This window comes from Xiphias gladius, chromosome 11, assembly GCF_016859285.1.
Source record: "Xiphias gladius isolate SHS-SW01 ecotype Sanya breed wild chromosome 11, ASM1685928v1, whole genome shotgun sequence".
NCBI lineage: Eukaryota > Metazoa > Chordata > Actinopteri > Istiophoriformes > Xiphiidae > Xiphias > Xiphias gladius.
Window position 1 is genome coordinate 11,648,275 of NC_053410.1, and position 113,474 is coordinate 11,761,748.

Here is a 113,474-nt window from a genome sequence, read left to right on the forward strand (position 1 = left end):
TACTTTTGATACTTTTAATGCTAGCTTACTTTTAGTCAAAGCAGCTATAATTATATTTTTATAATAACAGTATAATCAAATGACTGTGACAATGCGAAAGAGAATCATTACCTGAATCTGCAGCTCCCCTCGAGTTTGATATTGAGTTTCAGCTCATTGTTTAGCCGTCCAGCCCGCAACGACAATAGTGTCGTTTTTGGGTCACAGCAGGCAGCTGTTTACATCTAAAAAGCTCTGAAAGCCAATTGTTCTCTACCTGCTTTGAACCAAACAAATACAAAGTTGGTGCCTAGCTGGTGAACACAGTGGAGCATTTAGCAGCTAAAGAGCCAGATATTTCCCTGAAGAGTTGGTAGAGACCAAAAACAGAACTAAAAGAGAGTGAATATTTATTTACAATCGCCTGGTGGTCAGAAACACAACTCCAAATGAATGAGAATGTGGCTCAGTCCCTCTTTGCTAATAAATTCAACTTACCATCTTAAAACATGATGATATGTCAGTGTTGTGTTCACAACTGGCGTCCAAAAAATCAGTAATTGCAGGTTTGATTAAGGACCTTAATACTCCTTCCACTACTACCACTCTCATATCTGTACGCTAAAAATGAAGCTTTAGCTAGCGGCCGGCTATCCCTAATTAGCACAAAGCTTGGAAACAAGGAGAAACAGCTAGCCTGGCTCTGTCCAACATAACACAATTCTACTACAAGCAATTCCAACTTTTTACAGTTAGATTTTAAACAAGCGAGCTAACGTGTTAATGATTGAGCTTTAGAGCTGCCTGTAGGTGGATTTCATTACCTTTAAGAAAAAGTAACATAGCTTTATCCCCTGTCTCCAGTCTTCATGCTAAGCTAAGCTAACCACCTGCTGGCTGAAGGCACATACCAGACAAACGTGAGAGGGGTATAATTCTCTTCATTTAACTCTTTTCCAGGGAGCGGATAAGCATATTTCCCAAAAAGTCAAACGTTTGCTTTAATGTCATATGCTAAATTATGGTATTAGAAGGGAATAGAACGTGTAAAATTGGCATTGGTCATCTATTAGTTGTTAAATGATGTTTGTCCATCTTGTGAATAATTAAATTCTATCTAGACTTTGTGTTGTAGTGAAGCAGGCATGAGTAGTTACCTATATAGTTGTAATTCTGACAGCCTGTTTTTCAAATGTGACCAAATATTTGCAGTATAGACAAAACAAAACCAGCAAGTAAGTGAAGGTGGACATTGTGCACTTTGGACGAGGAATTCAGCTCATGGCTCTGGTTTAATGGACTTGGGATTTCTTTTTGAAGTTAAATAAAACATACTTAAAGTGAATATAAATTTGCTAATTATGTTCAGTTTGTTAAATAAAGTTTAAGTTGGAATCAATGGCTTTATGTCTGTTATTATTTCTTATTTATTACATGAAATCATTTTGAGCCCATGCAGCTCTCCTAATTAGGTTCAATAACAAGTTAAAACTGACCATTTCCATTCACAGCTTAAGTCTTTATGTTTTATGCACATCATGTTGTATGCACAGCAGGAAAATTAAGTCAATCAGGCACAGAAGATGGGTAATGACAGCATTAGTGCCATTACCTTTTCCCAAAAGGTACATTATACAAATGTTTGATGATGGATTAACCTCTTATGCAAGGAAATTCAAATCGGACAACAGTTAGAGAACAAGAGGCAGCCATCTCTCAGAAGCCTAACACCCAAGACAATCACTCTCCACAGTAGTATACTTGACTAACATCCTGCCATATACTATATGAATAACAAAGGCAAGGGCTTTTAGTAAACAGTCATAACTCAGAGAGAAACTGTTTGGAGTTGTGGTATGTAGACCTGGCCAGAATGAACATCATCTGTTATTTACTACCCCGGCTCTAATGCAGCACTGTTTTATGCTGCACTCCAATAGGCACAAATACAACCCATGACATCCGGACATGAAACAGGCAGCGGTGGCTGCCATTCGTGGCCAAGTGTTCTCAGAGGTGAGAGGGAAATACACAGCCAGGGCCTGTGAAAGTGACATGAATACAGTATATTTCACTGGTGTCTGTGTACGCACAGACTTTCCACTCAGACCTCTCAGTGAACCTGGCTGCTGGGCTTCTGAAGGCTTAATGGCTTGGCAGACTTGTTTGAGCTCTGTCGTGGTTATCTCTTCTAGACAGCTGTTTGGTCAAACACACACATCATCTATTAAGGTATCAAATTTGTATTCCGAGAAAGCATAGCACTTTTGGTACCGAATTTTAACTAGACATCAGACAGTCTTGAGTTTGGGTTTCTGCCTGTGTTGTAGTTAAGTCTTTAAGCTTTTGGTTTTCACTGTGACGTAAAATCTTTTCCTCAGTCCGATTTGCAGTGTCGAGGGACAGACTGTGAGAAGAAGTGCAATTATATCAGAAAAGTAAAACTTTGTTCATTGTCTAAAATATCAATTGAGTGATTTCACCCCTACATTATCTAATTACAGCGTTGAGGATGACACAGAGGTGAAAGTTACTGTGATGCTGCGCCCAATCTGCATTGAGATGCTGAGTGCTGCTGCCCTCCAGTGGCCAGAAACAGCAACGACACCTCGGGCACAGCACAGGTAAACCCTCGACAACAAAACTGCCGGCAATGTGAGGTGAAGTCAGAGATCAAAAATGTTTTCAGTGCATGCGATAGGATGAGCCTTTCAACCGCACATTCAACATCCGATAAGTCTTTCTGCTTTCCACATTTATGGATAATAATGACACCAGACTAGGAAGGGGTTACTTCATAGTCAGGACTACTATTTTCATGGCAGAGGCAACATATTCAATTTTGACCTTAAAAACGTTGAAATGTTGAAAAATGTTGAAAAAAAAACTCAAAACAAAATGCACAAAAACTTTCAAACTTAGACTTAGACCCTACTATATTTTTTTCTTTGTTTATATTTTTGTTTTAAGCCAGTGAGTGTAGTATGAGTGTAGCAATCCCAGTAGAGGAGACAGTGGGATGGACATATTTCAGATTAAATTCCTGCGGGCTATAAGATTATATTTCAGGCATCAAATCTAATATATCAGCAATATGCAGTGTCTGACACAGGAAAACTGCATCAGTGTTTTGATTTGGTGTTTCTCTGATTATAGCTGGTGGCGACAATATTATAGTACAATCCACACCGGTAACTTAATACTTTTGCTTTGTCAGTTGATGCTAAATTAACCAGCCCAGCAGCCACAGACTGAAAGCCATCTAAACCAAAGTCAAATGTGCAGGTTTTCCTGAAGCAGAAGCAGCCAGAGTAGAATTGCACCACTACCTGGCTCAGCACTATGGGTAAGAAATGAAAAGGATGTCAGGCAACCAAATGCGGTCTAATTCATTTGCATAATAGCATCCAGCTGGTCAAATACTTCAGTTGTATTGTATATGCACAGATGTGGGTTCCTACTAGATATAAATATATTCAATACAATGTCTCCTTTCTAAATGTGTCCCAATATGAAAATACAGTCCATTATTTTCCATCTTTCTGCTATTTTTCGTATCTAGGGTTACCTGATATGAAATAAATTTTGGTTTTATCAAATAATAAAAAATAAAGAGATAATGATATGACTACTATTACTGTAAATACTAAAAATTAAAAAAAAAAAAAAAAGATTTCAATTTTTTATTTAATTTTGAAAGCATTTTTAGGGGTATTTTTGCCTTTTATTTTGATAGCAGACTGTAGATAGGTGGGAGGAAATGAGGGAGGACAGGCAACAAAGGTTCCCTACCAGACTTGAACTGGGGCCATTGCGAATACATAGACAGGGGGAAATGAGTTGAACTTAGTCAGCTGTGTAGATTTATTTTAAATGTGCACACACATATATATGCTTTTAATGTGACGTGTGCTGAAGGCGATATTTATTCTGTGTGATATGTATCATTGTGTACAATGACTACTACATCACAGAAATTGTAGAAAAATGTGTCAGCGTGATTTAAAAAAAGCCCAACTGAATGCCGTTGTCACACAGACCCACAAAGGGGGTTGAATAAAAGCCAAGAATGTACCCTTTAAAACGACGCCAAATATAAAATATTAACGTGTCCCTAAAGTGAACCTACATGAGAATTCCATTATGACGATGTACCTTAAACACTATCTGGATCTGCTTCACATCTGTGAGTACACCAGAGCAGTGATTCCCAACCACGGTTACTTGTACCCCCCAGGGTGCTTTTGCATTTTCCTTTTGCATTTGCATATAAATATATATATTTCTTGTATGTATATAGACATGATTGCAAGATTGGGAACCACTGTACCACAGGAGCAAACCTCACGTGTGGGCAAACAGTAACTAGGTCAAGTAACGTAAAAATTTAAAGAAGAAAGTCCTAATAATTATTCAAAAGTGCATTTATTTAATTAATTCTTTTGGCACTTCAGTTATCATCACTGGTCACACAGTTAACATAAAACAAAAGTGAGCATCCCAGAACTACTGCAGCTTAAGAATTATGTTAAATTTACTGCCCAGCAGAAATTCAAAATGTTATGATTAACAGAGCAGTTCTTAGAAATGTTTAAGCCATTGTGATTTTTTTAATCATTAAAAAAATAATAAAATAAGTAATTATATGATATTTAAGTAATGAATAAATATGATTTTCACTGACATGAGGGAAGTTTAATTTTGGATAATTAGCCTCTGAAATTAAAACAAAAAATACATTTTAAGGCTATAAATTTCAGGGGAGATCATCAGGGATTGTTTTCCCATTTAAGGATAAGAAAATACTGTGATAATCAGAGATGCTCACAAATTGTTTCATTAGGACAATATTACAAAATTGAATGGATAAAATATTTCACATAAAAGGTGACATACATTATAAAGAGATATAAAAAACATGCAAACAAACAGCACCAAAATGAGACTAAGACAAAGCAGCTTTGGCAACAAGAGACTGAGATTTTCTGTAAAGAAAGGAGGAGAAAAGGCTTAAATTCAACAGCTCAAGGCATTGTCAGTATAATGAATCATATCAAACATGCAGTAAGCTTTAAATGCTTAAAAAGTTGTTTTTTTTAAAAATACATTATAAACTTACAGAAAAAGGTTCAAGGAGTGGACACAAAATGACATCTTATTTCAAGTTACAGGTAACCACGGAATAATAGCACTAAATCATTCTTCTGCTTTCTGGTGTTCTCTTTGTCTGTGTCACCAAGTCCCAATATATTTGTCTCTGATGCAATGTCTCAGGTACTGTATCATGTAGACTCATTTTACCAGATGTCTCATTTCATTTCAAAGTCAAAATTTGATCTGGCTGCTCATTTTGGCAAAGGTACCGGGTAAGATTTCAATCCTCACTTAACGTCTTAGGGTTAGCATTCTTCACAAAATAAATGCATATGTTTGAGTAGTCTTTACACGCATGTTCAGAGTTCTGCCAGCTCCGCACATGAGTGCTAGTGCTTTTTCTCGAGGTAATTTGAGGGAACCCATCCTTTCCTTGGTCTACCATTGTCCAGAATCTTGCAGTACCACCATCCATTGGGGTTTCTTTCCAGGACCTCCAGACTCGTCCCCTCAGGAAATCCCATGGTCTCCTCGTCACCATGGTAATCTGCTATGGAGACATACACCTCTCTGAGGTTGTTATGGATAATGTGGGGCTTGGGCCTCACTGTGGATACAGGGAGGGCATTTTTCTGAGTGCTGAGGCCAAGGGATTCAGAGCTTCCGGTGCCGGATCTGTTCCTGTTGGGTTGTGCTATGTTGTTCGACACCAGGCTGCGTGGCACAGTGCCGAAGGAGGCATTGCGTCGCACTGTAGGGCTGCTACGAGGGTGGTCTGTGGAGTTAAGGGACTCGTTTCTCCTGAGGGAGCCAACGGGGCTGGGAACATCCCTGATCGGGGGTGATATGAAGACAGACTGAGGTCTGACAACCTGCTGCTGTTTGGTGTTATTCTGCTTCCGTGAACCGAACAAGCCAGTAGGTTTGGAGAGGCCTCCTGGAGGCTTGGAGGGGATGGGTGGGGTGACCTTCTTTAAGTTTTGGTTGATGTTGTTCAACGCCTGCACCCTTTGTTCATTCTTCTCCAGGCTGTTAGACTTGCTGAGGCTTCCAGGTTTAGTCGGGGTGCCATCAGATTCGGACCCTGCCATGTCATCTTGTTGCCTGACAGGCTCCAGGTAGTAAGTTGGAGCCCAACCTTCTGCATCTCCCCAGCGGATATACCACCAGCCACTCTCCTGCTTCTCCAGCACTTCCACCTCCACTCCGCCGGGGAAACTGAGCTCAGACTCTTGGACTTTTTCATAGGGATCTGTGGTGCGATACAGGCTGCAGCCTTCCAGGTCAGAGTCTCCCCGGCTGCCTTTAGAATAGATGGAGGATAGATCGGATGTGCTCTGAGAAGAGAAGGAATCCTCAGAGGAGATGACTGAAGCTGTCTCAGAGTCCTCACCTTTAGTTTTAGTGCCGTTCTTCAACTGCCCTGTTGGCCGCAGCTGTCTTCTCAAGGTGCTGATGTCCATCTTTTCTGCACTGGAGGCTTTGCCTAGGTGTGGTTTAGGCCTCACCACTGGCTTTAGTTTAGAGGAAGACTTGGTGGGAGAGGATGCCTTGCTCTCCTCTTGGTCTTTCTTAGGTCTGGACAGATCTGGGGTGGAGTCAGTGGAGGCAGATTTGGGACTGGACGCCTCCTCAACTTTGGCTGAAAATGGGCTCCCATTCAAGTCGATCTTGAGCTTGTTCCCTGCAGGTCTCCATCCACCTGGAGTTGGGTTTGCAGTCTTGCCAGTTTCCGATAAGACACTTGTCTTGGAGGAATTTGATTCCCTGCTGCACTGCCTCTCTGTGATCTCTCTGAAGGGCCGGAAGCCATCATTCTCGTAGATACACTCTTCCTCTCCCTCCGCCTCCCCCTCTGCCTCATGGCCATCTTCAAATGACTCACCAATCTTGAAGGAGGCACTGTGGAGTGATGAAGCTGGAGAGGGCTTGGAGGACAGATGGGATCCCCTCTCGGAAGAAGTGTCCTCATTCTTTCCGTCCACCAAGGAACCTTCTCCTCTCAGAAACTCAAACTCAGACTCCAGGTCCAGATCGCCAATGGCAGGAACATCATATTCTGGCTCTTCATACACTGGCCTCCCAGGAGACACAGGGGACTCTGGAGCTTCAGATCCCGGGCTGCTGGGAGGCGCAGTCTCAGATGAGTCTTGTTTTTTCACAGGTGGAGCTGGGGGGGGAATTTTAGGGCGGCACAGAGTGCTTGTTCTGCGATTCAGATTGGGCTTTTTACGTTTATCAATGTAGGAGCAGGGAGCCCAGCCCTCCTTCTCTCCTATCTGGACATACCACCAACCACCCGAGTTCTTCTCAATGACCTAAAATACAAGTTCAACATTTTTAAACATTTTAATGACTGATTGATTTCGATTCTCTCTTGGAAAAAGCAGAGTTGTTAATGAGCTATGATGAATAATCAGGAGATATATGATTGGTACCCAAGTTTGAGATGTTAGAAATTTACTTTAAAAAAAAGAGCTCTTACGTCTGCTTTCTGTCCTCCATTGAAACTGATACCATCAGATATACAGGACTGGAAATCTGCAATGGTGTAATACTCTGCTTCAACTGTAGGGGGCTCTGGTGGAGAGGGCAACTGAAATCCCTGGGCAGAAAAAAAATTGACAATGTTAGACTTAGGCCAAGGGGGGGGGGCAATATAACATAGTTGAAACTGCCTCCACTTCCAACAGCTACAACAATAAAATGATCCTTACATATTGATGGATCAGTATTAACAATCTATTAATATCATGTATAAATATATCAGTTGCAAAATGAGAACTTCTACCTTCAACCTACTTCTACCTTTATTAGAAGAGAGATTCTGAATACGGGACTTTTATTTGTAATGGAATATTTTTACACTTATGTATTGGTACTTTTACTTAAGTAAAGAGTCTGAATACTGATTCCACTACTTCTTATTGTTTGCTGCTATTGTCTTTATGAAAGAAAAGCCATAGATATCAAAGTCCTGCGCACGACCATCAATCGGAGATAAATTCAGTACAAACATTATTCCAACAATAATATACTATATACAGTATATATTTATTAGCACCTATATGTAGAGGCTTTTCAAGCCCCATGATGTTTGTCAACCAATAAAAAAATAAATAAATGAGTAGAAGGAGGCCATGGATGACTAAAATATCAAACACTCTTACCAGGGTTGCGTCTCTCCGAGGAGGAGGTTTTTGCCTGAGAACTGGGGAACCTGCAAAACAATCAGAGAAAAAAGACATAAATAGAACAGACATGTTTGGTTACATTTATGAATAGACACTAATAAGCCTCAAGACATTTAAGAATGGGATTTTAAAAAGTTTGATTAGTGATCTACTCTTACAGATTGACAGAAATTCAAGTTATGAAAGAAACTGGAACATTCACAGTGACATGACTAACCAATTTCCACCCGATGAGGGGCGATGCGGGCTATCGCTGGTGAAGCAGGCTCTGCTTTGCTTTTTCCATCCTGTGGGGAATTAACAGGGCTGGAGTCAGCACAGGGGATTGGCAAGCTGATCTCCTTCTTGGCCACCTGGGGGCTCTCTGGGACACCTTCAGTTTGCACATCCTTCTCACTCAAGGCTTTCTTGTTAAGCAGGTTACTGATCTCCATGATGTTTCCAATTATCTCCACCGGGCCTGTAACAGTCTTCTTGCGGGGAGAGAGGTCATCTTTCATCTTCTTTAGGTAAGAGGCAGGAGCCCAGCCCTCTTTATCCTGGTACCTGTGAGGTATGTTGTACGAGGAAACTGATTAGAAATACCATCTTTTTTTAATGAAAGAAATAAAAAATGTCTGAAGCAAGGGAACAGAGGCTTACCTGATAAACCACCAGCCTTCCAGGTTCTTCTGAATCACCTCCACGATAACTCCCTTCTCGAAAGCAATTTCATCCTTCCCCTGGCTGGAATAGGGCTGCACTGTTACGTACTTCTCTTCTGCCAAAGCCAGAGTAGAGAATAACAATGCTAAAAAAAGCTACGAATTTGGGGGCTGCAATATCAATGAAAGCAAGAAAATCATACAAAAGAAAAGAAAAAGAAGTGTATATTCTATAAATCTTTTCTACAGACTTTGAATATTTATATGATCATACTGCAGCAATAAGCGATAAGGGTTAACACAGCAGAGGTGTATCTTTTCTTAAATACAGACTGGAACTGTACTGCTTCCTGGTAGTTCATTCAGATGCCAGATGTGAGAGTAGATGTGTTCTCTGTGTGTTTGTTAAAATGTTCTTTGGCACATGAGATTTGTCTATAATGTTTTTTATGAAACTGAGAGAGCTTAATAAAAAATATTTTGCCATCATAACAGTACGTATTTTTCCGAAGTTACACAGATAACATGAAGTATTTTACATAGATATTTTTTAGCAATATATGACAGCAAAAAATCCCTTGCAGTGTTAGCATCATTATCACGATCAACACATTATGACAGTATTGGATTATGAGTTACAGTATGATACTTCTCACAAATAAGGAGCAATGGGGCACCCTGGTGGCCCGAGGATTAAAGGATAGGTTCACATTTTTTCAAGCTTGTCTCAAAATAATACTCACATGCCCATATGTACATAAAAAGCACTGCTCACTAATTGTTCCTCCTGTGGATACTGGCCACAAAGAGATCCCCTCTTAAATAACTTTCAATGTAAGTGATGGAGGTCAAAACAAAATTTCCATGTCCAAATTTCTGTGCAAAAAATTATTCCAAACTTCAGCCAAAGATTACACAAGGTTTCAGTTGTCTGAGTTAGACAAATCAAACCGGCATTTTCTAACATTACAGTATTTTTAGTACAAAATTCCCTCTTTTAGTTGCTGCCCCTCCACCACAGCTCAACTAGGAAACACTGTCTGTGGAAACAGAAAAAGGAAATTTGGAACGAGAGACTATAGTAAACTCTGGAAGACACCCACTTGATTTGATTGTCTCAGACTGCTTTAACCTCAGTGCATTTTGCATGAAACTAAGACTGTGGATTTTGCCCCCCAACACTTTAAGATGGGATCTATTTGCAGCCAGTACGGACATGAGGAATCATTACAACAAACAATAATGCTCTCAATGTGCATATTTGCAAGTGAGTGTTGTTTTGACAGACTTGAAAAAATATTATCCTTTAAAGCTTTGGACAAAGTTGAAGATCAAAAGACTGGAAAAACCACACAGAGATTGTTTCCATCACTTGCAGAGATTTTTTAGTTTTTGATAGTCAGGAAGGAGCATAAACCTTAAGACTAAGTAAATACACTAGACTACACACTAAACAACTGGTCAATAACAAGTGGAGTTCTGGTGGTAGATGACTCCACAAATCCTGCAAGGATGCCAACTGTCACATGTTCTTGAGTCAAAACAAGAACCAGCAGTTTGCAATATTTATATGCAGTGCATTTTGTACTTAAAACCTAAGTGGAGAGATGTGGACAACATGGACCGTACAGCCTACAGAGGGATCGTGAGGGGAGTTAACTTTGTAAAACAAAGCTGATTTTAGATAAAGCTGTTTATTTACAGGTATGTCTCCCTCGGGCAACACACGTGATGTCTTTGGTTGCCAATGAGAGTTGCAAATGTCAAACGTTAAATCTTCATGAGAACGATTTAAGATTAAAATCGTTACATATCACACACTATATGGATTTTATCGGCCGACTGTCAACAGCAACTGACCCAGACTATAGCAAACGCTTCACACCGCGGTACTATCACTCATTACTCATAATCCACTCAACAGTCTGTGTGTCCCAACCTTACGGTTTGCGTTTTTTCCCGTCTCCCTCTCTCCTTATTTCCTATCATCTCTCTACGATCAGTTGTACGATAAAGGTCTAAAATGCCCATAAAAAACTACTGAGTACAAGTGTGTATTCCTCAAAATGTAACCATATGAGGTGCGCCATAATATCAACCACTCTAACATCACTTATTTACTTATATTCACAATGGGGAATTGACCAAGGCGAACTACAGCACATGGGGCGAGCTAACGATGTCCTTGGCTTCGTGACAGCAAGTGTCTCCTAACGCTACACATAATAGAGAGCAGAGGCTCCATGCTGATTTATGCATTCCCATGGGGCCAAGGGGCAGAGCAAAGACCTCATTTCCTGTCATTATGGCAATTCCTGTCTAACCACAGACAGCACAGGTAGAAGAGGTGTTCAAAAAGGAGTGAAGCACATAAAAAAGCGGTGTACTGTACGCTGTCCTCCAAGTTTGTACATAGGAATCAACACTCTGATGACACATTATTCCATTTTCCTTCTCTCCACCCATTTCCAAGGTAGTGTAGGAACTGAATGGGTGTGGGATGATAATTACTTTTACTTACAAAAACTACAGTGGGTTCCATGGGTAAAGGATATTTCTGACCCCTTTATTTTCCTTTTGCCTGTTTCTTCCGGCCTCTTTGTGTTGGGGCTGGTATAACGTTTTCCTCTCCTCAAACTCTTTTAAACAATATCCAGCAGTGCAATGAAGGGAAACTCTGATTCAGATGTTATGTTAACCACAACACGCATCGCCTGCATCAGTGTTATAAATTATTCTTGTGGAGTCAGCAAAATATGTCTTTTTTTTTTTTTTTTTTTTAAAACACAAAGCAGGATTTCAGTCCTAGGGTAGAAACAACTCTCTCTCCACTCCAAAGAGCAACATCCACTGCCAAGCACAAAGTTTGGGCTTAACTTAATATCCTATCCTCACTCCTGTTAGCAATCCAAATGCATCTCCTGTGAAAAAAAACAAAACAAAAAAACCCTTGGCCTTGGTAAGAGGAACATGTGTAAGTCTGTGATAGAGAATGTGATTTTCCTGCTAAACAAATGAGAGATTAATAAGGCTCTTCGTTTATCTATCCATATTGGTTGCTATTTGCACCAAAGCAGGATAAATGTCTGTTTCTGCCACACTTTTGTAGAACACACACTCATTAGAAAACTACATGCATGCTTCATTTGCTCATAAATAAGCAAAATATGGCTCTAAAATGCAGATTAAGGCATTCCAAAGTCTATTACACAACTACTTTCAGATGAGTGGGTAGTGTGATTCTGAGAAGATTGGTTTTGGCACACTGTGTTTAATTATAATGAAAACCCTTACATGGAGCACTTTTGTAACATAATTTAAGCTTAGCATCAATAACTGGTGTATATAAAGCTGCTGATTTCACCTTTGCTTTCCAAGCTCATTTCATATTAACATCAGTTAGTGGTTAGTTGTGGTGGATTGTGACTCACAATAAATGCATTTGCTGGAAGACAACATGGGATGCAAGACTTAACAAATATGTGCATGTGGACAGGGACAAGCTGAACCATGTGATAACAGACAATAAATAAGATGGGCTGTAAGACAGGGGGAGGAGAACAATAGCTTAAGGAAGGGAGGGAGGGAGGGGATGCAGCATCTGTCTCAGTTCACCTCGGCTCTGCTGCCTGCTGATGACACCCCCCAACGTCCATCTCCGGTCCAGCCTCTTCAGATGAGCCTTATGTCGCTTAGTAACTGACAGACACACATGGTGACCAGACAACGACAAAACAAACAAACATGGGAGACATGAAGAGCAAGCACAAATGTTACACAAACACACAGCACACAAATGACATGGGTCCACCCGAATCAGCACCATTATTAGCTACATGGAGGACATAAAACAAGACCACAAAGCAAACATGGTGGACAGTTAGAGTGGATGGATGGAGGCTACACAGGAAGTGTTAAACCAAGACATCTTCTCTGTGGCTTTTAATTAGGCTGTTGTTAGCATGGTTGTCCCATACTGTCAAGTTAGAGCATCTGGGACACACATTGCTGCTGCAGGAATGCCATCCAATTAGTAGAACAGCTGAGGGCGCCCCCGGTTGGAGTTCTGCACCTTAGACGTTCTGTAACTGGCTGCTCACGTTGGCTGTAATGCTACATTTAGCTTACAGCTACAGATATGAGTGGTATCAATCTTCTCGTCCAACTCTCCACCAGGAAGTACTGTTTATTTCATGTAAAATATGAACAAAAATGGAAGATGAGGATCTGTGTACACTTCCATCAGTGGGTAGACTCACATCTGAAGCTGTCTGAACTTTCCACATATCTCTTTTTTGGGTTTTTGAACGAAAACTATTAAGAACTCAAAATCCAGCTTTCCAGAAAGATGTGCTTTTTTTCTGTGACAATGCGGGGGCACAGACTGCTGAAGACCACAGGGCTGACAAAGAGATGCTTCATGAGTATCATGCCATTCCCATGACTGACTAGACACATAAACACTAATTACACTGACAGACTGTCCTTCTCGAAACCCCCTGGCAGCAAATAGTAGCTATCTCTGACTGAGTAGATAGGAGTGTTGGGTGTAGACGTTTGCATTTAGGTATGTGTGTGTACTTGTGTCTGTGTGCGGTCATACATTTGTGGTATGCATATATGTTGTAGTCCAAAGAAAAGGGCCTTTTAACACATTACTCATATTGTGAAACACTGTTTTAGTCTCTGTATTCTCTCTCTCCCTCCAATCTGAGTCATAAGATATACAACACCAAGGGGATCCTGGGTCCCATTGTTATAGAGTACACTAATTGTACAGAAAAAGATGTTTTGGCCAGAGTGCTGGAAAATCTTGATGTTTCTTTGGAAGTGTAATAACTTAATTATTCCCGTGCCTCCAGTTTGTTGAGTTTTCTCTAACACAGTGCTGCATATATTTTAACAAATAAGCTATAGTGGCTGCACCACCTGTCATAAATTTCAAAATCTGGGTATGTGACACTAATTGAGCTATATTTAAAATGTTTCCTCCACTAATACTGAAGAATGAGACAGCTTGAGCTCCTCTTAGGGGGCTTGATAACCATGTCTGACAGGGCTATCATGATGATTGCATGATCAGATGCAGTCTTCAGCCTCACATGTCAGCATTATAACCTGGAAAATTAAACTACATAACTTTGTTTTCTCTCAGGGTTTTGGATCCCGCTCTGATTTCTTGTAAGCGCACAAAATTTAACGCCTAAACTCATGTACTATACTGTAACTTTTCAGTAATCCACAATGATGAGCAGACGTTGCATGGAATAGCATATTTCATGTCAGAGCCTGCTTAAATTAAGGTCAACCGTAATACAAAGAGCACAGCTCATGAAATATTCTCGTTTTATTCCTTACTGCTGATGGAAACACATGCCTCTTTCATGAGCTCACTCCATGGAGGTCATATCACTTAATATTGCTCTGGATCTCTACTGTACAGCACATCACTTCAGTAGCTGTGGTTTGGGTCCCCCCCTGGCACTCCTCCTTGCTGTTTAACCAGTCCTGAATCTCCGCTCTGTTCAAGCATGCTTATGATGGCAGGCAGACAGAGAAAGGTGTTCACACCAGCCTGGCGTCAGACGTTAGCGTAGGCAGGCAGTGGTGAAGTAGGGGCGAGTTTGCTCCATTTTGTCACAGATCAAAGACTGAGGATTGAGGGCAGAGGTGGCATCTGTGTGAGGGTATTTTAAAGAGTGTGTATGTGTGTGTGTGTGTGTGTGTGTGTGTGTGTGTGTGTGTGTGTGTGTGTGTGTGTGTGTGTGTGTGTGTGTGTGGTTGGGTGGGCAGAGGCAGGGGAGTTAGCAGCGACTTACCTTCCCCAGCTTTAGAGGCACCCAGCTCCAGGTCATCCCGTGTGCCACTGTGGGAGTTGAGATAGGTAGCAGGGACCCAACCCTGTTCCTCTGCGGTGCTGACAAACCACCAGCCTGTAGAAACACACAGAGGCTGAAAATCACCAGGACTATGTAGGTATAACAAGGTAACCAGGTGCATAGTGTGCAAGATCATTAACAAGAACACCATACAATGGATTATATAGCAAAAAACAGTATGTATAGCTTAAACTTAAGGTGTAGAAAAATTAAAATGTCATCTGATGTCTGCTGCTGACGAATTTGGATCTGTGATAAGCACATAAAAAACGTGATGTTTCACTTTAATAATAATAATAAAGTAAGTGGAATACATGGATCCATTGTTCTAGGTTCGGTGTGCTGCGTAAGGCCTTGTGGCAAATGTAAAGAACATATGTGCACCAATCATAACAATTTAAAAGTACACAAAAAAGTCAGCCGCATTTGTGAAACCATGTCAGCTCTTTGAAGGAGACGTAAGTGACGAAGCTGGCAAGAAAACAGTCCTATATGTGGTCTGCCACACGTACTCTATTTGTTGTGGTAACGGGAATACAATACGGCTGACAGCTGTCTGGATGGCCCATAAAGAGGAACAGAGTGTTCCTTTCACAGCTGGTCCAAACCTCCACTGTACTTTTTCCTACAGAAATGGTGTGTTATGAGGTAGTTTATTTGCACACAATTAATAAAAAGAACCAGAATATAGAATGATAGACAGGAACAGAAAGAACTTGTATTACTCAATTAATGAGATGGTAAAGGATGAGGCAATATTATAGGATGCTATTATGGAAATGACACCAAATAGACTGTAGATGTTTATATCTGGAAATTGTGATTCATCTATGTAGTGACTTATGTTGTAATTATGTTCTTGATTTTGCAGTCATGCATCTTAATTAGACAGGTAGCAATTAAAGGCCTCTATGGATTAAAAGGAGAGTTGAAAGTAGGACAGTACGAAAGGAGGTTTTTTTTCATCAGTGTTAAAGACTTTTTCATTCGGTTATGTTGGATCTGCTTCATGTGGAGAGATTATTTTGTTAAGTCAGGGAGAACTTGAAAAATGACAGTACAGAAAATTTCACCACCGCTGGATAATGGCGTCTTATCTCTCAGCAAAACAAACCAGAGCAGAGATCCAAACCTTTGCCAACACTGAACAATTCCTTAACCAGCTGTGATATTCAAAGACATCGTGATTTCACTATAATTTATTGATTTCTGCAAGGATGCCCGTAGGATCTGGTATCAGATCCCCTCCTCAGGCAGTTTCATGCTGTACTTATGGTTATAAAAACTTAATCATTTTGTAATGTTAGCAAATCCCAAATTGTGATGACTAACAGTACTGAATCAGACTGTTCCCTGGTCAGATGCCTATCTGTCCACCAAGTTTAACTGGAATCTAGAAGAACTAGAGATACCCTGCTGACAGACTAAATGCAACTTTCTCAGTGGAGGTAACAAAAGAGAAAACAATTCCTGTCCCTTTTTGTAACTTAAAAGTGCAATTTCTGTGATTCATGTAAAGGATGATTTATTTAATTGATGAACTTGCTAGGCTGCACAACAAAAAAACAAAAAAACATCAGCTGTACAGTGAGGCAATTTTGCATAGAGTTAGGGTGGGTCCAGATGGGAGGACGCTGTAAGTGTCTGGCTCTGAGCATTATGCTGGCTCAGGCTCAGGGATGAAACAAGCCATGTAATGTGCTCAGTCTTTGCACCAAAGCTGTGGCTTGAACGAAAGCCCATGTTGGTAAAAACAAAATGGTGTCCACAACATTCAGAATCACAGAATGCAATATACAGACCTAGTATTGTCAACTCTAATATGACAATTATACTGACATCCTAATTCTTAACAATTATACCAAAATGTTGCGATACATCATTATGTCCTTGAAAACATTTAAATCTGATGTGTCATGTTTAATGACCATCAAAGGGCAACATAAACTACATTAAATGGTACATGAAATTAAATTGACTATTAAAGACAGAGGTCAGCTTGGCAGGACTACCTGCCAAGACCTGCGTCAACTCAATAAAGAGAAATCCTTACATTTGCACACTGCCATTTTACCACATGCCAGGATGGGAGAAATGTCATTTTCACCTCAGCAAACTGACACTTAGAGAAATGTGAGCAAATATAAGAATAAGGTGTAGGAATGTAATTTAATTGAGAGCACTTGTCTGCAAGTCTAAATATATATACACAGCAAAGACACACTGTCACTTGAAAAGGCCTGAGTAAATATATGCTTCTATTGATGGCTTGGGCTGCCTTGCCTGTATTTTTCAACCACGCTCCCATATGGCAGGTGCTTATGCTGAGTTCACTGAACCTCAGAAGAAGCAATAAAAGCACTTTTAAAAACTCACACAGATGATGCAAGTGCCGATTTCCTGGACATTGCAGGTTTCTATCAGAGAAGTTGCAATTATGTGAAATGTAAAAAAAAAAAAAAAACACTTCTAAATGAGAAAACTGCTTCATGTCTTTCATCGCATGCATCCATTCACAGAGTAATTCAATCTTGCACAAAACCAGCTCCATAGTCCATGTATATGGGCAACACAAAATGACGAAAATACAAACGCCAGAAACTATGATGTGGACAGAGGGTATACTGATTCAATCTTTTTGTTACATTTAGGGCAAAGGAAACCCACCTATTCTTTTCACATATCATACTTTATGGATGTTGTGGAATATTTCTCCATGAGGGCTGGGAAGGGAATGTGACTCTTAACTTTCGGATAATTTCAACTTCATATTTGACAGGGTTATCATTTGTACATTCTTCATGAGGACACAGATCTTCAACTGAGGTCAATACAAAAGAAACAGCTGTTTTGTTGGTCTCTTGCTGACAGCAAGTTTGCAGAATTACATAATGTCTAACATTTCGATTAAATCACATTGGTAAGCCTGCATGGTTTTCTCAAATTAGTTCATCTTCATCTTCATTTTACCAATGTATGACCTAGGAGGCGCCCCCCTTGTACTGTTGGGTATATCAAAAATCTTTCTTGTCAGACATAAAGTATTGTATGTAACATCATAAACAATGAAATCCAACGGTGAAAAAGTTAAAGTAAAGCTCCTGTGAGGTGAGTGAATGAAGTTATGGATTCAGCTGGTGAAAGGCAAAATGGCAGATAATGGAAAAAGGATTTGGGGAGGAACGTGTTCTCTCTACCTCGTTTCCGGATGGCAGGGATTGTCTGTAAAGACGTGTGATGAGCAAAGGTGAAGGACCCATACCTGATGTCTGAAAATATGCATGTGTTTGTACGAGTACACGTGCATCTGTGAATTTTTTTTATTTGATCCACCGAATGTCTTGGTTCCCACAGAAAAGAGTGTAGACATACAGAATGTTACAAAGCTACACCTATATCTTTATCAGTGCATGTGTATCATCTCTCACTGTTTTTGATGATTCTGTCACAACCTGCTTTTCTCTGTGTCTTCCTGCCTCGCTATCCACGTAAGGAAAAAAAATCTTGGAAAGCTGCTGCTGAGTTTCAACCACAAAGGAAAAAAAGAACACAGCCAAATGCTGACGGTTAATACACTTTGCTAAACATTATTCAATATCACGATTATAGCTACTTAGTAAACATTCTGAGTAAATCAAAAAGCTTTTAAAATGTTTGAGCGGAGTTTAGTTTTGTAATCCCAAACGTTTTGGGGCCAGTGGTGGCATAGGACAATAGCTAAACCCACAAGCTTCTGGTGGAGATCTCATATAACACCATGACACCGCAGGATCACAACCACAGACACCAACCTCAAATGTCACAGCCTTGGAAAGGAAGAAACCAAATGGCTCATCTTGACAGCACTGTTATGTTGCACTACAAGGACATCATGAGAAACTAAATGTTTTAAGCGGGGCAGAGGACAAGTTGTAACTAAGTTTATGCCCCAGTAGCCTACTTTGAGGTGCTTAACTCTGAAATCAAGTAAAATTCCAACTTGATTCCAATCATTTCAATAATTAAAAAAAAAGAAAAAGAAAAGAAAAATGATCATGTCTGCCTAATTTAGACAGCATGAAACATAAAGATCCAGATTTAAAGCAAAAGTTTGACATTTGGGAAATATAATTTTTTATTTGCTTTCTGTCAGAAAGTTAGATGTGTGTCAGAAAGTTGATATAACTCTCATATCTGTCCATTACATATAAGGCTACAGCCAGTAGCCAATTAACTTAGCCAAGAACAAAGATTGGAAACAGGAGGAAACAGCTATCCTGCTCCATCAAACGGTAATAAAATCTGCCCAAACTGTCATACTATTCTTATTTTTCAAAAACAAACTGCTCTTATAATGAACAAAAATCAATGTTGGTTATGTAAGTTGCAAGTTTTGCAGAAATGTGTAAATGCAAGATGGAAAAAAGCTACTGAGATAGTTATTTCTGCAAAGAGAAGATAAGATTAGACATGTAAACAGATGCTCGCTCAAGACTTTTATGGAGCTGTCCTGATAGTCTCACTTAACTTAAAATTGCAGAAACTGTGGACAGACATATAATGTGAGTGAGCAGCATTTCTATTTCTAGCTCTATTTGTCTTGCATTCAGTATCTACCATCTGGAAACTCTATCAGCTTTAAGACCAATGCTTCATTTTTACTGTAATCAACAACAGATTCTCAGCTGCAACAAGAAACTATATTTATGCCATTTTGGGTTTCTCCTAAGAGGACTGTATAACATATAAAACAAAACTGCAATCTACATATAAAACCAATCAAATCTGATAGCTAAGCAAATGGCACACATAAAACAGTGTGACATTGCAACGCTCCTTAATGTCCTGCTCATCTCTGTAAATTTGTCACTGAGACATAAACCTGAAACGGTACTGAAATTAGAAATCAACATTGTTCTGTGCTTTGAAGTAATTTGTAATACTCACTAAATATTTCTATATATCTTGCATAAAAATGAGAAACACAGATTCAGCAGCACGAGGAGGCTTTTTTTTTTTCATGACCTGAAATGATGAGGAATGCAGTGGCTCAGCAGTCCTGCAGATATCTGACACCACTGTTGAGTAGAGCAGGAGAAAACCCCATTCATTTCCAGCTTCTGTATTTATTAACAGTAGATCCAAAATCAAAGCACAAGGGGGAAGGTATCCAGCCCAACACACACACTTCCAGTTTTCATAAAACACTGGGTTTCAATTACCTGGGTGCCTCTGGTGCGAGTGGGAGGGGGTGAAAACGGCACAAAACGACTTTCAAGAGCTAATGTTGACCTAAGGAACGACCTTCACTCACTCCCAGCCTCTGAAAGGATCCCCTCATGGTCTGACGAATCTATAGCCCACAGCTTGTGTGCTCTCTAGGCTCCACAGATTTGGAGACACAGCAGTCCTTGAGTGTCTGAAAACCCACCCCTTAAAAATGCTGGTTCAACTCAATGGTCAATTCTTGAGTGTGAGAGAGGCACCTTTTTGGCTCCACAGACTGATTTCTGTACGCTATTATTACCGCTATTTGTGCTGTTAAATACTGTTATAGCTCCTGTTCTTCCTCTCCTCTGCCTGTATCAGTGTGTGACAACATGAAAGAAAATAAAGCAGTAGAAGCCTGCAGTACGTTGAAATGCCAGTTACAAAGCTCCCATCTGAGTTTCCATATCTAAAAATACAGGATAAGGTTAATTTCTTGAGATGGTCATTAGTACTTCCTATGGTAAGCTGAAAGAATGTGGAGGACGGGGATTACTATGAGTGGATAATGTGTCCTCCATCTGCTCTGAGACATTTAACACTTGGCAAGTTTTCTATATCATGTCTTTGGTGGTTCACTGACAAGAATTATAGAGTTTTTCCTCTTTTATACAAGGAAACATGTTCTTGCTGAAACTGCACATACCAAATTGGGAAACTGAAGGTTTGAGCATTGGCAGCATAGAAGCTCAACACTGACCTTGTCTTTAATCCTCCTGCATATCAGAGATAGAAAAATTGTAACAGCCAGTATTCATGATGCTGTCACATTTGAAGTAATTGCTGATGCTAAAATCTGCAAGAAAACTGCAGTTTTCTCATTAACTACTGAGTAAAACATGTGCTGTCTGTGCGTGATAGCTCAAACAAGACATAAAAGTCTAAAGCCAGGCTAGCAGCTCTGCAAGGCTACATTTAGGCACAGCGTTGTGTTGAGCTAAGGGATCACCAGCCTGATTTATCCTGATGGGAACATGAATGTCTGTACCAAATTTCATGGCAATTCATCAAATAGTTGTTGAGAAATTTCAGTCTGGACCAAAGTGGCCTTACCAAACAACAGACCAATATTGCCATCCCTAGAGCCATGCTGCTAGCATGTGTAAAAAATAGTAACAAATAATCTGACTGTCCAAAAAGTAAACTGACTCTAGTAGTTATCTTGATATGGATTTTTGCCATTATACAAATAAGACTATATATAATTTTATAGTTAACTTAAAAATTTAAAAGAATAATCCTTTAGAGAGAGAAGCATTAAGTCTTTGCTCTTAGGCTAAACTCCTGGATAACTCAAAGAATCAGCCTCCCTGAACATTGAGCTCCTGCTGAGCCCGGAGATCATCTTGCTTCCAGCCTGAGGATGGAGAGCAGGGACATTATTGTACTGGTACATTTTTTCCATGTGAAGGTAAGGCAGACATCCTGCACATCCATCATACCATGCTGAGGGCCAGACCTGCTTAATCTGCCAGGATTTTACTCCTGCAGTGTGTATGGGCTTTCAGCCAAGCAATCGAACATCACCTGCAGGAAATCCCTGGTACATTCCAGCTTCTCTATGGCTCAGATTTGTCAAACTTAAATATTTAGTGTTCACAAGGAGAAAAAAGGGCAGTTTTATACAGATGAGATTACTGTCTTGGTGAGTGACCATTAAGGCTCTTCACTGCTTAAGTAAGATAAGTGGAGCAATTGAGATACAATACATGCTGTACATGGGTGGTGCCAGGGGGTCTTGGGGGCGCCGTAGGGGCTGCCGGATGTGAGCTGGCCTCTCCAAAACAGACATGCATTTCTGGTGTTCATTTTTGCAAAGTGTAAGTTATAGAAGCGGAGCTAGACTTGGAATGGAGACAAGTTAAAGCCCAACTGGTCTACAGAGAGAGATTTTCTGCACACGACTGCGTGCAACACGCCTAACACTGCCCTTGAGGTGTAGGCAAACCGGCTGAGGTATAGTACAACTACAATATTTCGAGAGATGACTGCAAATTATTTTTTCCTTTCCTATATAGTACTCCAATAAAGGGCAAAGTTTAAACCACTGAATACAGAGATTTGAAATGGCCAACAAGGCTGCTACCTTAGCTTTGGCTAACATCTCTCCAATATAGTGTAAATTGAGGAGGCATCCTGGAGGATCCATTAAGCCATTATAATGAACCAACCTCTCTGAACCACTAACTTTGGCAGGAAATAGCTTTTTCCATTTTCTCCCTGAGTTCCTCCGTTCACTACTCTCTCCTCCTGCACCAGCATCCCCCCACAGCAAACTCTCATAAAACAGAAAAATAAAATAGCTGCAAAGGGAGTGGGGACAGAATTATTAATAAGAAAATTACAGTACAGTTTGGGTCAATACTAAATCGTAACTTCTATTTTCATATTGCTCCTTCAGATTAAGCCTTGCATTCACTTCCATGGGTCTTGGCAAATAGTAACTTCTGTGTTTTAAGAGTATTATTCCAGGGAAACTGAGTGCTACACCAGAACATCAAGCAGCCAATGGTCTACCCTTTTGATTTCCCACATACTACACCTACTTCAAACCCAACAAACCCACAATTAATATAAACTACTGTACAACTTGAAACAAAGGCCACAACACAAACTGTATCGTCAAGCCAGTGCAACGGAAAATACTGCCTTGGCTCAGGACAACAGGCTGGAAAAGTGGAGAAAGCTGAGCTCACTTATAGTTCTGACCTAGATTCACTGCTCTGTCAAAGGCATATATTATCAAATCCAAGGTAAGAAAAAGTCGATAACAGCACGGGGCAGCAGTCAAAGACAAAGTATATGGAACAGTAGCTTTAACAACAGTATATCTGTTGAAGGATGAGGGTGAATGGCAAAAATAATACAGAGCTGTAGTTTTCCATTTGTACATCTGTCACCTTTACACTCTCACACCTTAAAGCAAAAAATCTTATACAAAACCAGTTAGATACACAATGCTCATACAAAATTAGATGACTATTTGATAGATATTGTCCACTAAATGCAGCTAAAGACTCTGCAGGGGAACCCATGCTGGTTTAAATGTGCATTGCTTTGAAGGAAAATGTGTGACTATAGCTTGAGGCTTAATAAAATCCATAAAACCCTTTTATCATTACAAAACAGACACCTTTTTAGTACCTCTAACTCAGCGTATTCACCACTTAGCTCCATAATACACAGATCAATCTGTCAGAAACCATTAAAGGGTTTGTACTTATCCTGCAAGGGAATGGATGCTAAATCAAATGAGCTCTGAAATTTCTAAGCACACACCTGGTCTTGTTAGTATTGGCAAAGGGATGTGGAGTGATGTCAACGGCCAAATGGAGGAGCTCTAGCCGACTTCCATTGCAGGAGGTGTTGAGATTTCAGTTAAATGCTAGCTGTGCTGCTGGAAACAGTCTCCACAGCAAGACGAAGGGGCTGTTTCTCTCTGAAAAGTGTCGGTCAGTGTATCATAAAACTGTCAAGTAGCCTCAGGATGTGTTTTAAGAAGTCTGCCGTTTTTGCTTTCTAGAAACTCATGACAAATCCAGCCAAACCCAAGATGAATGAATGAGCTGAAATGAGAGTGGCAACAAGAAATAGCCTGCATCAGAGAAGAGGATTAAAGAAAACAATAATAACATGGAAACTAAGCTACAGTAATAACACGGAAGCCTTGAAATCATAAATCACATTCTGCATGGATCATCAACACGTGGACCAACCACTATAACTTCAGCTGAAATACAAAAGTGAAGGGGCCTCTACTTGAAAGCACAGGTCCATGCAGTTCAAGTTCATGGAGGAAAGCTCTCATATAAGGCCCCCGATAAAAGGACTTCAAGGTGTTGGAATATCCGCCTCACTGTGGCTCCCTATTGCGTTGAAATCCTACTGGAGCAGGGAGTGAAAACAAATACATGAACCCAAAGGCAGGACACGTGACACTTCAAAGCGATCCTACTCTACGGACCCTCTTCCTTAAGGCCACTGTGGCATGGCATTTCACTCACACCCATCATGAAACCCAAGTCCAATCGCCTTCCTGGTCACAGTTTCCTCCTCCATCTCGCTTTCCCCATCCTCCCTCTGAAGAACACATGAGTCCTATTACTGTTTTACTGTCTCAGCACACCATTAAAGCTGAATGTCCGATGCTGTTACCAGGCCTATACCTCTCCAGTCACACTTGTATCTTCTGCCACCCCCAATAGATTCAAGAAGCATTACAGAATATTCCTAGACTATCATGAAGTTATGCTTAACGTCAGCATGTTACTGACTATTTAAAACTTTCAATATTGTATAACTGAATCACATATACCTTAAAACACGATCCGGGCCCTATCTGCAATCGCTTTCCAGAGGTTAAACAGCTGACTAAGGACTCTGCAGCTGCCATTTGTAAATCCAGCATGTCTTGCCGGCTTTCCATTAAAATGAGGTGGAACAATTAATACGAGTCTGGAAGACATTCCTCTTGCTAGAGGCAACATTCTGGCCTCCAGCCTAAACCAACAGTGGGAAAAACAGGGCTGACTGCAGGCCAAAGTGAGCCTCCAGATGGGGATAAGTAACAGCTAGGAAGCTGTGGACAAAGGAGGTGAGAGGATTGAGATAGGGAAAAGTACAGAATGTTTGAGGAACTATGGACTGAATCATGAAAGTGTCTGTTTGAGTCTGACATACGTACAACATGCACGCTGCCTATCCCTGCTCATCAGGTCTTTGTTGTGTATTTATTTTGATTACTCACCACTCTCACTCTTTTCAATGACGTCGACCATCTCCCCCGCCTGAAGGCTGATTTCTGCAGGCTCTTGTTTCTCGTAATTGGCCACCACCACATACTGTTCCAGGAGCATGGGGTCCGATGCATCCAGACCTGGGGTTGATGGGAAAAAACATGCTGTCAGCCAGCTGCCAGCCATAGGTCCACGAGAACGACTGCTGGGCACTCGTTGTGCCATAGGCCACTTTGTCTGAAGAGCTCAGCCAATCACAATATTCAAAGGGTTCAGTGCATCTTCCTGAGAGTCTAGCCATAGAGCTGCATCCCCCTCCAGCCCAACTTCCAGGGCAATGGAGATGCTGAGAGTCTAGCAAAAGAATCCAACTCCAAAAGGTGAAGAATCAAGCACTCAACTGCAGAAAATCCATTCTGTGTTACTGAAGGGGCCTCATCCTTAATGTCCAACAAAGCTGAGACCAGGCCACTAGATGCAGGTAGACACATTAACACAGTGGAAAGAGGAGCAGCAAAGAGAAAGCAGAGGGTGCTGTAGTAGTGATAGAAAAGTGAGCTAAAGCCAGCTGAGGACAGGACATTAGAGTGGGAGAAAGAAATGGTTTCCCTTGGAAAATAAACCATCTGCTAAAAAGCCTCCTTCTCCTCAGTTGGGGCTGGAGCTGGAGGAAGAGTAGGGGGTTGTGTACGCCAATCATAAGAGTCGGCACTAGCCTTAAATAGAACCAGATGAAGGGGCTGGAGCTGTGCTCAGAGGGATGGCCCTCTGTCTCCATGAAACACTAGAACTCTGACTACAGCGTGTGGCCTAGCCAATGGAAATCTTCCTTTCTCTGCTTTGCTCAGTTAACCATATAAGCACCAGCAGTGACTTAGTTTTTTCAAGTTTGTGCCTGCATCATAACTCAATCATATCCACTGCTTAACCAGAGTTTGGATCACTCTAACTACAAGAATGACTTCTTAAGACAGAAATAGATGTTTTCATATGTGAAAACAGGCAAAGAACATATACTGCCAGATACATTACAAACATTCGCAACATTTTTTCCCCTCAACATGAGTAAAGTAACATTAACTGAGCCCGGCTGCAGCCTTAATCATGAAATATCCTTAAAACAAGCATAGCTAAATCAACTAAAGCTGATCTAACAGGCATCAGCTGGAATCCAGACACCACCCCAGCTGACATTCAGTTCACACATTAACGAAAGCTTGACTGACCAGAGTTCGAAACTCCTAACAGAAGGAAGCTACTATCTGCACACACTTACGATAATATCTGTTTACCCTAATTATGTTGCTACAACAGATACACAATTTACTTTTGTGGTGTTTGTAGGAAAGAGAAATGTCTACAAACACAGCAGCAATCATAATCCCTGCATTTTTTTTTTTTTTAACTTACTGCAGTTAACTGTAGTGAGTGAGGAGAAAAATTAAAAAAGTGAGCTCTTGACCCAAATAATCAACAAATATTTCCAGGAAAGTACTGTCTCCAGAAGAAGAAAAAACCCAAACAAGTCCAAATATAACATTTTTTCAAAATGTGGTAAACACAGTTTTTGGAAAGAGGAAGTCTGTTTTATCCAGAGGATGGAAAATAAGAACAATTCAGTCCAATAGATGGAAGGTTTGAGGCTTAGATAAGGAATGATCAAGACAACTCGGATTAAGCTGCCATTTCCCCCGAAGAGCTGACCTGGCGACAGTCCTCTATTTCTCTAAATCAGGATAATATTTTGAATTCAATTCTGGAACAAAATTGAAATGTCAAAGAGATAATAACTTATGATGATGAACTCAGCACCATTAACATCTCAAATGCTAAAACCGCCAAAGAGTCTGACACTGGATTACTGTGGTCGGGTCATGGTTTATGAAGCTTCACTTTATTTGTGCAAGATGTTTTGTCAAAACCACAAAGTTGGGTGCAGAAACACTGGAAAGAACATATTTAAATTCTGGTTATTGACTTCTTGTTCTTCAAAGTTTAACAGAATGACAGAAATTACTTCATCCTTCAAATCCTTTGAAATTTGTGGTTGAGTGGTTTGTTTTAACTCACAGATCAATTAACTATGATCACTAATGATGTAGGATCAACAACAAGATGACTGAATTAAACATTGTTTTGCTGGTGCTATAACAGAATGATTTTTTTACCAATTAAAAAAATCCTTAAAATCATATCTGTAATTCATTTTTTAAGTCAGTAATTTTAATTTTATTGACAATTTGTCTTTTTTTTAATGTAAGTGTCCCATCATACTATGTTTTAAAGTCCATGAGATATCAAAAATTTTAAAGGTTGGTGAGATGATGAAATGATTATGGTATGAGACAAAACTGTGTGAATCTGCGAGCATGTAAATCAAGTTCCCAACCACCACCTATAGTCTTGGCTTGTCTTGGCTTACAGATTCATTAGTACGCAATACATTTCTAGAGTGCATTTTTAATTAGCTACTCTTTACTATTCATGATCAGTAAATTTCCCTCTGTTCATCTAACCATCTGTATGAGAACCACAACAGACACCCAGTGGATTTATTCTGTGCCTTTGCTTACTTAATGCTGAATTTGAATATGCAATAAAATAATGACCTGTCAGGAACCAAATTACAAATAAATACCATATCTTGGACATTGTCTTATCAGAAAAAAAGGGACCACACACTTGCCAACAATTTAATTTCAGCGCAGATGGACATAAAACTCGGCAAGTCATGATCTAATAAAACCATAAACTATGTAAAATGATGTTTCTAAAACACACAATTAACTGCTGCGAGTTAACAGTAAACCTGAGACCTGAGGTGAATGAGTAAAGACTTTGTCAGCAAAGTCAATAGGCCTGAAAAACAAACGCTAATATTTCAGCCTCATGCAGGAAATGAAATGTTTTGCAACAGCGGGAAGAAAGAGCCAGAACAAGGAGAACGTGTGTGTGAGAGAAATTAGGTGAAACAGCCTTGGACAGGATAGGTCTAATTTCAGCTGACTATAAAATGAGGTATATAAATTATTATTTATAAATCAAGGTTTCAGTGAAATACATCGAACAAGAAAAGTTACAGTACTTCAATCACTTACTCCCGGAAAAAGATGATTTCACATTGTATGCAAGAGTTATAGAGCAGCAATTTCCAACCAGGGAAACTTCTGCAGTTTGAGGGGTTATGTGGAAAGTGAGCTCAACTAAATGAAGAAATAGAAATTACGGTTTCATGGATAAATGGTTGAAATAGCTACAAGAAATGGATAAATGGTTTAAATAGTAAGCTAAAGATAGTGGATGAATGATTTAAATAGCTAAATGTGATGGCTAAATGGTTGAAATTGTGAGCAAAAAGTAATTGCTAAATTGTTGAAATAGCTAAAAGCATTGGATAAATGGTTGAAATAGCTAAAAGCATTGGATAAATGGTTGATATCATTAGCTAAAAGTAATTGCTAAATGGTTAGCAATTACTTTTAGCTATTTCAAACAGTTGAAATAGCCTAAAGCAATCGTTAAATGGTTGAAAGGTCCAGCGTCTGTGACCCAAAGTGGCAACTGTGCAAATGCAAACTCAACCACTAAACTTTAACACTGACAGTTCAAACGTATTAGACAAATGTGAAAATTTGTGAAATTTAAGGTCCTCAAAAATTGTGACAATATTGTCTTCTATATCATTAACAGACATGGCGTGTGGCGTCAATGGAGAGGTACTTCAGTTCATCTATGAGGGCTGTGGGGTACGTCTAACAAAAAATGTTGGGAACTGTGGGCCTGAGCTTGCATGTGTGTTTATATGTGTATTATAGAGCATGTGTATGCAAAACGTAGAGCTGAAGTATTTATGAGCTTTAAAAAGAAAAGTAATTTTTTTCTAGGGCTGCCATCAGATAGCCCTATTAGCCACTCTCTCTGTTTATATCTCTCCTTGCTCAGATTTATACATGTGCTTCCTGCTCCCACCCTTGCGCTCCCAGGCGTCCAAACTCCATCCATTCCCCACCCCCACCCTCACTCACCCATCATCAGCTCCATCCAAAGATGATGACAGTTTGGAACTTTGCAATAATTCATCACCAAGAAGAGGAAACCAGGGAGTGTAGTCTACCCATTTATACCAAACAATTTTTCTTTGTGAGAGACTTTTTGGGATCAAGCTTTTTGGTTGATAGCATAGTTGGCACTGGCCTCTGTGTCTTAGTGCCATATTTTGAACCCTGGGGTAATTTTATGAGAGCAGAACTGGTTTGAGAGGAGCAAAATTTGGCAAAGCACAATGCCTTTGTTTGGCTCATCAGCAGCAGATGTGCAGTTGGATTAGAAAGGGACACAGGACTGCTGTTCAATGTAGTACAGATGTACTCATGTCATTGAATCAGTATGTGGCCCTCAGAGAGAAGGGGCAGACCACAAACAAATAGTGCAAAAACTTTCCCTAAAGTCATCTTACAGTATGACAGCCTTCACAAAACTGTTAAAAACTGTGGAATGTTGAATCTTCGTTATCTTCACTTGATCTGCTGATCTTTTCAGTATTTTAAGTTCAGAAAAAAGCATACATGTCATACAGGTTAAAAAAAAAGTACAACAAAGGTTGCATTACATAGATTATTTTCAAATATGTAATGGTACCCTGTGGAGTTTCTTTGTAAACAGTTTACTATCACTGTTTCTCACTAAAATGCATTGTGTGCCTACTTCCTCGTCATTTTTGGCCATACACCTGTTTGAGTTGGGAGCGCTGCAGTGAGTGGGGACTACAAACTTCTCTGTGCGCAGCCTCCTAACTTGCGTCTACCGATAGTCTGGATTTGAGGCGATTATGGAACATCGGTAAATTACAGTTTCTACCCATGGTCTGCATGTGAGGCGTTCAAGGGACATCCGTAATTTGTAGCTGCAGAAAATAACCTGGATTACACTCTCCACCTCTGAGGGGTCACACAGCGCGCCACCCACCACCGCCACAAGTACATTTTAAACCTGTGGAAAACACATGCATTTTTCCTACTCTGTTCAGACTCAGAGATAATCCAACAGTTGCGCTGATGATGGAAGGTTGCTGTAGGCCTACTTTTTTTCCCTACACAGAAAATTGATCAGGAATTGTTAAGGGAGTCGAGAGAGAATTAGACCAATTGGCAGAATCGATAATGCCATTTGCATCAATAAAATCTTATCCATTCTCATCCCTATCGATGTTTGCTTCCAAGCAGTCTTCCTTCTTGCCTCCGCTGGCGCATTGCTACATTTCTTGAAACATTAGCATCAACAACTCAGTGGGATACACTAAACCATCGCAGGACTGTATATCATGTAACCTGCATGTAAGAAGTCAGGAAACTCCACAGGGTACCTTTAGCTTCAGTAGTTACCATTGCACTGGATGCTGATGCTGCAGGGGGTTTCCAAAAAGTGTGGAGTCCGAGGCAAATGGCCAACTCAATGAGGGAAATCAAACCAATCCTCCATTTCATCAGGTTTTCCAGTAGAAACTCTGATGTGTTCAACACTTGACAACTAGTATGTGAGGGAAAACCAAGTTTATCAAAGAACAACATATCCCCATGAATTTACTGACTTTACTGACCTATGCAAAATTACAAAACAATAAATTCAAAAAAATATATTTATGACTTCATTTATTAGAGAACATTTTCTGGCTTGAACATATTGTGAGCATGAAGTTTCAAGGGGTTGCCTCTAGGGTGTGAATCCACTTTGACAAATGGTCACATATGAGAAACAGAGTGGCCTGTATTAGATCTGCTCCTTGCTGCAGGGGGGGGGGGGCTTCAACCCTGCGAGAGTTAAGTAGTAACTTGAAAAAAGAAAAATCTACACTGTTCTATTCTACACGTTAAAGTTGTTCCGTGAAATGAACAGCAATATTTATCACTTTTAACAATGTCCAGTAAAAAAAAGCAAAATGTAACATTGGATTTAAACCTGGTTTAACCCATAAAATTAATCTTTCAGTTACTGTGAGGCTCATTGTGCATGAGCCTAGAAAGGGGGAATCTGCTAAAGCCCAGTATTCAATAGCTGTTCATTGAGAAATAAGCTGCTGGAACAGTGTACGGTTGTTAAAGTGATTTGGACGTGCTCATTTGCTTTAATCATTTCCTATGCCAGTTTAAATCTTATCCATCTGCAAATACAAACAAACACACAAACCTCTTGACCCACCCACCATCTAACTCGTGAACAGATTAACCCTCTTCCTCCCAACAAGCATGCACACACATGCATACCCAAATACAGTATGTAAACACCCACATAGACACAACCACATGCACACCCTACAGGCCCCCAGAGACCTGCAGCTCAAATGAAGACAGCAAGCCTGCACATATAAACACACTCCCTCAGTTTGTGTGCAACACTGAAATGGTTTCCACTTGCCACGTAAACCTCCTCTCCTCTCCAGCTGCTTTTCACATGCACTACACCCCCGAGCGCTCCGTTTCTTTTTCTCTCCTACTCAATTTCTAACTGCCTTCTGCTCATCTCACTCTCTTTTCGAATACAGATTATCAGTAATGCTTTGAAGATGATCTGTAGCCCCTGAGCCTCAACATCCTGAAAGCAACTTATCCTAAAATCAGAGTTAATTTATATACTCAGATTGTTTCCCTTTACTGATGGAACAGTTCCCCTTGTCTCTCTTTCCCCTGTATAGATAAAGTATGAAGTATTTCATCACCATAGTATCTTGTCAGAAGATGTTTCCTTTAGGGTTTGGTTATGGCAGCATCATTCATAGTTATCTGACAGTGATTTATGCTGACAAACTCAGTATCAGCAGTTACTCCTGACAACTCCATTATATGTTAGACTCAAGAGAGTATTTATTTCTTTGAACCTTACAGAGATAGTAGCTCAGCTATGATGAAGTAGACTGTTCAACCTCATACTGCAGGATACTCGAAGTGGGAGTCACAGACAATAACTGAGTTATGGGCCAGGATCTTACTGAAATCCCTAAGTATATGACACAGTTCCCCTTTAAAACACTTCTTTTCACCGGTCATCTAATATTAGCCCTTCAAAAAAAACAACAAAAAAAACAAATCACGAATAATGTGCAATAAAGACAATGAAAAGTTAGAATGAGACAAACAAGAAAAAATAATCATGATGTAGATGAAAATTTTGACAATATCATCGTGAAGGTAAAGATGTTAATGAGACCAACAGTGAGTGGTCATCTGTGAGTGTACAAACCTAACATGCTCTTCTGATTTCTTCTGCTTGCCAGGTAAACAGAGTTCTCGAACCTCTAACCGCATGCAGTTTTGTGGTGGAGGGCTACATTCTCCTCTTTAGGGCAGGGGCTCAGTAAACTCTTACGGGAGACCTGCAGCATGTAATTATGGGAACCATAAGCTGCAGCCACAGCACAAATTCACCACGGACTCACTGCACTTTATCTGCTGCCCTGCTTTAAAAGAGAAAGATCAATCTTTCAGCTGCGCTAACTGCTAATGTCCAACATGGGGACTATGGTGAAGGTTTAGAGGTCAGGTATGGAGGGTTTGTACAGGATGTGCTCCGTGTCGACTCGGACTAGTAAATTATCATGAGCACCAGACATAAAGTGTGTTATTATTGATATCACTGGTAGACTTGATCCCATCAAATGATTTATTTTAAGCATAAATACATGTATATATTAGCAAATACATAGCTGATAACATATTTAATATCAAACCAAACCATTCAGAATAAAACAGCTGAAAGTGTGCATGCAAACAACAGGCACTATATGTCACACTTTCCTGGCAGCCAATATGAATATACAGTAACTTGAAACCAATCTAATATTTTGCACAGACTGAATGTAGGTTACTTGACACACACACACACACACACACACACACACACACACACACACACACACACACACACACACACACACACACACACACACACACACACACACACACACACACACACACACACACACACACACACACACCAACACAGCTGAAATAAGACAATTTTTCCATTTCACTATGTAGCTGGAATTCCCTGTTACGTAAAGCCTCAATACCATGGACCATAGCAAAATTAGGTTGAGGTCTTATTTCATTTGGTGGCAACTCTGGCACAGCTTATCCTCAGAGTGGATTGCCCACAGAAATTTAACTTACAGGTCATTTACTCAAGACTTTCATTGCCCAGCTATGTCATATGTAACTGTAGCAGATTGCACGGCCACAGCAACTTTGCATCTGATTGCAGGACTAACGTGTAATTTAGTAATGCATGTTGGTATTCTGAGACTGCATGCATGCAAGTGCACACACACACACACACACACACACACATGCACAACACTCGCACAGCTGTTCACAAAAACCCTCTCATACTTTTCCTGCTGCCTCCTACACTCATGCTCAGCTGAGTCACTCACTCTTTCTGTCCTCCTTGCACTCGCTCACACACATACACACACGAAAAAAAGGCCAACAGCCAACCCTGGCATTGTAAATACAGAACATGGAAGGCACAAACAGGTGGTCTCCCCCACCTAACACAGTTTTCTTAACCATTTCATCATAGTACAGAAATGTTGGGTCGCCACGCGTATGTGAAGAACATCTGCTTTTAAAAAAGTACGCCACCGATTTAGCATCACATTCCTTTAACACTGTTGGGCTCAGGATGGACAGTTTAAAAAAAAAAAAAAAAGATCAAAATCGATGCAGCAGAACCAGAGATGTTTTTTTATTCCAAACTAGGGCTGCAATTAAAAATTATTTTCATTATCTATTAATCTGCTGATTACGTTCTCATTGAATCAATAAATAGTTTGGTTTAGAAAATATTGCTCAGAGCCTGTGGTGACATCTTAAAATTACTTGTTCTGTCTGAACAATAGTCCAAAAGATGTTCCATTTACTGTCATATGAATATATACTGTCTCATTTGAGAAGCTGGAATCGGAGAATATTTTCACTGAAAAGAATAACTGAAACTATTAATTGATAATCAAAATAGCTGCCAATTGTCAAATAGTTGTTAAATTTCTGTTAGTCGACTAAAGGATTAATCAACCAACCCTTGCAGCTCTATTTCAAACATTCATCTTCCTTGTCAAAACCTGGTGCCTGTACATTACCCACATTGCAACTCGACCACCGACAGTTGGAAAAGCTGGAAAGCTGGAAAACTCACTTCTAACGCCACAAACCGAAAATTTCTTAAATTTGGAAACTTGCAGTCTTCAGAGAGAGAGACCTCAAAATCACAATATAATTCAAGTAAGCAGTACATACAATAAAGACGCAATATAAATGGATGGAGATTCTACTGGCTAAGGTCAAAATATTTCACAACCTTACCTGATTTACGTTTGCCAGAGCCTCCACCGTCTCTGCAAAGGAAGCAACACCAGAGAAGCATGGTCAGTATGAGTGTGAGTGCAAGAGAGGTCAGAGCATTAATATGGCTTGATCAATCCAGTAACTGGTTACAGATGAATCTCTGCCTGGGACTATCCAAATGCTGTTGGCACACAAGTACCAGCCAAACCCTCGTTGAGAATGCATGCAGAACTTGACCCACTACCAGAGGGAGGGAGACAGGGTGGGATACATATACCGTATGGGTGTGTGAAGGACCACAGTAAGTGTGTCAAGGACAGTGACAGAGCAAATCGTCAGATCTTTTAGCAAATATACTGCCATGCTAAACATGGTGTATATGAAAGTGACGCAGCTGCCTCTGTTTGACACAACAGCATTTATTTACGTGACAACAGTGTCATATCCCCCTGATAAGGTCCCATTCGTGTTTACATGTGACAGCGTCTTTCAGTTGCCAAGCCTGGACTGTAACAAAACCCTGAATGGATGAGTGTTAGTTTCAATGACCCCGCTCTGTGCCCTGACGTTCATCAGGGTGACTATGTGCACATTTACTGTTTGTATGTATGTATGTATGTATGTATGCTCGTGCTGCTGCTCAAAACACTGACGTTCATATGTAGTAAGGGGAAATACAGGTTTATTCCTTACAAATATACATAATTTAAAGAATGCTTTTTTTTTGTTTTTTGTTTTTAATGTAACAGATCATTTGCACTGCTGTTGGATCTATTCAGCCAGAGAAAATATACAGAAATTATTTTAGTTTGACAGAAATTAGTCATATAGAAGCAAGCAAAACAAATGACGAACACAAGATAAATACATTTAAATTCATAATTAATTAAAGTGTTGTCAGTTCAATTTGAGTGCTCATGCTTCATTTACTGTATTGCAAGTTACTAAATAATGATACTTCACATAATTACTTAATCCAGCTGAGAAGATTTGTTATACAATGGAAACATTTCAAAACAGACCAGAATATCTAAGTCTCTGTATGTGTGTGTATTTATGGTTTGTGGCTTGGTGCACACTTTAGGAAGCGCTGGCGGACTGCTTGTGCTCATTTATTTAACTGAGCTGCAGAGAGAGCACACTCAGGAGATGCTGACGTTTGATGCAGATGGGAAAAGACACCTGGCTCTCTGGAGAGGCCAACGGCAGGACTGGAGCCATGGCCAGTTATGGATATGAGTACATGTTTGGATAAACCTCGTCCAACATTTGCCATGTTACATCAACTCTCTGTGTTTCATTGATTTCGGTTAATAAGAAAAGTATAATTTTAACTATTTTGAAATTTCTGGAGTAGATTATTTTAACTTTGTAGTAACAAAGAAGCTGTCTCTGGTTTTGCTTTTAGAGGACATTTACATTAGTGTCTGGTGAGCACCATGGAAACTTTACCCTAGTTCAAGCAAAGCTACACTTCTTGCTTAATGAAAATTTTTTTTTACCAATAGCTGTATCCCGCTGTTACTTAAGATAAAGTCATTTTTGGCATAAGACTTCTCTGTTTCCAGATGCATGAACAAATATGGGACAGATCAGTTACAAGAAATTTCCAAACAAACACATAACAGCTTATAGCTAAGTTCAGATTCATTAAAAACATAAATTATATACCAATATATACATGTATATGTTATGCCAAGCCAACATACATAGGGCTACAGTTTGTTAAAAAAAGAAGCATGGTTGAAGCAGATGATGCACATCACTTGACACAACTTTAAACTCACAATTTTAGGAGAGGAAATGTTAGGTATTAAAATCAAAACAGCAAACACATCACATACAGTGGGAATAGTTCACAGATTCTTTTCAGGACGGAAAAGCGAGCAAGTTGAGTGGTGGCGGCATCTCTTTAGATAATATAGCATAAACTTGGGGATAAGTTACAGTATGTTTACGGTGATGGTTTCAGGTACTGTTTACATTAAGACAACTTGTGAGGTGAATTAATTGTCACAGATGTTAAACATTTCTTAAGTATTATTTGATGAATTCTGTGTTTATTTTGCCAAAACCTGGTGGGGTGGACTTGAAACCGAGGGAAGCACTATAGAGGGTTGGGAGAAATAATGGGGATAAAGTAGATGCTTGGCCTGCCCTGCTAGTTTATGACCCATAGCACAGACCTGGAATAATATTCTTCCCAGGAGGAGATTGAGCACATTACTCCTGCTCTGTGCGCTTTCCTCCTTTTACCATATAATCTAATCTAATAGAAGAGAAAAAGGTATGGGAAGCAAAAAACATCCAAAAGCGGTTAAATGATTAAGAATTCGCATCTGTGTTTTTAGGGGTAAATTTTAATCTTTAGTTAACAACAAGGAGTCACAGAAGCTATGAAATATCCTTAGCAGTTCATACTGTTCTGGTTTTGTGACGTACATGCCCATGCCAGGAGATGCACATACAGTACATGCACATACATGTTTCCGTAGACTGCATGGGCTGAACACATCATTGAAAACCCAAGCCCGTGAGAGTCCATCCTAAACCCGAGTTGAGAATAACCATCTGTTAACACATAACTGCAGCTCACTTTTTGTAGGTGGGCCTATTAGAAGAGGAATGTGTGAGATATTAGTCCTTTGCTCACATTTCTCAGCCAAGCCAGAAGAGTGAAGTGTTTGCCCCGCTCCACGTATACATTACACAGACTCTGCTGCCTGACCTCAGATTAACCTCTGCAGGAATAACCTCCAGCTCAGGGGTCAATGGGTCGACGTCATTGAACAGGAAATCATTATGATAGAGCAGGGGTCTGGTTTGCACACAGAAAGGCTGCGGTAGGAATTTTGGGTGTATATCCTTAAGAGGGGTATTGACGCTGCTTATTCAAATCCTCACAAAAGCACACGCACAACCACAATAAACCCATGCGTACTGGTCCAAATCTCCAGCAAAGTTTGGTCGTAACTACACAGTGATATCAGGGGAAAACATTGTTAGTTTAACCACGAATCAACCACTAATAACTTCCCTCTTGGGGAAACATTGATGTAAAATTAAGCTTTAAGCTGTAAAGAAAATATTTTAGAACAACTATATCTTCTCTCATATAATTTAAAATGCATAATTGTGCCATTTTGTTTACATATACACAATGTGGGGACTCACCTCCCATTTGGGGAAAAACCTCAGGTTTCCACAAGATAAATCATTAAATTTTAGGGTTAAGGGTTAGTGTTGGGGTTAGCGATCAAGACATTTAAAAATAGAGCCAATGACTATTTTGCGTGTGCTTTGTGTACGTTTGTCCACATTATTATAATGAACAACAAATCAGCGGCTCATCTTTTTAAGCCTTTGTCTTTTTTTCAAGCCTATTGCATGGCTCCCTCATGTGATGGAGCAACAGCACATCCATTTTATTTTTGATTTTTTTTTTCTTCTGTGTAGTGACATCTGTCGACCACTAGATGGCACTAGCAGATGAGGGCTTTGCCTCGTTGCTGATGCTACTAGTGACTGAATACTGACAGAAACACCAATAAAATATGTCTGAATCATCTTTCATGTGGGAGAAAATGTCATTTTTGTGTGATTGGCCTCATCATTCAACACTGTAACAGAGGAATGTTGGACTGATTGACTTTACAGTCCGTATTCAACAAAAACATTTTTGAAACTCGGCCATTATCACATGAGCAGAAAAACCTCTTGTTCTTTATGCTTTTTTCAAATTATCCTTGTTAATTTTGCCCAGAATGTGATGAATAGTTAATTCATCAGATTTACAACTCCATGGTTGCAAACAGCTCTTTTCCAATCCATTTTAAACAGTTAACAGTTTAACAACGATTGTTTCTTCACTGTACCTCACACAGCGCAGTTTTAGGACATCACAAGATTACCTTTTCTGTGTTGTTTAGAGCTTGTGACAGAAAATAACACCCTAAAAGTCATTTTGAAAATGGTCGAGACCGCCCAGTAGTGGAATGAGCACATGGGTGGCATGGCTTTTAGACCTCAACATCGCAATTTAAGCTGCACTGGAGTGTCTGCGAGCCTGGAGGAGGATCTTACTTTGAAGTGGGATTAGCACGTATGGGTATTGGGGGTTAGAGGTGGCTGTCCTGGTAGTTGTGGAGAGACCACTCAAGAGGTTACTTCACCTACATTTTTCTCCTTGAGTGAGTCGGGAAGTGTACGATAAACATTTGATGAGTTTAATTCACATCTTAGCGAGAACAGCACTATCAGAGTCACATTTCAATTCAACATAAATCAAAAGCAAAAAGAACAGAATTCGAACAAAAAGTAATTCAGCAGCCAGTCTGTATTTACTCCCACTCTAACTTTGACCTGAGTATGACGAACGACTAGCCTGAGAGTCTCATCTCCTCTGAGACTTGAACTCAGCTGCACTCTCGTGACACCACTGATCCCTACGCATTTGTTCTGGGATCAGGTGTCACCTCCCAGAAATCATTATTAATAAAACAAAGTGCCTCTCAACCAGTATCAATCAATCATCTCTGAGACACAGCAAAGCTTCTGGATCAAGATGGGTCAGTGCAGGTGAAAGGCATCTGTCCCAGCTGCTGAACCACACAAACACTCTGCTGCTTTAGCCTGTGTTTACAACCCACCTGAGGGCAATGTCTGGTATATAACAGTTCATATAACAGAGATTATGCTAATGCTCAGTCTATGATTTCTAAAGTATCCAGTGATAGTTACTCACTCTGTGGGAGGGTTGAGGTCATCTGATTTGGTTTCAAAGAACTTCAGGACCTCCTCACTTTGGGAAATGTGGGAGGGAAGTTTCATCAGAGCCTGTGGAAGAGGACGGAGAGAAAAAGCTACTAGTGGCACTAAAAGCACATTTAAAAGGTTGTGTGTTTTTTTTAAAAGCGCTATTGTATGGTTTGAATGGCAGTGAGTAACCGGTTTATAACACTTAGTCACTGTACAGTCAGTCACATGAGAAGACCGGGCAGAGATGTGGAGGGTTTGGAGGGGAAGGAAGAAGGCTCTGAGCTAAGAGTGAGTGTTAAAACAAAGGAAAATACACAGAGGTGATATAGCATAACAACAGCTGTCTCAGCTGCATAGACATTTAAAATGAGATGTTTCGGCCCATTTAAATACATCCTTATAGAAACATTATTAAAAAGAAATGTATTTTTGTTTTCTTCAAGCTTCTTGCCTTCACAGCAAATCTCGTCTAGTTCCTCTAAATGAAAACTGCTGCCACACTTGGCAACACATCTGACCCACATTCCCTTCTCTGACCTAATGAATATAAGAGGGTCAGGTAGCCGTCTGCACTCACTGCTAAACTTTAAGCCTGCAGATGCATTCTTAATCTTTGGATTGTGTTTTACCCCTGTGTGCCCCCATTTCCTTCGTTTCCTTTATAGGCTGCCTATTTACATTGGTGGCAGGAAATGACCAGCGCAGATAGAGCAGTCGCTTTCCTGTTGAGGCTGGTGGAGGAGATAAATGTTGAGGCCTGCCTTGAAAATACTCCAGCAAATGTTCGGAGAGTACAGCAGTGAGATGCACAAAGTGCTATTCCAACCACACACAAACCAAAAATAAGCAGCCAACATTTACTGTCCTAGAAGACGAGATGCATCATGCTAAAAGCTCTAGTATGCCTTCCTGATAGGGATTCAAATTAGTGAGGAAAGTACAGTTCTGAAGGCATTATGAGATACACAGCCTTTGTCTTACTTTGCAGTAATTATCCAGGTGCTTCAGCCTTTTGACAGCTACATCTCTGATGTGACTTCGGCGAAACAAGACTTTACCTGAGGGAAAATGGAGCACTGTCAGTTGTAGATACAGTAAATTAAAAATAGAACAAATTAAATGTCAGATAATCAAACGTGCTTATTAAAATGCCTGATATTTGTTATGCATTAATAAAAACCTTAGCATGTTCTGGACGATCCCTCCCAAATCAAATGGATTCAGACAATGCTGATGGTGGGATGTAAACTTATTCCCAATATATGGAAAACTTCTCTTGCCCCTGCTGTTAATGAGTGAATTACTCAGGTTTGACAAATAGTATCATTTGAAAAATGTTCGCTTAAGTTGATTAAGAGAGGTCATGATTATTATGCTAGATGGTAAAAGTGAGAATTATTCATTATAGTTTATTATAGTTGTATATAGTTTTCCGTCTCTCTTTTAGTCATTGCCCTGTATTTTACCCCCTCAAAACCTTGTCTTTTGAGTTTTTTATTTATTTGTTTTCTTTTTGCTCTTTTATTTCCCCATTTGCCAATTTTTCTTTGAATGTAGGTCACTGTGTTTACCTTTTTCCTTGATGTATATGCCCATGTACTGCATGTATATGTATGTGTATGTGCATATGTATATACATCAATTTGTTGTATAACAATTACAAATTAAAATAAAAACACCAGTATTTACTACAGCTTCCTGGGACACATCATGTTTACACTACAGAGGAGGTATCTTTACCAAATAATTAATCAATATGTTTTCAGTGTGAAGTCCATCTGTAGAAAGTGTTTCCCTTCATTTGACATGACATACTAAAGAAAAAGTAGTATAAATTGAATACGTGTTTAGAATTTTTAAAGCTACAGTATTGATTCTAACAAGACTAGGTCAAAACCAAGTATATGGCTGAACCTCCAATTATCTGTTTGCTTCTCTCCTTTGCTCTGTGCTCACATATACTGTAATCTAATACAGCCAAATTCCCAATAAAGCTGTTCTCATTTACATGTTTTTTTGTTGTCAGACAACGGAACAAGTATAAAAAAGGGACAAACGCTGCCCATTAAAACTACATGTTAACCAGCAGTCACTTCCAAGCCATTTCCAAGCTGCTGCTCTGTACTATTAAAATCCTGATTTTATAACCGCCACGTCGTCTGACAAAATCACCACACAAATAAGTTAAAGACAATGGTTGTGCTTTAGCTATATTTAATTATAAAATGATCACACAGAGATAAAGTTATAAGCTCATTCACATCTGTGTCAGCTGTTGTGCGGTCAGTTGAATAATACGCATAAAGAGGCAGAGGAAAAGCCCGATCCTCACGCTCATGGGGCAATTCTGGCGACTCACATCTATGGAAAGTAGCTAAGGTTTGTCCAAAAATTCAGACTGGACTTCTCACTAGGTGCTTTTTTGAAGAAAAGTCGCTATAAGGGTGGTAAAAGTCGGTAAATCTAGTGACAAAGGCGCTAAGTTGGCAAAACTGCCTGTAAACACCCCTTGATGGAGCAACAGAAACTGTTTGCGCCAAATCATTTTGAAAGAGCAAAGACCAATGGTCTAACTTTAGCACTTAGCCACGTGGCATTAGCCCAGCTGTTGCGGTACAGCCAAAAAAAGAAAAACCCCAAAGGCTTTGCTAATGCATATATTAATTAGAGCAGTTGTAAAACTTTACCCCTTTATTAATCCTCCCTTTACAACTCTTAGGAGACTGACTGCTAACATTAATCAGTCTAAATGCACAAAAACCCACTAACAGTAGAACTGTGCAGAAATTAAAACAGCAACAGCCACTGACTCAAGCAGTACAGCTTGTCTAACAAAGGATCTCTTCATTGCTCTCCTCTGCTCCGGCCCACAGTGACTTTATCAGATTAGACAAATCCCTCTCTGCCAGCCTCCTACTGACATGGCAGACCATAAATTGATTTGACCTGAATGGATTGTGGCAGTTAATAAAACAATGCAATGTGGTAGGCCATGCTATGGAGTATGTAGGAGTACTAACAAACATCGGTTGTGCATGAAAATGTCTGAAGACCTTTTCTTTTGCTCTGTTGGATAAATCTAAAATTGATGTGATGATGAGATTAGAGTGTTGCACATGTTGTGGTGCATTGTTTTTCTCACCCGGCAAAAAAGGAATAATCCTCTTTTTGGGGTCCTTCTGTCCTCCTTCAATTGGGAATTTGTCTAGGATACGCATCTGCAAAAGTGAAGCAGAAAGTAGAGCGACACAAACATGAAATGTACAGCAAAAGTCAAAGACATGCCTTTTTGATTGCCACACAAAAAAAGATACGTGCCAATATAAATGGAAAGCAATCATTATCTTCTAACTGTTCTTCTAACTACTGCCTTTTATCTACAAGTTTATCAGTAAAAAATTGAAAGAGGAAGAATCTCAGATGAAAATAGATACAAAAGACGGGTTGCAAACTCTCCAGAAACAGTTGACCTCCTTGTTATAGTACATGAGTCCAACACAGGGTGTAATTACATCTCGTCTGAAAAGCTACCGTGTCGTGAAACTGCCAACAGTTTCACTTTGATCTCTGAGGCCGCAGACAAGGTTACGTCACCCACACTTTTCTAAAAAAAAAGAAGAAAATTAAAAGCAAGTACCACTTAAGGAGCTTGAAAAGCCATCAAAGGAGATAATTGACACTTTGATGTTAACACTTGATGCATCTGTCCACTTACAGGCTTGGTTTATTGAGAGATGCAGTACAGGGCTAGATAGACAGAGAAAATACATATAAAGCATGCTGTGTGAAGTATTTTATGATGACAGCATACAACCATTTCTTTCAAGTGTAGCAGGTTGTAACTTTTTCTGCATGTATCTTCTCATATATGTGTGCGTCTGTCCTGTGTGTACAAGAAACATGTGCTGTGTATATGATGTATGACCATGCTTTGTTGAGTGCTGAAAAAAGCATGGAAGGCAAATGTGTTAAGTATGTGTCTGTACCGAATCATGGACAAGAGTTTCTAGTTTCCTCTTTGAATAAATCATGGGAATACCACAATTGCTTGTGAGAGCATCCTCGGTAACAGCACGCTCAAAATCCAGATGCAGCCCTGCCTTTATTTGTTCTGCTCTGCCTTGTTCCAGATGTGCTCTGCTAAGCAGCGAAGACTGTGAGCGTCAAGCTCAAGCACACTCAACTGGGAGGAGGAGACCAAGACACTAGTCTCGGTCTAGACTGAGCCAAAAAGAACCAGGTGGACAAACAGAATCAAGCTTGGAGGGTAAAGCTGGATCCACTCTGTCTAGGCCTGTAGGAGTTGTTTGTAGGAACTCTCCAGTGGTGGTTTGGTTTCTCTGCTTGTGGTTCTTTCCTTTCTGCACTCATTTGCTGCCTTCGCTAAACCTCTAAATTTCTCTCAGGGCATGGCATTCCCCCCTCCTCCACAATATAATCAGCAAACGAGCAATGATTTCTTTTGAAGAGAACAGCCATCGTTATTGTATTTTAAGGGCAAAGTAAAAGGGCTGAGTATAAAGAACAGCCCTGGTTAACCACACCTGCACACAAACATATCCATGGCAAGATTTCTGATCTTACTAAGGTCAGCGTTTTATGCTGCTAAAACTGAAAAGCCAAGACATCAAACATGTATACAAACCAGATGGTTTTTATTTTGAATAATATGGCAATAATACAATTTTACAGGAGGGACTGTAATTTCCAAAAATCCCAATTTTGGTAACAGCACACTGGCAACTGCATTGTTCTTCTGACACAAGCTGCACACTCGTCGTGTTAATCAGGCTACTGATAACATGATGAGTGTGCAACTTGAGTGGATGCGGCTACATGCGGCTACATCCAACTGGATGGGGAATGTTCACTCAACACCTTCGGAAAATGCCTCGGCTGACAGAGAGGCTTCTCATCCAGCAGCAATGGTGACATCACCCCCCCTGGGGAGATGCCTGGAAACACTCACAGCTCCAAAGGAAAGGTGTGAAAGCTGTTCCTATGGCAACACCCCAACAACTTGGAGCCAAAGGGAAAGCATTTTTCACACTTCATATACCTTTAATTCAGAGGCTTCAGGGACCAAAGATGCTGTAATTACTCTATACTGCTGTCCTAAAGTCTGCACAGGATACTTCAGTGTTTTAAGCTGCATGTCAGCCAAATGGTCTCACTGGGAAAAAGAATATTTCCATGCAGCGATAGGTGCTATGATGTAATCACATCTCTTTCTAAACACTCATGATAATCAGTGTTGTGAATAAATGCCCAAGGAAGAGAGTGCAATAAACACTCGGTCATCAAACGCATCTCTATTTTGGTATTATGGCATTGTGGATATGAATTACGGTGACAGGAGAAGCCTAAACGGCTTCTGTGAACTGTAATGATAATCATCTGAAGCATTTAAACTTAATTGCACTGCAGGAGTGGGAAGGGAGGAACAGACAAAGAGACACTGCACTGTGCAACAGACAAGGAAACTGTTTGGAGAAGAATCTCAGACAGGGGGAGTTTGGAGGAATGTGTGAGTGGGAAAACAATCGGAATCCATCGCTGGGTTGTGTTTTGACATCTACTTGACAGCTGTTTACTGCAGAGAGATTATGGTTTAACAGTCCTCTTGGTCAGAAACTGTCTCTGATTTATTTGGAGAGAATCATATCTTATTGTGCATGTTATTACAAAATTTGCATTGTCATCATTATCAGAAAACAAGTAATATAAAGTCACATTTTGAGCCTCTTCTTGTGCTAATGAATTGCTGAAACACTGAAAAGTGTTAAGGTCTGTTCATCTCTGCAACCCGTGGGCTCAATTGACTATCATCAGTTTATGTATTAAGAGAGGGAACTCCACCAATTTTACACATCAAAGTCAGTTTACAGATCTACTACACTTGAGTCAGCGATGGTTAGGTCTGAAGACCACAAGTTTGAAAATGAAATAAGTCTGGGCGTGGGGAGTTAGCAAGAAGTTAGATTACCAGACCTCCGTAGCCTGCTGCTCATCTCTGGTTGAGGCTGTTATGCCTCTACTAGCATAACACACCTGAATCTCTAAACGTTGCACTGTGTGTAATGTAGTCATCAGATTTTGATTAGGGAGACATATTCATACATTTTCTGAAAACAGTCTGACAATGTTATACTGTAGGAGTGCAATGCTAAATTGATGGAGTTCTCTTTTAAATCATCTTTAACTTCGGTCTATTCTCAGCCATTCGTTTGTCTTCCTTAATATGTTTGCAAAGTAGCCCATTTTCAGCCCCAGTTTTTAGAGAAAAATAACCTTGTTAAAGTCTCATCTCATATTAGGAATGTAGGCTAGACAAATTATAATGTGGACAGGGTAGAGCTAACCTTGGTCCAATTCCCCAGTCCAAAAATAATGACGACTAAAGGATTTTTGGAGAAGTTTCTCTCCAAAAGGAAACCAGGCCAGTTCGCACACTCCACAATCCCCCTGTGGAATGCTATGGCTCATGTGCTCTGTCCGCTGTGGTTAAAGGGTGTGGAGGGGGGAGACCCACTCCCTCTCTCTGATGTTAAACTCTGTTTGAGACGTTAGCCAATTCTGCTCACAGCAAACATGTCAGAAACATTTCCCTTTGACACCAGAAACAGCGTTTGGTGGAATTCAGTCTCAGCAATATTCAGCAAGAAAACAAATGTCTCTACACCATGGAATCGATGTGCATATGCATTACGAAGTGCACACTTCAGTCAGCAGGAAAGACAAAGAGAAAAGGAATCAGATAAAAACGAGAAGGAATCCTAGTAATTTATGTTAATTGCTTCCCTGTGGTGCAGTTATGAGTTATGTTAAGTGCACTGGAGGGTTTGAAAAATTAGCAGCGAGGGCACTTTGGTTACTTCATCTTTAAAAGATAAACAGTAAAGCTGCCTGTTGTTGAGGAGGAGTTTTATATGACCAGCTGTACAGCACTGACTGATGTTTTACATAATATGAATGATCGACCACTGCTTAAGGGGCGTTTCTGGTTTTGTGAACTTACTTAACTTTTCTGAATTAATCAGATGAGATCATGGTCACATTGGTCAAGCCAAGGGTGTAAATTGTTTTTTTTTCTCCCCTCTGTCAGCCCCTAGTGAACATAAAACATGCAGTTATGCTACAAAGACACAGAGCTGTGTTGAGTTTGGAAAAAGATTTTAGGTGTCAGTCGTGGGGCTGCCCCTTAATAGTCAGCCAAGTATAAGTCAATGTGAAGAGTCTTAGCCAACCAAGTTTTGATCGGTCGGTTGGTCGCAGGAAAAAAAATTCCACAAAAAGCGGCGACACTCAGTCACTCAGTCGGTCACGGACAGACATCGCTTACACGGCTGGTCCAGTGTGGGATCATTTCAAGAGGGTAAAGGACCACTCCTCATCATTTGTAATATAAATACGAATGACAGGCGAACGTTTGCCTGCAGAGTTTGCATGTCACCTTCTTGGGGTCGCACTAAGATAAATATGCACTATGTAAAATTTTAAAAGCGCTTACATCATGCGTGGGCTTGTAAAATATATATTTAAATAATTAAATTAATATCATAAACATGAAGACTAGTCGACTAATGGTTTGTCCTAATGACTACTAGTCGACTAAGAAAAACTTTGGTCTGGGCCAGCCCTAGTCAGTTGACAGACACACAAACAAAAGCTCAGTTTCTGTCTGGAGAAAAGACAAGTATTTTAATACAGACACTAGAAAACTGAGACTATAGGTAGCCCTTTATGTCGTTGCTCAACATTAATGAAAGCATAAAGACACATGCAGCAGTGAAACAGCTGTTTTATCTAAACTCCCAACAGAGCGCATCTTCCTTTCAGTCTTTAAATACAAGGCTCCAAAACAGTTCATTACCCCAACCATCCAACCCTTTCCTAACCACAACTTCCTCCTTATTTCATTCTGGGATTGGTCCTTGCATTACCTAAACTACATCCTCCTTTTTTTCTTTTTTTTTTTAAATGTATTTAATTTTTCTTAAAAACACCTGTTCAATCCAATACTACTCATAGAGTGTTTGCAACTGTCAGTGTGCTTTACTCTAGACAGTCCATCTTTCACCTATATGACTGTGTTCATATAAGCATAAATAAAAAACACTATCCCCACCCAGCTTGTATAGACAGCTGCAGACTGTTCTTCATGGATTACTGTGGCCAGACAAACACACCCCGGCAGCAGGGATCTATGGACAAGACTAATGTTTACAGAGACAGGGGAGAAGCTCCATTTCCATCAAACGCACCAGGGCAGAATTTTCCTGGCTATTAGCAAGAGACCAGAGAACAAAGGGTTTCCTCTGCTGCCTTAAGCACGGCCAGCCCACCAGAGCCACAGCGCTGTGAAGTGCAGTCTAGCTGAAAGGGTTATCAGAGAAGAGGCAGAGACAGTCTTTTACAAGAAAATGCTTGATAAGGTATGCACTGATTTAGGTTTAAACCCCTCACTATTGTTTAGGCTGCCTAGATGTCTAAAATGTAAACTTGAGCCACTGTTAGAAATGTAGAAATTTCACTGAAGGCTACTGGATCCCTCAGAAAATCCTGAGGCATGTCTTTACCCCATGCTGTATTCTGCATTCTGACTGAGCTCATGTTTTCTTCCTGCATCTACTGACTGGATTTCCCCCATTTCCCTATTTCCAAGCAGGCTCCAGGAGTCTTAAATAAGACCTTTCACTAAGATGCCTTCCAGCGGCTGAACAGCAAGACCAAAAGGTCAAACTGACCCCACAGATTTTAACATGAGGGAGACATTTTCAGGCCATTCTTAACATACAATTTAAAGCTTTATTGCTTTTTAACAACTTCCTACGCAACTGTGAATTAAAGCTGTAAAAGTGTGGTGTTACGTTGCCCATGTATTATACCTGTAGGTCGAAGAATTTGCTGTATCTCCTGTAGATGACATGGGAAGTGGAGTCGGAGTAAGTAACATTGATGAGGTACACCTAGTGAGAGAAGCACAAAAAAAAAAGGCCCATTAGGAACAATATCACTTTTTCAAAAGATACCATGGCACCGCTTTAGCTTGACCTGTCCTAATGACACAAAGTGCATTCCCTCCTGGCTTAACTTCCAGAGGTCATCAAGGGTCAAATAAACTCATTAAGTTCATCTGTTTCAGTCAAACATTGGAAAGCCATCAGGGGTCAATACGAGGGCCAATAGATTTCAAGTATTTTGTCATTTATCAAAACTATTCATAATTAATTGTAAATGTTTTTTGACTGCAGCTGATTGAATGTGAGTGGTTAAAATTCCTCAGAAAAAGTATGCCTGAATTTACTTTTAATACTACAGGTTTAATAACAAGAAGTGAGGCTGTCATTTCACATGATTTCTTCTTATTTTCCTCTTAATGCAAAGTTGCATTTTTACCTCTTTGTATGTTACATTTTACGGTGTCCACCTGAGTCCTCTGTCTGAGGAAACAAATGATACTCCCATTATGTCAACAACTTCCAGCACATTTCTATCTATCACCAGAAATAATGACAGGGAAGAAGTGTTTACCCATACAGAAGCTGAAATGGGAATATCATATCCTTGACAGACATCAGTCACTTACAGAACAAAACGCTGCTGCCAGACCTTTTCCCAAAATAAATTCTCTACAATTGTGCACACCGCGAGGTTTGGAAACAGATGGCTACACCTCATGCGTTTCCATCTTAGTGGATGGCACAGTATTTACAAAAGCCGTATTTACACATATGGTGGCAATCTGCAAGAACATCAGTTACTAGTCTGAAATGCAGTCTTCATTCTGCACACAGTTCATTACAGAAAGAGTGTGCAGCGAGGCGGAACAAGCTCTCAAGAAGCTTGCTAATTAGATACGGACAGCATGACCAAACACTCTGAATTTAGGCAACAGCATGGCTCAAAGTGAGGGTGTGTGAGCTCAAGATATATCCCAAAAGAACACAAGGAAACAATTTACAATTAACATTCTTATAAGTTCATTCATGTCTAATATTTTACTAACATTTATGTTAACGTCAGAAATTAATTGTGGTGATTGCAACCAACATTACTGATATTTCATGAGTTCATTGCAATTATATGCAAAAGAATTACACTCCTACAGTGGATTCAAAACAAGTAAACACCACAGATAAATGCACATTTATGAATCTGTCTGGGCTCATCTGCTTTAAATTACTGTAAATGGTGGTCATATTGAGCTGACAAGCACATTCTGTATATTAACAAGGATTAGTTGCCATGCACTCTCTGGCTCCAATGCCATGATTCCCTGGGAGGAAGTCACACTTGAACAGTGGGGACAAAAGACAAAGGGTTGCTTCTTTCCTCTCTGAAACCGGATAAGCATTTCCAGTTGCTTAGCTCATAGATAATGAGATTTTATTTTTTTCCCCTTCCACCCTTGTGGGAACTTCCCAGTCAACCATCACCTCCGGCTTCCATCCCAAGGGAAAGTCTGTGCCATGTGTTTGGTGGCCTCTGGGAGCCTTCCTCAGCAGGAGATGGATGATGCAATTGATCCAAACTCTCAGGTTAATTAATCCAATTGTAACTGATGGACTGATCGATTTTTGCAGTGCCACTGAAACATGTCTCAAGGCTCACTGGATCTGATTACACAAGTCAGTAAGATAATGCCAAGTCCAGACTACGCAGTCAAACAAGTCTGCAGCCATGTTAGCATGCTAACATCAGAATGCCAACATGCTCACAATTACATTGCTAACATGCTGATGCTTATCAAAATAGAATATTTTTATGCTTTAAACTTTCATGGTGCCCAGAGGATGAATCCTATTGACTTGCGTGATGATCCCCTGACTTTTCCTCTAGTGCCAACATGAGGTTCACAGTTTTCAATGAAATGTCACAACTATTGAATGGACACTGGTACTGGCACTGGTTGTATACATATTAATATCCTCCTCCTCAGGATGAATTGTATTAATTTAGCTGTTCACCTGACTTTTATTCTAGCGCCGCCACCAGGTAAGAGTTTTCACTTATCACTGAAAATCTCTATCTGGATGGATTGGTAATAAATTTTCTACAGAGGTTCAATGTTCCCAGACAATGTATCCTGAGGGCTTTCAGTCAAACACCAATACCTAGAGTTATTGGTGTTTGCAAGTGACCTCAAATAACCAGATTGCTACATCTCTTAGACAAAAAATGGTCAGAGATTAAGAACACAGAACCCCTTCTGGGGCTACTACTGTTTGCCTGCAAACAGTTCAATTATTTATCATCAAGGGAACATGACTTTCTTACAACTCTTTGTGACATTTTCTCTGAAAAGTGACAGCTAGTTTACAGATAAGCTAAGCTATCTGTTATGGGTTTGAACTCAATAATAGAATAACCCTATTTGCCAAAATGTCAAACTATTCCTTTAACTATATTCAAAATCTATCAGTCACCATGGCTGAGCTCTTGATGAAAAGAGTGCCGACGTCATCAACATAAAATCCAGGAAAAAAGGACCTGCCAATCTTTTTTGACTTAACGACTTGACGTGAATTCTTGGCAGTGAACATGTCACATACTTGCAGTAAAGAACAAATACTTTAGATGTAAGATCACTGTCAGTCAAACAAAGGGCAAAACGTATTGGTTGATTAGACTATTAAACTAACCAAATGGTATATGGTACAGTATGATGGAAGTAATTGGTGCAAGTGCTGCACTATCAGATAATTACAGACAGTAAAACAATTTAATAACCATTGAACAATAGAAAAATGTACACACCCATGACATTATATGTTGAGCACAGAACAGTGCAAAACTAAGAATGATTGATTTATTAGTGAGCGAACAAGTAAGCTTATGGTTTGTCATTGATTGGTCTGTTGGTTAATTGATAAGGAGTCCTAGTGAGGGCAGAAGATGTTGGGATTACTGACACATGGGGTCTGTCAGCAGAGATCATCAAATCATCAGGCACAGCGTATACCCAGCAGACTGCCAAGCAAAGCCGAGTACAGAGCCATGCCGCTGCATACAGGAGCTTTAGAGGTTGCCAAAACTGAAATCGTAATTTCTGTTTTTTAAAAGCTCTCACTTCCCATGACACTGTTTTATCAGGCAGTGTTGCCATTTACACAAATCTATAAGTGTTTTTCTTCCAACAAGTTCAACCTGTTTTATTCTCAGAAGCCAGTGGTGAACCGCCTCAAACGTTTATATGTTTATATGTTTTATTATTTGAATTGTGTGATTTGTTCAGAGCATGCTCTACATTGGCATAGAGACTGCCTGACTGACTAAACTCTAAGCAAAATGTGCTACAAAACCAGCCTGTACTGTGCATCGTCTCTGCTCTAACTACCCCAGCAAAGTGCACTGTGAAGTGACTATCAAAGGGACACTCACCATGCACTCACATCGATCTATCAATATGTTCAGGTAATTATTGATGAATGAAGGTTGGATTAATTGTGTGCTACATGTTTCTGTGGATTTTCATTTGTATACACACTGAAAAGTTATTAAAGTTTTCTTATATTTAAAATATAAAGCCTATATTTGTACACACTTGTGATAAAGATACACAAAACGTAAAGGTTTTTTTTTTTTAATGAGCAGAGATGTAATTCAATCAGCAGAGATTATGTGGATGTTCTGAGATGTGTCTGAATTTAACCTTACACCCTTTCTAATTGGTTCCTTTTTTCAAGTAAGCCCTCAAATCTCAAGATCAGGATCAGGAGCTTATACTGAATGATAAAACGCAGAACTGGCAAATTCACTTGCCCACACTGAGAATGTGTTCATTAAAACTGCTTGTGAAATCTGTTGTATTCAGGTGTCACATTTTGGCCTTTAATCAAATTAAGCCACCTTAACTTTTGGGTTTACCATGTAATCACAGTTTCCTTTCACAGGAAGGATATGGGCTAACTAAAGACCTATATTTTGATGATATATTTTTTTTAGGATAACTCCTTGATGGATCCAGGATCCAGCCCTCTTTTGTTGTTCAGGTGTTTGCAGAGGTCTCTACAAAAATGACTTGGAAATGTCAGTGTGGACACAAATCATTTTTCTACAAAAATGTCTGCTTAGTGTAGACATACAGTCTAAGACATATAGACAGACCCATCAACACCTTGACTTATGTGACTCTCACATGACAGCCAGGTGGACTAAGTACCACAAGTGACCCTACAGAGGTGAAATGCCCGGGAGTCCCCACCAGTCAATCAGAACTGAACAAGCAAGTAAGTCCAGTAAGTTATCATAGCACTGCAAAACCAAGCATGCCTGTCTCCTACCAATGGTCAAAGTTTGTATCTTTTAACCATGACAACAATCTTTCCCTTTCTTTTTTTTACCAATCTTGACCTCAAACAAATAATTTTAGTTGCCTGATAACCAAACTTCAACCATAGCGAGGGAAGAAAGTAGGACCATCTTTAAAAAATATTCAGCTCTTCAACAGTGTGAAGTCAGCTCAATAACAGCATTTTGTTTCAATAGAGGTCTGTTCATTTGTATTTTGTTGTCCATTAGAAATAACCGTTAACCATCAAATTCTGCTGTATTGTTGTTGTGAAAGTAACTTAAATTCCGGCAGATCTTGGGGATGACTATAGGTTCATTTGCCTAAATCCCTTTGCACTTAAATGACTAGTTAGTCCTGATTATACCAATATACTGTATGTCTGACTTAGATGTGTTTATGAGAAAATTGTTTAATTTTTTCACTGCAGAGTTTCAAGGAAGAGAAGAATCAGAGCACACACTGCCTTGCTGTAGGGAGCTCTTCCTGTGGTTGTTCTGTATCTCTGTAAGGATTTTATTCACCACAAAACCATCTGCCTTCGAGAAGACGTGAGAAAGGATGGCAGTCAAACAGAGCAGCACACAAAAAACAATTCCTATGCATGTCAACAAAATCTGCCTGCTGCCAACATCTCAGGCTTCAGCTCTCTTTCTGCTGATATTCAAGACTTTTTCTACCATCGGCATTGTTGCCATTTCCCCATGCTGTTGGACCTCCCTGACAAATGTGGAGGAACTGATGAATCTGCAGACCTTTTCCTTCTGCTGGTCACTAAAAGCTCCCCTGTGAACTATGACCGCCAAGAGGCACTGCGCAAAACCTCTGCTAAAGAGTGGTTACACAATGGCGCATGGATTTGAAGGATCTTCATCTCAGGAACGATGGGTGCTGATTTCGAGAAAGAGAGACTGAACAAACTCCTCAAACTGGAGCAAGAAGATTACAACGACATTTTCCAATGGGACCTCAATGACTGCTAAATGGTCATGATGATGTCTTTGCCATCACGGACAACATGGTTGAGTATCTCCAAAGCCTAAAGGACAATGATGGAAGTAACCACTCTTAATGTATGCAAGTCCCATCAGATAGTCAGGGAACAAGTATTATATGCCAGTTCAGGTGCACGAGTCAAACTCAAAAGACGTCGGTTTTTTTTGGTCTTCATGTCATGTTCGTATGCGTACAGTCAGTCAGAAAAACATTGAACTGAACATTGTACTGAAGCAGGGTGGGATTGAACCCTGTTACCTGGCAAATGGTAATTTCAGTACAGTATCCGATGAAGATCACAGCTAGTACCTGTGTACTATCTGGATAGGGCTGGATATTGACCTGCAATACTTTCTGACAATGGGGAATGAAGCACATAGCATTCACCAAGATTTAAAGTCTAACTGAAATTAAATCACAGGGTTTTTTTCTGGTACATCATACATATCTGCTCTGTAAACACATTTCCTGGGTTCTCCAGAAACAGCCTTTTAACGTACCTGCAATTATCACTTTGGTCCGTTTCAATGTCCGTTTGGTGTGGCTGGTACTTTTAAATACCACTTCTGGCTTGTAATCAACAACCCAAGTTTGTTTACTTTGTCTGTCTTTCCCCTGTCAGGGCTCAGCCTACCAGCTGATGTCAAACAAAAACAGACAAGGACACGCTCCTTCAGGAGCTGAGACCAAACGGGGCATTTCTGATATTTCCCCAAAGGCCTTTTTCTTCCAGTAATAAAAAATATCAACAGTAAATGTTAAAAAAAACATTGACAATATTTGTGACTGCAAAGGGGGATGACTAAATGTGATTTCAGTTGGTCTTTGAAGTTACAGCTTCACCAGCATCTCCGTGAGAGTGTCTTTAGGCACAGGCTGCTTTGTGCAAAATGCTAAAATGCTGACAATGACAATGATGACATGCTGATGTTTAGCAGGTTTAATTTTTACCCATGTGTTTACCATATTCACCATCTTAGTTAAGCATGTCAGCATGCTAATGTTTGACGATTAGCACAAAACACAAAATACAGCAGAGGCTCATGGAAATATTATTTTTCCAAGGAGTAGGTCATAACCAACACAAACCAAAATTTAGTACAAATTAAACTTTTGACCCGTTGATGGCGCTAGACAACATGAGGATCAGAGGATCACTAGACAAGCAAAACATAAAATGTCATCCATGCATTCCCATTTTACTCGGAGCCACTAATGTGACCCTCATTCTGGAGTCAGTGAAGTCACTGGGATCCATCCTTATGGATACCACCAATTTCCTGGCGAATCCATAACAGTTGTTTCGATAGTTCGCTCCGGACCAAAGCGGTGGCCCTGCAGCCCTACGCTGCCCTCCGTAGAGACGTTAGCGTGGCTACAATTTCAGTGCAAATCCGACGTACTGTGAAGCTTGCATTTGTCAAATTTACGGCAAGAAGACGATATCAGTATGAAGAGACAACTTACATAGTGTTTGGAGGGATTCCTTCTCTTCTGCACATCCACGACATTAACGTCAAGCACCGTACGGAGCTGCATCTTGACAGACCAAATATGACTTGCACCAAGAAATACTACAAAGAGTACAAAGGAAAGTTACCCATAAAAACGATATTGGGTATCAAAAGTCCATAAGGGAACTGCCCTTGTGAGTACACTGAGGAGAGGAGCAAAAGTTAGAAGGAGCGGGTTGTTGGGGGTGGCGGGGGAATGGGGAGGGAGCGGGCAGGGCTCTCCGTGTTCAGGCTTTGGTTGCACCCATGGAATGATGGTGTCGCGCTGTCTCGGAGCCTCTGAACTTCTCGTGAAACATGACAACGCAGCAGAACTGGCGTCTGGTCGGTCTTCTCCCCGCTCCAGAGGGGCCGGGCTGGACAGCCTCAGCAAATTACGGAAAGAGGGGCAGCGCAAGTCCATATATACGGGGCGGGTCCCGCTGCAGCTGGCTGAGCACCGACGCACGGGAACCCTGGAGGAAGGGAAGTCAGACCGTTTGGGACATGTTTCTTGTTTTCTCGCGTGCAGCACTGTGCCAAACTCCTAAGATGGAAACCGCAGAGAGTATGGAGAACATTCCCGACAGCCTACTTGTTCAAAGCACATCTTCCTCTGCATAAAAACTGGACGCAGAAGAGAATAGCATTTGCTGCCTTCGGGTGTTCCTCCTACTTTCTGCCGTAGGCTGTGCAAAAAATAAACCGGTTTTTTGCCAGGCAGATTTTATTTAAGACCTAGAGGCACAGCACGAGTACCGAGATATGCACTGGTGTGCGAAGTTTTGACAGGCTACATCCTTGTGACAATAATCACTGAGAAAAACCACTGTATGCAGAATTTGTATTTTTAACTTCAAGAAAAACAGCTTTGTATGCCTAAAACAAGCAAGAAGAAAATACGTGACCGCTATGCAGAAACATACGTATTGTCTGTTTAGCTGTCACATAGCATATCGCTTTTACCGTCCACCTCCGACGCTAATTTCAAAGGTACTTATAGGATTTCCCCACAGCACATAAACTCATATGGAGCAAAGCCATTTAGGGTAAATGACTCTGCTCCCTCCTGGTGGAGGAGGTCAGAGCATGGATGTGAAGCAGAGGATAACGTGTAAGTTAATCTTCCCACACGGGGGCGCTGACAACACAAAACTTGACCTCCCCTTAGTTTAAAATGTGGGCCAGTGGTGCATTTTATGGTTTGTTTTGTGCTCTGCAGTGGTGGGGAGAAAAGTATTGTATTTAATGTACAATTGTGACGTACTTTTATTTTGTTTGAGTATTTCATGCCACTTTATATATTTACTCTACTATATTATAAAAGGGAAACATTGTACTTCACTACATTTATTTGACAGCTATAGTTCCTTGTTTTTTAGATTCAGATTTGACACATTTCATGATCATCTTATAAAATTTGATGATGTGGTACAAAATTATCTGCACAATATATAAATTAGTTTACATAAGAGTCACTTTGACCAGCTAAAAAACTGAAATGCTTCAAACTAAGAAAGTAAAACTGGAAGAGAATCCAACAGTATACACTGTAACATACTGAAAGCAACCATTGTACATAATGAGCACTTTTGCTTCACACACCTTCACAATGCTTTTTTATAACCAATAGTCAAAACTTCAAAATGATTAGAAAATAATTAAAATTATTAAAAATAATACAAAGAAAACGCAACAAACCGATTATCCAAGTAGTTGCCAAATCTACTGTCAGTAGACTTTCAGTAGATTAAGTGACTAGTTGTTTCAGCTCTACTTGTACATACTGTTGGGTAGTTATAGCTATAACAAAGCATCATATTTGATAAGCTCCTAATATGTTTTAAAATCAAAGTCTTCATCTGTAATGTAACTAGTAACTATTGTCACCTAGTTGTAGTGGAGTAAGAAGCATAATATTTACCTCTGAGCTTAAGGAAAGTATAGCTAAATAAAAGTGCGTACAAAGAATATACTCAAATAGAGTACAAGTACTTCAAATTCGTACTTAAGTACAGCACATTGAATGAATATACTTAGTTACATGACTGCTTAATCACTGTGAAATGGCTGAACTGATAGTAAGCCTGCAATATCTGACTCATTCTAACGCAATGTCGGGCTAAATGGGAGTAAAACGTCAAACAACTTCTACCATTTTCCTCCTCATGACGACAAGTAGCATGCGTGGTAGAGTCGAGGGAGTGAGCCGGAGATCCAGGAAACAGACACCGAGTCAAGCTCACTACTGATAGACAAGCTGACAGCGGAAACCGCTATATTTAGTGCCCGACGTAAAAGCATCCAATCTCTTGTGTTTTGTTTTGTTTTGTTTTGTTTTGTTTTGTTTTGTTTTGTTTTGTTTTGTTTTGTTTTGTTTTGTTTTGTTTTGTTTTGTTTTGTTTTGTTTTGTTTTGTTTTGTTTTAAATTTGCCGTTGGACCATACTGTACGACACATGCCATGGAAGTGCATTTTCGTGTAACGAAACAAAATAAACGAAACAAAATAAAAAATAACACAACGGTCACTCCCAGCCGTTGTAAAGCTAGCAACATTTCTCCTTGAATACGCCGACAAAATAGCACAAAATACAGCTAATATCGCATTGCCTGTCTCTTTTTTGCGATGACATGTGTTATTATTTTTGTCTTTGCCAATTTCAGTGGCTAAAAAGTCTCTTGTACAACCGTTCATTGGTAAACGGTTTTATTTTGAAGGTTTTTTTCAACGGAAATCCAAATAGCTACTTTAGCTAGCTTGACATTGATCAGCTAACTTCTGTGTGGTCAGCCAACCCGAAGTGTGAGGTCTTTTGACTGTCCATTTTTTTTTCTGGGTAACGTTAAACGATGAAAATGTCGTGGCGTGTATGGTGATATGGTCGGTATTCGCTGTTTCATTTCATATCAGTCGTTTAAAACGGAAACACGGGCGAACTCTTCTCTGTATCCCTCACCTCTTCCTCCACCAGCGTCCTCTGAACACCGCTAGCTATGATGTGATTGTGAATAACTGCCGTCGAGGGAAGTTATAATTGACATTATCATAGCTGAATGGCTACAGCACCAGCTTGTCCGCCTTCATTTAACGCATGAATGCTGTTATTTCGATAGACATTTGAGCTCCGCGTCGGAGGGAACCGCTATATTTTCGTGGCGGAAATAACCGAAGAGACCGCATCCACAGCAGTGTAGTTCAAATCCGAGAAAATGTCTTTCTTCAATTTTCGGAAGATATTCAAGTTAGGGCCTGATAAGAAGAAGAAGCAGTATGAACATGTACACAGAGACGTTAACCCGGAGGAAATTTGGGATATTATTGGGGAACTGGGAGATGGAGCGTTTGGGAAAGTGTACAAGGTAATGTATTACATCCGCCTTGGGGTTTTCTAACCCATTTCTTAAGACACTGGCTTCCATTGTGTGTCACGTTGTTGCATGCAGGTGATAAGATATAACGTTAAAATGATAGCAGTGACAAAACCAGTCCTCGTCAAGGCCACATCCTCTAGGCCACTAGACCCTCAGTAATGTAAATTTTCGTTTCAAATGCATGCTATGACAGTTCACTCATACTGTATACTGCACCTTAACTGTTACCTGTCGACTTAGCTAAATCTTCTTGTTGAGGAAATGCAAACATACATGACCTAGGGCTGTGTTTAGTGACAGCTTAATTCAACACGTAACTGTGTCAGGGGCATTTCCCTTTTGGAGATTTAAGGTAGGCCCTGTTACAATGTCAGGTTATAAATATGACTTTGCCATGTCATTGAGTTGCACTTGGGCTCAGTCAAGCTGGTGAAGGTGTGGTTCACTTCACAGAATAATAATGACCTCAGAAATGCCAAACTGGATAGTCTGAGGTTGCTCTGAGAAATCACAGGCAACGCAGACAAACGCTAAAAAGAATCCTGAGAGCAGGCACCCTTAACGTACAGATGTGTTACTCCCAGACACGTAGAATTGGCCATGTGTGAAAAAGGACTCTGTTTACAAAGACAAGGGCAAGTTAATGCCATACACTGTGACAGGTACAAAGGTGTGAATGTAGGTTTACTGTAGTGGTTAACAGTTTGTCACTTCAGGTTGATGGTTTATTTGACTGATCAACACATACTGTACATTATACATTATGTGGTGTGGACAAAATACCCACAACACCAGCACAGTATAATGCAATTGAATTAAATAGCCTAAAAAAAAAACGTTACCTCTTTGGAGCTCGTAAGATTCAGTTTTTGTTGAGTGAGTCATAGCCAGAGAGGGGTTATTTCCTACTCCTGAGGATTGCATTATATCGCAAAGTAGTCATGGTTTTGTATCCGCCACCTTTAATCTCTGCTAATATCTCCATGTTATCTTTGTGTCCATTTGTTTTGGGCAGAGATTACTTTGTGAAATGCTCAGCAAAATGTTCATATAACATTCAGCTCTGTTCATATACCTGTATTCGTCTCTGAGTGGAGGGTAAATGGCCATTTTTCTTTTCTTTTTTGAATATAATTTTTAAAAACTTCTTTGAACTTGTATTTTAGTGGAAATTAGTTTCACAGGAAGCTTCATCTCTTCATCAGCTCAAGACTGTTTGATTGCACTCATCACTGTTGAACAGCTCTCTCTCTCTCTCTCTCTCTCTGTGCAACTTGTGTTATCCCTTCCTGGATCTCATGTGGTCAAATCATGCAGCTAATGGCCGAGAAATCTTCATTTGCTGCCCTCCAAGTCTTATTAGTTGATTAGCCAACTGTGATGAAGGCCAGAGAACCTTTCATGCCTTCTCAGACTAAAGTTGTGGATAAATATAGACCTTGCAAAGCACTGACTACTTGTTCCCACACATGGAAGGGGTGGGGAGTGGTTGATTTTCATCAGGTCAGATTACTATCAACACAGACTGCACATTTCGTTACGTTATTTCACAGGCTCTTGATAGTTGCTTCATTTGGGCAGGATGATAAAGACTGCCAGCAAAGTGTGAATCAGCTGCATAAGAGAGTGTAAAGTGAAGAGTCCGAACCTCACATACACATCCATCACAGGTTGTACTGTGACTTTTAATTAGCAAAGAGGCGTGTCATTGACATTTGTCAGGACCTAACACGAACTCCTTACATAATTCTGTTTACAAAGCCAACCAGTTCATAGTTTTACTGATATACCTATGTTATAATATGAGAGACACAAGCTGAGTCCTCCTGCCAAGTGGTTGTGCGAGATTTATCATTATTACTATTTATTCACCATTAAACAGGTTAAATCATTTCCTAATGTTAAAATATTTAACAAAATGCGGGATTGCCTCGGTTATTTATAAAGAACAAATGGTTATGCATCTCATTTAAACATTATTATGACATCCACAAACTCTCTAATTTCATCCCTCAAAACAGACCAGTATGCAGAGTTTGGAAAATTTTAAAATGTCATGTACATAATGACCAAAGGCCAAACACACAATTTGAATAACTCAATGACAGACAAATTATCAGCGTGCTCTCCATCATTGGGCTTATACTGAATCTACATATGCATTAGTGATGGCCTGCGCTATACAGGCGTCGGCCAGTACAAAGGGGAAGAGACAGGGAGTGTGTCAGGTCAGAACTGTGTAAATATAGGGTCTGACACAGTGCAGCAGTTGCTCCTAACACTCCCTCCCATTTCTTTTTCCTTAACTCCCTGAGATTGTGTCTGTAACCATAAACATTAAGTCCAAAGCGGGCCTTAAAATAACTTCTCAGCTACTTGTTTGACGGGGTGTGTGGTAATTTTTTATATTAGTCTTTTGAATGCATCCTATTTGGGAATGAAGATTTTGAGGCATTTGTTACCAATATAGACACACATTTCCGTAATCAGAAACCTATTAAATCATAGACTTATTTGGTTTAATCTTCAAAAACTGCGATTGTGACTTCACATTTTATCTTACAGCAGATGTGTCAAAGTGAAAGGAAATAAAGACAAGAGGGTAGAAAAAGGAAGAGGAGGAAGTAAGCAAGTTTCACAAGATGAGTTTTTGTTAGAGTAGGTTACAAGATGGTGGGGCGTATTTTAAATATTTTGACCTAAGATTCGTGCTGTGGTTTTTTTTACTACAGTAATTTTCCTTTACAATATATAACAACATGTTATCATAAAGTCTCTGTAAAATGTATTTATAGAGATGTGATCCTCAAGGAGGTTGCTCTCAGCTACACAAGCCATAAAGTGTTCCACTGTTTATTGCTCTAGCACCAAAATGGCTTTTGTCTTAAATGAAATTGTTAATGTTGATGGATGTTCATCCAGAGTAGTTACCCTACAGTGCCAGCAATATCATAAATATATTAACCAATATACAGTCCTGGTTGAAATTATTGGCACCCCTTAATGTAAAGTACAGAATTTAGAATATCTTCAGAAATAAATGCAAATTAACCAATTTTGTATAATTACAATATTTAATCAAATGTCCAAAGTTACTGAACAACAAAAACAAAAAATACTTTCATTTAGTGAAATAAAAAATGCTGACATAAAATGTACACTTGATACAATTATTGCACCCTTTTAATCAATTAAAATTAGTTCCTTGAGGAGAATAAAAAACTAATAAGGCTCACCTGTACTTAATTATCAGTGTTCACATGAACTGAATTAACCAATAAATGATGGTTTTACTGATTAATAAGGAGCTGATTGTTTCCAGATTCTTTTTCACAACGGCAATGACAAATGAGCTATCTGAGAGCATCAGAAATGCAATTATCGAAAAAAATAGCAATTCCACAGGCTACAAGGCAATTGCCAAAGATCTTGATCTCAGTTCATAATATTATCAAGAAGTTTCACAGTCATGAAACTGTTCAGACGCTTCCAGGATGTGGGGTATAGAAGAAACTCAATGAGAGAAGTCCACAAAGGTTGGTGCAGATTGTAGAAAAAACACCATGCAAGAAATTTTCAGGCTGACCTGGACCAACCTGGAGTGGTGGTTTCAGCCTGTACCATATGCCACACGGAGGCCAAGGTCGACACCACTTTGAAAAAAAGGCACAAAAAGGCAAGACTAATGTTTGCAAAAACTTTAATAAGCCTTAGTCTTTCTACGGTAATGATCTATGGACAGATGAAACCAAAGTAGAGCTCTTTGAGAATGCAGTGCATCAGTTTGTTTATAAGTGATGAAATGAAGCCCATAAGGAAAACAACACCCTACCTACAGTAAAACATGGTGGGGATTCTATCATGCCGTGAGGCTGCTTTGCTACCTCTGGTGCTGGAGGCATTGAATTTATCAAAGGAATGATGAAATCCGAAGATTACCAAGGCATTTTAGAGCAAAATGTGTTACCCAGTGTCAGAAAATTATGTTTGAGGGAATGGTCTTGGGCCTTGGGACCCAAAGCACACATCCAGTAACACAAAAGAATGGTTGAAAATGAAAAGACGGACTGTTTTAAACTGGCCAGCAATGAGTCCTGACCTAAATCCCACTGAAATCCTTTTGAGAGAGCGGAAATCTGTCATTGCAAAAAGGACTCCAGCAAACATAAAAGAGCTTGAATGCATAGCAATGGAGGAGTGGCAGGAACTACCAGCAGACGGTGCAAGAAGTTTCTAGATGGCCATAAGAAACATTTAGCGGCTTTCATTGTCGCAAAAGGTTCTGCAACCAAGAGTTAGTGATGGGTCCCCATAATTATGTTTGGGGTACATTTTGTGTTTGTAGTGTTTCACTATTGTGAAAGTTTTTAAATTTTCTTTTTTTTCAGTAACCTTCATTACATTTTATCAAAATATTTTGGTTATACAAAATTGGTTATTTTGTATTCATTTATGAAGATATTATAAATTCTGTACTTAAAATTATGGGGTGCCAATAATTTCAACCAGGAGTATTCATTTGATTCAGTCCCCCTCTTTGTTCTGGTTCCTTTGTGTTGTAAAAATATTTAATTCTCTATAATTCCTATTTCTGTCTTTGTAAATTTTGCTTTCAGGCTCAGAATAAGCAGAATGGGACCCTCGCTGCTGCCAAGGTTATTGACACAAAGACAGAGGATGAATTAGAGGATTACATGGTAGAGATTGACATTCTGGCCTCCTGCAACCACCATTACATTGTCAAACTGCTGGATGCCTTTTATTTTGAAGGCAAACTTTGGGTAAGTAAGCAAGTGCCAGTGTGTGTGTGCATGTGTGCGTGCGTGTGTGTGTGTGTGTTTTAATTGATTTAAAGCCAAGGAGACACAGAGACAGTGAACTAGTCACGCATAGAGACACACACATTCATCACAAGCCACTATTTGTTTCTTAAAGAACACTTATATCTTTTGATTAAAGGATTATAGCACTGCATTTTTTTTCCTGTCACCTACAATTGAAGAGTTTAAAAACGATCATGTGACATGGTTAGAGGTCAGTATGAGGCCAGGACTGTGTGCTTTACTACAGGATTGACTGACAGGTTGAGGCATATTCTGTTAACAGTTGGACATATGACTTCCAGTTGAACGTCCCCATTTTTGACCTTATTCTTGCTCTCCCACAAATAGTAAGCGACGATTATAGTTTCTTTATCGTGACAAAAGAGTAAAATTCTCTGAAGCCGTGTTTAAAAGAGTCCTGTGTCTGCTTCCTTGTCAGGCTATTTGACTGTGACCAGAGACTTAAGTTGCAGTGCAGTTTTAATACATGGTCAGTAGATCTCACTCTGTGTGCAGTAAGAGGCCCCAGAGCAATTAGGTCCTGGCAGGGGGTGTCATGTGACCATCCCTTGTTGATTTGCCACATCTATGGGGAGATAATGGAGTGGTTTTGGTGGCTGGAGAAAGTGCCTGTGAATAATTCAGAGCTGCATGCAGGTTGTCCCTCCGGCCTCCATCTTTAAGCAGCATGTTGAATGTGTAACTGCCTGTGCTTTGCATGTGTTGGGTGTTGAGTGAATATATAATATGTTCCTCTTTTCTACTAAAAATTTATCAAGGACAATGTTTTGCTAAAAAGGAGAGGATTTATTTTTATATACATGATGTTCAATTTAACCTGAGATCATGACTAGCAGATTTGAATTCGTGCACACACCTGTCAGAGCCAGCAGAATGTAAATTACAATCGAGATTCCCACAGCGCAATAAATTGTCACAGAGAACAGGAAGAACCACTTGGTTTCTCCTCTTTGTTTGAGTCCATGAATAGAGGGTGGTGCTCAGTTGTAGCTTTGATTTGATTTTTTTTTTTTTTTTTCTATCATCTGATACCATGAGCTGCCAAGTAACATGCTGGTGAAGCCAATAAAGATGAAGTGGTGGTCGGGTATATTACATCAGCTATTACAACTGAGGTCAGGAGCTGGATAGTTTTACATCTCAATAGCAGTATTAGAGAACAGTGTAATGTTCATCTAATGCACTGTGGCTTCGTATAGTAAACTCAAACGTGCTTTGTGAATTGATAAATCCATAGTCTTCATATTATTTTACAGCATTCCACCTGGTTTAAGCATGTCACAAGATCTATACTGTGTTGAAAGCACCATTGCTGTGTATTGTATTATATAATCAAGTGTAACTCATAATTTTAAGTGGTAATCTTTTATAAAGACTTGCACTCTGCATTTGATACATGTATGAAGATAATCACTGGTTTACTTCCTCAGAATATTTCTTCTCACATGTTCCTTTAGTACAAATACTGTGGTTTAAATACGATATTAATAGATGGAACTGTTGTTTGTGGCAGTGATCAAACTGTCTGTATTTCAACAGTGAAAGTTTCTGTACTGCATATTAAATATTGACTTAAAGGAGAATTCTGGCTTAAGGCTTTATCTCCTAAGTATACTGTACTGTTTACTAGAATGAGGAAGATGGCTTTTCATCAGAATGTATGAAGAAATATCCTGGATGTGAGTCACATGTAGACCTACACACAAAGCATTTACACTCTAACGAATATGAATTCATAAGAAACCATAAGGAAAGGATCCCAGTCACCTACTTGCACATAGAACCTCCACTGATGTTTCGATCCAACAAACATAAAGATTGTACTGAAATGGAAAAGAGAAGATGTGCCTATAGAGGATGCTCAGTATGGATATTTAGTGTCTGATTGATTTTCTTCTTAGAATGCCTCCACAACATAATCAATAACACAGAACAGGAAGGCTGATGTCTGTCCTATAAAGGTCATGTTGTTTGCCCGCTTTGGATAACAGTTCCTCCTTTAAGCAAATGATGTACTATGAGAGTAGTGAAATTGGGACTTCATTGCATCACAGTACACATTAATTATTGTTCCACTTTCTTTTGTTTTACCAATGCAGATTCTGATTGAGTTCTGTGCGGGTGGCGCAGTCGATGCCATCATGCTGGGTAAGTCCTTCGTTCATTGAAGGAAACAGAAAAACACTATAAAGTTCTGGAGCTTTTTCTTTGCTCCATCCTCAAGTGCCAACTCTTTTTTATTCCACCCAGAAGCCTCTGTGGGATTTTTTCCATCTCCCAAGTTGGAGAGGCCATTCCAACTGTGTAATTATTGTAGCTCGGATTTCAAGGAGTGGTTAGCCCGCTTCTATTGCCTGCTGTTTCTTTCTTTTATTTGAAGCTTGAAGAAACACCTCACAAGCTTTTCTCATGTGTGAATTACCTCGATAAACAGTGGTTGTAGATGGATTCTACTCTGTGGTCTGACTCACCTAAAACAAATTTCTTCCCCCAGATTTGTCCAGTCATACATGCTCGTTGGTGTAAGGGTGGAGTTTTCGTCCGCCAGTTGCGATTGAATACCATCTGGCCATCACATTTGATGTTAATGCGTATATTCAAATGGTCCAGTCTGTGTTTGTAAAAGTGCATTGCAAAATTTACAATAACAGCATATGATCCGGAAAATGTGATGTATAAATTATCTCTGTGCATGTTTATGTTCATAGAACTGGAAAGGCCCCTGACAGAGCCCCAGATCCGTGTGGTGTGTAAGCAGACCTTGGAGGCTTTGTCTTACCTCCATGAGAACAAGGTCATCCACAGAGACTTAAAAGCCGGGAACATTCTCCTCTCCTTGGATGGAGATGTGAAACTGGGTAAAAATCTCTCGTCTTTTGCTGCTGCATTTGCCATTGTAATATTTCACTAAAAGTGAATGATTATTCAGCATGTAAAGATTTTTCATTTTACTGCTAAACACACATTAAGATACTTACTTTAGAATAGTACACAGAACAAAGATGATTCTTTGGTGATTTCTGTCTCAGATGAATGTCCTTGGTGACCACTCTGAACCTTTCTTTAGGGCCAACGCTAATAGGCTTAAAAAGCTAATTAGTAAAGTAAATTGTGGATCCCTTTGCCATCAGTGCTGTGGCAACCAGCAGAGCTATGTGACTTTGGGGATAATGAGGACAAGTGCACAGCACTCTGTTTACATTTGATAAACTGGAATGAGTTATTCATGTGGTGTCAAGCTTAAAAAGGTTACGAAATGACATGATGTGTTTACTGTTGCCATAAAGGGAGAGAACTACATTTTTTATACACCATTTATGTATTGGAGTTGATGATACACTGAAATTGGTTACATACATTTTAAGAAGTAAAGGTATTGTGCTGTTGTAGCATCCATAGCTGCTGTCTCCCTGATGATTCATATTCTGTAGGCAGACGGTCATGACGGAGCCTGACAAAAAATAATTAACAAGCAGTCACCAGGGACTTAATGATAGAGCTCTCTGTCCCTCTAATGTGTACATACTGTAGGTGATGCGAGAAAAAGGGAGTAAGCTGAAATAGTTGCACAGGTAACAGAAGTGCTGGCAGTGATGATGGACTCTAAGAGCGCTATGAATGGGTTTTTGTGCCCATTTATGGGGTTCATATTTGAAAGCTGAAAGCAGGTTAGAAATCTGCTGTAACTGTTTTGCTCCAGTAGAAATGTGCTAAATGTTATTCTGTATCATTTATTCCAGTCGATTCACATTGTCATTATACGGTTTAGTTTGATTCTCTGATGAAAAGTATAATAATTCATTTCTACTTTCAGCTGACTTTGGGGTGTCTGCTAAAAATACCAAGACATTACAGAGAAGAGATTCTTTCATCGGCACTCCGTATTGGTGAGTCATGCAGCCTGGATACAAGAGGGCATTCACCCCTGTGAATCAGATAATTGTCTTAGTGTGTCCCATAGTTTGGGCTAATGATTTTTCTGTGTAGTGTCACAAAACCTGTCATAGAGTGTGGGATAATGGAAAAAGCTTCATTGGGCAATTTAGATTTGCTAAAGAGCTGGATGACCTCAGCTTTAAATACTGAGCAGGCTTCCTGTCTTTCGAACCCCAGACCAAAATGCCCATACGTACAGTTTTATTGTCTTTTTTCCCTTTGAAAAGTAAGGAATTGTCATTAAGGAGTCAGAAAGATATCAAACAATGTCTTAAAGCCCACATTCACTTGCGGCCCAGAATTTGCTTAATGCTATTTACAAACTCACTTGTCATTTTGCAGGATGGCCCCAGAAGTGGTAATGTGCGAAACATCCAAGGATCGTCCATACGACTACAAGGCCGATATCTGGTCCCTCGGGGTAACCCTGATAGAGCTGGCACAGATTGAGCCACCAAACCACGAGATGAATCCCATGAGAGTGCTGTTGAAAATAGCCAAGTCCGAGCCACCAACGCTCATGCATCCCTCTCGCTGGTGAGATGGTGCGCTGGTGATAACTAGAGAGGTGGCACTGGAATGTTTCCGGATTGGAGATAAAGATATGTTGACTGTTTAATTTGGTAAAGCGCGGTTAATTGTTAAAGCTTAACTGAATGGCCACATGTGGAAGATTTGTATTAATTTAATTCCACAAAGCAGGGCGCAGGGACAAAACTTTGTTACGTGGCCAACAAACTGATTCTTTTTTATTTATTCTTGAAAGGTCACCAGAATTCAATGACTTTCTGCGGAAAGCACTTGATAAGAATGTGGACAATAGGTGGGGCTCAGTACAGCTTCTACAGGTGAGCTACCTTACTCCAGTCACACCCTACTGTTATCTCTCATTACACAACCATCTACACAGCCCAGGATTTAACCCAAAGAATGTATACACACGTATGTAAAGAATCTGAATGTGTCAGATATTAAAGGGTGTCATTTTCTATTTTGCTGTTTGAGTTTATATTTGATTCAGCCTGACAGTTTGTGAAGGACAAAGATTTCTAATTCATTTTGATGTCCATCTATGTAGCATCCCTTTGTCACCAGTGTAACTGATAGCAAACCTCTTAGAGAGCTCATAGCCGAGGCCAAAGCTGAAGTCACAGAGGAACTAGAGGACAGCAAGGAGGAGGAGGAGGAGGAAGAGCCTGATACACCTCTGGTATGTACTTTTACTGATGTATGTATATACCGTAACATAATAGTACCCAAACAATTTTTTTTTTTTAAATGATCAGTATCAGAAAAACTTTAATGATCCCTGAAGGGAAATTGCTTCGTTATAATTTCAATAGGAAGTAAAAGGTAAAAACTACTATAAATAGTAACCATAATAATTAAATACACATTAAGTGAATAGAAAAATGTACAAATGCAGAAGTACAAAAAGTAATGTGTGAGGTAGAATCCCCAGGCCTCCTCAACATCAGCATACAGCAGGTCCAGGGTCTTATCCCCTCTAATAGTGCAGTCCACAAACTGAGTGAAAGTGGGGAGAGTCTTGTCAAGTTAAAGTCCCCGGAATCATGAAGAAAGCACTGGGGTGCAGAGTCTGGATTCTCACAGTAACAGAGTGGATGACATCACATGTTTTTGGGTTAACGGAGTGGTGGATGTAAACAACAACCAAGATGGCGTGTGAGAACTCCCCGAGTATGTAGTATGGACGTAGCCCCACAGCTAACAGTTCAATGTCATTAGTGCAGAAACGTTTTATCCTGTCCGCCCCGAACCATCTGAAAGACGTTGATGGTAGCAGTGGGATCCAGAGTAACTTCCTGCAGCCATGTCTCTGTGAAACACATTAACACCACATTCACGGAAGTCCCTCCAATTCTTCTCTAGGGCTGCTAGCTCATCCATCTTATTGTCCAGTGATCTCACGTTGCCCATGATGACAGAAGGGAGACACACTCCTCTCTAACAGTCTCTGTTGTCTAGACCCAGCTCTCATCCCTAATCACTTCATTCCACCTCTGCATCGTCTGAGACCTCCTCTGATTACTGCAGGGGTGTCCATTGTTCTGGTCGCCATGCCGGCCTGCTTCAGCACAATCAGCTGGTCCCTGGTGTAACAATGCAACCGTGGAGCTGCTGCGCAATGGTAGCCTTTCTGAATGATAGCATTCAAAAAAGGAGCTGGTATTCATGGTGAAAAAACAGACCAGCTCTTTCTCTACTAGCATGTGTAGAGAGGGTGCAGCCTAAATAAGTCACAAATAAAAATTTAAAGAAGAATGACAAAAAGAACAAAGCTAAAAAGTTGGAAAAATAAAAAAAACAAACAGGAGCAAATGCAGCAGGCTGCATGCATTTTGGCACATGGGCATATAAAAAATATGAGTAAATAAATATGCAGGAGCTCAGAACAGGCATTGTTGATATCTTTGTGAAAGACAGTGCTGTGCCCTATTCTATCACTCATTGATGACATATTGTGATTTTCATATTTTTCTGACTGTTGACTCAGGCTGTTCCTGGGCACAAGCGAGCACCATCAGATGCGAGTGTGGCCAGCTCAGAGGATGACAAAGTCCCACCAACTCATTCCACATTGGAATCTGTTACGGAAAAGATGGAGGCAGAGCCTGCTGAGGACCGGACCAGTGATAAACTCTCTGATGAAGGACTTGGAACAAGTGAGGTAGACAAGACTGAGGAGGAGATATTCAATGAGGTGTATGATGCCAGTAATGAAAACCTGGCCTCTGGGGTAATAGAGCCCACCAAGGACTTTGTCTCCCAAGATCCTACAGAGGCTAATCCAGAAGATGGTAAAGGTGAAGAGATTCCTGCTGAGCCTGTAGTATCACAGCCAGAAGAACCTGTAGATACCCAAAAACTTGCCACAGATGTTCACAAAACAGAGGAGGAACAGAAGGAGACACATGAAGAGAAAATTGAGGAGGAACCTACTCAAGTAACAGAAGAAGAAAGAAAGCCTGAGGATGTGAAAGAAGAGGAAGGAAAAGAAGCAGGAACAGAAGAATCCACAGAATCACAAGAGCAACCTGACGAAACACGAGACGAACCAGAATCTATATCAGGAGAAGTAGCACAGGCAGAAGAAGAAAGCAAAGATCCAGGTGAGGAGATGCCTCAACGCCAAGTGACAGAGGACAGAAATAATGGCACAGATGTAAATGTAGACACAGACAATATAAAATCAAATGTAATGGACACAAATATAAATGGAGAGACAGACACAAAGTCAAGTGTGGACGAGTCCTCCACTGATGTTTTGTTGGAGGAGACCACTGAAAGTCAGCCAGAGGAAAAGCCTGAGAAGGAGGCCCATGAAGAGGCAGAGGAGCCTGAACAAGAGAATCAGACCAGAGAGGAGGTTGAAGTGGAGAAACAGGCATCAACTGAATCCACAAATGGAGTCAGTGATGAAGTAAAGGACACCTCTGAGGATTCAGAACAAGTGGTGACATCTAAAGACATCCCTATGAAGGAGGATGAGGAGAAAGCTAACTGTGCCGATGAGAGCACTTCCAATAGTGCCATCTCTGTCCCACAGAGTGAAACAGAATCTGAAACCAAGATGGAGCAAGGAAGCCCTGCTGTGATCAAGCCAGATGTGGAGAAGGACTCTGATTCTGGAAGCAGCTCTGCTGCTGATAGCAACAGCCTTGACCTCAATCTGTCAATTTCCAGCTTCCTGTCCAAAAGCAAAGAAGGGGGCTCTATTTCTTTGCAGGTAACATAATCTGTGCCTCACTTACAACCTCAGTTGTTAAATAATCGACACTATTTTAATAATTTCTGCCCCCAAAACATCCCTGTTTCATTTGTAGGAGTCAAAACGTCAGAAGAAGACTCTGAAGAAGACACGCAAGTTCATGGTCGATGGTGTGGAGGTCAGTGTTACGACATCAAAGATAGTGACCGATAATGACACCAAGAGTGAGGAGATGAGGTTCCTGAGGTACGTCTGTATCCAATCTGCTTGCCATACTGTTGGTTTAAATATGGAACATGACCTATTTAACATGACTGCCTTAAATAGTTCACGTTCATTTCACAACTCCCACAGCATTTTACAAATGCCAGATGGGTTATCTCTCGTGATGACTGGTGCATTATATTACTGTTATCTCCCATGTTGCCTTTTAAAGACATGAGAAATGCTGTTCTGACTGTTTATACAAGTGCTGTGTGACCAATTTCTGTAGGGTTCACCTTAATATCAGTAATGCACAGAGTTAAAAAGACCAGATTTATCAAAGCGAGAAAAGAATAGTCTCCTGTTCAACATTAATGGGACACTAATGTTGCAATGAATCTTTTCCCACTTACTAGGAAAAAAATGTAAATGCAACCATAACATTCCATCTCAGAAATGAAAAATAAAAGTTTTGAGTGGAAAAAAATATATTTCATCAATAAAAAAACTATTGAGTTTGCATTGTTGGTGTGGTTTCCTCAGGCGGCAGGAATTGAGAGAGCTGCGCCTCCTGCAGAAAGAGGAGCAGAGGGCCCAGCAGCAGCTGAGCAACAAGCTGCAGCAGCAGAGAGAGCAGATCTACCGGCGCTTTGAACAGGAAACTGCTGTGAGTCACTTTGTTGATACCGCATTGGTGTAATGTTTTTTGATTTTGCTAGCTCCTAGGAAACAACTTTGTTTCATCTCAAAAGCTGATCTAAATCTAATGGAGGGACTTATGTGAAGCTAAACACTTGTCCGTCTCTATCACTAATCATCTACTCATTTAGTATTTCTGTGAAGATATTTCTGATTCTTTCTGTGAAGCACACTACTTGAATCAGTGATGGTCAATATTAGAAACTTTAATTTGAGTCTGCCCTACTGTCTTATATCCATCTTAATATGAATCCATATAGATGTCTTTTACAGTTAATTTTCCCTTCCCTCCTAAGCTATATAGCTCTCAAACAAACTCATAGGCTGATTATCTGTATTAATCTTTTGATATTATTAACACTCATAGTCATCTTGCTAGGCTGATGCCAGTGTCTGTTGATTCTGTCTGTGCAGGCTAAGAAGCGTCAATATGACCAAGAAGTGGAAAATCTTGAGAAGAAGCAGAAGCAGACCATTGAGCGACTGGAGCAGGATCACACCAGCCGGCTCCGGGACGAAGCCAAACGTATCAAAGCAGATCAAGACAAGGAGCTCTCAAAGTTCCAAAACATGCTGAAAAACCGCAAGAAAGAGGTATGGTCATGCATGACTGTTTCTGCATGGAAGTGCCTTTAGGGGGCTAATCAGCTCTTAAATTGGGGAGCTTGGGGTCTTAAACATTTGCATGTCATAGATTTGAGCTGTTTAATGGTGCATGTGTTCAACAACTTAGCCAGCGGCTTTCTTGGCTGTGTCATATTAATTCTATGGGAGTGGTGTGCCATGCTGTTCTGCCTGGTACTGTATGTGTGCAAATGATGGCAATAGACAGACTGTGTTATCTTTCTCCTAGATGCTGCAAGCTTCATGTTGTATCAGTTATTAATCTGCCTCAAGTCTTTTGGTTGCCTCTGTAGCAATTCTGTGCTACAGAGTCTATTTGCTATTTTAAGAGAACTATTTAATAAAAGTTCAGTCTCAGGCTAAGCTTAAAACCTTACAATGATGGTGTGCCGGGCTTAATATGCATACAGTACATGCTAGGTCTTTACTAGTCTTTTCTGCCTTTTTCTCTGCTTCTCAGCCTTAAGCTCTTTGTTGGATGTTTTGGGAGTGCTTGTAGTTTGTGTTTTTGCTTAATGCGGCTTTTTTTATGACAGTATTGCTATTTGGCCTCCATTTTGCATTATGATGCCTTGGTGGTTGTTGGGCTTTTCGCAGTTTGCTTTCCGGCCGCTTAGAGTATATTTTCAGTGTACAAAAAAAAATGATTTTATTGCAGGGTGGCTTTAAGTGGTTGCTTCAGCCCTCAGCTTTGTTGTTGTTTAGCTGCAAAAATATAAGCAATTATTTACTGATAAAATGTGTAGGGTTTTTTTTTCTTGTACTTTTTGTTTTTGCAATGTTGTAACTCTTTATCCAAAATGTACTGTCACTGTGTATTTTAACTAACCATGTCTCTTGTATGAGTGTGTGAGGTGGCTTTGGTCATGTGATGGCCAGTTTTTGAAGATTTTTCCAAGTGGTGTAGGGCTCATTTTGGGGAAATATTAAAAGCCTTGCATCAGAGTAACTGATATGGAATAGTCTAGAGCTGCATCAAATAATCAATGAGTAAATCAACAAGTATTTTGATAAATGGTTCATTGTGAAAGTAACCTTTCAAGCAAAAATGTCACATTGTTCCAACTTCTCAAATGTTGAGGATTTGCTGCATTTTTCTGTCTTATGCGATAGTAAACTGACTATTGTTGGGTTTGGACTATTGATTGGACAAAACACACAATATGAAGAGGCCACGTTGAGCCTCACTCACTTTTTTTCCCATCCAAATAATTGATCAATTCATCGAGAAAATAAATTACAGATTAACTGATAATGAAAATAATTGCTAGTTGCAGCCTTAGTCTTGAATACGGAGACTTCAAGCATTTTATGTTTAATATTAAGTCTCATGCATTCAGCTATAAATTGAGAGCTTAGGCGCAGTCCGCAAGTCAGGACTGTTAAAACATTCAGAGGTCGTAGTTACCAGATGATTCCAACTCAGTTACTCTGCTTTTTTAATTTCAAGAGTCAAAATAATCCTCCTGCTGGCTGTGGGGGACTTAATCAAACGCAGAGTAATACAAAGGGAGCTGTTTTTGAGACTAACATCTTCTGCCACGTAGCAGTCAAATCTTTCCTTTGACTTTTTCTTGACATGATTCTAACTTGTGTAGTTAAACTGACAGTTCTGACATGCTCTGAAAAACTACTAATCAAAAGACTGACTGACTAGTTCAAAGAAACATCACACGCAGGCGGTGGGTTTTCAGCATGCTGACTTTAAATCAGTTGGTGGCTGGATGCAGTATCTCTCCTCTCAAAGTGTGGCCGTGCATGTCTTCTACTCTTGTTGGCCAGCTTTGTTAGATTTTCAGAATATACAGCATCTACAAGTTTCTGCACACACACTGTAGGTCAAACAGGAAGTTGGACAGTCACCCAAACACTTGAGAAAAGAGCTCATGAAACGCTTAAAGGAGGACCTATCGCTCCTTAAGACTGCAGAGGTAAACTATCATCAGTTGTCTCTTACTCTGTCAAAGGGTATGAGGTTACTTTTTCTCTCTCTCTTTCTCCTTCTTCCTCTTTCTTTATTCCCTTGATCATTCATGTAAGGTATTCATATATGCACACAAACACAAAGAATCGCTGTGTCTGTAATCGCTCCTTATTTTCCAGCTGGTGCTCTGTAATAACATTCAGACATTTTACTTGTATTGTATGACTTTTAGGTGTGGTGAGCAACATGACAGTACATATAAATCATGGGACTATAGAAATTTATCAACCATCCAAGATTTTACCATACCATTACACTGCCATTATAGGCAAAGATATAAATCAATGAGCAGAACTGCTTTGACTATATTGGATTCGCCGAATTTTGGCGTCAGTGTGATTAAGTACCTTGATCTGTTGTGTTTTTCACTTACTGTCAAAGAGGTGTTAATTCTATTATATGTTTTAGCATTGAGGTCATAGGTCATAATAGTGTTTTCTTACTGGACTGCCTTATATTGAGAGGGGTTTCTAATAATCTGCCTCCCTCATTTAATTAAATAGGGAGGACAAAAAATTAGAAAAACCTATTAATATAATGTACAACACAACCTTTAACTGATAATAAAGAGAACATCTCTGGGTTTTGAACTGTTGGTCGCACTTGAACTTGGTCGACTTTTGGGAAATTGTGATGACAGTTTTTCATTGATTTCTGTAACTGAAATTACAGTTACAGTTACACAGTGGTGATGCAGATAATGATGATTCATTAGTGTCGCTCTCAATTTGCTTCTCACCATAGAGGACCCTTGAGTGTTTATCATGTAGGACACAGTGAATTGATGAACGAGGGAGCGATTGCAGACACCGCTTTTGTTTCCTCAGTAGGTATCTGCGCTAAAAGCTTTTTCCAAACTTGTCTTCCTGTTTTATGAATTAGATGTAGTCGTGTGGACAAAGGCCTTCTTTTCTTTTAAAGGTAACTGTCAGATAATTAACACTCCATGAGCCAGTAGCATGGAAAGTAGCAAAACTGCTCTTTTGCAAGCTGGATTGAACTGAAATGCTGGAATTATGAGAAGAGTATTAATAACTAATTAACTTACTTCCTCCTAACAATTATGTACAACTGTGCTGTGCGCATTAGACTCACCGACATTCCCAAAGTAGAAAGGGCCATCTATTACATAACTTAGGAAGAATCTGTGTGTGTGGTGTGTGTGGTGTGTGTGGTGTTGTGTGGTGTTGTGTTTTGTGTTTTGTGTTTTGTGTGTGTGTGTGTGTGTGTGTGTGTGTGAGAGAAATCCTCAGCCTGCTGTGTGCTGTCTGTCCCTGATCAGGGCGAGTGCGTTGTGTGCTCTCCTCCGCAGGCAGTGGCCCAGGTTATGATACAGTCTTTTCAGTTGTCCTCATGCGCACTCTTCAACGCTCAGATGCAGGATGTAAGTCCCCCCACTCCAACCCTGTTTCTCTCCGTCTCTGGCCCATACTTAGATGTGTGCAAAGTTAAGTGACAGGGTAGTTTTGTGGTTCAGTTTTACTTTAAGAATTACACATGTAAGCATGGGTGGTGTTTTATTTTTGAGTGTTGTCATCACTGTGTTTGTGCAGTGGCTCTCTTTTTTCTCCTGCTCAGTATTTTTCCTCAACCAATCCACAAACGTTCTACATCTAGTCTGTGTATTTTGTATGGTTTTATTCATATTTGCATCACACTACATAGAGTCTGGGAGTAAACATGTACAGTGCTCTGTCCCAGGTGTGGTGTAGTTGTTGATCCCCTTCTGTCTGGATCCATGTTTGTCTGTCCGCCAAGGTCCAAATTAACTGCCTCACAGGATGGATGTAAAAGTCACTGGTATTGTGCATAATTTGGTTATGGTATCACATTATAACCATCTTATTTTGGATTCAGTAGTATAATAATAATGTTACCTAGGTTTTCTACTGATAAAGTGAAGTCTGTGTGATTATATGATCAATTATGCCTAATCATAGTTAAGTAGTAGCAGCACATAACCTACAATTTGCCACCAACTAGGTATTAGCAATCTAAAGAATAGACCAATACATCTTTTCAGATTATGTGTAAAGATAAAAGAGAAAATTTGTCACTATGCAATGAGTCAGGCATAATGTAAGCTGGGCTCTGGACAATATGAATGTCATTGTAGATGTTGTCTTACATAAAACTGTGAATCTGAATCTCTTCTGAAGTGTTAACTTTTCTTTCTTTCTCTTTTCTACTCCATTGTGGATCGTTGCCATTCATGATCTCTGAGTGTCTCTTCTACTGATTACAGTTGATGATGTGACATCTTAGTGCTCTGTGTTGTGCTAAACTTGAAGAAGATATCTTGACTAGATTATTATTTTATTTCAGGCAGTGTGACACTTTTTTTCCGCTTTCTCTCTCTGCTCTTGGCTGTCCCTCTGTGTGATCCCCATGGCTTCCTCTGGCTGTTTCTCAATGCTCTCCTCTCTGGCTCCTCAGGAGCAGGAGTTCCTACAGAAGCAGCAGCAAGACCTGGATGGAGCTCTAAAGAAAATCATCCAGCAGCATAAATTGGAGATTGCCACTATTGAGAGAGACTGCCTCAACCACAAGCAGCAGCTGATGAGAGGTAGGAGCCAGAGAGAGAACTACTTTTACTACACTGCTTAACATTACAGCTTACCATTTTTCAAAAAGCATACCAGTGTTTTAAATTTACTGGTTAAACTACGACTTTCGGTTCATTTTAGTATGATATGAAAATCAGATTGTAGAGACTTGAAACATGCGTGAGACATGCAACCATTCACAGTGAATTTTACATTGGTGAAATCATCAGTTGATATGAAGCATGCTGTTGTGGTGTTTTAATGTGCTGGTGAGAAACGTGGTGACACATTTGGTTCTGATTTCCTCAGCTGAAGGCACAGAATCAGCACATTTTTACTATTAATTCATGCTAAGACTACGTTATCGTTTAATTTGACCAAAAAAAAGGAAACGTGATGCGATTACCTCTGAAGCAACCAACTCAGCTCAGGCTTCTTGTGTAAGTTTAAACCAACAGCAGCCTGAAAGGAAGAAAAGCCCTGATCCTTTTTTAACTTTTGATTCACTCCCATTTAGTAAAGGTAGTGTTTGTCAGTGACGCTTTCTTTTCTTGCCAACAGCGCGTAAATACCGACTTCAACATGCAGACAAATGAGATGCGCTGTTTGAGAGGACATGTTACAGCTTGTCTAACTTGCTGACAGTTTTGCCTGTCTGTGTTTTTGTTTTCATCACTCTACTAGTCCCTAGCTAACATGCACGTACATGTGTGATAGCTCACACTCACGTGGCCTCGTGTGATGTTTTTGTGTGTCTTTGAAATGTGCACATGTGCGTTTTGTAGCTCGAGAGGCAGCCATGTGGGAGCTTGAGGAGCGCCACCTGCAGGAGAAGCATCAGCAGCTGAAGCAGCAGCTGAAAGACCAGTACTTCCTGCAAAGACACCAGCTGCTGAAGAGGCATGAAAAAGTAAGAGCTCAGAGAGAAATCTGCATGAAGAAATGCATGGCCCTCTTTTAAACAACCCTGCTGAACTCAAAACTATGTTTGTGTGTGTGTTCTACAGGAGATGGAGCAGATGCAGCGCTACAACCAACGGCTGATAGAGGAGATGAAGAACAAGCAGACTCAAGAGCGGGTTCGTCTGCCCAAGATCCAGCGCAGCGAGGCCAAGACCCGCATGGCCATGTTCAAGAAGAGCCTCCGCATCACTGCCACTGCAGCTGTCACCCCAGAGCAGGAGAGAGAACGGATAAAACAGGTAAAGTCACTGAGTGTGGACTCCTGCTGCTGCGGTTTTACAATTTCTACTTGTCAAATTTAAGAAGGAGTGACTCAACACGCATGGTCTCTTTTTAGCAACACTATGTCACTCTGGCATGGAGTCACACCTCGGATCTGCCCAATACAAACACAGTGCTCTTAATTATCTCAGCCTGTCTACATCTCAAACCGGAAACTTTCCAGTCACCATTTTACAAGCTTCCCTGGCTCCGTCATCCTCAACATGTTGTTTCAGATAAAACCAGTGCACAATCTTGGAGGCAGTAAGAAGCAGTTGGTAAAAATAGGGCATTGCCTGACACTTACAGAGATAAAACATAAAACAGAGATACAGAAAAGTAGGATTTTTGTTGTTACAATAGGTGTAGTACATGTTTGAAATGGACCTAATGGCACTTTTCCTTCTGCACAATCCCCACTCTGTCATTCTCTGTGCTAGCTCTGCCTGTAGCACGACTAGACCAATTTTCAAAATACGACTTTCTACCAAATGGACAGACAACTCAATAGTTTTGTTTGGTGCAGTGTTCTGAGTTTGAGGAAATTGCCAATAACAGTTTCCTGTTGTATTTTTGTCTGTCTTGTCCAGTTTGCTTCTCAGGAGGAAAAGAGGCAGAAGAACGAGAGGCTCCATCAACACCAGAAACATGAGAACCAGATGAGAGATCTGCAGCTGCAGTGTGACTCAAACATCAGGGAGCTGCAGCAGCTACAGGTGAGAGTACAACACACACACAGGCACACGCGCATTTTTTATGTGTTTACGTGTTTTGCACCACATTTTATGGATGCAGAAGGAGAACAAGCTTTAATTCCTAGATTATAAATAGTGGACTGTGACTATAGAAAGATCATGAGAAAAACAATAAGCGCAAACGATTTTGATCTTTAGACACAATGCTGATTTGAAAAATTAAAATAAATAAAAGCAAAGCGACATTAGTATTATAAGTATATAATACTTATAAGTATTATCTGCAATTTTCCAATGCAGACAAAGGAGTAAGAGTACAGGAGCTGCTATTCATTGATTCAACACATTAATCCTGTGTTTACCCCCATTTTCTTACAGAATGAGAAATGCCACCTTCTGATTGAACATGAGACCCAAAAGCTGAAGGAGTTGGATGAGGAGCACAGCCAAGAGATAAAGGAGTGGAGAGAGAAGCTCAGACCCAGGAAGAAGGTAGATTTAATATTCTTAACTTAACTCTTACAAATTGTCTGCACTCATACTATGTTTGGTGTTGAGCTCCTTCAGCTCAAATTTTTTTTGTCATGTAACCTTTGAGGCAGTTGACTGTTATATATATGTATCTGCTGCCCCCTGCAGGCGTTGGAGGAGGAGTTCACACGGAAGCTCCAGGAGCAGGAGGTCTTCTTCAAGATGAGCGGTGAATCCGAATGCCTTAACCCCACCACCCAGAGCCGAGTATCCAAATTTTACCCCATCCCTAACCTGCACAACTCTGGTTTATAGCCTCATCTCTGTCTGTGCTGCGCTCACAGACGCTTCCTGGCGGAGCAACATCATTTCTCTGACCATTGCTGATAAACACGAAAATGTCTTCACTGCTTCGATTCCACCATAAGTGAGCATGTGCCTACACACGCCCTTAATCAATTTTTCTCAGCTTGTTGAGAAATAGTCGGACGAATAATATGCACTTTTTTGAGCATGTTAAACATTTTAAAGTCTGCAGTTGGTAGCTAAGGCCAATCATGCTTATCAGATAATTCTAAGCACAGCCTGCTACAGTATGAATGATCTCCAGTGCCTCATATATTCTTTTTCTCTGCATTTAGGCACTTCCCTGTGTTTTCTAGAGCTTGCAGTAAAAAGAGTGTCCCCTGAATGTGTTGCACTTAAGTAACTGGTTATCATTTCCACCCCTAATCATTAACTGTAGAGAGATTTTTTATTTTTTTTTTTTTTCTAAACTGGTGATTAAGGCAACTCTGAGATCTTGTTTTGCTGCATGGAAAGTGGAGCTGGTTCAAAGGGACATGTACTGATGAGTCAGTGGACTTTGTTATGGCTGTGCAGTTGTATGTGCACAGTATCTGTTGCCCTGAGAGTCAAAAATAGCACCAGTTTGGGATCATAAGGCTGTGAGTTAAAATGAAAAGGAATGTACTGTGTTGTAAATGAGTGAAATGTTACAAGTCTGTACCTACATATGAAGTTTAATCAGATCCTGTGCTTACCAGGAGGATTTTAGAGTCTTGAGAGATGAATCAACAATAATAAAACAATTGCTTTAGCACATACTCTCATTTCAGTGTTGTACTCTCCAACACACATTCCCCTCTCCATTTAAACACAGAGGTGACCTGTTTCTTCAATGATGAAATCCTTTTTTATATATATAAAATAAATCTCTTTTCCTTATGGGAGTCATTTTCAGCAGTGTTGTGAAGTATATACACAAATGGATACTAAAGGAATGTAAAGCTGTTGATTTGCACTGTTTTGCCACATGAGCTAAAGAAAAAATATGCAGTCGTAAACTGTCAATTTATTTTTGACAGCGAGTCACCTTCGTCTCACCCAAGCCTATTCAAACTCCAAACTGAGTAAAATTGTTTAAACATTTTTTATAATTTTACCTTGTTTTTCAAATATGCCCTTAGTATTTTATGACCACATCTAGTTTTCTAAACGCATACTCCTGATATATTGATGCTGTAATCACTCTTTATGGTGAGCTTTCGCTCTTGTTGAGACCAGTGTTGTGTGAAAGATAAAATGCTGTATCTATAACTATAATGAATTTCAATGTGTGTGGAGATGTCCTTCGCTGTATTTTACAAGCAAAGTATTGATGGTTAACAAAAAGAGACCTATTTCAAGATAAAGATACCTGATTAGTTTATTTTGCCACTGCATATCATCAATGCACGTTATAATTTCTGTATGCTGACATTAACACTGAGTAGTGTTTTGTCATGAATGCTGGATTTTTATTGGGGTTATTGGAGACTGTGTTGTGTGAATTACACCATACACCCCATAGATTTCAAATATTTTTTTATTTTGTTAAGTTACAGCATTTAAATGTGTCATTAAGTTGTCATTCTACACAATGGATATTCTTAGTATATGCATTTTTGATGTCAGATCAAATGTATTTAAGGTGTCTTTACAAATGGAAATGTTTTTGTTGTAAATAAAATATTGACTGTTTATTTGACATTTTAACTGTCTTGAAACACCTTTGAGATAAATTTAGTCATACAAATATCAAGACTCACAAGTCCAAAAATAGATTTATTTGTGTGTGTTTCAAATATATTGATCAAATGTCAGTAAATTCAATCATGTAAAACATAATCTGGGAACATTTATCTTTCCAACACACAAAGAAAATATATCAATTTCAGTGCGTTCTTATACAAAAATATACAACCCAATCAGTCATTTCTAAGTGATCATGCGTCCCTGTCTTTCAACCATATGAACGATGTGATTTATTTCAAGTGTATCAACCAATCCCCACCCTGCCACCACACTGACACACACCCACATACCCCTCACCCAGACACACAAACACACACACACACACACACACCCATGTTGCACAAATGGCCCTTACTCTGACCGGGACTGTCTCAGCTTTTGATAATTGTGCATTGCTTTATAAATTTAATAATGTAAAATGTTTTTTAATTTGTGTGGGATGAATGGATAACTGCCAGGGGACTTAAAGGCTGAAGGCCGGCTTGACTTAGGTGGATTATATGAATATATTGTAGTCTTTTACCTTGATACAACATTTAACTTACATAGTCCTCAATACAATATAATCCTCAAAAGACAGCAAATACAATAAAAAGTACACCAGATGCTCGAGTCACATAAGCAGTGGAAAAGGATGCAAAGAGCAATTAAAATATCAGCAATTGCTAGTTATCGCTTAAAAATAGATAGTCTATTAAACAAAGCTGCCCCCAGAAAAATGTTTTGAATGTGAGCCTCTAACTGAGCAAAGTAAACATTATACACCCACGTGACAAAAAAATGAAGTCTGTGTCACAAAAACACTGACCAGCAACTAAAACCATATCTCTACTGAAGTCGTTTCAAAGAGACTGATGCATTTTTGGCCGCTTTTATTTTCTCAAATCGTCTTCTGATGTTTCTACAGATGCAAACAATAAGGAGCATTTTTTTGACTACTTGCATTGCTAAAGTTGAACACCTAAAAAAAAGATGAGTAAAAGTGAAAACGAAATCTGACATGATCCAGTAGTATGTTAGCCCTTTAGCCACCGTTGGCCTGACGGCGATGCCGCTGACGACGACCAACCACTTTATTGCCTGCAGTGGATGAAAAAAAAACGTGCAGCGATGAGTTATATGTATGTTACACCGGATAGTTCTTATAGGGTTTGACAACATTTTGATTTTACCTGTATCCCTCTTCTGCACTCTGCTTGGACTTTGGACAGTGTATGACCCTGGTAGTCCTGGTAAACCTGGGTGTCCAGGATCACCTGTAAAGACACAAAAAACTCTCAGGCTGCTTGTTTCAGCCACTGCACTAAAACACTACTCTGGAAAACCAGTGCTCTTTAAATGTAAAATGTACCCTTGTCTCCTCTGGGTCCTGGGTACCCTCTTTCTCCCTTTGGTCCAGGCCTTCCTGGAGGGCCGGGGATGGTGCCATAGGCTGCGCAAAAGCAAAAGCGCAGATTAAGTCGTGGTGAAGCAATATTTTCCAGCTACACTTACATAAGTCTGGATCATTTTCCATTGCTGTAAGATTTAACCTGATACAGTATGTGGAAAATCATAACTCTGTATCCTCACTTCTGAAGAAGTCCATGAGGTCAGCTGTGACATTGCCGTAGGAACCGATGACGCGGCTGTAACCAGGTGGTCCAGGAGGGCCAGGTGGACCAGGGACGCCTTGAATCGCTCTCACATTCACCCTGGAAGGACCCTCAACCAGATACTCCTGCAGCAGGCCTTGGTCTGTGGGAGGGAGGTTAGAAAACAGTACTTTCATCATTGTTGGCCAGAGGTGGAAAAAGTATTCAGATCCTTTTCATAAGTCAGGGGTTTCAAAGTCTGACTTTGTTGGCCTGCCTTCTGTCAAAATCAATGCAACCGCACCCAAACCCCATAAATCCGCTTAGAAATCAGCAAAAAAGATGCTCTTTATACAGTAACTCCAGAACTTGTAAACTTGAAACTTGAAAAATGTAAACAAATATAGGCTAAAAAAATTGGCATCAAATTGTAGCCCGCAAGCTTAACTCACTGAATCCATAGCAACAGCCCCTAAAGCATTATGGGAACTGATGTTCCAAAAGGTAAAGCATATCTACCGAACAAAAGTAAAACAAATAAAACATAAATCCAAAAAAAATCCAAAATTATATCAACTTTTTTCATGTTGCACTGTAAATAATAATGAATATAATAAAGACAACTACAAGAAATCTGTACTTTTGGCAGCTGTAATTGACTCACTTTTGATGTAGTCTGTAACTTTCAAGGCAACGTTGGAGTAGTCCAGTGTCTCAGCAAGCTTGCTGACATCGACCTCTCTGCGCTCCGAGCTGTGGCGGGAGTCACCCTGAGAGTAGCTCTGGCTCTGCGTGTATCTTTGGATGTAACCCGGCTCTCCACGCTCTCCTTTCTGACCCATTGGTCCCGGAGGCCCTGGAGGTCCGGTGATAGCACGACGAATACTGTCACCTGAAAAATAAAGCTCACATGTGATATCTGGACTCATCTGTGCTGTTAGAAGCAGTTTTCTGAAGGCAAAAGGGGTCACATGTCTTGTCTGTGTGGGATGTTAGGAGCTTACTGGTCAGATACGCGTGAACTTCAGTGCGGATGCTCTCCCGAGGGAGGTTTCCACTGTAGGAAACAGATCCAGTGTTAGTGCCTGGTGGGCCCTGTGGTCCCTGTGGGCCCGGAGGACCAGGAGGGCCGGGCAGACCTCTGAACCCAGAACCTGAGAAAGATTAAATTCTAAGTTATTGTCATTGTAATTCGTACAAGTGCAGAGCAAGATGAGGAAATCTTGTGCAACTATGCTAACGGGGGTGGATGTCAGACTGTAAAAAATAAGGAGTGGACAAATAAACAACCATCAAAATGACCAGAGACTCTAAATAACACCTCTCTAACTAAATGTTAAGATACACAGGCTTTAATGCAGGGCTGTCGTATTGCATCACATTAAGGAGGAACTTTAACACCCCCTGAAAATCTATTATTCGCTGACATCCGGTGGTTTAACCTTCTCACCTCGCAGGGAGGTAGAAGTGTACTCAAGGGTGGGTCAGTACACTGTGACATCACTGTTTGGGGTGGGATTAGGAGAAATTGCCTCTTAATGTACTTACATGAGGAATTACGCTTGAAGCCATTTCTGTAGAGTCTACCAGATTATATTTGTTCTCGAATAATATAGATGTTTTTAGAAGAATTGGAAATTAAATTTATGAATAGATGTGTTAAGTTCAAATGTGGATGGAATTTGAAATTAATTTGGGTTATTCGTAAATGTTAAGAGATGAAAGTGATTTGAAAGTTGAAAGATTAGTCTGAATAGCGAGGTTGAGAGAATGCAAAATTTTTGCCTACATTTAGAAATGGATATTCAACCTTTTCACCCATTGATGGTTAAGATGAAAGAGAGTGTACATGGCAAAGAATATTGTGACATTATATTCTGTATTTATAGTCACTGATATTTCTCTTGCAATTTGTATCAGCTAATAGAAAAGATATTTTGTGAACATTATTTTTGACAAGAAGGATGATTTTAATGTTTTGTACATATGATATGGTGATTAATCGGTCACATGATGGATCAATTAATTGTATATAAGGAAACAGTCAACAGTCCGCTGCACTACATGTCTCTAAAAGTTTTATTTTCCTCCGGTTGGTGACATAATGTGAACTAAGTACAAATGCATGCAAACACACTGCCTTTGCTTTAAGTTTACAAGAAATTTAAATTTGTTTCACTATATATGTATAAATGTTTAATCCTATTTTCAGTCTGAATATTCTCTCAGGGAAGCAGTTGTAATATTTAACATTACCTTCACATTAACTTGCTATATATGTTGTTGTATAATGAGTACAATCAGTGATTTCTTGTGTACTATCAGTGTTAGACATAATTTTTTGGCAAATCGGTCAAATCTGGTACAGTAAATAACTTTTGAATTCAGATCGATTGTTGGCATACCTCTGTTTATACCCAGTACATTATGTTCATCCTGTTTGTCAGACTCACCCTGCAGGTAACGCTGAATGTCCTCGAAGCTGTAGCTACGACCCCCCGCCCCATACACAGTGGCAGTGGAGACTCCTGGAGGCCCCTGAGGGCCAGGAGGGCCAGGTAGCCCTGGGACACCTGCAGGACCAGGAGGACCATGTTGTAAGGCTGACCTAATCCATGAGCGGAAGTCTGAATCTGGGTAAGTGGATGAGAGTACAATGAAGATGGTGAGTGAGTGAGTGGGTTTGTACATTTTCATTATTCTCAAAGAGCAATGATGGAGAACGTGGATTAGCTTTGTTTCATTAACAAGCAAAACAACGAATTGAGCAGATTTAAATCCAGTTCATTCTCTATACAGTTTATCTTCACTCCACAGGCAAAACAAAGTCAGTGTCTGTCAAAGGGCAAAGCTGATAAAATTATCTTACTTCTCGTCAGTGCAGAATAGTCAATTGTAGCTGTACTGACACCAGAGCCTCCTGCACCAGGAGGCCCAGGAGGACCAGGTAGCCCAGGGGGACCTCTAGCAATCCCTCTCTCTGAAAATTACAATAAATGCAGCTTGACTGTTTGATTCAGCCCAGGCACCAGTTCCAGGGTTATTGATTTCTGTAAGTGCAAGCTGTTCTTACCATCCATGATGTTGAAGACATATCTGGCTATCTCATCTACACTGTAACTGTTTAAAACCTCTCCTGTTGTCCGTCCTTGTACTGAGGGTCCTTGTGGTCCTAGCGGTCCTGCTGCTCCCTCGTTAAATTGTCTGATATCTACAACTAGTAAAATCACAGCGGAGACATAGGTTAGCCCCGTGCATCCTCTGAAAAAGCAAGTCCTCAAGCGTTTTTGTGTTCACGGTCAAATGAGATGATGCTGAAGAGTTTACAGCCTCCTGTAATACGAGGATAAGATGTCAGATGTATTGGATACCATTTGGCTCAGCATGAATATCAATTGTACTTACCTTGACTTCGTCTAATAACTTCGTCCATATATGTTGAAGGGAGATCAAAATTAAATGGACCTGGAGGACCATGTGAGCCTGACCCTGAAATTGCACAACACAGTTAAATGTGGCTCCAATCTAATAATTAAGCCCCATAACGTACATACACCTCACACGTTCATTTAGTTAAAAAAAATTCTGGGGAAAAGCACAGGCTTACTTTCCATGTATTCAATGACATGAGCAACAATGTCTTGTATAGAGCCTGAGAAGGTTCCAGGGATTCCTGGAGGCCCAGGTGGACCAGGAAGTCCAGGGATACCAGCTTGTCTGCTTCTACCTGCAAGGAGCAAATTAAACATGTTAATACTCTTCTCTGTCGGCCTGACAGCCTGTGACCTTATGACCTTGATTCAGAAAAACTCTTACTTAGATAGTCAATGATGTACTGGCGCATCTCACTAGAAGAACTGAAGGAGCCTGGCTGGCCTGGAGGGCCAGGAGGACCTGGGGGACCAGGAGGGCCTGAAGTGACTGAGATGGATCCTGAGGAAAACATTGATAGTAAAGACCCTGAAGAGGACATGTGGTGTAAAACTTTAAAGCCACTGTGAGCTACTATAAAGCGTAGTTAGGGCAATACTTATAGTTTTCTCTACCTCTTGAAGAACCAGGAATACCAGGAGCTCCAGTGTCCCCTTGGAAATAATGAAAAAAATAACCAAAACTTTATCAGACAGATACATTATTTATTCTGAAATACAGAAAAACACTGACAGCATTCACAGATTTCAGTGTGATGTTAGGTTTACCTTTGATTCCTGGTGGTCCTGGACGTCCAGGAGGCCCTGCTGGACCTGGTGGTCCAGGGATCGTGTGTCCTCCAGCATAAGTCGACACTGTAAGGAAGAAATATATATACAGTGGCAGTATATCACACTGTACATTAAGTCTGAACCACACAAGTCCTCAGCACTTGAGGCTATTACGAGCGTGGCTCTTTAATATAAATTTTATTTGATGATTTATCATTTGTGCATCTTTGAAAAAGGGCCGACCTCTCTCAGAGCTTCCCGGTCTTCCTGGGGGGCCGGGAACACCTGGCTGTCCTGATTCACCTGAGACACAAATGAGCAGTCACAGATATTGATGCTGGAAAGGTTTGTTCACAGGGAGGCTCACAACTTTTTCCTTCGTTATAGAACAGTCACAAAAGTTAGTACAACAAATACAGAGTGAAAAAGCAAATGGCTTAAATATGATACACAAAAAAGAAACAAAGAAAATCACCTTGGTAGCCCCTTGGGCCAGGAGAACCTAAAACAAAGATGGAGATGTCCTGATAAAGTGCTAATAGAACTACAGGAGTGGAGGTCATTTTAAATGAGGCAAAGGAGGTCAGACCACTTTACAAAATCTGATCACCTGTTGATCCTTTAGGCCCAGGAGGCCCAGGTGGTCCTGGTGGTCCACTGTAAAATGTTCCTATAGGAAGAGCAGTGTTGAATCAGTAGTGTCCCTATGTTCTGTAAAGTTCTCTGTTACTGTTGCTTCAATGTGTAACCCATATTACTACAGAGTACAAGTTTAGATTTGGATCATACCAGAGCTGGATACAAAGCCTGAGTCTCCTTTATCTCCTTTAGGTCCTGGTATTCCGTAACCTAAAAAGCAAAATGATGATCAAAGTTTAATTTGAAGAATCGATGCGCTTCACAAAATACCAACCAAACTGTATGATACACTCGCCTCTGCATCCATATTTGAAACAGTATATCTGATGAGCTGAAATACTTGCCTGGCTGACCTCGAGGCCCAGGTGGTCCTGGAGGTCCTTGTCTTGAATCTCCTAATGAAAACATTTCCGAAACAGTCAGTGACACAATTTGAAGTATACTACAAGAAAACAGTGCAGGAGCAGAAGACGGTCATTCTTAGACAGTGTCAGATGAATCCTACAAAATCAATAGAGCATATTGTGTCTTATTGACCTGGACGTCCAGGAGGTCCAGGTGGACCCGGTGGGCCAGGTTGGCCAGATAGTTGTGAGGCTCCACCAGCACCAAACTGACCTAAAGCGTAAACAAAATGACATAATTTGCAGTAACGAACAGTACTCTGGTGTGTAGAAACAAACCAACCGGGGTAAAAGTTCAGTAAATTACATTTCTTTTTTTCCACTTGTAAAAACTTGCAACGTGAACCTTTGCTGAACAGCACCCACCGTGGCCACGAGTGACAATTTCTGGATACTATGGTAAATGCTAACATGCAGGGTCACGGTAGCACGAGCAGGGAAGTTAAAGTAATATCTATTTAAAGTTTGCTAGCCTTAGCTAACATTAGCCACCATAAGCTACTAGGACTAGTTTGACAGAGATATTTTAGATTGGTCAGTAGCATTAGGTCTGTCTTAATTATTGTTCTTTTTTTAATTTAATGCCAGTTAGACAGTTAAAAAAAATAAAAATAAAGACTGACTTATTTTAAGCCTAAAAGTTTGGCACCCTACCCTTGGCTACCCTCTACTAACCAGTGGCACCAAATGATAAAAAAGAGGAAAACATGGAGCATAATTGCTGATTTAATAAAAATATTGTGCAGCAAGTAAAGAAAATGGAAATTGAAGGTAGGACATTGTCAGTCATTTTTGTTTGTCCAAGGCAACAATTATTAGCCCGACTGATGAGTTAACAGAAGTACTGAGCTCTGACACATTAATAAGAGTATCAGCATCTCAGCTCTGCTAAATGTCTGCACGGCACTGAGATTTTATGCCACCAACGTTGGCCGTATTGATACATTATTTGCTGAATTTTCCCGCCAAAATATCCTTGTAACTATTGAATTCTCCCACAAGGCAAATATTGAACAGAGCCAGCGACATTTTTAGGTTTGAAAAAAATCCTAATTCACCCAGGTTTCATGGGAAATTATTCCTAGTTTAGATGCTCAAGAATTAGACAGCTTTGTAAAAACACATGGGTTTAGAAATCTATCTGTAGTCTGACTGTTAGTGTGATCTAAGACACTGGCTGTAGCATCAACGCTGAACTGATTTTATTGGATGGAAATTCAACTTAGATAATGCTACACGACAGATGCAGCAGGTTATTTCTCACCTCTAAACACTGTATATCTAAACCATCCCAAAAAAAAAAAAAGTACTCACTCTCAGCTCTGGTTGAACTTATACTTTCAGTCATTCTCACTGATATTCCTGGTTGTCCCTGGTCTCCCTTAAATCCCCTGTCACCTTTAGGACCTATGAGGACAAACAAAATGCAGCATCTATTAGACTCTGAGGGCTGCATATCTAATCCATAAAGCTTCCTCAGGGAGAAAAAAAGTGGAGGATGACCTACCAGGCTGGCCAGGCAGACCAGCAGGGCCAATGGGACCTGAAGACGGAAATCAAGACCACAAATAGAGTTAACAAAGAGTTAAAACAATTAAAAAAAAACATATACATAAGTAGGTATTTTGACTAATGCTATGGCCCTATCATTAAGAGCAAAGATGCAAGAATGCCAAGGACATCATCTGGCTACTTTCTGGGTTGTCAAGGGTCAGACCTGATAATCCAGGAGGTCCCGCAGGGCCAGGAGGACCAGCAGGCCCAGGTGGTCCTGGGATGCCAACAGAAGTGGAGCCAGCTGGAAAATAAAAGCAATGGTCAGATATCCTCAGACTATAGTCTGATCAATAATGTGTCACAGTCTGAGTTTTTTCGTGCTCTGTTACCTGCATTGATGATTCTTCCTGGTTCACCAGTTTCACCTAGAAACAGACAGACACATCCCAGATACAGAGTTTTATAATTAAGAGCACAGTAACACTGTATTTTAGAAAGCTGCCGGAGGCCCTCAGGGCTGAAACTGAAGTTGACAGTAGCTGTACCTTTGGTGCCAGGTTGTCCTGGATTCCCTGGTATCCCTAAAAGCAATACAAAAGTACATTATTAGTGTTAAGAGCATTAAAAGGTAAGAATTCAAAGCAAGCTGTTGGTGAGAACTGTTACACCACTGAATTAAAACTACAACGTTTATTGTATTAATAGTAGAGCCGTACCTGGTGGTCCTGGAAGCCCAGGTGCTCCTGTAGGGTGGATTGTGAGGTGGGGGGGTATTATGAATATATCTCATCATATAATCCACTGATGATAATGTTAATATAACTAAAGATCATGTTTCATTAGAGCGATTTTACATTCACTATACCTGGAAGTCCACCATCCCCAGGAGGCCCAGAAGGACCTCTGAGTCCAGGGGGCCCAGCAGGTCCTTGGTCACCTGAGGGCCAAAAATAAAATGAAATAAAAATATAATTTATGTTGATAATTTTTTTCCCTGAAAATGTGTGTGAAAGCTTAGCCTTGTTTTTAGCCTGACCCTCATGAATTCTTGAGTTGTGTAACCTCCAGCATTACATCCTGGTGCATTTAAAATAATATTAAAATCGGTGTGTAGTACTTATATAATGACTTATTTACCTCTAGATCCTTTTGCACCATCATGTCCAGACAGTCCTGATGACAAAAAAAGAGAAAAAAATATATCATATTGAGTGGTGGTGGTGGTGGCGGTGGCGGCGGTGGCGGTGGTGTTGGTAGGGGTGGGGGTAAAAGAGGCTTCATGAGCAGACCCCTCTCTGCTGTCCCCTTGTGGAGGATCCCATTATTGCCACATTGCCACACAAATCAGTTCTAATGATTTCAATAACATTAAGTTTCAAAAAAGGAAAGGAAGAAGAAAAGATAAGTGAGCGATAAAGTTAGTTCAACTATCTTTAGGTCTAAATTGCTGAAATAACTAATATTTAAAGTATATAATTAAGATTCTAAAAATAATTATTATTTTTTAAAAAAAAAAAGAAGAAGACATACTCAGAATGATTATGTTTAAAGCGCTTTTTCCATTTTCTTGGCTGGGTGAAATTTTTTTTATGATCACACATGCCTCCTTAATTCATCGAAGTCAAGTCACATTAAAGTAACAGTTCAACACTATGAGCAGTTTCCAGGCAACAAGCACAGATGCCAGGAAATCCGAGACACAACCCCCGGAAAATGACAATTGATCACAATCATATTCCCCAAAACGTTGAACAATTGTTATAGTTGAGAAGCACGATACCATAATCTGGGAGTCTGAGAATCAACTAAGTATCTGAGGATGGAGTTCCTGTGACTCACCCATTGAACCTTTGGATCCTTTCTCTCCAGCTGGCCCAGGCAGACCTGGTAAACCGGGATCACCTGAGGAGTGGAACAGCTGGATTAAAAAAAACTCATATAGATTGTATGATTTATGTAACATGCCAAGTTGAGTTCTACAAATATAGTTCAATTCACAAAACTGTGCCGACCTTGCAGACCTCTGAGACCTTTGTCACCAGGTTCACCTAAAATAAACAATTAATTACATTATGGTTAGAAAATAAAAAAAACTGACCACACAAGTCCTATAAAAATCTGCTGTTATTACAACGAATAAAATATATTAAATCAACTGTGCGTTTCACTGTTTGGCAAGTGAACAATGTCCATGTAACCCACCTTTAGGCCCAGGTGGCCCTGACCCTCCACGGAAACCCTGAGAACCTGGTTGACCTATAACAAGACAGTTCATGTGAAATGCCAGGGATTACGTCAAGGCACTGCTAACAGTGTCTTATAGTTGGTGCTGGTAAATTCAATGCTATTCAAATCAGGAATCAGTGTAATGGTTCACATGAATGGTAACAGGGAGAAACTGACCTGGTGGCCCAGAAAGCCCAGGAACACCTGGTGCACCTGGAGAAGAGATGAATTATGAGTAGAAGAAAAACCACTGTATAACAAGAACATTATAATGGCCTTTGGACACCATAATAATCATACTAAAAATACATAGCATTAATGAGGAACTAACGCTGGAATTAAGAATTAACAGACAGTAGTCTAAAACTGGCTATTCAGTGATGTACAAATGTTTTTTCGGTAACGTTTTATTTTACACATTACTAATTATTTTTAAGAATTTTTGTTAGTCTCTCAAGGAAACTTCAATGGATATTAACATGAACTGTGTTTTATTTTTTTTCTTAAAAACTCAAGTATAACGAGCGGTTACTTGTAACTGTTAAAACTAACACTTCCTCCATTTCCCTTATAATTAGTACCGATCTGTGTAGGCCTTTCTTGGAAGCATCCTTGTAATTTACAAGATATTGGTACGTACCACCTCATTTTTAGGAGACTGTGAGCAAGGTTTCCAGGAAATTGGCTTTAATGATAAATGGTAAATGGACTGCACGTAAATAGCGCTTTTCTAGTCTTATCGACCACTCAAAGCGCTTTACACTAATGCCACATTCACCCATTCACACACACATTTGTACAGTGCCCTTTTCTTTACATACTGCGTTTTCTACACACACACACACACACACACACACACACACACACACACGCTCACACACCGATGATACATCGGGGGCAATTTGGGATTCAGTATCTTGCCCAAGGACACGCCGGTTAACGGTCAGTATGGAAAATATTGGACCTGTAAAATAAAGCATTACCTTTTTTTCTTTCCTTCTTTTTTTAAATGCTTCATTGATGTGAATTGAAAACTTAATTGATTATATCCATACTGTCTTAGTAATCCCTAGTTAATCATATTTTAACTGTTATAGGTGCTATAGTGAAAACTCACTTAAAAAAAATATTAAAAATTGTAATATAGTGGAACAAGATAAATATAAATAAATAAAATCAAAATTAAATTTAAAGGTAACACCCTGTTTAGTATTTATACACAGTATATAAACATTTAATAAATGGTTTATAACACATTATAATGTATCTTAAGCAGATATAGGGACATTTGTAACTGTTTATCGATGTATAATGTTTATCAGTTTTCCTGTGAAGACATATTTTATATTATTTATTATTTATATTATTGTCATTTATTATCTGTTTATACACCAGTCTCCACTTATGGGTACCCACAGGAATAGATGTAATTGTTGACAAATACATTAATAAATACTTATTTCTGCTTACGGCTACATTAAAGTGTGTTATAAAACATTTATTAAATGCATATATACTGCTCATAAATACTAAATGGAGGACTTAAAGTAAAGTGTTACCATTTTTTTTAAGAAGGAAAATAAATAAATATGTAAAGATGTGCTCAAAATACAGTGAAGGCCAATAAGCATTTGCATTATTCCATCAGGGAAGACAGGAGAGATACCGTACATGTGCACTTATACAAAAGTTGAACTATTGTTAAAGTCACAATTAAACAAGACTTTCTGAGTGTCTTTGTGTCCTAATCTGATGGTTAGATTGGCTATTTAAACAGTATATAAGAGCAGGACGTAAGGATGGGAAGAATAACTGTAAAGTTCAGGAAAACAGTTTTATTTTTGAGGAAGGATGGGTCATAGAACATATTTTTGCAAAGCTTTGGTATGACTGAAGAGGCGAATTAATGCTGTTGGTGTGCTCCTAATTAAGTAATTGTCAGAGAAGACTTCACATTGAACACTCCCCGCGTGCGTTCAAAAGTCAGAGATGTGTTGTTTTCCGAAAAGTAGAAGCCGCAGGAATTCAATCTAAAAATGGAACCTATTTTATTTTTCATCATTTGGGGCGTTTGATTCTTGAATACCATTCGTGTCTATCTCAAGATGGAGATCTTGTTTGGTTTTCTTTGAACAATATGGATAGGCATGAGGCTACATATGCAACTGACTCTATGCTGCCACCTGGTGCCGTTTGTAGTACAGATGCTCCTTTTTAGACAGATGCTTTTGTTTGTCATTTATTTAAGCATGTAAACAAAAGGGACAAGGACTTATGTTCAGTGATCTCACCTTTTGGTCCAACCGGTCCCACAGATCCAGCAACCCCAGGATCTCCAGGAGCCCCTGCATAAAGCAAACACCTCAGATCCTGTAGTGACACTTTGTTTCTGAATCAAGATGAACTAGCCGCTATTAGTATCACTAATGAGACTAAAGAACTCTGTTACAGCTGTGAATCTGAGCCGTACCTCTGTCGCCTTTCATTCCAAAGCCTGGAGGTCCTGGATCACCTCTGGGGCCAGCTGGGCCCTCACGACCCCTGATACCCGTTGGCCCTTCCGGCCCATGATCGCCTGATCAGACATTTTACATACAGAAACTCACTCACTCTAAATAAGCTCAATAGTGCACTTGTATCATGTAGTGTGACCTGACGTGCGCCCTGTACCTTGGCTTCCTTTCTGTCCTTTAGGACCCTCGGGGCCTGTATGTCCTATCGCACCCGGACGACCTGAGGTCAAAGGTTGCAGTAAAATTACATCATGATGCCACAGAATAAACACATGAACATGTAAAATACTGGTAATGACTTGAGGAAAATATTAGTCATCATTCCTCACCTGGCATTCCAGGGAAACCAGGATCACCTTTAACAAGTGAAACATAAATTTAATTATGATGAGAGTACACAAATAAATAATTGTCGACAGAACAATAGAAACATATCTGAAAAATCTGAAAGATTTCTTGCTAGAAGTGTTTCTGCTTTCCAACCTTTAACCCCAGAGTCCCCTGAAAAGAATAAAAAATAAACATAAATTAATATGAATTTAACACAACTCATGTTTGTTAACTGAGAAAGGGATATATGTTTAGATTTTATGAAAGAAATGATATTTTAATTTCACCTTTAGGTCCAGGCAGCCCTCTCTCTCCCTGAACTGAGGATGCTAGAAAAGCTGAGAAAGAAAACAACAGTCCAGTGAAGATGAATGTAGTGTGTGTGAGTCTATGTCAGTGTCTGTGTGTGTGTGTGTGTGTGTGTGTGTGTGTGTGTGTGTGGTGTGTGTGTGAGTGTATTCAAGGTAGTCAGAATGTGCAGTACCTCTGAAAGTCTGTGATTGTATTTCAGCTCTGAGCATGTGCTGGATCATCATCTGAAAGGAAGCAGTGTCTGCGTGTCCTCCACTCACACCAGTCCCAAAGACAGTGCCACTACTGAAACCGGTATCAGCACTGCCAGCGCTGCCACTGAAACTGGTACCAGCACTGCCGGCGCTGCCACTGAAGCCGGTACCAGCACTGCCGGCGCTACCACTGAAACCGGTACCAGCACTGCCGGCGCTGCCACTGAAGCCGGTACCAGCACTGCCGGCGCTACCACTGAAACTGGTACCAGCCCTGCCGGCGCTGCCACCGAAACCGGTACCAGCACTGCCGGCGCTGCCACTGAAGCCAGTGTCGGCACTGCCGGCGCTACCACTGAAACTGGTACCAGCCCTGCCGGCGCTGCCACCGAAGCCGGTACCAGCACTGCCGGCGCTGCCACTGAAGCCAGTGTCGGCACTGCCGGCGCTACCACTGAAACTGGTACCAGCCCTGCCGGCGCTGCCACCGAAGCCGGTACCAGCACTGCCAGCGCTGCCACTGAAGTCAGTGCCAGCACCTCCAGCCCCAGTCACACTGACCCCACTGCCACCACTGGCCCCACTGGCACCGCCAAAGCTACTTCCAGCGCCGATGTCATTGCCACTGCCACCTTTGGAGCCGCCAGCACCGGCGGCAATTCCGATTCGTGTTTTGGAGCCTGAGCCTCCACCTCCAGCATCCAGGTGTATTGTGTCAGTGTGACCGGTACCTCCACCAGCCACATAAGTGTTGATGTCATTGGAAGAACCTGACAGCTGACTGGTACGGGCGGCGGCGACCGCGGACTCAGCCTCCAGGGCAGCCACTCGATTCTTCAGCTTTCTCATGTCTTCAGCTAAAAAAAAAAGGGCATCAGCGTTTGTTAAGATATACACACGCAGAGCACACATTCAGGCAGGGGTAGGATAGGATTCTCAGTCTGTAATTCAAAAAACTAATTCAGTGTTTTCCACAGATTAAGAATTTATCTGTAGGAGCCACCTTCTGGCGTGGGGAGCTCGGACTTCGGTAATTTAACAGATGAATCTATGTATAAGTATCTCTGTCTTATTTTACTGCTTTTGTCCTTATTTTACTGTAAATTTCATTATTACTTTATCATTCTCTTTCATGTAAAGGACCTTGTGTGAATCATTAACACATTTATAAATATACTGTGCATACAGCATTTGAATACTAAATATATTACACTGTAAATGATTAGATACAGATGTGATCACAGATTAAAGCCAAGAACCAGGAATTAATTAATCAGTTGACCGAATAATAATCTGCAACTGTTTTGATACCCAATTAATCATTTTTTATTTTTGTAGTATATTGAAGCATAAGTATATAAAATAATCAGCAGATTAATCGGTTATGAAAATTATTGTTGGTTGTAGCCCTAATCTAAATACCAAAGGGTTAGGGTTACACTTTTTTATTAAACCTTTATTTAACCAGAGGAATATCGCTGGTTACACAAATTCACACCTGAAGCTGTCCAGTACGACCACAGCGCCTTGCCCAAGGGCGCCTCAGCGATGGCAATCTGGGAGGGGGCAAGCGCTGCTCTTTCACTTTCCCCACCCGGATTTATTACACCCACTCTGGGGACCGGACCAGCAACCTTCCGCTCACTACAAACCTTATAATCTCTACGCCTGTTCTGCAGTTCAGCAGCTGCCAACCTGTGCCCCACAACAGACAGCCGCAATCTCGTTAGCAAAAGCCAAAAAGCCAAAGTAACACAACCAATCGCTTTTGTCCGATCACTCAAGGAACCACATTACTGAGACAAAAGTGAGAAAAGTATGACAACCTCAGTACAGAGCAGCTGACAACTGCCCAACGTTAAGTACAGTATAATGCTGCCATGGATTCAATTAGTTAGCTGTGGGCTACAACTTGAGCCCCAATAATTGTTTACATTTTGGCAAATTGGCATCATTAAAAATGTGCCGAATTAGCTATTAGGAGTTCCTGTTTGCAGTATACCCATGAATGTAGAGAAAACTATCACTGGACTACTTTTACACTTAAAAATGTGATGATTCTAAGGCAAGTTCTGGAGGTACACAGAGTGTCTTGTTGTGTTTGCTTTACTTGTTTAAAATATACCTCAAATCAGAGGTGTATCAACAACTCTCCTGCTGCAAGAAAACAGTGCAGAGTGTCTGGTGTCGCTAAGCAACATTTTCTGGAGCTGCTCCACTGACAATGAATGCCAGACCGCCTTTATGGCAGCGGGACAGTACCCAGAGATCAAATTTCCAGGGAGAAGAGTGCATTTACGGTCTCACAGTGCTTAGCAGCACTGTGAAATAATGCTCACTAGCCTGTAAAAGCTGAAACACACGTTTTATTGGTTCGAAAACAGTCACTCCCAGGCGCTTCATTGCAGAGCAGCTCCAGAGAGAATCTCATGACTCCTAAGGTTTTATCTTTGGGGAATGTCATTTTTCCCTATTAAATCTCATAATGTTGCATAAGTGAAACGTACCCAGTGCGATCAGGCCAAAAATAAGTCCCAGCAGGAGAAGGGAGAGGAGGAGAAGGCCCAGCAGCCATTTCCACCAGGAGCAGCAGGAGTCGGAGCAGCAGCAAAATCCTCCTCCTCCGAAGATGCCGCTGTCCCTGCGAATCTCTGAAGACGGAGTGAAGAATCAAATCCTCGCTTTTCAAACGCTAAATCGTTAATTGTGTAAATATCGACATTCATGCAATCCAAATACCTGCATAGGTGGCTTTGTCTTTCATTACAACTCCAGATGATCCATCTGGTGAGGGAAAAAATAAACATCACTATTTTTTCTTTATAATCAAAGCCATTTTTTGATCTTAGAGATGTTTTTAATGACCACTCACAGTAAGAGTTGCCTGACTCTGTCTTCAGTGGGACCGTCTCACTGTAGCTTGAAATAAGCTTCTCTTTCTTCATTGAATCTCCCGATAGCGACCCTGTAAAATTAGATATACTTTTTTTTTAATGCTACTTTTATCGTATTTAATGTATATAAGAAGCAAAAAAAACCGAAAACGTGTCTCTTTAAGAGTGAGACGACACACACTATCAAAATATAACAGCTGACACATTTGATACAGAACAAATTTATTTGTTGTTGGGCCCCTATTCAGCCCCACTATACATGGCAGTGTCACTATTTCCCCTGGCACCTGGAAACCAACCAGTGGTCAACTGGTCGATTCATTGCCAACAACTTTGATAACTGCTTAATCATTTAAGTATTTTTATAAAAAAATCAGAGGCACCAGGTTCTCACATGTGAATATTTGCTAGTTTCTCAGTTTTCTATGATAGAAGACTCAACATATTCGGGTTTTTGACTGTTAGTTAGACAACAAAAGGAAATAGTACATGTAAACTTGGGCTTCAAGGAATAAAGATGGGAATTTTTCATTATTTTCTGACATTTTAAAGACTAAACAATTCTTCAGTTATTCAAAAGAATAACTGTCAGTCGTATTGATAGTGAAAATACATTATTGTTGGCTGCAGCCTTAAAGCCGTCCTATGATGAATAATACAACCTTGCACAAGGCAACTAATCAAATTATGTAGTTCCAATTGATAAGAAGGGAATTTGGGGCTTTTGGAGCCCTTGAGGATCTGGGGCCTTCAGCCAGCTGCCCACTTTGACCGACTGTTAAACTAAGCCTTGGTTCAAAACTGGGTCCAGAGTAAGTTGAGAGACCCTGTTAAGGTGAGAGAAAACAAACTGTTTTTCTCCAGAATGGGACCGTGAATATCTGACTCACCTCCTCCTACATGAACGCCGCCGCCGCCCCCGCCGCCGCCGCCGCCACCGCCACCACCGCCGCTGGTGGTGAACTGCTTCCCGCTGTCTTTAGCCAAAATGAACATCTCTGCGTCCCTCTTAGCTGGAACGTTCTCCTTTTCAGAGATCAAGAACTTATAGTCTTTCTTATATGCATCATCAGTTTGGGATCTAGTGGCTGACAACAACAGAAAGAGAGAAATCATTATAATTTTTAGAATTTGAGACTTATTTTGAGTGTGGTAACTTTTTCCCAGATCAGGGGGGATTTCAGCTGTGGACTTACTCGTAGAGACTCCAGTGCTGACGACACCGCCACCATTTGACACGTTCTTCTGAACGCCATAACCTGTAACACACACACACACACACACACACACACACAGATAAACGCTTACATAAGAAAGGTGCTATTTTGTATATTTATTGAGGACAAGATATTTGATAGTGTCAAAATATTGTGGGAACTGTCAGAAAACATGCTGCCGTACCTCCTACGTAAGCATTTGAGTTGGCTCCACTGGTGGTGAGCACAGTGCCAGAGGTGGGCGCCAGATTATTCTGAAAGCCGTAAACTGCAAACAGAGGTGAACAATTTGATTTAATTAAAAATGCAAACATAACACACTCGTCCAATTGTTCACAAAACAAGAAAAAAAGAAAAGCGGGGAAACCAAATCAAACAAACAAACAAACGAAAATAGATTTGATCCCACACTGGACATGGACATACTGACAAAAAATAGAAATAAAATAAAACAAACCAAAAAAGTAAATACAACACAAATAAGCAGTTCAAGATTAAACTGAAGCATGGAACGGGATAAAAACAATTAAATTGAATATAATTATTTACAGAATGTTCATTAAGTCTTTGAATGTCGCAAAAATAGTGAAAACTGCGACTGCAAATTATTTGTTTTGCCTAAAAAAAGACAAAATCTAAATTCCCAAAAATTTCAATTGACAATGATGGAAAACTGGGAGAATCCTCACATTTTAGAGGCTGGAACTGCACTGTTTTTATGGAGCTGGGAGATATAAGATATACAGAACTGTAAAAATGAGCATGATGAATTTTTTGATTTTTTTCAACAACACTGAAGGTTGAATCTAAGTCTCATGGGTATGGATCTTCAGGACTGGCATAAGGAGGCCTATGAGAACCTCTATGATAGTTAATAATGGCTAGATTTATGTAACTATTGAACATGTGCTTGTTTGCTCATTTGTGTATTTGTTTACCTATTTATTTATGCGTATCTACGTCCATTTACAGTTCCTAATATATCGCTAGTAGAGACAAAACATTCCTTACTACATGTCAAAGAAGACCCAATTTCACCTGCAGGAAACAGGTAACATTCAAGGGACGCTGGTCTCACCTGACAGGGATGAGGGTGAGGTGGTGGCGAGTGGCGAGTTTCCTCCCGACATGTTGTTGGTGCCGACCTGGTACGTGTAGCTGCTGGTGTTGCCAGCGACCACCGTGGTGGAGGAGGCCGGCAGCGTGGACGTGGACCAGGAGAAAGAGGGAAGTGTGGAGTCCAGCGTGTCATACTGGCCTGATCGCATACTGGTGTCATACTGGCCTGCTCTCATTCTGGAATCATACTGGTCTGATCTAATACTGGTATCATAGTGGCCTGATCTAATACTGGTGTCATACTGGCCTGATTTTACACCAGTATTGCCAGTATTATCATATAGCCCTGATTTCAGACCGATGTCATATTGTTCTGACTTCATACTAGTGTCATACTGTCCTGATTTCAGACCGACGTCATACTGGCCAGATTTTACACCAGTATCATACTGTCCTGATTTCAGACCGACGTCATACTGGCCAGATTTTACACCAGTATCATACTGTCCTGATTTCAGACCGACGTCATACTGGCCAGATTTTACACCAGTATCATACTGTCCTGACTTCAGAGTGACGTCATACTGGCCAGATTTTACACCAGTGTCAAACTGTCCTGATTTCAGAGTGAAGTCATACTGGCCAGATTTTACACCAGTGTCAAACTGTCCTGATTTCAGACTGGTATCATACTGGCCTGATCTCACACTAGATTCATACTGGCCTGATCTCACACTAGAGTCATACTGGCCTGATCTCAGAGTGACATCATACTGGCCAGATTTTACACCAGTATCATACTGTCCAGATTTCAGAGTGACGTCATACTGGCCTGATTTTACGCCAGTATCAAACTGTCCAGATCCCAGACTGGTATCATACTGGCCTGATGTATCAATGGTGTTGAATCCACCTGATCTCACACCGGAGCCAAATGAAGTTGAAACTGCAGGAGAGAGAAGACACATGGACAAAAATCAAGAAAGTGTCTCTTACTTAAAGCTGACCCCAATTTGTGGCTCTCACGTTTTATCATTGCATTTGAGTTTTTAAAGTATTTCAAGGAACCCTGAAAGATCCGTCTGTCCTTCTCGATCAAAAAAAAATTTTCTCCAATGCAGGATAAAAAAACGAAAGTTGTGATGTTCTTAATTCAAACAAAGATGATTTATTCAACATTAACCAAAACTTAAGTTTTATCCTTTAATATATTTATGAGTATTGATGTAATTTTCTATTATTCAATACTTTCACACACAAGAACGCATCTTTTCCCCATGTTGTCCAAAATGTGCAAAGAGATTCTGCATGTCATTTTTAATTGTGCAGCAGAAAAAATATTTTTTGATCCAGATCAACAAGAGTCTTTAAGGATTCTGAAAAATATTGTGAGTAAGTGTTGGTAGACATCTGCAAAACCTCACATAGGATCTATCTGTCATGAGAGGCACAAACTGAGGCCACGTTAAACCATAAATCTTTGGGAGGGAGACATAGTGTCTGTGCATGCTGAGTATGTGCATTTGTGTTACTCTGGTGGGGGGTATGTACCCGACTGCGTGGCCACAGAGATGGTTTTGGCTTCCACGCTGGTTTTTTTAGGGACAGGCAGGGTGACGGAGGCGTTGGAGGAGCGTGTGGGGCTGACGCTGCTGGAACGCCCCTTCAGAAGCTTCTTCACGTCGTCCAGCTCCGTCCCTGCAAAACCACGGTCACACAAACAATGCTCACCAAATGCAATGCTGTACTAGGTTCTTCTCATTTCGTGCTACTTCTACTCCACTATATTTCTATGAGAAATACCCCGCTTTTTGATCAATTACATTTATTTGACAGGTATACTGCCCTACAGCTTTAACTACAGAAGCAGTGCAGTTGAAAAAAAAGGGGTTCAAAGGTTTCGGGTTGGATTGCAAACTCTAAAACAGATAAAAGGTCGTAATGCTTTCATTTTACTCCCCAAAAAACCATTGCCATAAAACCTATGTAATAATAATAAAAATACAGATACTGCATTACAGTATGGGGAATGTGAGCAGCAAATGCAGTATCTACCAACCAAATGTGTTCTTGTCCATTTTAAGTAGATTGTTTAAGAAAATAAACTTAATTTCGATTACATACAGTCCATATAACCTATATCGCTCTTGTGCTTTCTGTCTTTCTGTCTGAGTACCATTGATATTTATATTACCTAACTATGTAGAAGCACAAAATTAGAAAAATATACACCTCGTGTATAAAAGTATAAAATATTATATTTGATTATAATAGATTATTATTAATGATGCATTACTGTTTAAGCAGCACTGTAATATTGTAGCTGGTGGAGCTGGGACTAATTTCAACTACTTTTTGTAGTGCTGGGTTGTTGGATCCGTAACAATGAGTTGACAGAGTAATTGCCTGTCAAAAAAAAATTCAGTAGAGTAAAAGCACGATATTTGACCCGAAATGTAGTGAACCTAAAGTGTAAAATAACATAAAATGTAAAGTGGAAGTATCTCAATTGTACTTAAGAAGAGTACTCGAGTAAAAGTACTTAATTACAATCAACGTCTGGTTTTCACGCTGTTGGGTTGTTCTATTACTTCAGTAAAGGTACTAAATACATCTTCCGGCATTGTACAGAAAATGCAACATAGCAATCTGAGACCCAGCCAAGGTGGGGTTCAGGTGGCACAGGTTGACTAACTGTTAAAAAATGGGGGGTTTAAATAATAGCAGTTATACACTTTAATCAGCAGAGGGAGTGATCAGCGTCTGTAAAACTCTGAACTTTCACTGTTTTGCTTCAAATGGGAGGTGCTGCAAACGGTGACTCATGTGTGCCATTGTTGCCACCACAGATCTGCCCCTTAACTTTTTCCCCACATTCGCACAATGCAAACACACCGTGATCCTCCCTGTCTAAATCTCACAGAGATTTATATCTTCTGTCTGGGGAGCTGCACATGTGTTCCTAATTAAAATTTCATGGACATAAACATGCATGTGAGAAGTGGGAAGAGAAGGAACGTCCTGTACGTGATATACTGAATACTGAGCCAAAGCTTTAGACAGTAGCATAATTCAAAAAAGACACATTGCTCAAAAGTGACGCTGCAGTAAAAAAAAAAACGTTCACAATCCAAGAGCCTTTTTGAATGAACATTCCCAAATAAAGAAGTCTTGTTGCTTTCTGAGGAACCGCATAATCGACAGTGAATGGATCCAAATGGTCTTACATCTGCAGGGAGTGGGAGAGGCACTTTGTAATCTGGCTCTGATCTCGCTCTCTGAAAAAAATCACAACACACAATGGACAAAGGAGTCCCGATTTAACAAAACGTGAGCCAGGACAATTCAGAGTCCGATGGTGCAGAAATAATGAGGAGAGGAGAGGCAGGAACTATTATTGAATACCTCTGCTTTCACTCCTCCCTCTTGAGGTGCTGGAGCCTGAAAAGAAAAAAAAGGGGGGAAAACACATAAACATACAAAGACACGTGGTGAGGACAAAGCTGAAAAAATATTGTGTGATCGTAAAGTTAAAAATCTCATACAGCAGTCACTCTCACTTACAGTAGTTTCCATAATCTTTGCGTGTAAATTCTGGAGAGGAATTAGCACTAGAACTTCCTAGAAATAAAAAAACAATAGTTAAGGAGAAATATAAACAGCACCCTTGTGCCCGGCTGTTTCCTCCACTTTTTTAAGCTTCTGTTTCAGATGGCAACTGTGCCGCGCCTGCGTTATTAACAGGTCCTCACCGTCATAACCTCCCGAGTGGCTGGATATGATCTTCCTCTCCCGGAAACCTGGCGACAGGCCTCCTGTCGGGCCAGCAGTCTGCGCTCTCCTGGCACCACTCGACGAGCTTGACCTGACCTTTGACACCGAGCTCACGAGATAACTGCCTCCGCCTCCTCCTCCTCCTCCACTTCCATACCCCTCTCCATCGGTGTAGCGACCCCCTCCAGTGCCTCCCCCTGAGGAGTCTCCTCCCAGGTAAACTCCCGAGGAGGAGCTGTAGCTGCTGGTGTTCACACCTACAGAGGCTGGAAGGATGATGCATACAAGTGAATTCAAGATATCCTGCAACTGTATCGTCACCACAGCACGAGTGCTCAAACAGGAATACGCCTGAGTCACATGAAAGTCCCCTGCAAGCAGTAGGAGAAAGGAAGTACTTTCACTCAAGTACAAATTAGAGGTACTTGTACTTTACAAGAGTAGGTTGTTATCAGATCTTTTACTTCAGTGGAAATACCAATAACACAATGTAAAAATACTCCATTACAAGTAAAAGTCCTGTATTAAAAAGTGTACTGCAGTAAAATGCACTTAAAGTATCGAATTTAAAAGTACTTGAGCCCTGTGACTGATAAATTTTCATACCTGACATTAAAAGATTGTTAATATGATGCATTAATGTGTAAGCAGCATTTTACTGTTGTAGCTGTTTGAACTACCATATAGACGGTTTTCTTGTTTAGCCCAGTGGTTCCCAACCAAGGAGTCTGGCCCCGCCAGAGGGTCACAAGATAAATCGGAGGGGTCATTTTCAGTTTTTGGACTTTTCTCTAATATTTGGGGTTTTTTTGTGGAAAGTCGACCTTTTGTGTATCAAACTGTTATTTAAATGAAACCATGTGAGGGGTTAAGAACTGTTCACAACGAATAGACATCTGAAACTGCACACTTATATTTCATAGGCTTATCTTGTATGCTTACCTGCTGACAAATTTCACCTTTGCATGTTCAGCTGACCTGCTGTGCACTGACCACAGGGTTACACTAGCAGTTCATTGGAACAAATTAACAGGAAGTGTACCAATTCAATGCTGCCTATATTTTCTTTATAACTAGAACCGAATTGAATAATTCTTCCCAGCGGCATTCGGATGAATTAAAATTACACATTGGTTCCTTTTATAGGAAATTGCATTGCAATTGCACACTAAGATATTAGTTGGTGGTGCAGAGAGTATTCAGATCCTTTACTTCAGTAAAAGTAAGTAGTAACTATAGCGGTCAAATAAATGTTAGTAGTGGAATAGAAAGCGTCCTAAAACAGGAAATACTAAATTCATTTGCTTGAGTAAATGTATTTAGTTACATTCCACCTGTTATAGTGTAACACTCACAAGGTCCAGTTTTCTGTATTGAGTACTTTTACCTTTGATGCTTTAACAAATATTTCGTTGATAGTATGTCATTTTACTTCAGTGACATTTTCAATGAAGGACTTTTACCTGGCAGCTCTTAAAAACTGCAAGCGAGGGGAAACAAAACCAAAAAAAAAAAAAAAAAAAAAAAAAAATCACAGCCAGTTTTAGTTTCCCCCTACTGGGGGTAAGAAATGTAACATTCAGCATCTTGAAACTTGTCCGAAGACAAACGCACAACTTCCCCATTTTGGCCCACAAGTGGAAATTTGCTCTCACATGAAGAAAAATAAGTTCCACCGCTGCTCTGGGTTAAGACATTCTTCTCCAAGCCCAACCCTCCAGCACTGCTGGACATATTCCCGTGATTTGATCCGCTGGTTCCCTCTAGCAACGAGAAGACACACGGAAAAACAAGGAGAAGTTGTTACTCATCGGGCACTTCCTTTCGAAACACTGGGCTGTAATTATTGTATTATAATTTTAGTGTACTGACAAGAATTAAAGTGAGCAGGAGTGGAAGGAAGAGACACTCACTTGGTGGGAGAGAAGTCAGCCTGGTCGTGGAGGTCACAGTTTCTGTCACAACTGATGAAGAGTAAGAAAGTGGTCACTCGGCATAAACTGTGCGGTTTATGTCAAACTCCTCTACGTCGTTCGTTATGTTAATCCTAATTGGCAGGTGATGGCTGGAGTGTTGAGTGACTGGCGTGGCGCTGATTTTTTTTACACTTCCTGAGCTGAATTCGCATGACTTTGATTGATATAGCGTTAATAATGCTTCAGATATCAGTTATAAGCCATTAATGAGACCACCATTGCCAGGTTGTTTATCCTCCCCCAGCAGGAAAGTTGCTTTGTCTTTTTATCTCTGCAGTTCATTGGGGAGACCCTCCATTTACCTATCAACAACTTATTAACATTTATAAGTACAGACTTAATGGATCAATATTATTATTATCATTACAAGAATCCTTATGTACTGACTTTTGCCGATGACTTATTAGACAAAGAGAAACCTGCAACCTATTTAGCATTTAAAATCGGTACAAATACACTACGATGTAGTTGAGAGAGGATGTAAGTGTTTATTAAGGCATCATCGACTGCAACTCCTCCTGCGGGCAACCGTAAGTGGAGGCAGGTGTATAAACAGATAATGAATGTCAATATAGTCAAACAGCTGCAATAATATAAAACATGTCTCCATAGGAGGGACAAATGCTGTACATTAACAAACACTTAAAAATGACCTTACAGCTGGGTACAACCACATTATAGTGTTATAAACCATTTTATAAATCTTTGCACTTCTTATAAATGCTAAATTGGAGGACTTAAAGTGTTACCTCTCTTATTAATGACTGATGTTAATAACCGTTTAGTAATCACGCGACTGTTGGTGAATCACCAGCCAGAGAGATATTTCACAGCTTTGTCGCCTAAAAGTTGTTATTGTCAATGGCTTATAACTGATTAATAAAGCACTAGTAAATGGTTTTATAAAAGATGTCTAATAAGATAAGTCCAATGTCTGTTTGGTTTGTCAAATTCAAGTTCAAGTTCGGGTTTAGTTGGAAAATGTAAAAAAATGATTTTTTTTTTTTTTTAAAACCTCATAAATCACATTAAAAATGGAGTATATGCAAAAAAAAAAAAAACATCTAAATTACCGAAACAAAAGTATTTCTGACATGTCCGTCTTTTCTGGGGGTGTGTCGTGGTTTTGATCTTTACTTTGACAAAAGCTTCTTAGCACAAGACAAACTCAGTGGAATTTCCCAGAGCTTTCAGCCAGATCTGGAGGAATTCATCTGCAAAACACAGGTTGCTCAGTTGTCATGGAGACGGTTTAGCTGCTGTCATGAAACTTAAACTTGGAACAACACCCAAACCTTCTCCGTGAATGCCCTGGAAAACTTCCAGGAAGTGGATCTTTGAACCTTGAAGCTCAACTTGATTTTTTGGAATTAGCCCCTTGACCTTTGTTTTGCGGACTAATGGAGAAAAGCAGCAGAAAAACGCTCTTTTATGGGGTTAAGTGGATTCGACAAAGTCGGGATCAGAGCCTACTCTCCAAATCTGTGTGTGTGCCTCTCATCTCCCGCTGCATTGTTGGCTCAACACCTTGTAAAATACTAACATGGAGTGGGAAATTAATGAAATAAAAAGTTTGCGTAAACCGGGTCGTTAATCGTGAACTGGAGGCCACCGAGAGGCCTCTTGTTCTCCAGCTTCAGCCTGCTGAGTTTCCCTGGATTCAGTTATGGATGATGTAAATTCCTTCTCAATTTCATTCTGCCTCCTTGCTCCTGTCCTCCTCCTCCTCCTCCTTCCTTTTAGGGACTTCTGTTTGTTTCAGGGCCAAGGCTAAACACTAACAGTGATCATGCTTTTGCTGCCGTTGCTCTGTGACTTTGGAAGGTACAAGGAGAAGCCAAGTCAGTGCATAAAAAGCGTCTTAAATCCCGCTTGTGTTGGCTTTTTTACGATATTCCAACTTTGCTTATTGTGTCCAAACCACATTATCTTGTCTGTCTCTTGTTTTTTCTCTCTTTTTGTTCTCTTTTCTGTGAAACACTGTTTTTGAAAGCGCGATATAAATAAAGCCAACTAACTTTTCTTTTAGTGTAAAATAAGAGGCGAACCAGAGAACAGAATGGCTGATTGTTTGTTTAATCTCGGTCAGTGTCAAACGTGTAATCAATCGTTCCTTGACCTCTCCATCCTCCTCGAAAACCGTTAGGCCAAGATGAGCTGTCCTTTTATATTCAGTTATGACTACTGGAGGAAAACTCCGGAGGATGATCTACTCCCTGAGAAATGGAAACCAGTGACGGCATGCCGTGATGTTAGTGATAGTAAGCCCCCAGGAAAGAGAGACAGAAGCATCACCCAAGAAAAGGATGTCCGGGGAATCTAAGTGTTTTCTGTTCTTCAAACACAGATTTACTCAACACAAATGAAATCTTAGTTTTGTATCTCTTGCCACGGTGAGGTCTGTGGAAATGAGACATTGTTGGGTTTTTTTTTTTTAATGCTTTGAGTGCCATAAGTGAAGGTCACATCATCTCCACTGTGTCTGTGTGGCTAGAGACATTTCACTGAATAAAAACTAAAGTATCTGCAGACAACTACTGCTACAAGTGTGAAAAAAGTGTATAATTTGTCAATTGGATGAACTGGCCCCTTTAACTCCTGCTTTTATGGCAGCTCTGTTTATTGCAAGTTTGAAGGCTTCGTGAGTAAGTTCAGAAATCTCACCCCTTTGTCCTGACAAGCCTCCTGAGAAGTCCATCTGTCTCGTTAACTCCTCCATCCCATCTTATCTGGTGAGACGATGATAAAATGTTGACCATGGTCATGCATTCACTTTGCCAACCCTTGTTAATAGTCTGCTCATTCTGTGACTTGTATCTGCGGTTAAATGGCATTTTTACAAACATTCGATGGGAAAAGGGCAAGAGTGATGCCAAGAATGTCTTGGGTTAAAGGCCAAACCACTTTTGTCTGATGTTCACTGCATCATCACATTAGTCTCATGAACCACAAAGACCGCAATCTAAAATTTTAGTAGCTCCCGTTTTCCCTATGGAACAACCTGCTATTGATGATCTTGATAAGGACAATAATTCTGCACTCAGCCCAAGGTAAATCAGATATGAGACGTCGCATCCAATTCTCACCTACACAGCATATAAAAACTTCCCAGACACGTTTCAATCTCATGCGAAATAGTCAACGCCACAGGAGAGGCCCTGTTCTGTTCAAATCTAGAGATTTTATACAGTATAATCTATAGTCTGTTCAAATCTATAGATTTGAACAGACTTCCTATTTACTTTGAGCCTTTGAAGCCCAAACTAACAAAAGAAAACACAAAGGTGGGGGGCAATGGATCACTGCACAGCTCTGAAGCACCAACCATCTTCCCACCACACCCTGCCAGCCAAAGGCATTTAACTACATGTGCTTTCTCCACGGCACACCTGAGTGCACTTAATACACATGGCAAAAACGTGACAGAAGAAGAAAAGCAGGAATGCTCCCGCAGATGGCCCTTTTTCCTCTTTCCTTTTACCCTGGGGTGCTGAAATCCCAAATTTCTGGCCGGTGAGGCGCGGTAATCATCACAGCTCTCCGGTCTCTTCATATTTCTCAGTAGCGCCACTACTTTATTCAAGCTTGCACAAAGCTCGCTGTAACTGATCTTAACAGCAAATATAAAAGGCTGATGTCACACAGAACTGATGCTGCGGCCAGGCCATGTCCCGTAATATATTTAGAGGGATGTAAATAGCACGGCAGAAAATACCTGTAAAACTATCCCGAGATCACTATAACAGACTATAGATACCGCCGCAAGAAAAATGATCCCCAAAAAAAAAAACCCCCCTTGTGGGTTTTACAGACCAGCCAAGAAGTACTTGCAATGTTGTGTGGGAATATAGTGGATTTTGCGCAATTCCATCCAATAAAGCCAACAAATCTGCAGCCTGGAAAAAAAAAAAAAGAGCTTGACAGCCCATCACCACTCTGCCAGAGCGCAGTTGTTAGTGCGGAGATGCGACAGCCAGGTGGGAGGAAACATCCCCAACATCCAACATAAAAAAAATAAAAAAAACTTTTTAGAAATAAATGAATAATTAAACAGAGCCTCGGGGTTAGTCCAGTTTACAATCCCTACCTTCGGCCAGCTCGAACAACGATCGATCAAATCCCAGTCCCTCTCCACGGCAGAGCGACCGGTCGCGTCCGCGGCAGGAGCGATGCGGCTGAATGAGGCGGGCGCGCCCCGCGGTGGGATGTTCTTAAAGTCCTCGGACCCTTTGTGCCTCTTCGCTCGACTTTCCCAGGCAAGTCGGGACGGAGGTTTGGGCACCGGTCCCAGCCGCGCCCCTTAGCGCCGGCGCTTGGCAGGCAGGTGTAGCAGACGGCACGAAGAGCTGGATTTCAAAAAAAAAAAAAAAAAAGAAAAAACAAAACAAAACAAAACCGAAAAAAAAAGAAAAAACCGTTCCCTCAGGGGAAGCAATTATTTTGTCAGAGACGGGTAGTCGACGGTGTAAAAGTGAAGTGATGAACTCCACCTCCTGCGGCTGCTGCTGCTTTAATCACCACTCTTCGAAACTGGGCAAGTTTTGAAGGGAGGTGGAGAAGGGACTGTTTTGGGGGGAGGTGGGCTTTTTTTTTTTTTTCCTTTTTGTTCTTTTCTTTTCTTTCGCTTTCTTTCTTTTTTTTTTCTTTTTTTCCTTTTTGGATTGTAGGACTGAAACCATTTCAGGGTCTGCTGATCTGTTGTGTGCACTAAATGCGTCCTGTTGCAGCTGGAGCACATCTGGAGCACACATTGGAAGTAGAAAGGGAACATTTAGCCTATATGGTTACAGCCACGGTGTTATTACATAACCAAACAGTATTTTACTGCATATACAGTATATTTTAAATGCAGGTGTCAATATACTTGTCAAGGTCACTTTAACTGGCTGTAATCTTTGCACAAAAGGCTGTCCAGCACGTTTGTGCATGTTTTCCCTGTTTACTAATGAGATTACGGATTAGAATTGCGAATATCTCTAGAAGATAAAGTAACAGACTGTCTCCAACACAAGCACACTCCCATATGAGAACATAAGAGTTGTTTTTAACTGTGTGATCATAACAAAAGTTTCCCTATCCCTTCATTTGCATTTATGCAATTTTGGGCCAAATTAGATGCTTTATTTCTCCAGCGGCAGCCACAAGCACCGTTCAGTAGCCCTCAGCCACCACACCCTGTGGAGACATCCACCCACCCTGCGTGAGTCACAGCGAGCATGACTCCAATCAGCTCAAATGATGGAAAACAAATGGCCCCAAGGACAGTGTACCAGAGGAGGAGCTGCTCCACTCACAGTTACGTGCAAGGTTGAATAATGCCAAATCTAACTGAAAGGGGCAGGTTTGCAGCACCAAATTCCAGGAGGGGGGGATAAAAAGGAGTTAACTGGCTTGTGCAGCTTCTATGGACGAAACACACTCATGTTTGTGTAGAGGGTAACAGCTTTCCCCACATAAGGGCTCCTTATAGCAGCAGTCTCACAAGTGCCCAAATTAGGTGGAGGCTATGGGAGGTGCAGAAGGATTGCATGACATAGCAAAGACCTTAATCATTTGAGGTTTATCAAGACAATGTGACATGTACACATTCATGAGTCACCGTGAAAGTGAATCTTGACAGTAGAGTGCTAGAGAGAAACCACCAGTTCACCCATTGTGCTACATAACAAGTGCTGATGGAATAGGTTTTATTGTTTTTCCTCATAACTGTGCATTACGCAGGAATCTCTGCGCTTACGCAGCTTTATCCTATAGTCTGTTGAACTCTCCCGCATGCACAACGTCTCTCCGGTCAGGCAGCATTTGTTTATCGTTAACTATGCAAGATAAAGTATGGGGGAAAACCCGACAGAGAGGCTCGACTTTGAACGGCTATGTTGGACGTTTTGACATTTTTACAGAGATGAGGCTGAGGTTGGTCTTTTCGTGGATGTTACGCTTTCTTCCACGGGAAGCTGCTAAACCTCTGTGGTCAAACCTCTTCTCAGAAAGCACAGCAGACAATAAATTCCAGGAGAGCAGCGGAGGGGCAGGCTCAGACCTCACTGGTATTTGTGTATTTATTTACCTGGATATTTGGCTCACAGTGATGGAAAGTAGAGGCAAATTTTAAAAGGACACGTAACTATTTATTTTTAACTTTTTGTTCAGTTATTGTTCCCCTTTTTTTAAACTCTCACTTGAAATAGTCAAGAAGAAAACTCAAAACTCCATATAAATTTGCCTAATGATAATTCATTTCTTTGTCTTGCTTACAGTTTACCACGGTATTTATCAACAGATTTTCACATTAATTATCTGAACTTCCATTTCGATAATCGATTAAAGTAATTGTCCAAGAAAAAGCGCCAAACGTTCCTTTATTACAGCTTTCTAAACTGTGAGGACTTGCTCCTTATCTTTGTTTTAAGAAGTAATCTTTAAGTTTTTGGTGTTCCTCTGAATATGAGCCAGACCAAAAAAATGAATCGATCAATCGAGAACATTATTCATGAAAATTGATCACCAGAGTAATCGTCAGTTGCATCCCCAACAACAAGAATATTAATCAGACACACTATAGATCATTATACAGGAATTTAGTGGAATCAATCCATCCCTTCTTGTTAACTTAATGTTAATATAGAAGGTTTGCTAATTTCAAGTTATTTCAACACAGAATATCTATTTTTCTTTTACTTACACAATAAGCTGACCTGATGTATTGTATGTATTATTTCTGAAACAAATTCAAGTTTTGATTTCTGTAGTCAAAGTACAGTATTTTGTAATTACTTCACTGTCTGACCCTGAAAGAAAACAAATCTCTCATTCAGGGGGATATTAAGAAATTATGTGCAATAAGCACCGTTGTCCAACAATCAGCAGGCTACAGGTCATACTGTCATTTCAAAAGCACCTTGTTATTCTAAGTTCTAGTCCCTGTTTCACAGTAGACATTTTGACATGTCGGTAGGAAAAGGATAGATGTAAATAATAAAAGTTAGAAGTTTGCTTCAGTTTCAGGTCCCTGGTATTGTACATGCGGGGCTCACTGTCTCACTACCAAAATGTCTGCTGTGAAAAAAGCCTACTCCAGAAGACGCCGTGGGGCCTAAAAAGCCTCAGGTTCGACGCACGTCAGTTGGTTTTAGCAACAGACACAGGAAATCTACATCACAGAGACAGCAGATAACACATAGCATTAACTGGAAATCAAAATAACCTCACAAAAGCAAGATAATTCACAAAATCAAGTGACACCACTGCTAGATAAGCAACTCCAGTGACAGAGGCCAAAAAAAAAAAAAGCTGATGTCAAGAATCTGTTGTGTTTAATACTGAATTTAAAGCAACCACTGCCTCTTCCTGACAACATATTCCTCAACTACATCAGCTAACCATATCACATTAAAGGGTACAATAGCATCTTACTGCTGAGCCACATGCAGCCTGCACAAACGTGAGCTGACGCCGCACGAGTGCCCACCATTCACACCTGCATTTGATGAAAGCGGGCACCCACACTCCCAGGCTCACACAACCTCTAGATTCTATACACCCAAACCACTGCCCCTGACACTTCATGTATAATGCTGAGGAGCAAGCAGAGTGTTTCATGTC

The 113,474-nt window shown here is 40.3% G+C and overlaps 3 protein-coding genes across 10 annotated transcripts; 1 reads left to right on the forward strand and 2 right to left on the reverse strand.

Annotated features, from left to right (window-relative positions):
• Positions 1 to 4,385: 4,385 nt before the first annotated feature.
• LOC120796191 (SH3 and PX domain-containing protein 2A-like) lies at positions 4,386 to 56,887 on the reverse strand. Of its 6 annotated transcripts, none has more exons than XM_040138672.1 (14): positions 56,808 to 56,887; positions 47,758 to 47,838; positions 42,012 to 42,087; positions 39,851 to 39,927; positions 38,856 to 38,947; positions 34,130 to 34,161; positions 24,785 to 24,913; positions 14,731 to 14,844; positions 12,527 to 12,610; positions 8,910 to 9,027; positions 8,485 to 8,813; positions 8,244 to 8,293; positions 7,559 to 7,678; positions 4,386 to 7,391 (listed from the first exon to the last, which is right to left on the reverse strand). In XM_040138672.1, the coding sequence occupies exons 1-14, from the start codon at positions 56,835 to 56,837 to the stop codon at positions 5,463 to 5,465; spliced, it is 3,261 nt and encodes a 1,086-aa protein (XP_039994606.1). In that variant the 5' UTR covers positions 56,838 to 56,887; the 3' UTR covers positions 4,386 to 5,462. The 6 variants fall into 6 exon arrangements, with proteins under 6 accessions (XP_039994606.1, XP_039994608.1, XP_039994605.1 ...); XM_040138674.1 differs by lacking the exon at positions 56,808 to 56,887 and adding an exon at positions 56,577 to 56,778; XM_040138671.1 differs by lacking the exon at positions 56,808 to 56,887 and adding an exon at positions 54,627 to 55,327.
• Positions 56,888 to 57,421: 534 nt separating this feature from the next.
• Positions 57,422 to 81,008, forward strand: slka (STE20-like kinase a). 3 transcript variants are annotated; one of them, XM_040138668.1, is made up of 19 exons: positions 57,422 to 58,013; positions 62,642 to 62,806; positions 64,969 to 65,017; positions 65,578 to 65,727; positions 66,684 to 66,756; positions 67,148 to 67,342; positions 67,572 to 67,653; positions 67,884 to 68,015; positions 69,324 to 70,556; positions 70,654 to 70,784; positions 71,286 to 71,409; positions 71,856 to 72,035; positions 73,904 to 73,996; positions 76,486 to 76,615; positions 77,381 to 77,505; positions 77,603 to 77,797; positions 78,410 to 78,535; positions 78,893 to 79,006; positions 79,154 to 81,008. In XM_040138668.1, exons 1-19 carry the CDS (start codon positions 57,864 to 57,866, stop codon positions 79,298 to 79,300), a joined length of 3,594 nt encoding a protein of 1,197 aa, XP_039994602.1. In that variant the 5' UTR covers positions 57,422 to 57,863; the 3' UTR covers positions 79,301 to 81,008. The 3 variants fall into 3 exon arrangements, with proteins under 3 accessions (XP_039994602.1, XP_039994603.1, XP_039994604.1); XM_040138669.1 differs by lacking the exon at positions 73,904 to 73,996 and having other exon boundaries at positions 79,154 to 81,003; XM_040138670.1 differs by lacking the exons at positions 76,486 to 76,615; positions 77,381 to 77,505; positions 77,603 to 77,797; ... (1 more) ...; positions 78,893 to 79,006; positions 79,154 to 81,008 and adding an exon at positions 75,362 to 76,476.
• A 70-nt stretch (positions 81,009 to 81,078) lies between these two features.
• On the reverse strand, positions 81,079 to 110,217 carry LOC120796192 (collagen alpha-1(XVII) chain-like). The gene is made up of 55 exons (XM_040138678.1): positions 109,960 to 110,217; positions 108,537 to 108,601; positions 105,810 to 105,860; positions 105,552 to 105,659; positions 103,875 to 104,162; positions 103,687 to 103,743; positions 103,528 to 103,563; positions 103,350 to 103,400; positions 101,674 to 101,820; positions 100,142 to 101,068; positions 99,248 to 99,331; positions 99,043 to 99,105; positions 98,782 to 98,934; positions 97,825 to 97,917; positions 97,692 to 97,736; positions 97,460 to 97,603; positions 94,931 to 95,809; positions 94,734 to 94,784; positions 94,600 to 94,617; positions 94,446 to 94,472; positions 94,274 to 94,336; positions 94,074 to 94,178; positions 93,895 to 93,948; positions 91,781 to 91,816; positions 91,580 to 91,633; positions 91,390 to 91,425; positions 91,217 to 91,279; positions 90,515 to 90,550; positions 90,243 to 90,314; positions 90,094 to 90,120; positions 89,923 to 89,958; positions 89,767 to 89,802; positions 89,598 to 89,678; positions 89,388 to 89,423; positions 89,195 to 89,287; positions 88,014 to 88,094; positions 87,821 to 87,871; positions 87,627 to 87,686; positions 87,448 to 87,507; positions 87,313 to 87,339; positions 87,081 to 87,140; positions 86,835 to 86,921; positions 86,682 to 86,720; positions 86,452 to 86,568; positions 86,243 to 86,362; positions 86,041 to 86,124; positions 85,709 to 85,852; positions 85,505 to 85,615; positions 85,089 to 85,268; positions 83,640 to 83,789; positions 83,300 to 83,527; positions 82,634 to 82,798; positions 82,413 to 82,493; positions 82,234 to 82,317; positions 81,079 to 82,141 (listed from the first exon to the last, which is right to left on the reverse strand). Exons 2-55 carry the CDS (start codon positions 108,589 to 108,591, stop codon positions 82,086 to 82,088), a joined length of 6,090 nt encoding a protein of 2,029 aa, XP_039994612.1. The 5' UTR covers positions 108,592 to 108,601; positions 109,960 to 110,217; the 3' UTR covers positions 81,079 to 82,085.
• Positions 110,218 to 113,474: the final 3,257 nt, after the last annotated feature.

Excerpts from the sequence above, each read along its gene's own strand:
- LOC120796191 (XM_040138671.1), bottom strand. The coding sequence starts at position 54,698 with ATGCAGCTCCGTACGGTGCTTGACGTTAATGTCGTGGATGTGCAGAAG. Across the intron at positions 24,914-34,129 it reads CTCTGGCAAACGTAAATCAG|GTCTGGATGCATCGGACCCC; the intron begins GTAAGGTTGTGA and ends CATCAACCCCAG. Across the intron at positions 7,679-8,243 it reads CTCGGAGAGACGCAACCCTG|GGATTTCAGTTGCCCTCTCC; the intron begins GTAAGAGTGTTT and ends TTTTCTGCCCAG.
- slka (XM_040138668.1), top strand. The coding sequence starts at position 57,864 with ATGTCTTTCTTCAATTTTCGGAAGATATTCAAGTTAGGGCCTGATAAG. Across the intron at positions 67,654-67,883 it reads GCTCAGTACAGCTTCTACAG|CATCCCTTTGTCACCAGTGT; the intron begins GTGAGCTACCTT and ends CCATCTATGTAG. Across the intron at positions 70,557-70,653 it reads GGGGCTCTATTTCTTTGCAG|GAGTCAAAACGTCAGAAGAA; the intron begins GTAACATAATCT and ends TTTCATTTGTAG.
- LOC120796192 (XM_040138678.1), bottom strand. The coding sequence starts at position 108,591 with ATGGAGGAGTTAACGAGACAGATGGACTTCTCAGGAGGCTTGTCAGGA. Across the intron at positions 103,401-103,527 it reads AGGGAGGAGTGAAAGCAGAG|AGAGCGAGATCAGAGCCAGA; the intron begins GTATTCAATAAT and ends GATTTTTTTCAG. Across the intron at positions 97,918-98,781 it reads CAGCGGCGGTGGTGGCGGTG|GGTCGCTATCGGGAGATTCA; the intron begins GCGGCGGCGGCG and ends CTAATTTTACAG.